This window comes from Lipophrys pholis (genome assembly GCF_963383615.2).
Source record: "Lipophrys pholis genome assembly, chromosome: 7".
In the NCBI taxonomy this organism is placed as follows: domain Eukaryota; kingdom Metazoa; phylum Chordata; class Actinopteri; order Blenniiformes; family Blenniidae; genus Lipophrys; species Lipophrys pholis.
This window is the reverse complement of record NC_137638.1, coordinates 26,646,291-26,783,231: the sequence shown is the minus strand read 5'-3', so window position 1 is coordinate 26,783,231 and position 136,941 is coordinate 26,646,291. Positions and strand designations below refer to the sequence as shown.

At 41.2% G+C, this 136,941-nt stretch overlaps 1 protein-coding gene across 1 annotated transcript; it reads left to right on the top strand.

Annotated features, from left to right (window-relative positions):
• Window positions 1–16,590: 16,590 nt before the first annotated feature.
• On the top strand, window positions 16,591–129,243 carry galnt9 (polypeptide N-acetylgalactosaminyltransferase 9). The gene is made up of 11 exons (XM_080466796.1): window positions 16,591–17,610; window positions 35,148–35,328; window positions 52,353–52,519; window positions 63,319–63,493; window positions 77,408–77,605; window positions 86,815–86,932; window positions 111,092–111,277; window positions 112,921–113,058; window positions 115,106–115,201; window positions 127,168–127,335; window positions 128,231–129,243. Exons 1-11 carry the CDS (start codon window positions 17,370–17,372, stop codon window positions 128,375–128,377), a joined length of 1,815 nt encoding a protein of 604 aa, XP_080322922.1. The 5' UTR covers window positions 16,591–17,369; the 3' UTR covers window positions 128,378–129,243.
• Window positions 129,244–136,941: the final 7,698 nt, after the last annotated feature.

The window sequence follows — 136,941 nt, the reverse complement described above, 5'->3', positions numbered from 1 at the left end:
CCCTGAACTGAGCACCTGTAGACCTTGAACTCTGAAATAGTTTCTATTATCCTCTTATGAGTTTTTAATTGAATATTAGATGCTTATTTATCTACAGGCCTCCTATAGCGCCATCTCAAGGTCTGAGAATGTTACAGTCAAACATAATTTGGTATCTTATATCAAAATCAGCATTTCCACATCAAAGAATATTGTAATCTTCGAAGAAAAGCATGAATGATGTGCAGTTAGCCAAACATGTGGCAACATTTTGGAAATAAAACATTTGATTGATCAGAGGTCCATAGAATTAGTCTCACCTGTGTGGATCGTGCAGATATAATTCCTCAGCATCTTGGAAAGAAAACACGTCCAAATTTCTCCCCTCTGCCAAAACATTTGAACGCATCAGGAATACTCAGACAATTATGAACCAATCAGAGGCCACGTTTCAAAATGTATAGACCATATGGTATCAATTGACCAATCACGTTGCTCGTTACTGGGCGTAATACTATACCGAAAGTCAGTTGCAAGTTGTTTACTCGAGCCGATGATTCGCTATATTTTTGCAAAAAAAGATGAATTTAGGTCAAATTAGATGGTGACAAGTAGTGATGGCCATTATACACATATATTGGAGGCTTTGGGCAACACGTCCGCAATTTTTTGGCCGTTGTTTCCAAAAATTGACCGTCCAAATGACGGCTGGACGGGTCACTGCCTAAAACCAGCCAGCTGTACCATGTTGTACGTTAACCCTATAGTGACCTGGTAAAAATATTTTTTTCACTGCAGCAACCACAAAGCACTTCACACTCTCACATTCATCCATTCATGTACACAAGGACGGTATGTCTTACTCAAGGACACTTTGACGTGGATCAGAAGAGGACCTGCTACCGCGGAAAAGCCACATTTTCCCTAAGCTCTAACTTGAATGACGCAGGTGTGGAGGAAAGACAGATGGATGAAGATTCATCCCTCATTGATCGTCTCCACTGCTCACTGGGGTTTTCTTGCATACAAGGAATTGTTACTATCTTCAATATTAACCAAGCTTCTTTGAAATTTGTTATTTTCCAACGCCTGCAGTGTTGTGACAAATGAATTCATATCAATACATATAGTGCTCACATTTTCTAGCCCCGATTGAATAAAACCTGGATATTACTGGCTGAGCTTCTTTTTTTTTGGGGGGGGGGGGGCTGAAAACAAGATGCCCGATGTCAGAGCAGGAAAAGGTGCAACAAAAACATTTACTCCAGGAGAATCCAGGGAATAATTACCTGTGTGTGGCTTGAAGTGGAACAGGCGAACAGAGCGCAGATTAGAGTGCATCCTCCAGTGGCCATTAATCAAACACATTGGAATTAACTTTCAATTGACTTTCTTTACCCTTCTGCATAAAATAGATGCAGAGGCGGGGAAAAAACTGGAGAAGGCGAGCAATCAACTACTTCAAGTGTTTGTCATGCAGCTGCAAATAAAAAAGAGGAACAACAGAGGCGCTTCCATTTTCATTTGTGTTTCAAAGCAATAAAATACAGTTTGGAGCTGCGGCGATGCTTTCATTTCATGAAGAGTCTCCATAACAATGGGCAGCATATTTAGTCATTCAATGCCAGCCAAAGTGATTGTGGTCTTTTGTACGCTCTGTAAGTCCATTATGCTCATGTGTTTTTCCTTTTCTGTCAGGCTGCTTTTTTCATAGCCTCTTTAATATATTGAACATGAGTAAAAAAATACAACAACAAAAAAACAATAACTCTTTTTTATTATTCTTTCATGGCGAAAGGAAGTTTTCACTTTTGCAATGAAATGCTTTAATAGGCATTGGCTTTCATTTTAATGTGACTGTCAATGGCCGAACGCAATGTGTTTGTGTTATTGACTGACTTCTGCCACACCTGTAAATCGGCTACAAGTTTCTCTTTTTTTATTGCCTGCACTGATAATCCGTCACTGAATGTTGAGAGTAGGCTTTTAAAACCATTTTGTGAAGAGCTCTTATAGTTGTTTTCTTGTGGAGAATTAAACAAGAAGATCAATATTGCTCTTATATGGTTTCATTGAATTATAGCTGAGGTCCTTGACTGAATAGCTTGACTATAAGGATGAAGCCTGGCTCTAAACAAAACCAAATAAAATAAGTACCTACTTTTTTCAACATGAAGTTCTGTAAAAAGACCTGATAACACACATTTATTTGAATCTGATATGATGAAGAGAGTATATACACATTGACTTGTCAGACATAATGTTCACAACATTTGGTTTAGGGACTCATACTGTGCACCGATACCGGTACTTATTAGGGCTGGGTATCACCAGGTACTGTACCTCGCGATACGATACCATCACGATATTTTGCCCATGATAACGATATCTGTGTCACTGAACAAATTCAGAATTTATTGACTGCACTGAATCCATTTTACAGGAATTACTAAACATTGTCAATCAATTTCACATGAAAGACAGCCAAGTAAAACAAAGTGTATACTGCACAGTGGCTCTTCTTAACACACACTGACCGTAACTATAGTCCAATATCCTTGTGTTATGTTTAAGTCTTTAAGGGAAGACTGATACAAAATATTGCTTCACCAAAATAATGTCTGTCTGTGCAAATGAGCATAAAATCCTTAAAAACAAAATGAAGGCAGAAAATACAAATTTCAGTGCTAGTATTATCAACGCCTCTGTAAACATGGACATATATCAGTGCTGCTTAACAAGCAGAATGAACTTGTTTTATGAAAACTGGAAAATTTTCCAGCACAAAAAAAACAAAACATTTCAGTCAGTGTATCATAATATAAACAACTGGGTGGTCTTTGAAAACCTGTCACATATGTTACTTATACTTACCACCTTTGTGTAAAGTTTAACTTCAACCTGCACTGCAGACTGCACATACCTTTCAGTACTAATACTAATATCAATTTGTTCTTTGCAAACTTGAAAACATTTAACTTGTGCTTAGCACTTAACTTGTGTAAAGTTTAACCTAAACCTTTACGGCACACACATCTAAAACTGCATATTCGTCTTCAGTAAGAGCAACTGGTCAGCATGCTCAGAGGTGAGACAGCTTCTCTGAGAGCTGATTATGTTACCTGTGGTAGAAAAGACACCTTCCGCCGGTACACTGGTCCCTGGGACACACAAATATCTGTTGTCCAGCTTGGCAAGGAGTGGGTAGGCGTGAGCATGAGATTTCCACCAGTGCAACGGGTCATCAGTCAGTAGCCGACAGTTGACGGTGGATGGTCTTGAACGTCTGCCCAAGGAGATCAGCAAGTGCAGACTTCCAGAGACCAATGCACACACAACCAAAGAAGAAGAGGACTCAGAAGAGGCTCACTTGAGATTCATCTACGTCTGCATCTTTCTGGAAGAAGATGAACAGTGACACACATGTTTATAGGTCATATGAAGTCTAAAAACTGTTACTATGAATTTTAAATTTTTATGCATCTCTTTTTAGTTCTAATAATGACTTAGATTTATTTATATATAGATTGATTTTTATATATTATTTATTTTTGTGCATGTATGGATTAGATAATGACTATACATGGCATCTAGCAGAAATGAAATGCAGAAAAGACTCAGAGAGAAGATGACCTACTACTGTTCAAATTAATCCTTATACCTTCAGAGCAGCAGCATACGTGTCCTGAACATCTTGTGGCAATAGGAACTGCAGAGACTTATACCTGGGGTCTGAGGCCGATGAGATGTGCAGGATGTTTTTCTGCTCCACAGAGTCATATCGCTTGGACAGATCTTGGTGGATGGTGGTCTTGATCTCTCTGAGAAAAGAGGAATCGTCAATGGTGCTGGTTGTGTCACTCAATAGCTGGGCATGGAGTGGAGCGATGATGGCGATTGTAGGGCTCTTCTCCTCACACATGATATTTGTGGCCACCAGCATTGACTTGAGTGCTTGTACAACCTCTTTGGTATTTGAGATGTCAGTCTCATTTAGGGTGCAGATGTCAGTGGTACTCTTTCTTACCTTAATGAAAGAACACAGGACAGAACAGAACTTTCATTACACACGTGAATTTAATATACATTTAAACTTTTCATAATTACATTATTACAAATTACTACCAATATATATGTTGTTATTTGTAACCTATCAAAATTGAGCTTGCCCTTGCTTTAATGCAAGAACAGAGCAGCATAGAACTACAAAGAAATAATGAGATAATATTGAAATTAGGAGCATATTTTAAGCTATATCATTTATACACAATCACAACCTTATTAAAATGTAATCTAATCTATGTGACGTACAAACTAAACCGACACACACGTAGATTTTAATACACAAACGTTACGTTATCACCAACAATATAACGTTAGATTAGAATAAATAACCTACCTCAGGAGATAACAGCGCAGCACAGATCGCAGGGTGCTGCTCCAGAAACCTGGCCAGCATCTCATATGCGCTATTCCACCACACAGCAACATCTGTAATGAGCTTGTGATGTGGCAGTCCAAGCATCCTTTGGTTTCTCCTAAGTGCATTGGTGGCTGAGGTGCTCCTGTGGAAGAACGTGGAAATCCTCCGGACTCTAGCAACGAGCCGAACAACAGCTGTCAATTTCAGGGCATGCTGTGAGGCGAGGTTAAGAACATGAGCAAAACATCGAATATGTTGGTATCCAGTCCGCTCAATAGCAACAGTCATATTAGATGCGTTGTCGGTGACAACTGCTGGGTCCTTCCCAGTAAGTTCCACTCCACCGTAGCCTTTTCGTATGACTTCTGCCATGTTAGCACCGGTGTGAGTGTCGGACATCACCCGAGTCTGGAGAACGTAGGACTCCAGTTCCCACTCATGAATAAAATGAGCAGTGATTGTCACAAAGGACTCTGTGGCCCTGGAAGTCCATGCATCACACGTAAGTGCAACTCTCTCAGTAGACTGAAGTGCATTTTCCACTTTTGCTTTCGTCTCTGCATACAACGCAGGGATAGCTTTCTCAGTGAAGTATTTTTGACAGGGTATGTCATTTCTTGGTTTCAGTGTATGTAGCATTCAGCGGAAACCGTCATTTTCGACGACACTATATGGTCTTAGATCTTTACAAATAAAGCAAGCGATGAACTTAGTAATACTCACAGCCCTGGGGGATGAAACAGGAAGCTTTGCTTTAAATACGGTGTTGATTGTAGACTGGCTTACAGAAACGTTAGCATTAGCATCACTAACCGTCTTCTCCTCCACGGCAAGAGCTACCGCAGCACCCACTCTCATGCTAAGCGCCATCATGTGGAGGCTTGAAGTAGTGATTCTGTGAATCTAAACTGTAGCAGCTTTTTGTGAGAGAATCTGTTTAGAACGATATTTTGACACACCACTAGTACTTATTAAATGCTACTAAGCCTAATTCATACTCTATGCTCATACGATAATAAGAGGGTATTGGTCGCTGCGAACCACCTCCACACAGCCTGTGTCGACACTACATGCACTACAGTACACGTGTCAATGCAAAGTGTCTATCTACACACTGTATACTGTAGATTGAGGGACCGAGCTCGCTGTTAATGAGTCTATCAGTTAGACTTTAATCATGCTTAGCATGTAGCATCGCTGGTGTGTGAGCCTGAAACGCTTTAGCATGTAGCATGTAGCACGGCTTGAAGTTACATTTGGCAAATAATAGTTCACAGTCTGCCTTACATCTCTTGTTGGCAACATTGCTGGATGCCTGCTGACGTCACGTAGTACTGGTAGAGTTGTATCGGGGATCTTTGACGAGTACAAGTAGCCTGTTCTGAGCTGACTGGAGTGACACCAAACAATCTACTGTTTCTGTAGATCATCTGCTTCATGTTTCTTTTTTCTCATATGACCTTCCGCATACCGTGGTGGAAAACAAGTGTTTGAATCACTGTCCTGTTTTTGTTCCAGTCTGGCCTTTTTCCACCGGCCTCTGGCATCAACAAGGCGCCCTCACCCAAATAACTGCTGCTCGCTCGATTGTTTTTCTCTCTCTTTCCAAACGTTCACTGTAAAACCCCAGAGATGGCTGTGTGTGAAAGTCCCAGCAGACCGGCAGCTTCTGAACTCACACCAGCCCGTCTGGCACAAACAATCTCGCCCATCTGTCGCTCCATCCATACCGCCTCTTTCAACTTAAGGTCATGTGGCGCTGTAATCGATCTCTGTTGACGATGGGACAAGGCGGAGTTCTCCCTGCACAAGTCACCAGTCCATCACAGGGCAAACACAGAGAGAAACACATGCTCTTACATGTTTTCTCAAATTTAGAGTCGCCAAGTCACCTTGTGATTTGTGTTTTTGGTAGCAATGGAATTAGATGTGCAGAAAACCCATGTATTCACAGGGAGAACATGCAAACAGAAACACCGGCAAGATCGCTGTGAGGGTAGAGTGATGACCACTGCATCATCTTTTATCCCCCTGAAGCTTAGATTGAAGTTCAGTAGATTGTTCTCTTAACCTTTCTGTGATTGGCGGATAAGACACATATTGTAGACCAGTCAAAGTGACACACATACAACAAGCATCACTGATCCAGTCCAGCAAATAGTAGCACTACACTACAGGTAAATAAATCTATAAATACATTTCCTCTGCCTTGCCTTGCAGATCACAGAAAGTGTTAGATCTAAATATATGGCAACTCATTCAACACTCTTTTGTCGTCTCGTGCTGGAGGCTTATTGTGTATATGTATATTCCCTCATTCATTTGCTGAAGTAAATGCAACAGTTTTCTATAGTGGTTGCCAAAGAAAGAACTCCAGGCTTTAGCGCGCAGTGTTGAATATTCAACAGCCTCCACTGTAGCGTGCATCAACGTCTCTAAAAGACTCAACAATGAACACTGACAACGTTGCACTCTAAAACCTTTTGGGACCTTGACTTCACAGATGCACGGTATGTAACAAACTCTTCAAACCTCACAGAGTCACTGGCCGAGTAGACAAGATTTAGTTTTGCAAAATATCTAATGCTTTATATCTAGGATGCAATACAAAATGCACAAGCTTTAATCTTGCCTGATCTGGGCTGGATGATAGCTGCTTGATGGATCACTATTCGGCTCACTTGCTCACTGTTTACATCATGGATCACGATCCCGCTGCACTTCTATTATGGCTACTGTCATGGACCACTATCTTGTTGTGCTGCAAAGACATCAATGACAAATCAAAGCCTGAAGCACACGAAATTAGTGTGGGTGAGGGGGGTGGGTGTTGTGGTTTTTACAGTTTGCGTAATATTAATCTGGTGCTGTGCCAGAAAGAAGAAATTCCCCTAACAGATGGTTCCCAGAAAAATATACATGGAGTCCTGAGTCACAGCTGCATGATGTGCTCGTAAATACAGTTTTAACAGATAGAGCATTATTCCATCCCGCCTCTCTCTCAGATATCACACTGACTGGCCTCTTGTGGGAGACTTGTTTAAGAGGCGCCCCTCGGCACACACACCCTAACCCCCCCAACCCTCCTGTCTTCATATCTTTCTCTCATTCTGCCTTCTAATCAGCCATCAGGGAGAGAGAGAGAGAGAGAGAGAGAGAGTGTGTGTGTGTGTGTGTGTGTGTGTGTGTGTGTGTGTGTGTGTGTGTGTGTGTGTGTGTGTGTGTGTGTGTGTGTGTGTGTGTGTGTGTGTGTGTGTGTGTGTGTGTGTGTGTGTGTGTGTGTGTGGATTCTGAATTGGAAGCAGTTTGAAGACGAGCGGTGACCCACAGCCCTCTGCACCCGCTTCAACCTCAGCGACTGCAGTCCCCTGTGACTTTCCCTCCCTGCACACACACACATATATACACACACACACACACCCCACACGCATGCACACACACCTCATCCTCTGCACGCCTTAACAATCCCCCCCCACCCACATGCCCTCTTCACTGGCAGAGCCACATAATTATTTTCTCTGGGAGACGTACCGCTTGTGTGCGGCTCTATCTTTAATTACAATCAAGCAAAAGGGGGCTTTAACGGGGGGGGGGGGCGAGCAGACGTGCTGCTTTGATGTTGTCCGCTGCTGGCCCTTCGTTCTTTTTCTTTTTTCCCCCGTTCTTTATTTTCCTGGCGAATGGCAGGAAAATGATAAAATGGCAACCCTGTTCTCACTGCACAGCATCATATTCTCAGGCGGTGGCAAAGTGTAAAGCATAGTATCTTTTGTCCAGAGCAGATTGCAAATGCTTGGATCCGACGCAAGTTTTCAGGCGGTGACGTGAGCTCAACAAAGGCCGGCGTGTTGTTCTGCTCCGACTGTGAATTCTAGCCTGGCCATCTGCACGCTTTGATCCCAGCGACCGACGAGGACTTTGTTCTTTTGGAGGAAATTCTGGCAGCAGGGGGTTGTATGTGTATGAGGAAGGCATCGCTTCACTCGAACTGTAGGTTTTGATGAAAATCTGCATCCATGCTTACAATGTTGTGCCACACACAACATGGTCCGGTGCAATTGTGTATTCAGGTTGCACTGAAAGAGAAACAGGTACTATTTCTGAATGTAACTACAATCATTCAATACCCTTAATTTGAGCCAAATGTGTCCCTCTCCGTATGAAACATGCAGCAATTAGACAAAGAAGTGATAAAAGTCTAAAGCCTGGATAAGCCTCCACACATAATTGATTCGTGTGTTTGCTGCAGGTATAAATGTGCACACACTTTGCACGGGAGTCCATGTGTGTGTGTGCAGGTTTGTGCAGACTGATTAGCGACTGGATCAGTGATTGCTGCTGTTAGCCTGTGATTAGAGATGGCTGAGCGAGATGTTGGCTGCTGTTGCTCTTTGGCCACCGACTGGCTGGACTGAAGCAGCGGCTGCCTCGGTGCCACCTTCCAGACACCAACAGATTTCTGTCCATGATACACTGAACTCAGCCCAGCAAACTCCTTCTTGTGGAAATAAAGCATCAGAAACGAAAGCTGAAATACTTCATCTTTTCATCAGCGGCTCGTATGTGAGCCATTTCGTGTGAATTGGATCTTGGAAGCTATGACTGGAAATATAGGATTCTGGTTCAAATGAGAGGCTCGGGTATAAATATACAGTATGTAGTCTAAATGAAGGGGTCTTGATCTGGTGGTCCTCTTCCGGTGAGGTGAGAGCTTCAATCAGTACTATGAGGCCCTATATGTAAGTGTGTGTATGTGTGTGTGTGCAGATTCAAGGTTGTATTTTTCTTTTGGCTTCTAAAACTCAAGCCAACAATTTTCTTTTCATAAAACAAAACAAAAAATAAATAATAACTTTCATCTTCCATACAGAAATCAAAACTTTAATTTTTTTAAATAGCTGAAATGATATTTTGTCTTTGCATTTGTGTCAAAGTACCTTGAGAAGTGATGAAACAAAAGAGAGCCGAGCAAAGGATATGTTCTTAAGTTGTGTTTGTGATAAAGGCTTCACTATTAAAAAAAAACAACAACTGAAAAATCCCCTTTTATCTGTATATATGGTGATTGAATTCTCCAACACAAATGACTTCATGTGTTTTAGTTCAAATATTCTCTTTTCAATGATATTTCTGTTTCCTGTGTAAACCCATCTGTGTTTTTTTTGTTGTTGTTTTTTATATATCTCAGCATGACATCCTCCTTTTCCAGTGTCTTACCCACAGACTGAAAACATAAACTGGAGGAATCCTCACCAGCCAAGGAATATCAATCAGTGTGCAAACAAGTCAGAGGAGTCAGCAGTAATGGGTTTTGTTTGAGAAAGAGTCCACAGCTCCTGCACACAGGGATTTAAAACAATAATCTTTCTGGCATAATGACTGGGTAATATGGATAGTCCATTTATCTTTGATTAGTTTTTTTGATGCAGGGATTCATTCCCTTGACTCCCTGTTTCATTATTCTTTCTAATTACCTGCACCGATTCGCCCATCAAGCCTCGGTACACTGGCAAGATGTAATTGCTTCTGCCATAAATCAAGAAACATTTGGGGGTGTCTCGAGAGCTCCTGCTCCATTAATACAAACACTGAGAAGCCGGGCTTATGTTCATATTTTGAAATCCAATCATTCATTCTGACTTTTCGATATTTGACGTGTTTTGTCTCCAGCTGAATGTTTATAATCGTGTTCATCTCTGCGACATGTGGCAGCAGGTTTTTCTCAGCGTCATCCAAATGGTCAAGACTTCACTTGTTGAAAAGAAGAATCACTTTCCGTTTGTGATTGACTCAGTGGTGTCGCCACAGTCGTCTCCCAAGGTCAAGGAGCACATTCTGTGTCTTAATGAGGGCTGTGCTTCCGAGAAACATTCGGCTGCAGGCCCCTCCATTGTCGCCTCATCTCTGTCTTACAAAAACCAAAAACATGTAAAAAATTTGCTGGGAGCCGAGCTCCACATATTCCAGTCCGCAGGGTTATCATCCTAATTTAGTTAAGGCATTAGGCAAATCAACAACTCCCTCGGCAGCGCAGTGGGGAGATGTGGCTGGAGGTGGAATGTGAATGAGTTAAGTTAAGGCAGACAGAACTGGGGCTTAGCTGTTAGCCTCAGGGTCAAAGTGATAATGTATGAACTTAGCTCAGGCAGGGAAGCAGACAGCACTACATCAGTGACCAACCAGTGTCTTGGAGAGTGTGCCTTTTTTTTTATAGTTCTTTCTCTGATAGCGACAAGTCTGCATGTCAGCTGATCAGCAACAAACATGGATTATTTGCTCTCCCACATCGGTGCTCCTGTTCCCGCTGCATCACATTTGTCAGTTTCGTTTCCCCTGTTTGTGATGGTCGCGCTGACCTTGATGTAGCTTGCGGCGAATTACATTGTGTTTATGCCAAAAATGTTTTGCATATTAAGCACTGTGAATACAAATGGAGGACACTATTCTTTCTCTTATGGCAAAAACCTTTTGGACCGGGAGTTGATGCTTTGATTAAAATGAGAAATTTAATAACTTTATTTTTCAATATGGATTTATTTTATTCAGCTTTGAGCTCATTTCAACTACCAAGTTTAGTTTACATTGAAATAGAGTCGATAGATTAGAGGCTCAAATATGCTTGTCTGCTTTCTGCTTTTGATACGTGTGTAATTTGGTACATTTCCAAGAAGCTGATAGATGCATATCAAATGGAGTAATACCACTGTAATACCACTGGTGACCAATGGGGGCAGTGCTGTGCTACCGACCAAGGTTACAAAGAAGGCAACAGTAATTATGTTCCATTTCAGGAAAGACTGGATACAAGATGTTTTTTTTCTGCTCAGTGTCCCAACTAGTGTGCTCTAGTTTCCATTAAATTAGATGAAGGCTTAAATATGCTCAATGTGAAATATGCATACGGTTACAGACTGAGTCTTCTGACCATCCTCTAAGTTCATTACGTGTGTAAGGAAGCTTACAGACGCTTGGCAAATAGAGTAATTCAGTATTGACCTGTGGGGGGCAGTGTTATGCCAGATAGCTCATATGTGACCAACCAAAGGAACAAAGAAGACAACAGAATTAATGACCTCTTCAAGAAGAATGTATGAAAGTGTGCATTGACATAAGAACAAGGGGAGAAAGATGCTTCAGATGATTGTGGGAACTGTTTAGAATTGTTTTCATGAGCAAAGTTGAAAAGATACGAAAATAATTATATCCCACAGACCAAATTTTAAATGCTACTAATGACATAAATACTTAGGTAGCACTGCCACTTACATAATTAATGCAAAAAGAAAGCTTGCTTGGGTCTTTAAAGTGTATTATGCAATAGTTTTCAACAAAAACAAGGTAAAACTAATCATTATAATGTGGTGGAGGAACAAGCAATCAGCTAGCCACGGCCCAACTTCACTGTAGTACTACTTTTTACCACAAGATGGTGCAGTAAGTCGCTCGTCTACGATAAAGAAGCAACAGACTCAAACAGGCCAGAATGAGAACTTTGACTTGTGCAGATGCAGTTTGTCCAAAGAGTTTCAACAGTTTGCTTATAACAGCCCCAGAGTGCACAATTTAGCATTAGAACAATTCTATCTACTGTAAATGTTTTCTTTCATATATGTTACCTTAATAGTATTTTCTGATCTAAAACAAAGGCTTGGACTAAAGATCTGAGATGAATTCTGGATGAGAATTTAAATGAACACACACTAGCAAAGATTTAAAAAACAACAACAAAAAAAATAGAAGTCATTTTGACGTTTCACTCTGGCGCTAAATTGTGAACGTGTGCTGTTGGTTTCCAGATGCTGCCGTGTTGCAGCCTCTCGTCTGAAAGCATCCACTCCACTCAGACGGGTCGGCCTCTTGTGAACCGAACAGTGAAGAGCAGCTTCAGCTGACGAGCGCTCCCAGTGTACTAAAACCACCGGAGCGCAGCAAACTAAATGCTCCCCAACACAACACTTACTGCCTTGTGTTTTACAGTAGAACCTTTACCCCCGAGCAAACATTTCCTGGGCTCCGACCTACTTATTACGTTTATTACATGGATACTATTTAAAATGTATTATACACTAACCTGCAGTTACTCAGCTCTTCTCTGAGCTTTTCATAACTTTAATGTTTCCCTTCACTGTTAGATTCCCTCCTACCTCATCTCCAGATGTATGAATCTCTCTCTCTCTCTCTTTCTTTTCTTTTTTTCAGCAGAGAAGCTGTCATAAACTCAAAGTGACAAATGGTGCACAAAGTTAGCAAGGCAAAGCTGCCAGATGGGCATTATGGAGCGTTTAAATACTGAAGAGTCAGATGTTGTCCCCAGCAGCATCACCAACCCGAACAAGAAACAAACTTCCATTAGTAATATTACTCAAAAAGTATCATTAAAAGTAAACTGAGGCTGATACGTATGTTCGAAAAATACACATCTTGGAAATAAGATCCACATTAGCCGTTTGTTGGCTGCTGTCTTTTTTATTTTCTGCAATTCCATAGTGTTCTCACTCATCGTTGGAAATTGATATGGATAAAGGCAAATTAAGAAAGTAGCAAATATTTTATTCACGTTCAAAGTACTTTTTTTTGGGGGGGGGGGGGGGGTCCTTTTTGTTTTCCTATGTGGGGCCTTTCATCTTGAAAAGGCTGAAATCTGCCTAATCTGTAGAAGATATCAACTCATACCCAAGTATTTATGATACCCTGAGCTTCCTGCAATATTCGGAATCAAAGTAAGCATAGAAAATTAATGGATGATTGAGTATATGGATGTGTGGATGGATGAATGGGCAAAAGAATGGATGAACAGATTGGAATATAGCTGGATGAGCAGGCAGACAGACATACAGAAAGGTGGACCAGGGGTTGAATGTGTGCTGAATGATGTTAAAGGGCAGTCACTTGACATGCACCGTCGCTTTCTTTGAGGAAGTCCTATAAACATAAATACAAACATAAATTAACAAAAAACAACAACAACGCATGCACACAATAACAACTCCACAGAGGAAACACCCCACTGAGAGAATAACGTCATCACAGAACAAGTTTCAGGTAAAAAGAAAATAAGAAAGTTCAAAAGAAAACAAAACCTAAAGCAATGAAAAAAGTTAACAAATATCAAGAAAGACTATTATTGGACTCATACAGAGCTTTGTGTTGGAATTACCTTTGTCCAATTACCTTGTAATTTCTACCAACAAAGAAAAATGGGGGCTCCACACGTCTGAATGAATAAGAGTTGTATGGAATCTAAAGCTCTTTCAAATAAAATTGACCATCAAAGTAAAAGCATTTAAAGTTTTAGGCTGCAGCCTAAAGAACAATGTTGAGTTTTGTATAGACATTTCTAAAAGAAAAAAGAAATCTATATAAAGAACCAAACAGCACATTAAGAGGTGTATGTATGTGTATATTGGCGTTAAATGTGTTCTGATCATGGAGCCTCTGTGTGATTCTTTTTCTGAATGGAAATGTGAAACTCAATGATGAAGACAACAGCCATGACTCCAACATATTTAGAGGCGTGAATCATCATTACAGTGAATTTGAGGAGGACAAGTTGTTCTGTCTTCAGGAAAACATGCTTCATGACATCTTATCTTACAGATAAATAGATGAATAGATCATCAACACACTAATTTCCGATGGATTTAGAGCTTAATTGTACCTGATGTGTGCATGGCCGTCACTGTGGAAGCTATTACTTCGTGCTTCCTGTGAACACAGACCAGATTAACATATAACTGTGGTATTTCTGGCTGCCTTACCGCAGTACTCGATGCACACATTTTTATCCCGCGAGTGTCCTCCCACTGAAAGTGTTCAAGTGGCTTATGCAGAAACACTGAGTGGGATGACTGAGGTGCAGCTGGCAGTGACCCAGGTTAATATGGTTAAAACACTTGAGTGCCAGTGTCTGCAGTCACAGGGGCATGCAGGGGGCTGAATGCAGAAAACAGGACAGGAGTCCTCTGGGAGTCTCACTGGGGTGGGGTGGGGGTGGGGGGGGGGGGGATGAGCAGGGGGTGCCGTGATACTGTAGCTCCTGCTGTATAAGCGTCTGTGCTGAGGCCTGCGTGGTGGCTGCAACGGTGATTTCCCCACAGTCTGTTTCTGCAGATCCGGAATCAAATCAGCACCTTTTGTGATGGGAATAATGTGCAGGAAGAAAAATCTTAAGTGTGCGCACTGTACGAAGCAAATTATTCAAAATGTGCTTGTCACATGGAGAGGGGAAATGACCTGCATGGCTGTGAGAGAGTTATACTTTGCAGTCATTAAAACACAATCAGGTGAGAACAGGAAAAGTATCACAGCCTCACAGAAAACAGCGTGATCCTTGCAGATCATTTTCCTCTTTTACGTCCATAAAAAAAGGTATTTCCAAGTTCAAGGAATATGTCGAATATATCATTCACCAAATTCTCCTGGTGCTCTTTAATAAGCCTGCATTTTGACAGGAATGATGAGGTTATGCACTTTGAAACTGGGCTCGGGTACGATTAAAAATGAAAGCCCCTAAATCTGCTCTGGTTAAAGCAGAACTGATTCCATCTCTGAGAAATATACCAACAAGACACTGAGAGATGTTGGAGGGAATTTTTCAAGATCACCTTTGTTCAAAGACAAAGAATCTTTCTCTGGTTCTCACAGCCGCACAGTCACCATCTGATTATAGTGAAGCAGCAAATAACCTGAAGAGCATGAGATCTTCTGGTGGGCGTGAAGTGGGATCAAAGTGCTCCGGGCAGCAGCAGCCATGTCTGGGTTTGCCTAATCAGGCAAAAGTACACAGTGAGACAGGATCTCTTTGTACATGATTTACTCGGGCCATAACTCATTTGAAATTGGAGATGAAGAGCTTGCACAGGCAGGAGGTTTGACAGCATGGAGTAGAAAGGATCTTGAAAATGGCTAATGGTTAAAACCCAGCAAGGATCTATATATAGATGCCTCCAAATGTCAGTTATTGGTGAGGGGTTTCTGCTTTGCAGGTTACAGAGATTGGTGTGGCGTACAGTGTGAGATTTCGCTTGTTTTTTTGTTTTTTTCAAGGTCTGGTATTTTTATGAATCCCAAGTGTAGTTTTGAGAGTCTGAGTCTTGTGTAACATAAACATGTCTGCTTTATGAAGAGCCCAGTTCTTTATATACTGTATTTATAAAGGATCCAGGTGTTGTTTAAAGAGTCAAAGTCTAGAAAGGTTTTAGTTCTCTTTAAATAAGTCCAGGCAGACTAAAGAGACATGTTCATCAAGAAGAAAGCCTGCTCTGCACCACAACTAAAGAATGATGGTAAAGTTTACATTTTAATGTTATTATGGCACTATTGTATTGGTCTGGAATATTCATATGTTAAGAGTTTAGGTTTAATTTAAAGTATGCAGGTCTCTTAAGGAGTTGGTTCTCCCCTCATATTGAGAATATCCTTGGTTCCGGGCCTTTCTGAATAAAATATGCATATTCTCATTCCTTAGTCTCAAAACATGTATTCAAGGGTAATTGGTGTCTGTAATTTAATGTATGTGTGTATGTGAATGTGAGTGTCTATCTAACGTTGTTTTCCTTGTGATGGACTGTATCAAAGGTGAAACCTGCCTCCAACCCCGACAGGGGCAAATGGCTCCAACACCCTCCAGCCCTGAGAGCTATAGAAGATGGATGGATGAATAAATGAATACTATCTGTCCTCCCGATGGGTTTGACTGAAAAGGGCCATGCACTTTAAAGGCTTACAGCATGTTTATTCTATGACATGGAGCTTCAAGTCCAGACAGGCATGTGATTGGTGAAATTATCATTATAATTTGTACTTGTGAAGTTGACCATGCATGCAGATGCAAATTTTAAAAAAAAAACAACTACACATCAAAAAGAAATTAAGAAAAAAAAACCCATGGACGTGAAACTTCGAGGCTGCCCGTGGCAATGGCATCAGAGGTGAGGTGGAAACTGTTAACCTGCGCATTACGGATCAAATCGCACAAATCTGTTTTCACAGTTCACCAGCCGGATACACGCGTCCGAGGCTGCGCTAACCAAGTGGAAGTGTATGCGCCCCTTTCACGGATGCACGCTGTTTATTTTCCTCTCCGGCTCGTGAATATTCATGATTGTGCCTGTGAACGTCAGGACGCAGAGGGAGAGAGAGAGAGAGAGAGAGAGAGAGAGAGAGAGAGAGAGAGAGAGAGAGAGAGAGAGAGAAGGAGAGACAACATGCCAGAGCCCGGCTTCATCTCTCCCACCGACACCGAGCGACTGCGCCGCTTCTCCGCATCTCAGGGCGAATCCAACTCATCCCACAACAGACGGACAGCAATGGACTGACGGGACGAACATACAGAGAGAGAGAGAGAGAGAGAGAGAGAGAGAGAGAGAGAGAGAGAGAGAGAGAGAGAGAGGGAGAAACGCCGCCTTGTTTTTGAGCGTGCACATATTTTGTGGACTCGAGCTCCTCGGGTTTATTTTTCACCGGATCCAGCGGGCACAGCGTCTTCAGAGGAGATGTCATCGGATCGTCCGGAGATGCGTCCGTACGAGCGGCTGTTGCAGCGAGTCCCCGGGAAGATGGACGAGACGCGTCGCGGCTGAGGAGCTGGCGGACTCACCACGTTGCGGGAGGAGGATGAACGCCTTCCCGGGCAACGTTTCTCGCTGGTAGCGCACAAACCCTCCCTTCTCCCTCCCTTCTCCCTCCCTCCCTCCGTCCCTCCCCGTCCTGCACTGCCCGGATCTCCGGAGAAGCGCACCGCGGACCACAGCAACCTTTCCCCCGCCACCTTGAAGTTGCGGCGCGCCGCCGGGAGTGAGCGCAGCCTCCCCGGAGCTGTCCGCGGTGCTGAAAGCTGCCACTCCACCGGTTGACCTTCTCCTCTCTCCTGTAAACACACGCAGGAGCGAGGCGACAACCGCGCAGGCCACCGGCACATGAACCGCTGCTGGGCTTGACTGAGTCAGCCAGACAATCCCCCTCTTTCATGGCTGTGGCACGCAAAATCAAAACTTTGCTGACCGTCAACATCCTAGTGTTCGTGGGGATTATCCTGTTCTCGGTGTACTGCAGGATTCAGGACCGATCCGAGGAGCTCATCCAGATCGGGCGCATTTCTGACCAGAGGCTGCGAGCCAGGAATGGCAAAGTTTCCAACTTGGTGGACAGGCAGTCCATTCTCCAGAGGCTGGAGAGGCTGGAGGATGTGGTCTACAACCAGTTAAACGGTGAGTGATGCCCTTAGGTGGCGTGTAGACAACCAGCCTATTACCAAAGATAGGTCTGGCTGAGTGTAGATTACTTGTTCAGATCGTTCCCAGGTGAGTTTGTCCTCTGGACCATGACTCATGTATATTCTTCTCTCAGTCTGCAGCCTCATTCATCTTCACGCTTTAGAACCTGTTGGAGGGCAAAGGTCTGCTGCCTGGAGCAATGCTTATTGAGAGGCTAATGAAGCAGGATGATGCATTACTTTGCAATAGTTTCTATATGTCCCCTCTTGGCAGGCTTCACTGGACTGTATCTTCAACAGCCTATCAGGCTCTAACAGGCTCATCCAATAATTGACTTAACTGCATCCAAACTTCTGCTTTAAGTACTGAGGTCTGTTCTTTTGTGTTTACAATCCAAGTCAGAGGAAGTCTGAGTGTCAGCAGCAGCTCCTGTCATCTCACTGGAGGCAGCAGAGCTGCTGAAACGTATCAGATTTAACAGGCAGTCTGACTTTTTGAAGGAGAGTCTAATGTAATGGCTCTATAAAGGAATGACAGACTTGTATTTCATTACATGGCCATTAGTCTGTGGGGCAGATTCGGTCTCCTCAGCACGGCAGCGAGCTTTAAAATCAGGTTACATCTCACTCTGCCTGACTCGTGGTTTTAATTCCCTTCAGGGAAATCCTGACTATCCACAACCACAACAAAGACAGTTGGGTAATTATATCCTCCTCATCCTTATAAAGTAATTGGCTAAATCAAATTTGTAACTTTGATAATGCTGGGAAAGATTGTATAGATTCTGAATCAATTTTAGAAAGCCAAACTTTATCAAAAACATCTGCATATTTTAACATTCATGTTCCTGGTTATAAATGTATATTAAAATGGAAATTTCTAAATATTTCAATTTGTGTAAAGGAGAATACAGTTTTAGTTAAATTATCTTTTTACTATCTTACTGATTGTAATTTTACAGTTCTTCCTATTTTTCCCCAGCACTGTTTTGTTTTGTTTGTTTGTTTGCTTTTCAGCAATTTCCTTTCTATTCCAATGAGGAGTTAAGTCTGAGCGTACACTCGTTCTCTAACTCCAAACCAGAATATATCTTTGTGTGATGAACAGCAACACTGAGAACACATTGGATCACTGATGACATTTCCTTGTGCTCCTTCACTGACTGTTGTCCAGGTCACCGTTCCAATAAAACAAAGCTTTTTCCGGATTAAAGGAGCACATTTCTGTGCTGTCCTGTCTTCTTTTAAGATATTGAGAATAAGTGGAAGCACACATAAAACAAAACAAAATTTTGAACATATTCAAATGCATAGAATTGATGTGCTATGTTGTACGCAGCAGAGACATCCAGCCTCACTGTCAGTGGTTCATGATCGGTTTCACTCAGGAATATCAGTGTATTTACTAGTTTACTGTGCTTATTTGCCAAAAATGGAACATCTCTCCGTGTAAATAGTTGATTTGCGTTTTGCAGAAAGAAGCAATTTATTCTTGTGTTGTTGTATTTCATGCTGGTCACCAGTAGAGGTCAGAGATTTTATAATATCCCATTATGATGCAGGCTGCTGAAAGCTCTTAAACCCTGGATTCATACAAGCTGTCATAGAAAATGTCATGAGAAAGTAAACTTCTTCTTCTTTTTTTTTTTTTTATATAAATGAAAATACAATGTCTTGCTCCGAGTTAGAAATAAAAACAAAAGATGACAAAGCTTGACAGTCCATTTGACTGCTGTCTGCATTTAAGGACGTTTCACAGCTTCAGTGCAGCCGTGGACCGTTTCTGCATGATCTTGTTATTATGCCGGAGCTTCTGCGGCTATTTGAGGGTCACTCCGTCAGTTCCAGTTATGCTTGGCATCTGGCATCCCGCCAGCAATCACTGCCTCTCAAAAAGTACAATGCATCCTCTCAGTCACTGCAGCCGGACCCACACAGTGGCTCATTACAGCTGTGGGACAGAAACACACGGCCTCTGCAAAATTCTTCACATTCATGCTTGTGTTTAGAGTGCGGGGCAGCAGCTGAATTCAATCTGAAATGCTGCTTTTCTACATACTTCAAGTCAAATGCATTTGTCAATTCCTCACGAGTGTAGGCCGGGTGACATTCATTTCTTCTATGGCTTGACATACACAGTCCAAAAGAGTTATATCAAGTTTTGCAAATGATTGTCAAAACTGACTCCTCTGTGCTGTGGGGTTGAGTTCAAGTAGCTGGGACACCGTTTATCCAGAGAGGGTAACAGTTACCGAGAGACGAGAGAAAGACAAACCACAAACTCAGTGCAAATCTACAGGAATGTGCAATTAAAACCAAAACATTTCAGGTCCCAGGAATGAGTTCCTGCAGCAATTCAGAAAAATGTTCAATGCGTTTGATAAATTAGATTTGTTCAGTGTCTGCAAGCTGCAGAATTTATTAACCCAACAAATATAAATGATCAATATGAGCGACGATTTGAAATTTACAATTTGCAAACAATTTCTTCGAGCCGTCCAAGGTGGAAACAGGAAAGAAAAAAAAAAGACAGCGTTTGAAATTGTGTCATTTTTCTTGACAGAGTCTGGAGTGCAACGCAGGCTGGACACATTTGCTGGCTGTCACAATCCCTCCGTGATTTGTCTGAAGGTCTTTAATAGCATACTTAATCATACCCTCGTATGCCCAGGTCAACGGCCTTCTTTTCTCAATCGTGCACAGACCACAAATTGTACTCTGTGGCTATTGGGAATAACTATGGTGAGAGGAGGACTCAGTACGCCAATAACTATTACCATGTCCAGCAGCGATATGAAGTAATTGCCCATTCCCTCTGTTGTTTATTGCCTACCAATGGCACGGCACGGGAGCTGCAGCCGGGGCCAATTAGATTTGAAGGACATAAACAAGTCAGAGAATTCCTCTTTTATGGTTGTCTGATGGACGGCCACCAGACTCCCAACAAGAAAACAACGGTCAAGCTCTGTTTGCAGCCCATTCTGTGCAGAAATGAGCAACGCGAGGGTTATCAGCAGCGCCGCTCGGCTCTGCCGAGGATGCCACCAGCTTTTGGTAATCAGATGACGGGGGTTTAAGCTTGTTAACAAGCTTATGAAGTGACATTCTGACCTTAAGTACTCCATCAGAACCTGCAAATGCATCCTTTGTAGTACTTACCTGCTTGAGTCCTGTGAGCCTGAATGAGCACGATACACAAATAAGATTAGGTACCGCGAGTTTGAAAGAGGCAAAAATAATCCAACTTTGCAACAAGTGATGAGGGTTTTTAAGGGTCAGTGATCTCAAATAGAGGTTCAACTTTCTCAGTCAAACGCAGAGGAAACCTGATTAAATTATCAATTTAAGGTTTGTTAACCACAAACCACTGGAAATATCATAGCAAAGCACTGAACCCTCGAACTGGCTCTCATTGGTTAAACTGAGGTATTGAAAATGTTTATTCTAAGTTTTTGAAGGATAATTACAATATTCTTTTCTTTACCTTTTTAGTTTATTGTCTTTTAAGGTCAGTGTCATCGTCAGTATATGTCAGTTTCGATTGACCAAAATCCCAAATATTTCTCCAGTTCTTGTTTTTATAAATCTCAAAATGATACAAATTCATATACAGGTACCCTATTGAGGATTAGAGCATAAAAAGTAGAGTACTATGAATTGAACATATATGGTTAATTGAATGTACGTGTGAAAATAGGACATACTTTCTATTGAACTTGTCTTAAGTGTATTTGTCGCTAAATGCATCATCCTTGTGTAGTGGTGCATTGAATGACAGGAAGAAATGTTTGTATGTGCGCTATCCTAATCTGTAACACAAATCCTACATGAGCAATCCATATATACATATATCATTGTTCAGCTATTTAATTACGTATTTTTTGACTTTTATATAATTACAATTGTTAGTTAGTAATACCTGTGAAGACAAATATGTGAAAACTACCAATCATGGCCTCTCACTTTATAAAGAGTGAACAATGACAAAAGCAAGTTGACTATTACAATTGTTCCATATATATCAAGGGATCAAAAGTCAAGTATTCTTGGATCAAGTTGAAAAGCAAATGGTTAAATGCAAAATCAAGGTATTAAAAAAAAAAAAAAAAAGTACAGTAGAATCTTAAATCCAAAACACCTGATCATTTTGCTTCTGATAGTTTCATCGCCAGTTTGGATTCGACTCCTGACTTTCATATTTTTGGCTGAATTTCTTTCTCTCCCACTGTTCTGTCACCTGAAGCTGAATGCTCTAAAAATACTCCTGAAAAACATATTGCTGTCGGCCAGTGAATGTGCTACTGTTCGTTTCTGGTTGCCTGACCAACTCCGGGTGCGTCATTGTTTGAGCCGGGCTGTTGTCCCACAGCTTACGGTCACACCGAGGCTCCTCGTCATCAGCCATGCATGTCACTCCCGGCCTTCTCCCGGCGCGTAGGTGCTGATGGGATGGCAGCCTCACAGGCCCAGCTGCAGCGCCAGATATGCGTCTTATCTATAACGCCCAATTATGGCAAAGAAACTGACGCTGTTTATATGCTAAGCCTGCCGGGGCAACGACTTGATGAGAAAGGAGAAATGTCACACTCCCTCCCCTCCGTGCTGACACACGCCTCGTGCACAGACTGTATCTGAATGATACGTATCGCGGTCGCATGTTGTCTGTAATGGCGGCGGCTCGCAGGGGCGCCACACCTTGTGAAATGAAACATCTTCCAATAATGGTATGCAAATGAGGCGTTGGTTGATGGCACAGTTTCAGAAACAGATAAGTATCAGTGCAGCTCAGCCTTTAGGAATCATGATAATGAATTCAGCGGCTCACCTGACAATCAGGCGGCAGCCGCCGAAAAATAATGTCAATTTCAAATGGAGCGAGCATTCCTCTGATTTATACCGCCGGTTTAAAGTCATGCAGTGATTACATTACCAACATTTATTGGTGGGATCCACTCACAGCGGGGGATTTGATAAGCTGATGATGTGAATGAATTTTCAATAAGTCTTACACTTTGATTGTTTAGCCAGTTATTTTTTGGATGATTCTAACAAAGTCATGCACATTTGTTCCCGTGCCAATTACTTCACAATACACCACAATAATCGCAAAGGATTGTCAGATTTGGTAAAAGTACTCGTATTAAAGGTGCTTGTATAAAATGTGATCTTGTCATGTAAAACTACGGATTAAAATTCATGACTTGAGGGGCGATCTAAGAGTTGAGGTTCTGAAATGAGCTGAGTAAAAAAAGAAAAGGTATACATTTAAAAAAAATAAAAAATAAATACAAATTCAATTTGAAACTTATGTTTTGGAAAATAAATCCTCATAGATTTTTTTTGTTTGTTTAGAAGTCACATTCAATGTTGGGAGAAAAAATAAAAAGTCCAGAGAGAAATAAAGAACAGAATTTAAATAAAATAACTATAGGCTGCCTCTGAGTGTGACCGGAGGTGACTTTGTGCAGTGGGGAGTTTGCAGAATATATATTTTTCTGCTGACCCGTCACCAGACTGACACATTTCATCCAACAAAGAACAAGAGAACGGGAATTCTTTTAAATCTGACAGTTGCCACTGATCTGCGCACGCAAAAAGCCTCAGAGGTGGAAGATTTGTGTGGATTTTGCATATCTGTGCGTAAATGATTGAACAGCACCTTCAAGCTGTTAGAGCTACGACATTTCCATACTACAAATCTGTTCAAATGTACACAAATACAGACAAATAAGTTTGCTATTTACTCACCGTGGTTCAAGATTGAAGCACGGCACCTTACGTGACTTGATAGTAGAAGAAAACCAGATAGGGACCGCGGATCACTTTAGTGCACACGGCCTGTTTTACATGAAAACTGAGCCGTACGCATGTGTAAACAGTAACTTCTACACATGTGCGGGGCTTAAACCACGTGTGGTAGCAACTCGTGAAAAAGATGTCGTGCATAATCTGATCAACGACTGATGACAGTTCGTCTGCAAATATTTTTGTGACGCAGAAACAGCTGTTGGCCTCCTTAGATTTTTATAAATATTTGATGTATTCAGCATTAACAACATACACAACATACATGCTGATGTGTATTTGCTAGTTTCATATGCAGTATAACGAACAAGCATGAAGCTGAAGGCAAATATTTGCAGGAATATTGTATTAAAGTTTACACTTACAAGCAGTTGTAAGCTCATGTGAACTGTTGTGACAAATGGAAAATAAATGTCTAAGGGAAGCTCCAGTTGAGGGTTTTCTGTCTGGAATTTGCATGTGATCACTATTTGTGTGTGCACGTGGGTTTGTTCCAAGAACTCCAGTTTCCTCTCAAAGTCCAGGAACCTGCGATTCAGCTTGGTTGGAGCATCTAAATTATACCTGTCAAACACATTTTAGTTCAGAGGCCACATGCAGCCCAATTTGATGTTGAGTGGGCCGGACCGGTAAGATGGAGCAATAATAACCATTAAATTTAAACTTGAATGTTTTTCTTTGTTGTGGTGCAGAGTATACGTGATGCAAATGTCTATATTTTCTCCAAACCAAACAAATATTATGGAAAATGAGTAGAATGTGAACATAAAGCTCATTTTAATGAAACCTTTTGGTGCAAAATACAGTTAAATGTCCACCAACCTTTTCCTATAGCTGTTGCATTATGCGTGTTTTTACAAACTCACACTGGCAGCATGAATTTTGAGGCTCGTTTAATAGCAACAAGGTTGATAACTTTCATGGCAGCAGCACTGATATCTAAGTTCAGGGCTCAGTGTTGTTTCTTAAGGAATTTGTTAAAACATCTATATTGGCCTTTGAGATGTTTATATAATTGGCTTGGTGTATTGGCGGGCTGGATTGACGCCTCATTCGGGCTTGTTTTGACCCACGTGTCTTTATGTTAGACATCCCCGCTCTAAATAGGCTGTAAGTCTGCACAGTGTTGGGATGTAAAGAGTTAACTGGGATCGGCTCCAGTACCGTTCATCCCTGGGTTGGATAAAGCAGTATAAATGATGGATGGATGATAAAAAGTCAACCTAATGGCCTGTTGGTGCTCTATATTTGGTGAACTTGCACTCTCACGCAGGCTCTTGCGTGCCTTTAATGTTTTAAGAGGACAACATAGTATTGTTCGGTGGGAATCTGGAGATTTCGAGCTTCCAATTTTAAAATCTTCCTCCCATTTTGAGTAGCACAGCTCAGTTTACTGCAGCTTCACTCCCAGCTCTCAATATTTCATAGATTTGTTGGGGTTTTTTTTTTTGCGTTTGAAGGTTTTAAACCTCTCTAGAACAAATTATTTTCCCCCCATCTTGACGATATTGCTGAATCGCCTTCATCCCCACAGCATCAATATTTAGGGCTCTGCTGCATCACTTTGGACACACATAGACCCACTCTTGCTCTTAAATCATTCATTAAAAATGAGGTCGTCTTTGAATTTGAGTCTCTGTCTTATAAAGGGCAAATCAGACAGACCCTGAAGGTTACTGTATTATTCATCGCTGTTATGGATTTACTGTATTATGTCAGAGGGATTTGGACAAATGGATTGTGAGGAGCAAGCGCGGTGACAGACGCGTGCTCGGACACAATGAGATTGAAATTGGTGCCTGATGTTGCAGAGGAAACATTGAGCTGACAGTTTGGATGAGAATGAAGTCAGAGAGGAAGAAGCAGATGTTCAACTGTAATTGCAGCGTAGTGAAACGATGAAAGTGCAACGGCACTGTGAATAAAAGTAAATGAAAGAGTAAAGCGTGGGAAGTCAGGATTTTTTTTTTAATGTAATTTGAATGTTTAGGTCAAATGTTTTGGGTGTAATCAAAGGCAGGAGGAAACAATAAAGAAAGAAAAACTCCTCTCCTTTACATTCACAATGGAGTCGCTGCTAACAACAGTCTCCGTCCGGGACGTTTTCCCTCAACGCTCCAGTGTTATCCAACTTCCTCCACTTTAGTCTTCCTCCTGTTTTTTCCTCCGCTGATAGCTCCTTGTCCCAGTTTTAGCTTTCTCTTCTTTGAACGTCATCAGACCATCTCAGCCCCACTCTCCTTCATCCTAATCCCACATATGTTCCGAGGGTTTGAAGCCATTCCAGTATTCCCTCTCCCGAATTCTTGCATTGTTGCTGATAAACAACACTCTGCTGGGGGGGACAGAGTCGTAATGTTGGGGGAGAAATTTAGTTCTTTGCACCGTGGAGATGGCTGCAGAATCTTATCTTGATATCGATCAGCATTGGGCGCTGCCAATCACACAGCCGGTTGATTGAATTCTTGGATCCTCGTCCCACAAAACTCATGTTCCTCACAGGTGCAGTAATGTTTACAAGAGACAAAAACTGGCTTTTACATTGCTGTAAGATTTATTGCCCAGCAGTAATCTACTAAACACCTTTTTCCTCACATTTTCTGTGTAATTAGTTTGTTCGTTGTGCCACTAGGACCTGTTTGGAAGGAAGAAAGCTCGCAAGGTCACATAAAATAAAAAAACAATCAGATAAAAGAACAATGTGGTAAAGTGATTTAATTAAAAAAGCAAATGTAACTGTAAATGTAAAATATTTAGTTTCACAGGTTACAGCATGTCTACAAACATTGTAGAGACATCAACTGCAAAGACTTACTGCAGCTTCAAACTGTTCCACATGGATGAACGTTATTTACTGCTTGTGGGTCAAAATATATAACCAGCATTCGATTTAGGATCACATGTTGTGAGAGAATGATATGTGATGCGAGTGAATTCAAAGGCAGTTGGGAGAGTTTCACTCCGAATTTGTACATAAACTTTAAAGATTATAATGTGATGCTTATCCCTCGCTGCGAATTACACTTTGTACATCTACACATCTTCATCTCCGTCACCTTGAACTGTCTGTGGTGATGGGCTGAAGGGCGAACAGTCTTCACTGCCTACAGCCACGCAGGTTGTTCCCACCCGCTGTAGATCAGACCTTCGGCATCAAAGTGTCCCTCAGTTCTGCTTGAGCGGCCCTCAGGACGATGGCACTGAAAAATCCTGACTGAAATGAAAAACTACTGTATAAGATGCACGCCATAACGGCAAGTTATGATTGGATTAATTACATCTAGAATGATCACCTCACCGAAAATTTAGAAACATGTGGTTATGATCACCAGACAAAGAACAGGAAAGATCTTGAGACAAAGTAATGCAACAATAGTTTGTGTAAACTGTGTAAAAAATAAACAACAACAACAAAAATATTCTTTTTGAGCAAAATTCAAGTCTACTTGAATCGTGTCGTGTTCATTTTTCAAGCGGCCCCCTGGGAGAATTGGTTGCCCGCCGCTGCTGTAGATATCTTCCTTTTCTCGTTTGCAATTTTTGGGTGTGTGGTCCACCAGCAGCTCCATACGAAGTACAAATACATCATAGTTGAAGCTTCTTCCTATATTGTGGGAGCGTACAATTATCGGGTTTTCCAAAGGGAATTTTGCGTTTGCATGTGCAAGTGTCTTTATCCACATTGACTTGGTTGTAATACTACAGTATGCTGCGTTGGCCTCCTGTCAGTGCCATCCTTTTTTTTTTCTGGTCCAAGACATAACCGCCTCCTCGCTGTTTTTACACAAAGTGCCTCACTGGATCATAAAGTCATTTTCAACTCGTCTAGTCAGAGAGATTTTAATCCTCAGCGTTGTCTTAGTGTGACACTGCCCACAGACGAACACAATCCAATTCTGTCTTTCAAGATCTTGGTTTATATGAGTCTATTTTTGCTAGTTAGTCATCCATTTTAGGAAAGAAATGTTAGGGTGTTAAAAAAACAAAACAACAACAACAAAAAAACCCTGCTTTGAATCATTTATGAATATTCATGTTTTTTTCTTTTGTTATTCGTAAGTTGGTGCAAAATGAAGAAAACATGAAAGGCAAATCAAAGCGAGGAAGAGCAATTTTTTTTTTACACCTGAAGATACTTGCAGAGCTTTTTTTTTTTTCTAATTAAAAACTACATCAAAACCAGGACAATTAAAAGTAAATCCTCTCTGTAGCGTCGGTTCATTGCACTTGTGTTTACACGTCTGAAGACAGAACAAAAAAAAACAACCCGTTATGGTAAAATAGTCTCTCTGAAATAATTACACTTTTGTTGACGGATCAGACTCACAGGTTCCATCCCATAATAAAATTCCCCATCAGTCAAACCGAGGCACTCGAAAACAGGGAGAGGCAAAAATAACGCAGTGATGAGAAAACAAAGTTGGCAGCCGCTGTCCCGCTTCCAAGACTCACACAGAGACGGAGAGACCCTCCAGACTGGAGTCTCCGGCTCCAGAGGATATCTGTATTATTGTGTGACACGGGCGTCGATGCCAGATGGCTGGTCCGTGACGTGAACCCCACCCATGCTTGTCAAAATGCCACCGCACTGGCTGGTGCAGGGCACGCTAAATCCCTCTCACGGGAGAAGCCAGTTTGCAACCATTCAGCTCCAATTACAAATCTTCAGTAGCACCCGAGGATTTGAGGCCATCCAAATATGGTGATTACCCCGCGGTTCCTGAAGGGGTGAAGCTGAGAGCTGAGCTCTTCATTGGTATGCGCTGTTTACTTACTGTCTGTGTGTCCATCTGTTGATATGGAGAACAGACGCAGCGCGATTATTCTGCGGAGGCCACACTGGAGGCTTGGCTGGCATAACGATTCTCTGACATGATCCCTCAGTTTCTGGGAATTTTTAAATAGTCAAATAGCATTGAAGGCTGACGCGTGACATCATGCTCCCATAACAACGAACTCGGTAAAGTTTATCTATTGTGCAAAGTTACTGCTGAGTGAGAGTTCGTAATCTTTCCATGACCCAGATTTATAGTCTTTTTTTCCCCTTTTTTTAATGTCTTTTTTTCTCTCTCTGAGATTTCCTACAATAAAGAAAACTGACTCTTGAGGTATGATGGTATTTATCTTCATTCATATGTGTGGGAAGTCAATGACAAGTATGCCAAGAATCTCAATCACACAAGCCGTTGACTGGGAAGCTCGCCGAACAAATAAACGTCTTCATTGAGTTTATTGCAGCACATTCTATGTAGAACATAAAGGTTTTGTTTACTACGTCTCAAGACAACAATAATGCCCCTGTATCAGTTTCCTAATGGCTTACAGGACCCAGAAGGCAAGTTTGTCCATGCCACACCCCCAATGTTAAGTGTTTTGCTTTGCTTTCCTGCGTTTATAATATATATTTTCCATGATTGTATTCCCAACTCATCAAAGTGTTTCCCTGCTGTTCAAACGGTCCCTGGTGTCTCAGTGCTATTGTTCTTTATCGTGTCATTTCTTCAATGTTTCTCCAAAGTTTCCTGTTCAGTTTTCACACACGTTTATATCCAGAGCTACAATTTAGAGTCACTAATGTCTTTGCAGTTGTGGGAGGAGATGGGTGCTACTCTTTGAAGCATCTATATAGTTTGATAAAACCTTGATTCTATTCACAAAATGACTCATTAATACGTCTGTATGGATCACAACTCTGGCAGCCAAGATAGTGATCTATTGGTGGACTTTTGGGAAACCTGTCTGTTTATTTCTATCCAGCCACTCGGATCAGGATACCATGAATGAAAGCTTCCGATCACAATCACAAGTAGAAATTTTCCAAACATAATAGAATGAAGCAGCATCTTTTCAGTGTTTGACAGTTTGTTTGTGTGTGTATATAAGATAGTTGAGACTCACAAGGACAATATTCCCAGTTTCAGTCTTGGCTCAAGCTTGGCCTGTGTTGAGTTTGCATGTCGCCTGGGATTTGCTCCAGCAACCTGGGTTAAATCAATATCTAAAAGAATCAATATATTAGTTCATAAGATAGATGTACAGTACTCCATAGACATGTATTTTCAGCACAAACAAACTCGTTCTGGTGATGGTGAAACAGAGATAGGACTGGCACAGTGCTGCTGATTGTCTCCCAAGAGGACTTGGACTTACAAAATATCAAAAGTCAAACAGCCTCCCCGCCTCAGCCGGATCATTTTCTTACAGCCCCTCAGAGATCTGAACAAGCTTTTTTCATCATGGAAGATTTCGGTTTTGACACAGCACCCCCATTTTCCTCCTTCCCTTTTTGAAAATGTCACTGTCACAGCATCAAAGTGGCAGCTTGTTAAAAATCAGTCATGAGTCATTTTAATGAGAGCACAGGGGTATTTTAAGTCCATCACATTAAATCCTGTGCTGAATTTAGTTGTGTCAGACGAAAGAAGCGGAATGTGATCGGAGGAGACAAAGGACCCTTTTCTCATTCGTCACTGAAGCACACAGGCCGACAATCTGGCCTCACTTCAGGCGATCTTTGTGAGATAAAAGGACCTGCATGGGACCGGCACTGTTTGAACAACCCCTTCATGGTCCTGGTGGTGTTACATGCTGCTTCCATAATGATGCTATAATTAGCAATCAGTGGCTCAGTGTAACATCTGGTGGTTCAATGTCAGACTAAAGTTCACAAAAGAAATCTGCGAGACGAACCGGCTTCGGCTACCAGACAAAATGAATGTTGGGAAAACATGGTGCGATTGTGTGTTTGTCTGTATAAGGTGCACCCGGTCTGAGTCAGCAGGGATTGGCTGAAGCCCTCCAACAAGCCTGTGGGAGACGAAGCTGGTATTACTAGATGGCTGGATCCCAAAACTACGGGATGAAATTAACTTTAATGAGAAGGCAATATAGTTCTGCATAGGGAGCAAATTGCAAAGAGCGGGAGAGGGGATGGAAAAGGGCAATGCCTTCTCTCAGTGTGCCTTCTTACTTTTGATCTTTCTTTGGAAAAATGATAATGAAAATGGAATAAGTGGAGGATGAAAATGATATTCATTCTATAGGCTCCAATTGTAGAACTGATTGCAATGCAAATGTGATGAAGATGAAACGCACATGTAACAGATGCACTGGTTGTATGCCTTATGATATGTGAGACTTCCTGAAAACCAATGATTTGCACAGTCTGTCATGTGCTCCACCATCGTCTTTGGATCCCAACAGTTTTTATCTTTTAAACTGACTGCAGCTAATCCAATTCAACGGTGATTCGATTGCATCATGCAAACGTCACATTTTATTAGATTGGCCTCATCAAATTGAATTACAATCAGATCGAAGGATTCAGTGTAACTCTGTTTCTGGTCCAATCAGAGTCCACATAACCAGCACGTCAGATTATTTTCCACTGCTGGAGCTTTGTGTGCATCAGAATATCGCCAAGTGACATTTCACGCACATTAATGTGAGAAAAATTTAAATGACAAATTGGAACTGGTCCTCAACTTTGTCACTCAACAGGAAAAAGTATTTTGTACTTGTTTCTTCCAGATCAGACTCAGAACAGGGAAAACGTGTCTTCGGTCTTGCAGTTTCTAAAGAAACATGAAAAGAAAAAGAAAACAAATCCATCTTCGATACCAGTGGCCTTCCGAGTAAAGCTGGACGCAGTATCATGTGCACCTCCAACAAATGGCCAGTGTCGTGCTGCAAAGCATTATGGGATTCATCCACTGACATTTGCTGTGCGTATAAACCCAAACATCAATCTGAGTACTTGTGTATGTGATCTCATTCTCACTATTCAGTTCTAATCCCTCAATGAGAAATAATTCAATCAGATTGACAAAAAAGTGGCCACATAAACACAGATACTGAAACAAAAGGTCACATGAGAGAACAGAAACTAGTTTTCTAAAATACCTAAATGAGGCGGACAAACAGTCATTCAACTGGACAGGATTCAGGAAGGTGACGTAGCAGGAGCGAGAATGTGGAGTCAAGACACAGCTGGCAAAGACCAAGAAGTGTGGGCTCCATCCATCGTTCTATATTCTAGTTATCTTCTATACAGTTTCATCCAGCATTGGAGCCAATCCCAGCTAACCGAGGCCCTGTTTACACAACAACGCTGCTCGGAGCCTTTTCAAAAACGTCTCTGTGTAAATAGGGACAATTTTTCTGGCATGGTGCTGCTGTTCAATTGCAAAACGGGCGTAGTTTAAAGTTCTTCCGCCCATGTGTAAATGGGCGGACACTAAAAAACATGGCGGCCTCCAAGGTGTCATGACTTTCATGTTCTCCTGGGACTTGGTAGTTTTATAGTTGAGAGTAACAATCCATCTTCGTCAAACGTCTCTGTACTCTCCATTGTTAATGTTTATAGCGTATTGTTCTCTGCCTGTAAGCGTGTGTGGTTTCATTACAATAAAACAAACAAACAGCACCCACTAGTGGTAATACATGAAAACAATATCGTTGTTAGTGTTTCTGCTGTTTCCTTGTAGTTGGACATTGTTTTCAAAATGTAACCGTGTGAAAGCAACATTTTTCTGAAACAACAACACAAAAATGATCCATTTTCACATCGTGTGCACAAGGCCTGAGGGCAAAAGAGGCGAGAGCTGATCACCAATCACAGTGTGGAAAAGTCTTATTGATAAAAAAATTGTTCCGTTCTGGTCAGAATGGAAATAATGTAACCAAATGGCTGAATGGATTTCACTTATAGAGCACGTTTTCACTGTTTCAGCAGCTTCCAAGTGCTGCACACACACACACACTCACACCCACACACACGCATCAACTGGAGGTAATTCAGAGTTCAGTGTCTTCCCCAAGGACACTTCAGCTCCTGATCTCACTTTAGAGAGACGGGAGATCGAACAGTCAACCTTGGATGCAACCCACTACACCAACCGAGCCACTGCCGCCCAAGACAAATGAGTTTTTCTAGACAAAGTTCCTGCAACTAAAGTTTTTATTTCAAGTTTTTTAAGAATTTGAAAAGCAACTTGGAAAAAATAATTCATCCTGCATTGTTTAAATCCTCAGCTACATCACAAGCGAAACAAATCGAGCTGAGATCTCAGCTTTATTTGGAACCGTTCATATTTTATTGAAAGAATTATAGATTCATTTTATTTTACCAGACAAACCAGAAAGATCTCAGAAGAATCAAGCCAGTAAAACCATTAATAAATAAATAAAGATTCTGTCTTGTTTTGCATATCTTTTCATACTAGTGGTATCACTCTGAGAGAGAGCAGTTAATTAGTTTGCCATCTTTGTGATCTCAACTTAAAGGGAAATCCACTTAAAGAAGTTGCTCCATATAAAGCGAGTCAGAGTTCTCGTGCAATACGGGGAAGAAGAAAGATCCTTCTGAAGATTAGAAACCGAGGGGTCGTGCAATGTTTTGCAAGAGGCATGAAAACCACAGAAATCGAGAGAAGAGGGGAGAAATTAAAGAAGCTGTGAAGAGATTTGTCAGGGATTCAATATACAGACAAATTTGGTCAAATTAATACTATTAAAAGGGCAGGTCTGAGAGGGGCTTTGCTGAAAGGCTTGTGAAGCTGCTGCCACTGCCTTCGCTTGTTTCCAGTAACCCCTCAATGCCAGCGGTGCGTTAAGCTGCGTTTTCAGCCAAAGAAAAGTCAACTATAGACTTTGCACTCGGCCCAGACGTGCATGAGGACTCATGTGGATCCCAGGTTCCTTCAAGTTCTCAAAAGCTGTAGAAACTAAGCAGAGATGGAAATGCACGATTTGGCTTGATCTAATGTGGGAAATGTTGACATTAATGCAGATCATGTGACACCGCTTGCTGCACAGACAGTCTTCAGTTCTTTGTTGCAAACAGGATAAAAGTAGAAATAACATCTGCTCATATCAACCAAAGTGGGGTTTTTTGACCGACTGTCAGCAGAGGAGCCCCGCAATAAAGTACTTTGTTATGGTACTCAAGTCGATATCTGCACTGAAACGTTAGTCTTTACTTATCTGGCTGTTTTACTTTTATTCCCTACATTCATTGTCAACCTCTTCATCCCGTCAAAAGCTTGTAATATTACCTCGTTTTAACCTCGGTGAGAACAATTCAAAGCAGCTGACAGTAACAGTTAAATCAATAATTGACTTCCTGTTACCATTTCAAAACAAAAATGTCTTTTTCAAAGATTTACATTTTAAAAAATAATTCATGATGTCCTGCCAGGTTATTTAACTGTTATTTCTTTTGGTTTTGTTGAAACCAATTTAGTTTCTGACAACGCTATGACACAAGCTGAATCGTGATCTGGGTCATTACTTGTGAATAAGCTGGTGTGTCCAGACTGACAAACATATTATTACAATAATTATGGTTTTAATGTGTGCGTGTGCATTTAGGAGTATGTATATATGACCATTCTCCACCAGAAATAACACCAGAAAAGGGTTCAAAACACTTTCAAAGGCATTGTGAATTTGTCCCAAAAAAATGGTTTAAAACTGTTGTTATTACTGTAAATACATTTTAGAATGTATACTTCAACTTGAGTAAATATTTCTGTCGAATCTGGCTCAAAAACAGACGCAAAATCACACTAATGAATTCACTTCCTATCGAGTGAATATCCAAAGATTCGAAAGTTTTATTGAATTATTTAACTTTCACCCGTGTCTGTTTTTCTTCCTCAGTAAACAATATGAACACTTTTGATTAGTCTGTGTGTTCATGACGTTTTCAGTTTGCTTTCAGCACAATGATTCCAACCACTGATTTGGGGTTGTTTAAAAAGTACGAATAATTAGCTTTCAATATCTTTAGATTCTGTATCCAGTTTATAGTGAAAATGCTGATGGGAAAATTAAATTTAATTACTCAGACTGCTGCTGAAAAACAGTAGCATCTGCACATTAAATCAAAACACAGCAAATCATAAAAAACAGGTCTTCTGAAAAAGTTCACTCATCACGGTTATAATCTTGCCAATTACATTTGTTGTTGTTTTTTAGTTATACGACAGTAAATCAGGTGTACATTTTCCCTTTTAATGTCTCTTTCCCCCCAATAAGACTCCTATTTTAGTTGTTTTTTTTCTCAATGTATCAGCAGAAAGTGATTAACATCTTAATTTCTGTTTTCACTTCACATCATCACAGCATTATGTGGTCATACAATGGTGTCGCATGGAGAATGTGTTCACAACCCAGGTATAATTAGAACCTCAATCCCTCACTGTGTGGATTTCACACAGTTTTTCTCTCTCAGACTCGATTCCCTGCAGGCAGTTTCAGTCCTGCTTCTCTGTATGTGACTTACAGCTGTGCACTGTAAATTCTCTATTGTGGTGTCGGCTCTTCCACTGCTGTGTCTCTCGGCCTCTGCTATGCTCGGCTCATCTCTGTGACGTCTGCGTCCGTGTGGGTGTTTTGCAGCTTTTTTATTGACAGACAGTGTAATGATGCCCTGTGGATGAGCCCCGTTGAGCCTCCGAGCTGCCGTACACCGGTCTTATCACACTGCCAGGGAATGTCAATCAGCTGTCCCTCCACATGGCCCCGCTTCTCACCTGTCTCTTCCTGTTCACTGTGTGTGTGTGTGTGTGTGTGTGTGTGTGTGTGTGTGTGTGTGTGTGTGTGTGTGTGTGTGTGTGTGTGTGTGTGTGTGTGTGTGTGTGTGTGTGTGTGTGTGTGTGTGTGTGTGTGTGTGGTCGTTTACATCTATATAATCATCTTCCCTGTGTCTCATTCTCTTGGCAGGCTTGGCGAAGCCCATGGGGCTGGTGGAGGGACCTGGGGGTCTTGGCCAGGGGGGAGCTGCTGCCACTCTGGGAGAGGACAGCCACGATGCCGAGGGGAAGTATGAAGAGTACGGCTACAACGCTCAGCTCAGTGATCGCATCTCCCTGGACAGGACCATCCCTGACTACAGGCCCAAAAAGTATGTCCGCATCCTGCTTCTTTTCATTTCCTGTCAGATACTTTCTCACTGCAGCTCCAACTCTACTCCTGTTTCCCCCCCACTGTCATTTTTTCCGTATTGTTGGGAAGACTTGTAACTTTAAGGTTTGCCAATTTAATCCCTGATGTGGTTGATCGGTTCTATTTTTTTGAAGGCACACAATGTACTGCAGCTTTTTTTTTCTTTTGTCCTTTTCATCAAGCGGACCGTATCTCCCCCCTTTCTCCTTTTCCTCTTTGTGAATCCTCAGGACATGCATTGTGCCCAAACAGAAGCAGAGTTAAGTGCACAGTGTGTCAAAACTATTGACCTGGTTGGCTATATTGTGCTGTTTAAGATGGCTGGCATTTAAAAAAGCTTGTGAGTGCAGATCAGAGCAAAAGTGCTTGGCATACCATTGCTTTATGTATTTTAATGCCGTTAGTAAAGTCACAAAAATGTGAAAGTCGTTGCTCTGCTTGTCAGTGTAAGGTGTGCGTTGGGACCGGTCTTTTGAGATGGAAGCGGCAGAGATGCGCTTTTCATTTTAATTCTAATTCAAGTTGATGCATATCAACAGGAATTCTCCCTCTGACACACAGATGTGACTGGCATATGAACTGTAAGGAATGTCACATGGATCAGAAGCCGCCTCATACTGGTTCCCATATTGAGGGGGAAAAAATGCAAATGTCAGCCCTGTAAAATTAATGGCTGCCAGTGGGTGAAATTTCTCCACATGTGGAGGTTTATGACATTAATTTTGCGCTGGCTGCCTCTCGGTGTCCCATCGGCACGTGGCGTGTAGTAAACTCGCTTCAAAATTTACATTTCATGACTCACAGGGCCGTGGGCTCCGGCAGTGTGGCCGCAATTGTTCTGTGATGAAAAATAATTTCAATAAGTATACATTTCTGCCATGTGTAGCGCTGTGCAGTGATTTCCATTATCATTACCAGCAGGTACGACTCCAGCATTATCACTGGATGATGATTGTTTGTGACACCTTTGATGTTCAACAGGGCGTCGGCGGTTCTTACAGAGGCTTACAAATCGTGCTTATGTGTAAGATATGTTAATGTGTCGACTTTCCCCCGAAACTGTTGCTCCTCCACTCTCCCTCGTCAGGAAAACATCCCGGAGGGTTGTCTTCACCCAGCATGAAGATAGTGAGCCAGCTGTAATGCTGCCGTGCATTGGCCACTGGTTGGTCTCAGCTGACCGTGAAAAGAAATATTAGGATCATTTTCTGGGCTCAGTTGAGGTTTATATGGCTTTACACAACATTATTAGAGGAGAAATTATCCATGTCTGCAGTTTATGTTGATTCTTTTCTGCTAATAGTCTCTGTGTTCTATATGGATTTTTTCATATACGAGTACAACTTCTCTTCACAACATAAAACCTATTTATTTAGTCAGTTGCAGTACTCCAGATTACAGGAAAGATTATTGAATAATCAGCGAATTTTAAACGAAATTAAACGTGGAAAGCATCTTGTTGGACCGTGGGAAGAAACTGAAGTCGCCAGATAAATCCACAGGCAGAACATGCAGAACTGCAGAACTGCGCCACATAAAATGTCCCCCATGCCTGGAGTTCAACCGGGAAACCTTTTTTTTAAGTGTTTGATGGCTCACCTCACTGTGTGACGCTGATTTGCAGTCGTTCCACATGATTTAAGAAATAATTTCCTCACATTTACAAATGATTAGGGACAGTCTAGATCTGTAGATGTTTTCGTTTTGTTTTTGTTTTTTTCAGCGTGGCTTTCAAGCCTTATTTCTCCCCCTGTTGCTTTAAATCATTACATTTTGAATTAACTACATCTGAATCACACTGACACGGCCATGACTTGTCAAAGCTAATTAAATCCGAGGGAGAAGAGAAATGTTAAGAGTTTGACGATGTCCTCACAGCAATCCTCTGAACAGACCTGACAAGTCCGCAGATGTAACAAAGAGTGACGTCTGCTGACGCTTTCCCTTGTCTCCGTTTGGCATGCGACTTAAATGCTATAATGCTCCCCTGAGAATCTCACTCCTCTCGTCGTGTTTGGCATTTCTCATCTTTCTCATTTGTCTTATTGTCTAACCCCACTTAATCCCTCCTCCTCTCCTCTGTTAGCACAGTCGAGGCAGTTTGGCCACGAGGTATCTCGGGGCTTCTTCCATAGGGAGTCGCACAAAAGCAAATTACTTCAGACATGCTTAATCCCAGCGTGAAAGGACACGGACAAGATGACGACGATATTTGAACTGAAGAACTTAAGTTTTGTTCTTTATTTTTTTTCTGAAAGACACCCAGTGGATGCCCAGCAAGCATGCTTAATGATTCTTTTGGTTCTAAATTGTATATTTAGAAACTCAACTTACAATTGTGGCACAAAGAGAGCTGCAGGAGACGGGTTGGGTGGTGGAGGGGAAATCAGGGCTGCCACTGGCATTTATATCACACAGTGTCAGAGAACAATGGCGACAGACAGAGCCACTAAGAAGAAATCTGACGGCCGAGAGAGGTTTCTGGGGGGCTTTAGTGGGGATAACAATTCATTTTATCCATGCTGCTTTGTTCCCAGCTCTTTTTCATGACCAGAAAAAAAAAAGAGAGAGAGAGAGGCGAGAGTGGAAACGGGGAGGCGGAGGGTGAGTAAAAGGGAGCGTGCTAATTAATAAAGTCAGCGCAGAGTGCTTTTGGAATTGGAGGGTTTTAGGACATTTCGTTTTTTTAATCAACTAATTCAAAAAAAAGAACTCTAGACAGAAAAAAAAAAAAGGAAGACGATGTTGTTTAAAATAGTTTTCCGCAGATCTGATGGGTTATAGGTTGTTTCTTCTTTATTTTTTCATGCATCCTGGCTTGGCTCGTCTTCATTCACTTTGCGTTGCTACAAAACATCAACTCCTGCTTGATCCTATGGGTCTGGACAATAATTCATCATTTTTCTATTTTCGAGGTTCAGAAAGGATATTTATCTATTTTTCCATGTAAACTTATATCTATTCCCATGGCTTTCACAAAATACAAGATAAATCCTCAGTCTGTGACAGCTATTCAATACATACTATATGATAAGGACTGAACACATTTCTGGTAAAGCTCAGTGGAAATCAATACAGGGGAAGAGGGAACTTTTTTTTTTTTTTCCGTGTTTATGTCACCAAAACAGCACTTTGAAGAACAAGAGAAACATGAAAGCATTGCTCTTAACAATCCCAAATGTTCAGAGAAAAAAAAACACCACAGTGATATGTTTACAACCAACACAATGAGGTAACTACCTCCTTTGTTGTGACGCTGAGGATGCATTCAGTCCCTTCTGGGTTTATAATTTCCGCTCGGTTTCTGAAGTTTTGATGTTTTAAGACTAGCAGTCTTGATAAAAACATCATCCGGCATCACCTGGCATTACGCAAGCTGACATGACCAGACATGACAGGACACCACAGAACACGACATGAGAAGACATGACCAGACTCAACATGATGAACCAGACACGGAATGATGAGATAACATAATCAGATGTAATACGACATGGACCGACATGAAAGTACATAACCTTATAATACATGACTGGTTGTGACATGACAGAAGCAGGTGCCACATGACATGATGAGATATGATACGACATGATGAGATGCTATGTGACATGACAAGAGGACACATGACAATGAAATGAACTCGCCTAACATCACATATAATGAACAGAAATGACATGTAATAACCACATACCGCTTGACATGGCATGGCATGACATGACATGACATGACATGACATGACATGACATGACATTACTAAATCCCTCACAACATGACATTAAAGTACCATATTTTGCAAGATATGTATTTTTGGAGGGTGAATTTCTCTCTCATATCGAAGACATTTCTTCAGGCCATCACTGCCCCCATGTAGGTCCTTCCTTCATTACAATCACAATAGTTCCTAATACTTTCAACACTTTATTGACATCCATGAGAGGGAAACGTCTCGCAATCCTGTTTCAAAAATGTTATACAAGACATCTGAATTCTGTCCAATTTGTTCTTCGGCGTTGTTATTCCTAACAGAGAGTCTGAGGTGCAGTTTAGTAATGCTCACTCACAACCTGTCAGTTCTTGAAGTTTTAAGCTCTCAGTGAAACCGGAGGAGATGAATTAACACATTAAGCTGTGAAATCTGGCATGATTCGCACTTTGTGACGATGTTTCGATTTGCCGTAGCAAGTCAGCATGAGAATGAACAAAATCTTTCAAATGGTGACACCACATGACTACGTTAACAAGTCACGCTGTCTGAGCAGCAACTTAAGCATTTAACCAAACCTGAAAGAGTTTTACATTTCCAATCAAGATCAAGATCTGTGAATATAGATTGTGAAGACACATTTGATCGATGATCATTCATTCATGATAATACTTAGGAGGTTTTAAGAATTTGCATTCCATTAATGCCATTGTAGTCATGCCATTGTAAATTGCTGATGAAGAGAAGAAAAAAAAAGAGAAAAAAAAAGTGTGCACACAAACACAAACACAAACACAAACATAAACACAAACACAAACACGATTACAACTGAAGGACAACAAAGTGTTGTTTTGAGTCAGGAATAAACAAACTGAGCTACAAGTGTGAAGGCACCCACTGTGCCTCAAGCAAACTACTCACTCCTCTATAAGTAACACATAACTGTGATTAAAGACAATTATTAGAATCTATTCTTCATATAGTGTCCCTCCAAGTCCTTTGAGTGAAACGTATGTGGACTGTGCATGGCTGCCGTCGATCGTGTTTGTTTACTGGCCACAATTAAATTTGGCATCATCTATAACTATGTCTGAATGGCATGCTTAAGGATTTTTAAAAGCTTGTGTCCACGTTGGTTTTTTGTAATTCCGCATGACATTGATGCAATTTTGTTTAAAAGAAAAAAGGAGAAAAAAAGTGCGAAATGTAAAAATGACGAGACACCTGTTTAATGATTCATTTGGAGCATTTTCAGAATTGAAGCCAAATCATCAGGATATTCAATTGAATATTTAATATATATATATATATATATATCTGACTTAAAAGTGGCACTGTACCAGCTCTCCTTCTGAAATTCTGAGATTCTCTCGTATGATGAGCATAACGAAGAAACATACGAAACGTGACTATGTGTGCTTTTTGGTTTGAAGACGGTCTTCATTCTTCAACTCAATTTGTCTGAGTGTTTCATCCTGCCACCTCTGGTTAGAGCAGCCGGCAGAGCAGCTCATGAGTCAACCGGCGGCCAAAAGCAGCTTCCTTCTTATAATCTGGGCGAGACGAGACAAGGTTTGATGGCCGAAGTAACCTTCAGAGTTAACCCTTTAGTGTTTTTCACTCTTAATTATCATGGCTTGGATAAAAAGCTGAGCTGATTGTAGATGAGTCACGCATACTAGACTTGCCAATACCACATGCTGAGAACAGCTCCACATCGTGACACTCACACCTCTACACTTGTCATCCAGAGTTTAATTGTGGTCTCATTCCACCAGACTTATTTTACAGGTGTGTCCAAATGTTTTGCTGCAGAAGTGGATGAGCTGGGTCATTATTTATTGTTTTCTTAGAAACTATAGTACCTGCTGATTCCAGGTCATTTTGGAAGCTCTCCTCTTACTCCTGTATCACAAAACTTGTGAGTCAGAGACAGTTTCTAGATAAACTATGGTCTTTCCGCTCTCTGACTGTGGCCACAACGCTTGTCAACGTAACATTTAGAAGTCCAGAACTCATTCTGGAGCCGGCACGATCAGGATGTTTCTCATCAATCAAGTTGTAAAGGTCTTGAGAGAGCCGTTTGCTTCAACCCATCATGTTTCTTCTGTGACAACTTAAAAATGAGACACCTGTTTACACAAATTTCTTTCTAATTACTGATATATTTTAGTAACTGTCTTGGCTTTCTGTCTGTTCTTTTTCGTCGACAGTTTTTTTCCCCCTGTGTCATTTCACACATTACACAGAATCTGTGGCGTGATTCGTTTTCATGTGCAAAATGAATCAATGTGGTGAAAATCCTATATGAATGACAACTTTCCAAAATGTATTTACTGAGGAAAATGATGATATCTTCAACACTCTTATGATCAAGTGGGGCTACGTGGAAGAAGGTTTAGGCTTTATGACTGAAAAGTACAAAAATAAAAAAAGCAAAAAAGATGAAGGCAAAGACTTTGACAGATAATCCACAACCCTCCTGGGACGTATTTCTGTGGGCAGATAACCAAAGGGCAGCTCTTTGAGAATGAGCATCAGTTTGTTTTTGACAAACTAGTGTGTTTATGTTCATAGTTTGAAATGATTTTATGATGATTAGTAGTGGAGTTCTCAAACGCTCCATTTTGGCAGCTTTCCTGTTGAATACTAACATTTTGGGGGATTCATTTGCAAAATATACACAAAGTTGAGTTCTATGTCAAAGCTGAGAAAACTATCCTTTATACCACTCAAACTTGTTTTTACAACAAATAGACTAATAGCATTCTGCCCTGAAAAGGAGAACAAATTGAAAATGTGTCCTCTTACAAATATTTGTGCATCTGCATTGATTATAGATTGTTTTTTTTTACTCCCTCCGAGATTGAACTTATGTTAAGAAAGCGAAAAGCTCGAAGCTGAGCTTGTTTATTTTCAAAGGAACTAAATACTGTTGAGAGGAAGAAAAAAAAACAGCTTTTCTGAATGTGCTGGATTATGGGGACATAATTTACATGAACGCTGCTTCATTAGCTCTTCACAGTTTTACTAATTCTGCCTTCAGGACCCCCCGCTGTGATCTTTATGCTCTGCTCTTGTGGCCTTCACTAAGGATCAGGAAACAACCGAATTGGCTGGCATTTATTTACAAGGCCGTACCGGACAAAGTACCCCATTATCTGTGCCGCGTCGCGCTTCCAGTCAGGAGCGAGTACAACTCCCACTCACCCCGTTCTCTTCAGATTCCCCCAAATCCCCTCTGCTCTGGTTTTTAACTTCCATCGTCCTTGAACTGTCAAACTTGACTAAACTCAAAACTCCGTCACCAAAATGTTTAAGAGAAAAGCATATTTGTTTGTTTGTTTTTACATTTCTGCTCGCTCTTTTGTTTTATATCAGTGTGTCTCTTTATCAGGTCTCCCTTGAAAAAGAATTTTTTTTTATCTCGAGGAACTTCCCGGTGAAATTGAGTTTAGAAGAAAAAAGAAACCCATAAAGAAAAGTACATCCTACCCATCATAAAGACAAGGTAAAGGGAGTGATCAAATTTAAAGATTACAAAGCATTTCACAGAGAAATGTGCTACTTAAAGCACATTTAAGCTTAGGCTGCACAAAAGAATTAGTCAAAAAAAATAAAAAAGATTGATCATTTTACTTATATCCAACTACTAATCTTTATGAGAGCTGTAATCTTCCAAGTGCTTGACTGCGATGCAATCAAAGAGTTTCTGCAGCCGTCAGCCAACAGGTGAAAGAAGCTTCTGGATGGATGCAGGAGACATTAAGAGGATGCCAAAAACTATGCAAATGTTTTTTTTTTGGTTTGTTTGTTTTTCACTAAAACAGAGCGTCTGGTCTTGTTGAATGAAAATTTTATTCTGTGAGCATTTGTATTAACTTGTCGTAAAATTAGAATTCTTTGCTTAAAGATTATAAGTGTCTGTTTAGGAAACAGTGTTGTCAAAATAAAAAAGATTTAAACGGGATCAATACACATTTAAAATATGAGCACATTGTAGCATATCGGTTGTTAAACTCATTTCAGTTAGAAATATCTCAACTACCAATGTTGTCATTTTTTCAATGTTTTAATAAGACAAGTACCTTGTAAAAAGTCTGATTTATTCAACTTTCTTTTTTTTTCTCAAAACCTCATTTGAAGTACAATTGGTAATACCACCTACTTCGGTTGCACACATTTCACAACCTTTTAGTGGATTTCCATCTTCCAATCTTACAAATCACAGTGTAATACCAACCCCAGGCTATATGACTGACACATCTCACCTACATTGGAGTTCTAGACTAACTTCATGATAAAAAAAAAAAAGAGGAGTTGTAAGGTGAGTGTGGAGAATTGCTCACTTTCTGTCGGCTTAGTCTCCTGCAGAGTTCAGCCTTGTGTGGCGTGAGAGATGGCTACATAGAGCTGCCTCCTAATTCAGATTCTTTAATTATATCCTGCGGGCAAAAGGTGACTGCAGCAAAGCAGAAGTGAGGTTAAATGAAGGATTCGAGCTGTTTAATGGGCTTTTAATTGAACGGGAGTCATTGAGCTGAGAGGACTTTGATGACTACAGGGAAGCAAAGTCCGTCGTCTCGACAAAATCCACACCTCCTCACACCTTTTTTCTTTGTAAAAGCTGCTTGTCTGCGGCAAAACCAATTCATGATAATTACTGCCATTTACACAAAAAAAAAAAGAAAAAAACTGTAATCCCCATTCAGTGTCTCCTTGCCGGTATTATTCCCTTTTCTGCCCTTCACTTCTCTAAGTCACATTCTTAACACAGATACCTCGGGACTTAAGTGGGCTCCACATTGTGGTGGACTGTGTGCCTGCCATTCACTGTCCTTGGGAGGCTTAGGCGCGATAACAACTTATCGGGCTGTGGTGGGAAAAACAATAAAGGCAGACATGCTGGGGAGATTACCCATGCCCACGAAAACAAACAGAAAGATTCTCGGTGTAACTCCGTGTCACTCATAAATGGAAAAATGCAATTTGAAGGCAACAAACCTGCTTTTCACCCTTCAGTTATCCTCCTCCAAGAGGATTTTTATTCAATTACTCCTAATCTAACCTCTATCTCCGGCGTCACTTTGCTAAAGATTTGATTTCTGTTTTGTCAAAATAGCTGTTGAAACCCAGAACTACAATGAAGCACAGCACATGCTCCGCTTCCCCGTGGACCCTCATCTTGTGTTTGTCAGCCTGTGGGAGGGTAATAACCAGAGGGGGAGGCTGAGGAAACAGGCTTACCTCATTTCCTAAGCGTCTGATACTGCAGAATGGGATCATAAGGTCTCTGCGGTGCAGGAGCTCCTGCTGCAAATTGTTGCTCTTTCCAGTGCCGGAGTTTATCTTCTGAACGAGGGTGGGCGGTGGGCAAAGGGGGTGGTAGAGAAATGACAAGGCAAACGATTATCTTTCAGTGAGGCTCGCAAGCAGATCGCAAAGTTTCTATGGTGTTGCCGGCGTGGTGCAGGTGATGAGAGGTTAATGTGAAATTTCACAGCAAATAAGAGCGGCCAGCGGGGAGAAAGTCAGACGGGGTGGCCGTGGCTGCGGGCCGCCGGAGGAGGAGAAAGGGGGAGGTGCGATAGGAATACATCTTAATCTGGCGCTCTGTTTCTGTCAAAGCCGGTTCCGGGTCAAATTATGAGAGCTGGCCAGTGAGCTCAGTCCCATTACTAACAGATGAGTCGATCGCTCATCCTGTTAGGACTTTACAAGGCTTCCCCGTGACTCCAGACAGGTACAAATTTAAGGGTGAACGATGCCCTAAATTGGATCCAGTAACTAGGGCATTGGAACTACAATATCACTTTACGATTTCGACACTGAAATCCGCCATCACACTACATCTCAACTAGAATCTGCCCGGCCCTCCGCGAGGTGATTAGTCTGGTAATATACAGTATATCCAACACCGCCTCCTCTCCACCAGTCATATATGACTGAGCAGAAGTGAAATATTCATATCTTTATTCTGTGCACTTGCCACGTCATGGCTGTGTTTCCGCAAAGAAGAGCGAAAGAAAAAAGAAAAGAAAAAAAAAGCCCCCCTCAAACCCGCTGCCAGATTTGTCATTGTATTTATAGACCTGGCAAGGTTGATTGAGAGAGGCAATAGAGAAAGCTGTGAGAGGGAACAAAGGAGTTGCTGAGGGAGAGCATAAATGCACAGGGAAGGACTGCAATGATACAGTGGAGGGGTTATCAATCAGAACACTTGTGCATTTACTCTCGCGAATAAAGCAGGAGAGCAGGGCTTAAAGTATAGATCGACGTACCCAGCGTGCTCCATCATAAACACTCTCTGTGGTTTAGTTTTCCTTTTATTAGCTCTGCTGTCAAATGCATGTGGGCTGAGGTAATGGAAGTGATTGATAACAATGCATGGAATTAAGCTTCCCCCTGTCAAGAAAAGCAAAATGTCAGCCAGAAAGGAGCATTTGCATTCCTCTACATGCTCTGCTGTCAAAAGACTTTTTTTTTTTTTTAGCTCACGGACAAAAAAATAACAAACAACAAACCAAGGTGTGGAAATCTAGACCAATAAAGGCACTTTATTAGAGAGCTAAGCTACTAAAGATATCACATTTTAAGTACAATTTTCCAATCCCATAAGATGTAATTTGATTACAGTTAAGAGGAATTTTCATGTAGCCAAAGACAGTGAATGTAATCATGAACGTCTTTTGTATTTACTCTGCTATATTGGCCTAAAAAGTGATTATGGGCTTGTGTCTCCAAGAGGCAAAAACAAAAGAAGAGTCAACTATTGTGTGTTAAATTCGATTAGCTGTAGTTTGTGTATTGTTTTTATTTATTTGGGGATATTAGCTAGAAGGAAAGCCATCTTGAGCGCAACATACTCAACTCACTTACTTATATCGCACATTTTCACCACTTCAGTGGCTTCAAAAGGTTTTACAGTGTTCTTTATATTCATCTACTCGCGCACCAGTGATGGCCGTTGTACATTACAAATACACACAGATAGCGAGTTAATAGCGTTTATGCTCATTGTGCTGCATTTTTCCTTTGTTGAGAATCTGCATATTATTGTTTTGCCGCCGCCCTTTTGGCAGCTTATAGCAGCAAACAAGACACGATTAGAAAACAGTGTCACGGCGTCTGTGGTTGCACAAATTTGACATTGGCCATCGATGAACCTCAGTCTCACTTTCCAACAGGAGAACACAGATTCAAAGCCACAATCAAGAATGTCATCCTTTGTTTAGTTGCTATCCGAGCCAGCCGACATCTGACGACTTCGCTGCTTGTAAAGTTGGAGTTCATTGCAAGGACACGATGCCTTTTCCCAGTGATATGAAAAATACTGAATTATGGAAGTGTATATTCTGAGAGACGAGGGGGGAAAAACAACATCTCAAATGGCAAAGGATTATGTTTCAGTGGGAGTTGATGTGATCAGTGTGTCCTAGCCTGTTTTTGGAGTTTGAGACAGATGTGCAAGTCAAATGTATAAAATGGAGCCCCAAAGGAAAGTGGAGGTAATCCTTTCAGAAAAGCCTCCTACTCGTAGCTTTATTTTGATATGCAATCATTTACTATGTAACGTCACTGGCAAATAAGATGCCATCTGTTGTGTCATTCTGCATAATTGCCAGTTGCTCCTTTGGCGCATTGTGGAAAGGTGAGAAACTCTCATAACACATGCCTGCAGTGTGCACGCACACACACACACACACACACACACACACACACACACATGAACATTACTTATGAGGCCCGCTTATTAACAGAATACTTACACATCTAATTGTTCAGCCTGATTTACCTCAATCGTAACAGTTTTTCTCAATCAGTATATAAAACCTACTGGAGGCCACTTTCGTTTTCACAAGATAAACTTCTACGACAGTCTTCTCACATTTCAGAGCCGATAAAAAGAGTCAAGCTCGAACACAAACTCACTGTCGTACAAGATTATTTGTGAGGCCCACACACTGACATTACGTAATCCTTAACCTTAACCTATAACCGGAACCCCAACTTCACCTGAGACACAAATCTACATCATAACCTATAAAGATATACACAACGTGGGTTTCTATTATGGGCGAGAGCTCAGTAGCATGCAGCTTTCAGATCGAATAAAAAGAGTAAAGCAAGGACACACTCACACACACACACACACACACACACGGAAGCCAGTGGCTGTAGAGCACGAGGAGGGCTCCTGTGGGTACGGAGAGGTGGATGTAACTTTAGCACCACGCTGGGGTCCATCTGCTGCGTGGTCGTCCCCCCACAGCCTGACCCCGCGGCTGCCGCTGAGTCAAGCTGACATCCCGGTTCACCGGGGTATCAGGCCGCTGAGCACCAGAAGAGCTCAGATGGCTCACAGCAAGAGTGGAAGAGCAGCTAATGTGTTGTCTTTGAACAAATCGTGTCCAAGGTAGCACGGCTTTGGCATTATTACCAACACTACTCATGCGTCTGTCTGACAACAAGATCATTCATTACAACAACTGTGTTTAGGTGGAGTCAACATCAATGTCTGTCTTTGTTTGGCAAAGGCTTTCAGGGACTCAAGTGGAAGTTAAATGGAACTCAATTGTTTGTTTTCATCGGAGATTATTTATATCGATCTGTTTTTCCTCGTGAAAAGTGTTCTACTTTCTTGTAAAGATATAATTCACAGCAATTATTACAGTCACTTCATTATTTCTACATAATGAAGCAGCCATGCGGGTATGTAAAACCACGAGAAAGTCAAGGTCAGTCGTCGTGTTAAGGCTCTGATCGGGGCGGAGTGGAGGGATTCACAAGTACGTGTGTGAGTGGTCATGTATTCATTTTACTTGGGGTCTGGTAGCATTCTTTGGGGGATCTAGGTTACAAGGTTACAATTAGGTCATTCAGACATGACTGTTGAGGTTAGGAAGAGAAATGAATCTTCAGGAAATGTGTGCTGCTCATCAGCTGCTCCCACAGCCATTGCATCTGCAGAGCTGCTTGAGCTGCCCCCCCCCCCCCCCCCCCCCCCCCCCCCACCACCACCACCACCACCACCCCACCACCCCCTTGAGTCCACAGACAGTTGCCATAGGAATCATTAAGACTCTCGGCCCGGTCAATACCACCAATTGTGACTTTGAATTGTCTTTCCATCTTCCTGGAAATTATGGGGAAGTTTTGACAGACTGGAAATCAAGCGGCATCACCAGAGGCCGGCCGTGTTTCTGTTTGCACAAGTGTGCAGTTGGTTTAATTAACTGGGTCGTATTGAGAGGCATCTTGAAGCTGGATTCCTATCACAGAGGTTACCATGGAGTCCATGTACGAGAGGCAGGGAGGCAGATGAGAACGAACGTGAGAGAGCTGAAAGGTTACAATGACAGAAAGGAAGCTGAAAGACATTTTGTGCATAATTATATCCAGTATGGAATACTAACTGTGCTGTCTTTATATTCCATTGTAGCAGGAAGACATCCGGAGATTTCCAGCATGCGTGCATGATACTGCCCGACTCTGTAAATGGAGTCATGTGTCCTCTCCGAGTACAGTCATATCCACAGTGACTGAAAGTGAGACCGGTCTTGCTTTTGGCTGCCTGGAGTCTGATTCATTTACCATTTTGACAGGATATTGCCGCTCTGTCTGACCATTAGCAACAGAAAACAAATGTAGCTATGACATTCATCGTCTACGTTACTAAAGTCAGACTTCATTTCAGCTTGTACATCAATGTTACATCAATCTTCGCTCAGAGGCCATGTTGATCTGCCCCCCATCAGTATGTTTTTTAGACTTTTCATGTGGCTCCGATCTTTTGTATGTTCACTAGTTGTTGTTTTTTTGGGGGGGACTAAATATTCGTCAAATTGATGAGAGTACCCTACAGTCTCAGCTGGCCTTTGCTTTTAGACGTGATGGTGGGTTTATTCTGTTTCAAACTCGAAATCTCATATAGATGCACAATGGCAGTTATGTTTTGCAAAGTACAATTTGCTGGTCAGAATTATTGAAAACCTTTGATATTCTAAGTGGGATTATGACAGACCGATGTCATGCATCATATATATTTAACACAGATGACACACATGCAGTGACGCCCCACACTGGCTGTCATCCATTTACATACGCAGTGAATGTGTCTCCTACTGATAGATCTGTCTCTCTGTTCCCTCTTGGGTCATCCTTACACACATTCACTTTCACATAACGAGCCTGATCACATAACACATCCTCCATCATTATGGGTCTGCCCAGCTTCCATGTAAACCTCACGCTATCCTTTCTTCTTCGGGAGACTTTATTGCGAATCTCAGAGAGAGCATCGTTTTCCCCTTCTGCAGGAAAAAACTGGAGCATCAGTCGGCATCAGAACACCTTTGTACACCTGGAGAATCCACCACAGGATGTTACAAATTTCACAGCACTCACATTTCCATGACTATTAAAACAATAACAAGTCAGCCAGGATGGGGGAAAAAAAATCCATCTGCTTATAGGAATGTGTTCGTAGGGAAAGATATAAAGTCAACCCTGTTCAGGTGATCATCCCAACATTCCTATCAGAATTTTTCCACTTCCCAATAACTCATGAAGACAGCAATAATCTGATTCCCCGTTTATGCGGTGTTTCAGGAAGAAAACGCGCCATTTATGTGTTTTCGTTTTAGAAACGTTTTGTGTTCACACTGCAACGTTTTGAAAACAATCTCCATTTACACAGAAATGGCAGAAAAGCTAGAAATGATGTAGTTTGCATGCCAGGCTATGAGTTGACGCTGTTGGTTGTTTTAGTAATGAAAACATACACACATGCATAGAGAAGACATGGACAGAAGAAAAAGTTGGAGAAAATGGACTGGAGTTGCACTCCCGTTCTCCTGGGAGTCATGCAACTCTGCAGGCCGCCATTGTTGTTATTGTCCATCTACTCATGCACTTGTTGGACTATTTACCTCTAAAAGTTGCGTTTTCACCTGTTTACATGGAGACACAGTCAGATTGTTTTCAAAAAGTTGAAGCGAGCCCCATGCAAACACTTTAGCTGAAAATGTTGGAAACATTCAGCAGGGCCTAAAGTTGACCATGCTATCCTCAATAACAACAACAACGTCAACACAACTCTCACAGAACAGATTATACTTGCTAACCAGTATTATTTGCATGCTGGCACTTATTTAGTTCGTGAGAATGAACACCAGAGTTTTAGGGCCACTGAAGAAAAAAAAAAATTCAGAGGCTGAAAAGAAAACAACCTTCATGCGCTTCAGAAAAAGTCGAAAATCAAAGTCGAGATTTTTTTTTTTCACAGTAGAAAAAAAAGTCCGTCCATCCACATGCCAGCGTGTGTGACTGCTTCCTCAAAATGCATAACAGGCGGTTTAATGAAGTGGTGAAAAGATGCTTCAGGACAGAATCCAGCTCATAAACACGGTGCAGTTATCATCAGTATCAGGACTAGAAGAGACAGAGCAGCCTGCTGCCTTGTTCCGTCGTGGAAGTTCGCCGAATACGAAGGACAAAGGCACGGATCCCGGGCTGCTAATTTAAATGTCTTCTTATTAATCAAGGAAATCCTGTGTAAAATCACATGTCCATAAGCAGTAAGCAACCCGATATAGTCACAATTAAGTGATTTAATGTAATTTCACATCTACGATAGACTTCTCTCCGTGAAAAAAAAAAATCTAGACTTTGATTTTCGACTTTTTCTTAAACGCATGAAGGTTGGTTTTTTTAGCCTCCAAATTTTTTTTTTTCTTCAGTGGCCCTAAAACTCTTCCGTACTCCTCCGTGTATGTTCGGTGTGGACATAAATAAAAGGTTAATCGGCTACTGGAGTCTGTATCCTTGTTATGTAGGAAGATACACTGAAGACATGACGGTTTACGTCACGTCGCTGCATGGCACGGTAAGGAGCGCACATCACGTGCAGCCAATGAGGAGCGGTTAACTCCCCGCCTCACAGCCGGTGGAAACAAGGGCATGAAACTTAGTTTCTGAGATGAACACTTGTTGTATTTAATTGCCAGTTAGTTTTATGTACAGCTTCTTCCCAGACCGGCTCCATAGCACGCTCGCTCTCACAGGCACACTGGTCAAGCGAGCAGCACGTCTGTTAAAGGGCCATGCACGTGATGTGTTCTTACAGTAATAAGTGGCAGTGTCATAAAAAAAAATAAATAAAAAGTTTTAAGTAAATTTAAGTACTCGGTATCGGTATCGGTGAGTACTCAAATGCAAGTACTCATACAGTACTCTTTTTGAAAAAAAAGTGGTATTGGTGCATCCCTACAAATTATTATACAAGCTCCTCTTTTTCTGATAATGTATTTTTATTTCAGCATTACTCGAGCAACACATTGTTTTTTCAAGAAAAAGAAGAAAAAAAAAACCCTTTTGGCATCAAGTCTGGAAGTGAGACATTTTGCTTCTCGATATCAGCAGGCATGACAGGTTCTTTCAAGCTACTTGGTCAGGAACATGTCAAACTTGTACAAAAAAAAAGAAAAGAAAAAGTCTTGACTCTGCTGGAATTCACTTTTTTTAAGAGCACATGCTTTCATTACTGTAGAGCTAGTCACTCTGCAGCAGGGAACAAGCCTGTCTGTGAGTTGGAGTTTCATCATCAAATGAAAACCAGCCTTTACATGAAATAGAAGAGTGCTATTTATTTGCTTTCTGCCTTTCTTGTTTAGTGTTCTGAAGAAGTGTAATTCAGCACATATATATATATATATATATATATATATATATGTATTCCGATGAGAAATATGCCTGTTAGCACCATGGAGAGATGCGCCAGAACATGTCAGTGAATATTTTATCCAGTCAAGAAAAATATGTTTGAAACTGCAACAAGCGGAGGAGAATTACAGCTGATTTCCCAACATGTCCATCTCGCACGCCTTCCAATGTGAACAGTTTGACTTTTCAGACAGGAGCGCCTAATCACATTAGCTCTGGCTGCGACCCATTTACCACAGGTGTGCCCGTTTCCCAGCACTCCTGAATGGAAGGGAGCCGTCATTAATATCATTAGTTCCACCTGTGACTTTGTCGCTGTGACGAGTCAAACTGTCGGCGGTCAGAAGGGTTCACGCTTCTGCTGTCTGACTGGGAAGGAGGGTCGCACAGAGGCCTTTCAGCCAGCTCCACGACTCCTCCAGGAGTTTTGAAGGAAGTCGCAGAGCCTTCCGTCTTACGGCGCCATATGACCAGACAACTCAAGCACTGTGCATACTTGGTTGGACACGGTTCAGAAAGTCTCTCAGCACTGGATAACATCCTTCCATCTTTCGCAGGTGTAAGCAGCTGACGTACCCAGAGGACCTTCCTCAGATCTCCGTGGTCTTCATCTTCGTGAACGAGGCCCTGTCGGTGATCCTGCGCTCCGTCCACAGCGTGGTCAACCACACACCCGCCCACCTGCTCAAGGAGATCATCCTGGTGGACGACAACAGCGACAGTGGTGAGACCTTTGAGGCTCCGTTTACAAGTTTTCAAGTGCAAACGGAAAACTCTCGCTGCGTTTTGGTCGTACGTTTACACAACAACGGTGCTCGGAGCTACTGAAAATTCAACTGTTTTTAGAAACGTTGCCTCTCTGTCTCTGTGTAGACGGGGGAAAACGCAACTTTTCTGAAACGCTGTTACTGCACGTACGACCCACGTCTAACAGCGATCCAACTTCACAAGCGTCTAAACAAATATCTGTGATCTCGCCAGTGTGAATGGTTACAGCGTAACCAGTTTAATTACATAAACAACCAACAGCGCCAACACGTGGCCTTGCATGCAAACTGCATCATTTCCAGCAAATTTCGTTGTTTCGGGGTAAACGGCCATCATTTTAAAAACGTTGGTGTACAAATGTGAAACTTTTCCAAAATGAAAACACAATAGAAACGTTGTTGTGTAAACTGGACATGTACGTAGCTGCAAGCAGGGAATCCTCAACAAAAGCCAACCTTTCATGGTGAAGTAAGTTAGATCCAAGAGAAAAAAAACTTTAATAAAGAATTTAAACAAACAAAAACATTTAATGAAATTCCATAAATATACACAGACAAGGAGTTAGTAGCATTCATGGGCACGGTCTCACATTTTTCCATCGTTGGGGGAAAAAGCAAGTCTAATAACGCCATCATCGTGCATCTACTACCATCTCTGCTGATCTTCTTGACTTTTGAACTCATTTTAAAACGCTTCACAAAATAAATGATCGTGTTAACTGTGATCTTGCATGTTCCAGTGTTGATTTGATTCCCTATCTTTCTGATTGTTTCCTTATTGCACCGTGCGTAATCGTGTTCTTATCTCCAGCTGAGTCATCTCAGACATAATGATAAGACTGCGGTTTATCACTGTCTGATGCTGGATGCCTTCCTATTCTGTGGAGACTTCACTGTCTTCATAGTGTTTTGTCTTCTCAGTGAAGGTGATTTCAGGGACTGTAAACAAATAGGGTCGTTTTCTTTTTTCTTTTAATCCACTCCCCGAAGGGCCATTCATCCTTTAATGCTACAGTTTCTGTGCATAGTTTCGTTGGTGTGTGTTTGGTTTTGTGAGTCAGAGTTGAAGAGATGGAGAACCCCCTGAAGGTTGGCACTTTAAAATAACTTCAAAAAAAAAGAAGAAGAAAAAAAGACAGCGAGGGGAAGGGATTTGTCTTGTCCTTCTCTAAACTGCTGCGTACTACTGTCTCCATGGTGACGTGGGCAAATCCTTCATTCGCCTCCACAGCGCGACGCCCACAGCAGCTGACAATGCTCGGCTCCACATCCCAAAAGCTTTCCTGCTTGGAGAGCGAGGGACAATGAACTAGATTCCAGACCACACTTGGCCCTCCTTCACTTGGCACAGAGTAACAAGCCTGCCTCCCTCAGGCTGGCAGAGGAAAAGGGTGCATAAATAACATACTGAAAGAAGGCCGAGGCAGGAGTCACCGCTGGCACGTCTCCGCTCCCCACCGAGGCTCTAACTGCCGACCATTAAAAAAAAAAGAGCCATTAAAAGACAGCGAACAGACAGAAATGGAAGTCGACCCCTCCACTCATTATATCAGCGGGAGTCTTGCTGTGTGCTTCCCGCGATACGTTTTTTTGAAAAACAACCTTATTTTCACTTTAAAGGCTGCGATATGCTCAGTATTCAATTTTAGTTTTCACCTCCCCTTTAGCCTATAAAATGTTATTGTAGCCGGGGTGTTGTGTGAAAACTCATTTTAGGCTCTCAGGGTAAACAAAACTTCTCCCAATGAAAACCTCATTGAAATATTTCAGAGCTTGGAGCAAGTGTGATTATGAAGAAAGGTGAGAAAGCTCAGGGATACATCAAAGCTAGTGTAATTAATATTTTAAGTTGGTAAGAAAGTTAAGAACAGCTGTGTGTCTAAGACCAAAGGTATTGCTTGCCTTGATGAATCCATGAGGAGTTATCTTCCAGCATTTCCCTTCAGCTCCACTCTGTTTTATCACGCTTTAGCTTCCTGTTTCATTTTGGTTTGTGGTCCCAAAACCTGCACTATGCAGCTGGGTTTCCCTTTTTTTATCTGGCTTCTGGATCCTCCAATCTACCGGTGTGGGTGTTGCTATGAAGGGGGTGGAGTACATATTAAAACATATTATTAAAATATGTAAGAATACAAGGAAATCATTCAGGCAAGAAACAACAGTGCTGAAGCCCCCAAAGGATGCAAGAATTGTGGTTTAAAAATGTGTAAATTAGTGTGATGGCAATGTGACAGCCATAGTAAGATACAGTATGTAACATTGAACACACGTGAACACTTTGCCTTGAAAGTTCAACCTCAAGCAGTTTTAGAGCAAACATAAATATGAGAACACACTTCAAAATTGTCAGTAGGCTTAACAATAATAAATAAATTTACTGTTCTTCAGAGACAAAAGACACCAGCAATTTGCAGACATACTACAGCAAAAGACTGTATCCTTCATAAAGGAAAAATCGAAGGTGAAGGATCGAAAGTTCTCACTTACCTTAACACTCCTCTTTCTACACACAGGCCTTTATCAACAAGATTCTGATGAAATACACTGGCCCGAAAGCTCATTGGTTAACATAACCTGCAAGATATCGCAGCACAAGTTTCATGGAAATACCAGCATAGTACTAAAAACCTGAAGTTAACCCTTTAGTGACCTTGCAAAGCTATTTAAACAGGAGAAACACTGTGTTGACATGGTACCCTCAAAATAAAACACTTCACAATGAGTAAAAACACCAGAAAACAGCAATAAACAGTTCCATCAGTGTGACAGTGTTGTGTGCAGAGGCCTTTCACACATCCAGAATAACAGCCATGGTGGTGGGCGACCAGCAGCGGCAGCAACAAAAAACAAAACCGCCAGATCCAAAACTCCAAGTGGACTAATCAGACTCATTCATACTCCCGGGAGACGAGCCACATTCATCCAGTTGTGCAGAGCAGCCCTGCCCACCAGGTACCCTCAAGGACTAAAAGCAAGGGAGCCAAAGGAAGACAAATCAAGCCCTGGCACACGGCAAAGAAAATTCTTAATTTCAGAGAATAGAAAAGGATTCCTGTTCAAAACAGGATAATCAGAGCCTAGTTGTAACTCGTCATCCCTTTTATTTAATGTATTTAAAGAGTAGCTACAGTTGGTTGTCCTGATATTTGAATCATGAAGTTGCCCAACTATTCCTGCTAATTAAACCCTGGGGATTCATGCACGTTGTTGTAATACCACTCCAGGCATGGAAACTCGTCAGTACTGTCACATCAAAGTTGTGTAAAAGTGATAGATTTAAAGGGGTGTATGAGTTGTGGACATGAGTTTTGCTGACGTGGCGCCACATGAGCTGCAAGGAGTTTTGCACCGTCCGCTTTGTTGTGGGCATTGTCAATGAAAGTTGTCACGATCAGGTCCTTATCTCTTCTGCCGGCTGCTCTTACTGTACAATTACCAACACTGATGATGATTTGCGCAGACGCGTGAGCGGTTTCTTGGGAGCCGCGTTTGCCGTGACATAGACAATTAGCATGCAAGCAAGACTGCCTGACCTTTTCCGGACGGCTCGGTCTGTCCTCCCTCGTTTAAACAAGGCTCAGTGAGATGAGTGAAGGTGCCGTCGCACGAAGCATGTTTACCTTGTTGCTGCAACACGTTTTTCTTCGCGAGGACAGCCGGTGACATTTGTTGGTAGCTGAGCGGTTTATTCTCGGCTGCGGCTCCAGCAGGTCCCGGCTAAAATCCCCATTTCCCGTTGATGAGTTTTGGCTGTGTGTGTCAGCCAGGACGACTGCGGCTCATTGTTGTTCATAATGTTAGCAGCAAGGAAAGACTTAATGAGCCCTACAGGATTCAATTCCAGCAAATACCACCACCAAATTGATAACTTAATGATTCATATAATGAAAACAGGAAATAAACCAAGTATCAGTTGAGTACAGCTTGTAGTAATGTTCATTCCAAGTGGATAAAAATTACTTTAAACATTGCATACATTAAGTCTGATTAAAGCTCATGAGTGGATGATTTGCTCATTAGCGCTGCAGGAAATTTTTTATTTTTTTATCCAACACCGTAACGCGCACACGGGCATATAGTTTTAGGGTCTTGTTAGACAGCAACGATTCCAAGTGAAAATGCAAAAACTTCCATTGCGTTTTGGGTTGGAAATGGTAGAACTGTTCAAAACGCTCGGGCTCCGTCGCCATGGAGACAGCAGAAATGCTGCTATCGTGGATGCACGCCATGCCCGTGGTAAATAGTTGTTCGGCACATGCGAGAGCAGATAAACAATAACAAACACGGCGGCTTCCATGACTCTCAGTCCATATTCTGGTTTTATAGTTTACAGTGATAACAATCCAACTTGTTCGTCTCTCCATACAAATGTCCGTGTACTCGCCCTTGCTAATGTTTATAGCGTATTGTTCTCTGTGTGTGTGGTTTCATTAGAAGAATGAAGCACCAACGTGAAAACTTTTCTGAAACGAAAACCTAAAAACGATCCGTTTTCACCTGAAACGCTGTCGTGTTAAAGGGGCCTTAGTTAAAGTCTCTGTCGACTTCATTCATCCATGAGGGAAATCTGATTTAAGATCATTAAAACAATCTGTAAGACCCGTTTTAGCAAATTTGCGTGTCAATCCCAGGTTGGAAGACCGTCAATGCACACATTGAGAAAGTCAGCCACACACACTCTTGAGCAACATGGAGTCACCAAGCATGTATTTGGATTGCAGGATCAATGCACCCATAGATCCATGCAAAGACCATCTGGAATGGCCTTGAAGCCAGAAACAACCTGGAGTCCTTCCTGAAAAGCGACACTTCTAACCACTGTACTCAACAGCACCACAATTGACGCATCATTCAAACTCTTTCATGAAAACATTAAACAGAGGGTTAAAAGCACAAAGGAAAGCCATGGAAAGACAAGCCATGAGCAGCATAATGGCGTTGTGGTTTACCTGTTTGTCTCGGGTGGTTATTTATCTCTCAGTTATGCCGAGAGAATTAAGCTTTATGTTGAGTGGAGAGCTTTAAAGAAGATGATTTGAAGAGCAGGTTCAGGGAAGAGGAATCCACACGCACCACTTTACAGGAACTTACTAATTTACTGCTGTTCTGTTTGCGGTAAATGCACAAAAGGTAGCTGACCCGGCTGACGTGCTGCTGCACAAATTATCTCCTCAAAGCAGCCAAAATGCTTCCAGTTCACAGTAAAGAGCTGCTGTAGTGTGCAGAAACAGCATCTTAGTACTAATCATGAGGAGTTGTTCTATCGGGTTTGGAGTTTTAGTGTTCGATGCATGTTTTTCCACCTGTATAATATGGTCGTTGTCACGATGTTCGCTGTGAGCTGCTTTACTCGTCTGATAACTACACTTGTTTTCTGCTGATCAATGAACACAATCAATTTCCTACCAGGTTCTGCAACTGCGCCTCAGACAAGTCCATAAATCCACAGTCGGAGGAACGTGACCGGTGGTTTGTGTAGCAGGAGTAAATCTACTATAGCAGACAAAATCACAACTGATTGAAGTGCTGCAGCTGATCTGAGTGAAACAAAAGCTGAAAAGTCAGTGAAGGGTACTTCGTCAGTCAGTGGTTGGATGATACTACGTGTATGTAAATTATAAGGCTATAACCACAATTAAGAACAACAAAAGGTGTGCAGTAACTCCACTGTCTCTCTTTTACAGAGTAGCATTCATAATCCCTGGTGCCAGAGGAGTCGTGTATGCATTCATTGAAATTCATAGTTTGATGGAGAGTAATTTATCCTCTGCTATGTTGTGCTGCCAGTCCTTTAAAATGTATTCCCTGCTCTATAACTCTCCTGCCATGGATGCAATCCAACATTTTATTTGCTGGGATCTGAGAGTCCCATAACTTTTTTCCTTCCCAGTGATTAGTACACTGTAGTAGCTTGTATTGTATTTTCGCTGCAGGGTAGACTGAAGTCTCATTGCACGGTTCAAAACCTGCTATGAGTGCAACAGCTTTTCAACTGCAAAGGTGGTTAGTTCCTCAAAGAGGCCCCAAGCAACTCCCAGCAGTGACTGATCTGAATCACAATGAAGATTAACCTAATTACTCATAAATCTGTTTAGTATTTTATGCATTTTCACTCAACTCTTTGTGATTTTTACGACAAAGGATATGAAAGGATGTAGTGTCTATTTATATATATATTATCTATACTGATGGTATTCTATTGCTAAAAAGTAGGAGATATTTCAGTTTTAAAACTTTGACTAGCTTTCTGTATTACCTAGTATAGTTTTATCCAACAAAAAAAAACACCTTAATTAGCAAATTCAGGACTGCCATGCAATTTTCAAAGCTCTTTAATGACCATCAGTTCACATACACAACCACAAGGCAAGTTGATTGCACATGTGCAGTCCTACAATTGGAAGAAGATGCAGTAACAACTGGTTTCTAAGTGAATGAGAAGTTATTCCCCATTTGATAAATAAAATCCATTTTCTTTAAGACCCTGTTTACATGACAACGTTGTCAGCGGAAAACACATAGCTTCTGTTACAGTTTTGATTGTCCGTTTACATTGCGGTACTTGAAGCAAATAAAAAAGCCACTTTTTGAAAACAGATCCCAAGGTGGAACTTTTTAAAATTGCAAAAAAGAAAAGTTTTTGAAAAAGGTTTTGGCTCCGCCTCTGTGTAGATGGTGGAAGCTGTTCTTGCTCATGTGTACTACGTCTGTATTAAGTAGTTCGTCTGCACAAGTAAATGGACAATAACAACAATGGCAGCCTTCAGAGTATCGGGAATCCCAGTTGATATTGTCATGGTAGTTTCGTAGTTGAGAGTCTCTCGTAATAACAATCCAACTTTGTGGTCTGTCTATATGCAAGTCCATGTTGTACCACTGTTAATGTTTATGGCGTTTAGTTCTCTGCAGGCATGTTTGTGTATTTCATTAGAAAAACAACCAACAGTGCCACCTCGTGGTCTGGCATGCGAACTGCATTGCTTTCAGAATTTCTGAAATGAAAATGCAAAAACTATGCATTTTCACCTGAAACGTTTTTGTGTAAACTGTCTAAATTTGGCTGTTCACTCTCTCGTTCTTCACCTCCTTCACATAAACATGTGACATGTAACGTTAAGATAACTCAACGGGGTAATTTTGTGTGGAGGAGAAAGCCACAAATTGTAAATGGACTTGTAAATGGACACTCGTATAGCACCTTCCAGCAGTCTAAAAGCACTCTGCACAATCAGTCACCTTTGGCTCATACACCCCCTCTACACACAGAAGACTAGAATAGACTGCATTTTTTAGCTCTGAAATATACACAAACACACTCAGCCATGATAAAAGCTTATAAATCCTATTAAGACATTCTGCAGTCAGCTGGTCAGTGAATTCATACCAACCTGTGGTGCTCCATGAATGTTGCAATAAAATAGAGACAGAACAGTCAGACACAAAAAAATAGACATAAAGAAATTCCCCTGACCCAGTGGTTTCTTTAATTCAGTGTCAAATGTCGACTCCTGCTTTCTTCAAGGGTCAGTGCTTCTAAATTCACCCTCTGTTTGTTCAGACCTTCAGCTAGAAAAAGACTCCTGACAGTCCTTCCACTCACTGCGTCTCCTCAATCACACAGACGGGGGATTAGTCTGTCTTTTTTTTTTTTTTTTTTTCCTTTCATACTTTCACTGGCTGATTTATGGAGCCAGCCAAAGTCAGAAGCTAGGTGTGGATGCTGTTCAGAGCTGGTGTGCCACGAGCCTCCTTATTAATCTCTCCCCTCAGAAAGTGGAACGCTCAGCAGTAACCCAGAGGAGAAGCTCAAACAGCCATCCATCCTCCCAAAAAAACAGACAGCAATTTGCACAACTGGCTGTTTACCCAGTAAACTTTGTTTCCAGCGATGAATGCCAAGCTCGTCTGAGAGAGCCGAGGAGAGACGATCTTATAATGCGGCTCGAATAAATAAAGTCATCAGCAGGCGAACGCATTCGAGAGTAAGACTGCAGTGCAGAGTTTATTGTAACCTTCAACATTGTCTCATGCAGACTTAATCAAATAAATGCTGCTTGTTTACGTGGGAATGAGGCGTCCAACTATCCACAGGGTCAAACAGTTAAATCTCACCTCTTTAGATGGTGCTATTTTCTAAAAAATAAAATAAACAAATGAGGTTAAAAAACAAAACAAAACAAAAAACTACTGATTCCTCATTATTTTCTTTCACTATTTATTTACGAATGTGTCACAGTCATATGACTGGATTTCTCTGAGTGGAGGTGACAGACTGGGTTAAAGCTGTGCCGCACAATACACACAAGCTTAAAACTGTTCAGGTCAAGACCATTATTTATAACGAGAAGAGCAGCTATTCTCTCAAGGCACAGCAGCGAATGCATCAAGTTTTGTGACAAACTTTACATAAGTAAATATAACTTATTTTTACAGTCATTTGCTGTAAAATGCTGTTGTGTCATTGCACACTTTCGAGAAGTGGGTCAGAGACGGCTGCTTATCCTCCGAGACTGAACAGCCCACAGTGTGATTTACCAAGCAATGTTATTTTGGAAAATTGAGAACCAGCCGGGTTAAAAAAAACTGCTGAACAATGTGTGTAATTTGACCCACTACAACAAGCCTCTGATGAGTATCATCTCGCACGTTGGTGCAGTAGAAAGGGAAAAAGGGAAACTTGACCTTTTGTGGTTCAAATGCTTCGATCGTGCAAAAATGTAATTAGGAGGAGTGTGTGTCCCATATTTGCTTCATATTGTGGGTCACGAAAGATGAACTACAGTTAGAATGTATGCAAACTATTCAGGTTCCACTCAGCTGGACCGATCTTTCTCAGTCTCAGCCAAGCCTTCAGGGTTCAGAGGATGCTCCAGCACACCGGCCTCACAACACTGGGTCAATAAGAGGTTTTAAAAGGTCTGTGAAGATGCTCTCAAATGTCTCAGTAGTTCTGAAGTCAAATGTGTCGCTGTCAACAGAGTATTTATTAGGGATGCACCGATACCACTTTTGTAAAGGAAGACAACACTAAACTTTACTATCTACTTGCCAATACAGAGTACCGATATGAGTACTTACTAAAGGAGTCATATTATCCAGCTTTTCAACACTTTCTCATGGTGTTGTTGGTCCAAAAACATTGGAAAGTTTATTGCCCAAACTCCAGCTTTTCCTTGATTTTCCTCCATTTGAATATTGGACCATAGGAGCTACAGTCAGAATCTGCTGTGTCTGTGTCTGCTGGACTGGCTCCGCCCACACATGCCCATCTTGAGAAGAAGAGAAAGTACTTCCTCTCGTGGTGCCATGTGCCAGAGCAGAGACGCCTAATTGTGGGAGGACTCAGATGGAGGGCCTACCTTGACTGGGATTGGCTAAACCCCCGATGACACTATATAGGGTTTGATTTCTGATTGGCTCGTTGGAGCAACACACTATTTAAAAACTGAAACAAGCCAGGGAGAGAGAGGACAGACTTTCTTTACTTATGGGGCGTCATTCCAGGTATGGGGACGATTATTACTTAAAATTCTTAGAAATTGAATTTAGCATAAGATGACCCCTTTAAAGTAACTCTATCAGAACAATATCTTTAGAATATACTTCACATAAAAGGTATCACTTGTGCACAGAGAATGAACCAAAACACCTAAAAAAGACCATTACCACTCATTTCCAACCCGCAGTTCCCCAAATCGATCACACCAAAGTCGCTATGTTTACCAACAAACTAGACTTTGTCGCCATCAAACTGTGTGCATGTTTTGCCAATTGGCATCATCTTTGGTAACCTGCCGCAAGGGTTTCTGGGCAAGTGAAAATATCAACATTTCACCGATTCCAAAAAAAGCCAGACTTTCTCAAAGAAAGAATTTTCAAGCCACGAGAATAGTCTCAAATGCTGTGAAACCGACCGTTAATCGTTTTTCCAGTGCAAATTGAGATCTCGCGAGATCGACTGTACGAACAGGGTCTTGTCCGCACAATGCCTCGGGAATCTTGGGGAGTTTCCGTGATGGTAAGACGTCAACAAACTCGGGGGTTTTCCGAGAAATATAAATGCTGGAAATACGTGTCTGTCTTGAGTGTAAAGACGAATTTCCTTCAGAAAGGTTTTGACAACATATTAGAGACGTACATCAACAACTAAAACTGAGAGCTAAATGTTTCATTTTCCCTGTGTGGATTCTGGTAGAGGAACTTTAAATACCATCATCATGTTTAGCATGTAGCATGTAGCTCAGAAGGATCAAGTCTTTGAGAATCAGGTAGTAACTTTGTTCTTTATCTTTACCCAAAGTTGTTGTGGATCTTAAATATTTCAACACAAAAACTCTGCATTGGTATCCTTCACATGACAGGAGGAAATGGCCATGAGAATCAATAGATAAATGACAAACGTCCACACATGGACGAAGTGAAACTAACAACAAACCAGTGGAATTCGGTTTATTTCATTTCAACTGTGATGAGGTATGTTGACAGCAGAGTGAATCGAAGCGACAATACAAGTTCCACAAATGCCATCAGGTTGAAGGACATCCGATTTGACTTTCAGGAATTTGCCACTTGCTTTATGAGGAGTTTGAAGGTGTTTAGGTTACCCAGATAGCGTTCAGAGAATAGTAAGTATTTAATAGGGTTCTGTTTTTTCTTTTTCATTTAGGCAGGCTTTATCGTTTAACACAGCTGTCCTGTCGATGTTCTCACACTGTCATTTAAAGAAGGATTTCTCTTCTAATCTGTTGTCTTCCAGTTGAGCTCAAATTCAACTTGGACCAGTATGTGAACAAACGCTACCCCGGCCTGGTAAAGATTGTGAGGAACAGCAAGCGGGAGGGCCTAATCCGAGCCAGAATACACGGCTGGAACGCCGCCACGGCTCCTGTCGTCGGCTTCTTTGATGCCCACGTCGAGTTTAACACTGGCTGGTAAGAAAAAGGTCATGTTTTACACGACGAGGCCTCAGCTGTTTCTCTGTCCTCTCTCACCTTTGCCACGCTTCTTTGCTTCTCGTTTTATTTCTCTGTAAGGAGGGGCGTTGTGTAAGATTAGAATCTTTTAAATATTCACTGCAGCCTGATCCAAGCGTTTTGATATGGTGCCAGGCTATGTTCCCAGTGAGACAGCAGGCTTTTCTGTAGAATGACCCTTATTATTAGTTGGGGTTTATCGTTAATAAGCTTTCCTCTCTTGCTCTTCCTTTTAAATTGTGAGTAATGGGCTTTGGTTAGAGCTGAATAAAAAGACAACCCAATTAAAATGACACTACCTGTCTCGCACACACACACACACACACTTATGACAAGTGAGAGAGCCAAACACTGTGAAAGGGGATCGTGAGTGTAATTAAAGAGGGAGTTTAAATGTTGGGCTTTTCAACACTATTTTACTTGTGGGCTCTGGGCTCATTCTGTGATATGAAATTACTTCTGGGGGTCTCAGTCCAATGTCTGCCTGCTGCTTAAGTTTACCAGCAAACAAGTCACTCAAATAAATGTAATTGGCACCTAATTTGAGCCTGTCATGCTGTCGGTGTTTGAAGAGGAAGTGTAGCTTTTGTTCCCTGGGATGCCGCCTGCGGGAGGCGGCATGCGGACAAGCAGGGATGAGGGAAGACGAAGAGAGATGGAGGAGGATAGTAAGGAGGGGCGCTTTGGGTTATGATCGTGTTCACAAGCGGCTCTGAGTGAAATTCGGCCTGGAATGCTGGAAATCGATCAAATTTGAATACATTATTTGGATAAACGACAGCATTTGCTACAGCCTCGACACTTATTTCAGTCAAATGAAATAATCAGACATCACGGCCACACCTCCACAGTCAACACAAGCCTCTCCTGTGAGAGGAAAACTGAACAATCCATGTTGAGCCTTCATAAATCCAACGGATTCATAACACACTGTACATGTATTATGCTGAGAGGAATGGAAAGTGGAGTCGGCGCGTGGATATCTTAACAATTTAAGGTGTAGTCTTGAATACAGAGTCAATATGAATACAAATAAAATGAAAACTCAGAAGCACTGAGTTATGCCCTCCAAATCCTACTTTAGTCATAGATCAAGGCTCGTGAGCTGCAATCATAAATACAGTGTCTTGATCTGATATGTGCTTGGCTTTCTCGTCGTTTTGACTGACGGAGTCCACACACTGAGGTTTGCACTCTGTGATACAAGCTGTTCTAATGACTGATAACCTTTTAAATTTTCTATCATATTTTGTTCTTGTTACAAGTCGTTCTTCATATTATATAAGATGAGAACTGTTTTCCTTTGGTTCATTATGATGATACTAAAGTTGGGTTTGACCTAGTTTAAAACTCAACTTATTTTAGAATTGCACCAAATTTCTGCTGCAATAGAAAGAGTTGGTCCTGCAATGACAATGTGAGCGACTCACAACAAAACACTGCAAAGTTCAGAGGTCAGGCACTAATGCATTCACCAACGCTCAAGTGTCCCAGTCCAATTTTCAAGACAACTCGTCTGTCTGCGAAGTGTAATCTCATTTTTTAAAGTGTGTTTTCGCAACTGGTTGACATAAATCGATGCAATCGTCGCCTCCCATTTCATGTTACATGTTTGCTTTTATCACTAAACATGACAGAATTGCCAAGCAACGTGACACCTTGAGCTCAGGATGGAGTGAAAGAAGCTGTTTCCATGTCAATAGCCTGTCTGAAATCAATGAAAGTGTCCCAAGGAAAAAACCAGAAGCCTTTTTTTTGAAACTCTGCCGGCATTACAGCAGCACGTAGCTTAAATATAGATATGCCACGCAGTCTTTAACACACAATCTGCATAGCAATCCAAAGCTAGTCAGCCTTCAACAATGTCAACAAACCACATCAATCACATCTGGCTAACTCTTTGCAAAATAATCTATGCTGGAGCTTCTTTCTTTAATCCATCGATCTCTATACGGCTTCGTCCGATTCAGCGATGTGAGACCCTGAAGAGTCAACCACTACACCAATGTGTGACCAACCACAGCTTCTCCTTCTCCTTGGTTTTTGTTCTGTGGTTTAAACTTAATTCATGATCCTTTGTACCACCTTTTGTACGTCACAGTGAATAGAAATTCAGCATGCTTTGGAACGAACCTTTTTGTCATTTTGGTATCACACCAAATATATCGCAAATCATAACCTAGAAACCGCATGATAAGGGCAACATTTTTTTTTTTTTATATTATACATGGCTTAAATGTCAGGGTGCACTTGGGGTAAGAACATATTGCCATGGATTTGTGACCTTGTGACTCTAACAAACTAATGACTTGATGAGCCTCGATTTTTAATTTATTTTTTTTTGGTTTGCATGCTGTTTCGATGACTTGAATGGGAGCGACAGGCCTGGAGGCTTTGCAAGCCGGGACACCTTGCTGACAGGCAGCACTGAGGCAGGAAGTAGCATCGCTTGCTAGGTGCATTACCGATGATAATTGATGCCCCAGTGGCTCCCTCATTGGTTTCCCCATCTGTTCTGTCTCTGAAATAGGCATTACTTTCTGTGCCCCCACATAACCCTCTCACACCCACATTGGTTTCCTCAGCTCCGCTGTAATCACGCTCACCATCTTCGCTCTTCTACATGCTGAGGCCGTGTCGGCACATTTCCTTTGAGTTAACTCACCTGCTGCTTTTGTGTGATTTTTATATCTTTGCTCTCACCTGTCTTTTTGCCCCCGACCACCACCACCACCACCCCACCCACCACACACACTCTCATCCCCACATATCACCCCGATCTTCCTTTGACTACCTGCAGCCATATTTTCTTTCTTCCTTTCTGTTTTGCTTTGCTGCCTGAGATTTGCTTTTGTGTGAGGTTTTATTTACAGGAATCATTGAAAAGTAGAGCAGGATCCCTGTGATTTTTCTGCAAGTAGCTGCCGGGTACAAGGATGTAACAGAAGAGGAGATGACAGACATCTTTAAGAAGCTTATTGTTTGGATTTCTCTATGTATTTCTTTATGTATGCATTTATTATCTACTACCTTCACATAAACACTCTGTGCTCCTTTTATTCAGATAAATTCACTTACGGTATCTACACTTTCTCTTTGTGGGCAAATGCCATTTATCTTAATACGATTATTCACCGCAGCACATACAGTGATAAGTGAGATGGATGGTTCCTGTAGATGTTGTGGTGAATCTCCCCCAATGACCTTGTACATGCTGCCTGAGCACACTGAGCCAGAGACAATGCTGCCAGCTCTCAGCTGCAGCACGGTTATTCATTGGCTTGGCGTTCCCTCAGGGGTGCTGTATGTTTTGCAGCTGAAATGTATCGCCAATTCGCTTTACTGTTAAAGCAAGCATAATTGTATTAAACTAGATGCCCGTTTCCCATTCCTGCACACCATGTTGGTTTATGAGGAATTATGAAGCGAGCGGTTTCCACCAGAGGAGTGATGGGGCCTGATTTTCACGGCTTTGCTCTGCTTTTATATGAGGATATGAAATTGTTGCCTGTCGTTAATGTGGTATTGCATCAGCTAAATGTTCGGTCCTTCTCCCCGAGTTCTTCATAACTATCCATCGTTGAGACAGCTGCTGTCCATTGTGCCCCAAACAGGAGCCTTTTCCATCTGTAAGCCACATAAATAAACAGGACTGATGGCAGGAAATGACAGTGCTTCATTTTAGCCATGTGGCTGCAGGGGGAGGCGCAGGAAAATTGGTATTTATTTGGATTGTGAAGCCGCTGCACAGTTGCAATCTCAGGTTATTAACGATTAATGATTATCAGTGCAGCAGCTGCTCCTTGCTGAGTGTGTGCTTGAAGATAAGACTGTTGGGAGGGTGTAATGAAACACGTGCTTCGGAAAGCAACACTTTGATGAATGTTGAATGCTCTGCTGTCATGTGACCTGGCGAGTGTATCCAAGAACAAGACAAACCGGAGGAATTAATTGAAGTTGAGGTGGAAATAAAACCATCCTCCACCTCGTGTAATTATGAAATATGTAATATTTGTCACATTCATATTAGATATAAGTTTCTTTGATCGTATCAAGGCCCGCCATCTCTTCATGCCTTGCAGATATTGTGGTATCATATCAAATTCAATGGTACATAAATTCCAGAGATTCTGAAGGCAGAGGACATATTTTTTCAAGGAAAGTAAATCATGTTTTTCCTCTTGCTCACAGCGTCTGGCAGCGGCTCTGTGTTTATATCTGTCTGGAGATGAGAAAGAAGGCTGCAGCCATACTGAGTGCTTCACAGAGCACAGGCCAGGCAGACCTCCAAAATCACAGAGAACACATGGATTTCAGCCGCCTTTACTTTTGTATCATATCACCCACGTCTTCAGCAAGCGCATTCAGAAGTAGTGTGGAGTCTTACTTTGCACCGTAAGAATCCTTTCCAAGTTTATGCTTCTGGGGCAAACTATCCTCTTCAAAAACAAGCCCAGACATTGTAATGAATTGAAATTCTGCATGGATACCTTGGCCTTCTTTTGAATTCTGCATATTTTATGTGGCGCAGGAGACCGGCCAAAATCATTAATATGTGTTCTACATATACATGTCTGAGCTGCTCTGTGTAACAGCCAGGTGGAAGCACTGTCGACGGCTGCACATTTAAAGATTTAATGTGCTTAAAGATGGCTAGAGGCTCTGAATGCTTAGATTCTGCATTAAACATACAGTGCAAACCCAAATCTACTCTGTCAGAATTCATTTGAACACTTTACAACTGTCTGAATGGAGTCGCATAACATTGTCGGAGTAGGTTTTGTTCAAGGCACTCGTGCTTTGTTCCTTGGGCTAATGGAAAGTTAGAACAAAGAGAAAAGTTTGAATAGGATTTTTCTTTTTTTAAATAATGTACCAAAACATGCAAGCACAACACATGTAAGAAAGCTTTTGCAATGTACTGTATGTTCAGCTGCATCACTCATAATTTATTGACGTCTGCTGGGATACATGCAATACTATCTGTATTAAATTATTGTGCTGAGATTTGTTTTACAAGCTGATAAGTAATCTACAGACTTAAGATTATATGAAACAGTGACAGGAAATCCTTCAGTACATGCAATCTGTTGCAGATGTGCGTCACATCCTGTGTTTGGTCAAACTTTTCGCGAACTGAGACTTTTTAAATTAACTTGGTTAACTTCACATCGAAGTTCAGATGTTAGCATTCACACATTCACAAATAACTAAAGCAACAATCACATTTAACTTTAATTGGACCACATCAAACACCACACGGGTTTGAACACAGTGTAAGTGGTGCTAATCATCAGCATGGGTTTTCAGTTATTATTTATATTCATGTGTCTTCAGCACAAGGTTGCAATGTTAAAAATATGCTGTTTCCAAAGTTGTCTAACTTAGTATTAGTTTATCTAAATATCATTCATCACCTATGATAGGATGTAATACAGCAAAAACCATGTTTATAACCTTTAATAAATAGTAATTCAACACATGGACATGGAGCATTTTGGATTTGTTACCTTCCGTTAATCATATTTGAACTAAGTAGTAAAAACTAAGATGTACTGTAGTATATATATTGTAAAAAGGTATTGATGGAAACATAGTTTTATTTTCTTAAGCATAGCATGATGGTTACCCCGTCACTCTCCATGAGATGAGCAGAAATTTTTAAATTCTCTCAATGTAACATCGGTATAATAATTTAATACAACAGTGTTTCATTGGCAGGAAATTAAAATGTGATCACGTGAGTTATGGTATTGAAGATGGCGTTAACATCCCATGCAGTGAGATTTGTTCTCGCAAACATCAACTCTTCAATTTGCTTTTCCTCTTTTGTTCATATTCACACATACATTCTTTGAGCATCTTTTCAGAAATCTACAAGGGACCAAAATAATGTGTTTTACTGCAGGGCGAGCTCGCTCGTTCTGCTGCATTAAATCCGATGCAGAATTAAAGGAGGTTTTATTTTAGGCACCGAGGGCCCTGCTGCTCTCGGGGCATAATTCTGGGCGTAGTTAGATCCCATTATCTGATAATTCCCTGCTTGAGAGTCTTTTCCAGATTTGAGATCCATTAATCTGTAAAATTTAAATAAAAAATGGAAGCTGGAGGGTTTTTACATGAGCCCTGGACAAAGGGAGGTATAGTGAGATATCATCTCAGATGAATGTGTTGGGATCTCACAAGACAACAGAAAGTTGGTTCATTTCAAATGAAAAACCATCTTCATTTGCCCCTGAGCATCTCACCGCAGGGGGGTCCTATTGCCACTGCAGCCCCATGCATGCATGGGGCTGCAGTGGCTACGTTTAAGCTAAAATTAATAAATATAATTTTTGGAATCATACTTGCTGTCTTATTAATGAGCACAAAGGTGAATGAAATGTCGACCTCTCCTGTATCAAGAACTCCTAAATCCTTCAAGCTTTACAGTTAATTGTGGTAATTGTAATTAATTTAACTATTAATTCAAATTCTAACTGTTTAGTGTATCTTATGAGACTGATATAACTGAATTGGCTATCATTTCCTGTTACACAGGTGGTGCTCCCGGGGTATCTGATACAGATCTGATTAAATTTTCAATAACATAATTAATATCTATCTTTGATAATTATTAATCATTATCGATAGCCAAACTACCAAAACGCAACATAAATGGTACCCCGTGGGTGGACTGCACTACATAAATGGTACCTAGTGAATATAATGAGGTAAAAAAAACCTACAAATGGAACAGATATAAACAGAGACTGTACGTTGATATTCATCCTGACGAGTGACACGCCGTTCTGTTTGTTCAACTCTCTGAATGTGTGCGTTAGCAGATGTGAAGCTCCACACAAGCCGAGGCTCTTATGAAAGACAAACAGTCGGTCACAAAGACTTAATACATCAAAGGGGAGTCTGCTTATGTGTGAAAGTAAGATTTGGGGTGGTGGGGCGAACGGCCGCGGACGTTGTCAAAATGTATTCACAATATCAGATGAGTCATCAAAGGAAGGAGGAGAAGTCCCATTGTTGTATGGAAGTGAGGATGATTCGGCCCAACGCGGGTGAATAACGCGCTCAGTCTTATGCAGATGAAATGGCAGATACAGGAAGTGCGATGACTCGTCTGTCAAAACCAGATGCGTCCTTGTTTCCTGAGCGTGTCTTATCAGCTTTGAGGATTCGGAAGCTGCAGATGCTGCTGGCTGAGTTGGGATTTTTCTTTTTTTCTGTCTTTTATTTTTTTATAGGGGGGGGGGGGGGGGGGGGGAGCCGGGAAAACAACAGAAAATGTTGGTATAAGAGCAGCTTGCTGTTGGAGAATGGAGCATTTTACCTCACCAAGGCAGTTTTACTAAAATGCTATGGTCATAGTTGAAGAAAAGGCTTTCTTTCAATTTTTTATGTGGCAACTTTTGTACCTTCCGTCCTTTTCAACTGACTCATTGAGTGAAACACTTGTTTAAGAGACAGCTTTGAAGCATCAAAAGTTTTTGAAAAGAATCTGTGAAAACTGGAACTGCGGGGGGGGATCCAGCCCATTTATTTTCAGAGTCAAGTCATTCTTTTCAGAATCAACTGTCAGATTTACCTTATTGTTTTTGCTTCAAAGAGAATATGCAGTGGATACGAACTCATCTTAAATATGAGGCTATTGATCAACATGAGAACACCTGTTTATAGGGATTGTTTTGTATTTCTTTGCACTCGTTAATCAGCAAAATGATTTATTGTGTCGTGCTCTCTAGAGACACTTGCATAAAACTGTGAAATTACTGCATCTTTATTGGCGGTCACAGTGTGGCTGTCTGTGTTAGTCACAGCTGGCACTCTTCCCTTTCTGTCAGATGAAGGTAGCCAGCGTCAATGCAGCGCCTTTTCAGTCCCACTGAAATCTGTTATGACATAAACTTAAGAGAGGACACAAACAGCGTGGAGGTGCGGTATAACCTTGGATTTATTAGGACATCTGGACGGGCCGGTGAGCCGTATGATGCTGCAGCAGTTAGTGCTGCTGTCACGATTCACACTCAGAGACTCCGGCACGGACAGAGACACGGAACCAGGGGTTCTCTCAAGAGTATTTTAATTAATAAACATGCAAGGGACTCAACCCAAATAAACAAGATAGGTGAGCTGTTACAAAAGGAATAGAAAGAAGACGGGGAACAAAAGGAGGGGAAGGGGTGACTGAACTACTCGGCAAACACAAACTAGGAAACTGCCAAACTAAACAAAATACTCCAAGAGGGAAAAAATCTGAACCAACGTACAACACAGGAATTATACCACTCCTAAAGGTAATGCTCAAAAGTACGTATTCAGGCCCAGCTAGAGACTACGGGGAGTACACTGCCTGGTACGAAGCGGGGAGTTGTAGGAGGGCGTGGTCGGCCGTGAGGAAGCAGGACGGAGGACATGTGCTGCAGTCCGATGGTGGGTGAACAGGGAGCCTTCCATTGAGCTGTGTCAGTGAATGGAGTCACAAGCAGGGGCCTGGTGCAGCAGGGTTGGTCCAAAGCTGCAGCAGGGGGGAACAGAGCAAGGCAGAGCAGGGTGCAACTAACTGTCAGTTTACATTACATTAGTTTACAGTCCAGCACTGAGTCTTGAGCTGAAGCCAGTTTTATGGGGAGCAAGGTGAATTGATTGTTGTAGCCACACCCTGCCTCAGGTGAGTGCACTCAGGTAATCAGACTGCACTCCACACCTCACCAGCATGCAGCACACGCCCACCTGAGAAAAAGGAAAGGAGGGAGGGGAAGGGAAAACGCTGGCACTAGGCCAAGCCAGAGGTGGAGGTCATGACAGCTGCAGCCTCACTGTAAAGCTTCTAGGGTCATCTCTGCTTGCATGTTTTCCCTGTGATTCTCTTAACTCGAGACTTTAAGTTAGCCCTCGGTGTGATTGTGTGTGTCCCTCTGAGTTATCCCTGGAATGGACTGGTGACATGTCAAGGGTGTGCCCTGTCTCCCCTTCAGTGCTGGCCAGGACAGGCTCCAGCTCCCCAGGTGGAGAAGATGGATGGACAGGGTGATGCCATTCAACCTTGCACTTTCCCTCAAAGTGGCCACTCGTAGCAGTGCAAAGATCAAACCTCCTGTGGTCGAGGGGGAAAAAAAGCTATTTTTAACCATCATGTACAAAGTCTTGACCTTGACTATGGGATTCCCGGGTTGAATTCTTCAAAATAAAATTATACAAATCCACTGTGCAAGACTTTCTCCCAGTAAAGGGGAAGAGCAGAGTAGATTCTACCTTTTCAGTCTTTTATTTGTAAAAGCTGAATGTTTACTCTTAATTTCGGAGTCTCTAATGTCATCTCAGGCCCTGTTTACATGATTGTGTTTCAAGTGAAAATACATCGTTTTTGTGTTTTTGTTTCAGAAAATATCCATGTTTACACGGTAACATTTTGAAAACAATGTCCGTTTACACAGTGAAATGGCAGAAACACAGAAAACAATGTAGTTAGCGTGCCATGAGTTAGTGCTGTTGGTTATTTTTGGAACGTGCGTGGAGAACAATACGCTGTAGACATTAAGAACGGCGAGTACACGGACATTCGTATTGAAGTTGGATTGCTATTCCAGGTGACTCTCAACTAAAAAAAACACCATGTCCCAGGAGAATATGGACTGGGAGCCATGACACTCTGGAGGAAAACATTGTCATTGTCCATCCACTAGCGTAAGTGCAGAAAAACTATTTACTACGGCCGTGGTGAACATATACAGAAACAGCATTTTTTTCCCAGTTTCTATGAAGACAAAGTTTTCAAAAAGTTGCATTTTGCGTCATAGTATCTACAGAGACAGAGGAGCGTCTTAAAAAAAGATGTGTTTTCCCCGGTTTCTATAGATACAGCGCGTTTTCAAAGCATTCCACCTTGTGAGCTTTTTTCTTTTTTAAAAAAAATTTTTTCAGCAAGTACGAGCTCCACTGTTGTGTACACAGACACCCAAAACAAAAATTTGCAGTTTTCAATTGAAATCATTGTCACGAACAGGGCCAAGTTGGCAGAACATGTTTGAAACGACTAACTAATGGAGAAAACCGATCTCCTATCTTCTATACCGCTTTATCATTTAAATGTTTAATGGCACCGTTTTTGTGTTCCATTTTCAAAAAGCTTTGCATGCAGACGTTTTAAAGATAAGAATGGCTGCTAACCACCCAGTCACCGTACAGAGACTCCCTGCAGGCTCACCGAGCCACATGACAGTGAAGTACTTTGTTGAAGTGCTGTCGATTTCAAAAGAGCGAGCAGCTCAAACAGTCTAGAATCCTCCATTGTCGTCGGTAATCTGCTCACAAGAAAACTACTATTATTGATTTAAAACTGCGCAGAAAAAAAACAACTATTGACTGTTTATGTGCACTGCTCCATGCTTCACAGGAGCTACATAATCCCTGTTTACATGGCGACAGAGAGTGGTGCGTTTTAAAATGAGTTGCTCTCTGGAAGCAGTTTTTATAGACTCCCATTGCCATTGCGGCAAGAGCCAGAACCAAGAGCCAACATGCAACGGAAGTTTAAAGTTTTCACTTGAAAATTATGAAAGACACAGAAAGACAAACGTTCACTCATTTACAGATTTGGACGGGTCTACAGTCATCGATTAACCTCAAATGTGTGTTTGCAGCCTGGAGGACGAAACCAGAGTATCTAGAAAATAAAACCGCCCACGCGTAGAGAGAGAGCATGGAAACTCTCCAGAGAAAAGACCCCCCATTCCCTCCTCAAACCGGGGGTATTCTGTCTATGCGAGCCAATATAGCACTGTCCAGCCTGGAAGAAACCAAAAAGCTGATTCAGCATTGGAATAACGAGAAGAGACACTCTTAACCTCTCAGAGGTACAGAATGACACTGTAATTCTAAACCCCTGTGACTTTTTGAAGCTCAGTCACGATTTCTACCGACGTCTCACCAAAACATTTGATTGTGTATCTTTTTCCTCCGTACGTTCTGTCCCTTACCTTCATGTGATAAGTAGTCACTTTGCTTTCGGAAGATGAATGGGTCTCACTTTCTAAAGAGAACATGATGCGGAGGGAGAACACAATAGGAATCAGGGCAAAGACACTGAGAAAGAAAGTCAGTGGGTGGGGAAATGGAAAGTCGGAGTAGGGGAGTATGCTGGAGAGATACATTTATCATGTTATAATGACAGCCGTTTTAGATTTTCTTTTTAGAAGCACTTCATGTGAAGTTGCTTTGAAGATATGGAGATCTCTCAGCATGGGCAGATTATGAAAATGTAGCCAGAAGCACCCTGAACCATATAGATCTCCAGACCGTACTCGCCTTCACCAAGGTTGAAAATAGCCGAGACTTCACAGCTTGCGGCTCTGATTAAAGGAAACCGTCACAGAAACCATGAGACTGAAGCATCACAGGGTGATTTTTCTGAAAAAGATCATTTTTCTGAATGATTGGGAGGTTTTGTCTGTGTGGATGTCATGATTGTTGGTAGTTATACCCCCGTGTAAGTGTATAATTAGATATATCTGTAAATATTTCAAGGTAGCGTGCTGGTGTAGTGATTAACACTGTTAAAACACAGCAGGAATGAGTTGGGGCATTTTTCTTTGAATTCTACATGTTCTGTTTGTGCTTGTGCAGCGCTTCACGTTCAAAATCATGCATGCGGGTACACGAGTAGTCTTATTTTTCTATGTCAAGCCAATGATGCCATTTGATGTGAGAAAACCAATGAAAAGAGTTTTAAAAATACTAACAATTTTAACTAACACACAAACTTTGTAATGAAACGATCCATTCCTTCCCATTGAATTGCTCTATGGTTAAAGCAATAATAGATAAATATTTTACCAGAGGTATAGTCAGCCAGAAGGGTAAAGACCAGGGCTGTCAAAACTCATTTTCACTGGGCCAGACCAGTAAAATAGTGCCTTAATAACCTTTAAATTTAAACTGGAAAGTTTTTCTTTGTTGTGATGCAAAGCATACCTGATAAAAATGTTGATATTTTCACACAACCAAACAATTACTACCAAAAGTGACACCATTTGGTGCAAAATACATTGGAATGTCCAAAATCAAATTCATTGAAAAACATCAGTTTTCTTTTAAAAACCATTTGCTTGGTGGTTTTGCGTGTCGGATTGGAGCAAGACTGTTTTGGCCGACGGTCCTTATGTTTGACAGCCCTTGTCAAGACTGCAAAAGCTACAACAAAAAAGCAAAAGCCCAAAACATTTCATAATTCCCTTAATAAAAACAAGTCATTGTCAGACTGGTCTCCTGCTGAGTCTCTCTAGCCATATATTCAGGTTAGGGCCCTTCATAGTTACGTGCTACAACTCCCCTGATACTTTAACTTGGATTAAAACAAGGCTGGTTGGCAAATTAATGAGTGGTTGGACAGTTCTCACACGTTCTGTGATCCAGCATAGCAGTTCTGACAAAAAGCTTGCTCCGTCATTGGAAAAGTTCAGATTTAACTACAGGTGTTTTTGACAATCTAGTCTGCGTCATAGTCTGGATCATCCTTTGTAAAAGAGAGGCGAGCAGAATATCTAAAACGCCTCAGAATGTAATGTAATCCTGCTCAACATCACTGCAACAACCTCATGTGACTTATATTAAGAAGTGACTTCTATATCAAGATATATTGGTACATACACTCTGAAACCACTTGATGGAACCATGTTTGACTGACAGCACAAGCACAATTTCTAATTATTATATCAACGAATTTAAACTGCTTCTACAAGCCTAAGCAAAATAAACCCCCCTTTATTTTTTCTTTGTGAAAATAGAAATAATAGCAGTTGGATACCAGTGTGCATAATTAGATAGTATATGGATGTAACCTAAAGACAAAGAGCTTATTAAGTGGTTGGAGAAACTAGTCCAAAACATAAAAAAAAAAAAAAAAGTGCTTTAAAAGTCTTTCATTTGTCTTTGATCCCGATTGAAATGGCTAAAAGAGAGAGGCTGTTGGGTTCAGTTGTACCGGGGCTCACGGATATCCTGGAGCCTCAGTCACAGCAGGCGACTCGCCATTAAACTCTTTAGTTGTAACTAACTTATTAGGAGCCTCTTCCAGCCTTGAAATGTTCTGTAAGTACGTGTTCTCCATTTAATGTGTGCTCAACAAAGCAGCCCTGAAGCTAAAAGCCAGGGGACAAAGAGTGAGGCAGGCTGTCGCAGAGTGGATCGTGTTCCCCGGTGCTGACGTCGACTCTCTGCTCACCTGATGTGTTTTGCTCTATCAGGTTCTCCCTCTTAGCCAGCCTCTTGCAGGGGGATAAGTGTCACATTTTGACATTTCGTTTTCATGAGCAATAGATATAAAGTATAATATTTTCTTGTTGTTTCATGGAAAATTCACTTTGCGAGACCTCTCACGTCACGAACGGCTGGGAGGAAAGCGGATCCCGGAAATTGTGTCGAGTGTTGAATAAATGCTGATTTGACAGGCCACATTTCCACTGGAAATCCATGTAAATGCAGGCAGAGTGACAGTTGAGATAATGTGTGCAGTTGTTCATTGCCGCTCCAGGCATTGTTTTCGGGATCTCAACTGAATATCTTTCCTTTCCTTTTTGTTTTTTGTTTTTTTGCATGCTGCAAAAGAATATTCTGTGGATTTTTCCGCACATTTCACAGCTTTACATTTTCATTCAGTTACATTATCCGTTGGGTCATTCTTGACCATAATTGTTGCAATATTAATACCTCAAATCTCTCCAGCCCAGAATGAGAATCTGCTGGGCTCTATTGTTTGGCCCCGTAGCAGCACTGCTCTCCTCTCACTCTTCATTCACCTAATGCAAATGTACAATGAGGCCTCTGCATACCTGATTCTGTAAGTCAGCTCTTAATTTCTGCCTCTGTTCTCATCCAAAGGTCTGAACCCATTCTGACCCGGATGAAGGAGGATCACACCCGAATCATCCTGCCCGCCATAGACAACATCAAGTACAACACGTTTGAAGTGCAGCAGTACGCGAACGCCGCCCACGGCTACAACTGGGGTCTGTGGTGTATGTACATCATCCCTCCGCAGGAGTGGCTGGACAAGGGCGATGAGACGGCGCCTATCAGGTGAGGGCCTCGGCTGGTGAACGGCGTCCATTATAGATGAGGATGTTTGATGAAATATGGATAGCCCCGGGATATGACTTATTCATGTGTGGAGCCATCTAACTCAGGTGCTCTGTAGTCAGATGCACCACTCAAAACACACAAAGCCTGCCTGGAGAAAGCTTTATAATTACCATGTGGAATATCTTCATTTTGATGCAGGATCATGAGGCCCGGGTGATATGGTCTCATTAGTGTGATTGTGACTTGAATAGGAACAAGGAGGCGGCAAAAGCTTGTTATTTATTTGTACACAAGACTAGAATTGGTTGCATGACTCTCTTGTGAAAATCCTATTGTGATTTAATGGGCAACAAAAGAGCAGTATTTTATGAAATGATCCAATTCTCTTCAGCCCAGCCAAGACACTTTATAATATCAGTATGTGCAAGGTTGAAGTAGTTAAACGGAATGTTTTATCTGTGGTCGTGAGATGAAACCGTTGAAGCGTTTTACCTCATCAGGGATGGTTCAGGTGTCAGTGTCTACAAAAGACATTTGGACCAGGCGCTCTTTGTAGTTCATGTTGTTATAAAGTGAGTTTATGGAGACTCTTGATGACTAAACGCTGGTGCGTAGCGTCTCTGACATCTCTTCAACATCAGCACACTCCATGGTAGTCATGGACATTAACAAAGCCCTTAAAGTCGACTTTGAACATTTCCCATGCTGCTTCACAAGGAGAAAGCGGAGCAGTGCAGCTGTTTGTTTCAACGTGACGGAGCCAAAGAAAGTGCGGGAGTCCGAGCCAACATGAGGGAGCTTAGCTTTTGGGTTTCATCTGCTCCATATTCATGGGGTTAGAGGATTGCGGATGTTTCTGGGAGCCCGGTGTGTTGCCACAGCAATTTTACAGCAACTGTATCAAATCGTGAAAATTGATAACATACCCGTGCATATGAAGAGAACATAAATATAAATCCTCCACAGTGAGGTGAGGAGCCGGGGTCAAGATTAGTTCAGCAGCTTTGATCTGCCTTTGTTTTTGTTCCCGTTCAAGGACGCATCAGTGAGACTGAAGAAGCCGAGATGAATACGATCAACCCCTCGAGATGAAACACAAAATATCTACATTTCCACCGTAGTGAATGAGTCACGTTGAGACATCTACTGATGTAAAGACGCAGTTGAATGAGCAGGGCTCCATCTCTGCAAGAGCATCAGCCTTCTTTGTGCAACCATTCAAATTTAAATTTTTACATCCCTATCTGAACAATATTATAACATTATTGGCTTGCTTACTATTACTACTATAACGAGCCAAATTGTTGCATTATTGGTTTCTGCACACCATGCAGCTTCACAACTGGATCGTTTCGATGGGATATGCACAACGAGCCAATTTGTCCCAGCAGTTGAGGTCAATTTTGTCTTGTAGAAAAGTACACAGTTTTACCCGCCGACGGATTCACATACACCATGTCCTTGTGCCATTGACATTTTATGAGTAAATAATCACATAATTGCTTTTAAATGCTTAAATTGGCCCGTTTTGGATGCACACAATAGGATCCTGCAGCAGGTATTTAATAAACTGAAAGGAAACACAAACAGCTCTGAGCAACAAACACAACTTCAGCTCCAGATAAGAGAGTGGTAAAACCCTCGAGTGGAGCGAGCAGGGCGCGTGAGAGTTGTGGGCCACTTGTCTGTGTGAGCATAGCCTACATAATAAGGAACACTGTGCCATTGAAACATGCGCCCACTTCATGTTGTCTCAAGGTATTGGGTAGTGGTTAATACTCATGCCTCACAGCAAGGATATTTCAAGTCCAAGCTTGCGAGCATCTCTAGATGGAGTTTGCATGTTCTGCATTTGGGTTTTCCTCCAAAAAAAAAAAAAATTGGTGACTCTAAAACTGCTCATACATCTGATTGCGAATGTGTGTGTACATCAGCTGTCACAAGCACATTTTACTTCAGGGACTTGAGCAGGACGAGCTGGTAAAATATTGTCATAATAACCCTTAAACTTAGTTATTAAGGTTTGGTTTTTGTGTTAGAGTATTAGTGATGCAAAAGTTGATATTTTCACTACTAATTACTATGGGAAGAGACTACAATGTCAACATAGAGCCAAATTTAATGAAACTTTCTGGTGAAATGTCCAAAAAACTTGCATGATTTTATAGACTTTTGGCTTATGTAATTGTATGTGTTATCTTACATTGGTAGTGGTTGTGTTGTGCTGTGTGGTCAAATATCTATATATATTCTGGGACTCGCCCTGAGATAGAGGAAGATAAGGGGCCAGTTTCAGACATTGCAGAGCAGGTTCATTTTCCCCATTGACACCTCGCTGCAAATGGACAGATCGCCTGGAGGGCCGGCCAAAGTGTGTTGGCTGTGTGGATTTCTATTGGAAATCATTCTCCCGCTTGTTTCCTCAAGGTTTCAGCCCATCAACAACAGAAGCTCTGTGACCCCTCTGCGCTCCGTTTCTGGACCTTTTCCTGTTGTTTGGACATATTCACCAACAAAGGAAGTGAAAAGGTTCAAGTTGGCACAAAACCACCACATTCTGAGAGTACTGAGGCCTGCAGCCTCTTTGGCCAGACAACAAAAACAGGTTTTCTTTGGCGACTGTCATCCACTAAGTGATGGGGATTTGTGGCCAGAAAGCGGAACTCCTAAGCCAGAATCACCTAAGAAGAAGTGGAAAACTGTGTCTTTGGAGAGGAGTTCTGTTTTATACTGCTCAAAAAATTAAAGGAAACACTAAAATAACACATCCTAAATCTCAATTAATGAAATATTGCAGTTGAAAGTCTTTATTCAACATATAGTAGAGTGCAAAGAGAACAAAATCACATAAAAATGATCAATGTAAATCAAAATGATTATCCCATGCAGGTCTGGATTTGGAATCAAACTCAAAATAAAAGTGGAGAATCACATCGCAGGCTGATCCAACGTCAGTGAAAATTCCTCCAGACGAGTCAAAATGAGGCTCAGTAGTGTGTGTGGCCTCCTCGTGGCTGTATGACCTCCCTACAATGCCTGGGCATGCTTCTGATGAGGCGGCGGATGTTCTCCTGAGGGATGTTCTCCTGAGGGAAGTTCTCCTGAGGGATGTTCCCCTGAGGGATGTTCCCCTGAGGGAAGTTCTCCCAGACTTTATCAAAGCATCAGTCAACTCCTGGACAGTCTGTGGTCAACGTGTGGTTGGTGGATGGAACCAGACATGATGTTCAGATGTGCTCAGTTGGATTGAGGTCTGGGGAACGGGCAGGCCAGTCCAGAGCATCAATACCTTCATCATGGAAGAACTGTTGACACACTTCAGCCCCATGAGGCCTAGCATTGTCCTGCATCAGAAGGAACCCAGGAACCACTGCACCAGCATCTGGTCTCACATTGGGTCTGAGGATCTCACCCTGGTACCTAATGGCAGTCCGGTACCTCTGGCCTCCCCACACCATTACTGACCCACAGCTAAACCGGTCATGCTGGAGGATGTGGCTGCAGCAGAACGTTCTCCACGGCGTCTCCAGACTCTGTCACGTCTGTCACATGTGCTCAGTGTGAAGCTGCTCTCCTCTGTGAAGATCACAAGGCGCCAATGGCTAATCTTCCGATATTGGTGTTCTCTGGCAAAGGCCAATGGCCCTGCAGGGTGCTGGGCTGTAAGAACAGGGCCCCCTTGTGGATGTGGGCCTTCATAGCACCCTGGTGAAGTCTGTTTCTGACAGTTTGAGCAGAAACATCACATTAGTGACCTGCTGGAGGTCATCCTGCAGGGCTCTTGCAGCGCTCCTCCTGTTCCTTCTTGTACAGAGGAGGAGGTAGCGGTCCTGCTGCTGGCTTGTTACCCTCCTACGTCCCCCTCCACATCTCCTGGTGTCTTGGCCTGTCTCCTGGTATCTCCTCCATGCTCTGGACACTGTGCTGGGAGACACAGCAAACCTTCTTGCCACAGCTTGCATTGATGTGCCATCTTGGATGAGCTCTACAACCTGAGCAACTTGTGTTGGTAGTAGACTCGCCTCATGCTGCCTCCAGGACTGAGAACACTAACAACATTCAAAAGTGAGCAGAACATCAGCCAGAAACCAGGAGAACAGCGTCATGGTTTGTGGTCACCACCTGCAGAACCAGTCCTTAATAGGAGTTGTCCTGCTAATTGCCTCTCAGTTCCACATGTGGTCTGTTTCGTCTGCACAACAGGTGAAACTGATTCACAATTAGTGTTGCTTCCTAACTGGACAGGTTGATTTCACACCACTGCGATATACTTTTGTGTTGTTTAGGTGTTTCCTTTATTCTTTGAGCAGTGTATGATTGACCCATTACACTGTAAATAAAGGGTAGAAATTACTTTAAACTCGGGGAGTTATCCCCCCATTCAGCAAGTAAATTTTACTTGATGAAAAATCCTGAATAAAGATTTTTAAATCTAGAATTAAGATTATACTGTAAAAGCAAATGATTTTTTAAAATAAGCCTCTCTATATTATCTACAAGATAATATTGGGATAAAGTTAAAATCCCATTTCACAATAAGAAATGTACATAAATGAGTACAAGATGTACACCGCATTTCAGTACAGTTCAACGTGACCCAGAAGCACAAATATGTTTTTTAAATTGCTGTGTGCATGAAAAGGAATTATGTCTTTCTAGTGCTCGAGCACTCTCCAAGTAAGGTCTGAAAGTACAGAATTTCAAGCAGGTCAAAACAAGCAGCACGCATCTGCATTTAACCCATTAAAGGCCAGTCACAACTGCAGCTGCCAAACTGTATCATTGTCATTCTACATCTATAAATATATTTCAAATGCTGTACATGTTCAATATATGAATGCTATCTTAATGCTACCTTAGAAAATGTAACTGAAATCTTTTTTCTTTTTTTTTTTTATTGCTATAACAATATCTGTCATCTTAGAGATGTTCTGAGATAACAGGCATGTTGGTGTTCTTTCCTCTGTGTTATCGTTCCGTCGTCTCAGACTAACCTGAGCCACACACAAGCAGCACGTGTTGTTAGCAAAGCTGCGAGCAGCCAACACTAAAATTATGTTGGAAAGCATCACGTTTGCGTTTTAGTTTCAGAATGTTTATTTTGAAAATGATGAAATTACATGAAGACAATGTACCGTAGTTTTCATGGAGAGCCACTTGTTGTTTGTCTTTGAAATAGTAGTTTGCGCATTTTCATTCTAATCCACTCTTTATTAAAGCAATAAAATGAACACTCGGTATTTATAACTTCGGGTGTTTTCTTGTCCTGCAATTTGCATTTTACTGATTGAGGGTGAAACAAATACGCGCAACTATAGTTGCTGCTTCTTCAAATCAGATTTTCTGGAAAATAAATGCAGGTCACGTTTGTAAAGGACTCACTTAACATGATTATATGCAAATATTTTGAAAACCTATGACTTTGTTTTTATTTGAGAGAAAAGGATAAAGCCAACTTAAATGTTTATCTTGTCGTATCTTACATTTATGTATCAGATGTTCAATCTGCAAGCAGGGGCCAAAGATAAGGGCTGTGATGGCGAGATGAGCCCTGCAGGCTGGCCATCTGCACACTAAAAATAACTAAACCTCATGACATCAAATGAGAAATCCTCTGGTAGGTTCAGGCATCAATCTTTGATGTTTGATGGAGTCCAGAAGTTGTTTTATGACCAGTGGGGCCACACATAGTCCAGATTACATTGGATCAAAGTGTGTTCAAGCTTCTGGGTCAGAGGTGTCAAACTACATCGAGCCCAATTTGATGGTAATTGGACCAGACTGCGAAAAATGCTATAATGATCACCTATGACTGCAAAGTTTTCTCTCAGTTTTAATGCAACAAAAACATCAACCAGCACATCCTGACAGTGTTCACTTACAACTTGTTCACTTGTAAGAGTCTAAACAACATGAACCTCTCAAATCCTCCCTGCCACACTGTTTCTTTTCAGACTAATTATTTAAAGTCACTATCGTAATTTCTGCGGCATGCAAGCTCCTTCTCGTCATGACTTTGATGATAACAGTATTTAACCACACTAAAGTACCTGAAATATCAGATAGTAATGACTGTTATTGAAATAACCATTACCTTATTATATACATTATTGAACACTTTGGTGAAAATTGCTTACCTGCATTTATTCTGTCCTTTTCACAGTTAACATTGACTTCATATGCACTCTGTTCAGTAAGCGCCACAGTGCTCGCCTATCAGCAGTGGGATTATCACAAAACATCACAAAACAACCGCGAGTCCACCACACTTCCCTTGTCAATGTAGCGATTGTTTTGTTCTGTTTTTCTGACGATCCTGTGAGCATGAATAAACCCTCCCCTGGGTTGGTTTTGATCCGCGAGCCACATGTTCAACAACCTTTGCTCAAGCGTTCATCTTTTACTCTTCAGTGGCCGCTACAATAGTGTGTCAGACCCCATAGACACGACAATGCCTCAAGTAAAAACGAATCGTTTTTGCATTTTTGTTTCAGAAAAGTTTTGCGTTTACATGACAGAGTTTTGAAAATGATGTCCGTTTACATGGAAACAGCAGAGATCAAAAAAATGTTGTAGTTTTCATGTTGAGCCTCTAGTGGGAGCTGTTGTTTGTTTTTGTTATAAAACCACACACACACACACACACACACACACACACACACACACACACACACACACACACACGCAGATAATAATACACTATAAACATTAACAATGGAGTACACGGATATTCATATAGAGAGACGACCAAGTTGGATTGTTAATACAGTGACTGTCAACTCTAAAACTATCAAGTCCCAGGAGAAGATGGACTGGGAGTCGTGACACGTATAAACGTTGTTGTTATTGTCCATCTGCTCGCGCATGTGCAGAAGAACTGTTTACTATGGCGGCGCTGCACATACATGGTAGCGACATTTCAGAAAAGCTGTGTTTTCACCCCATTTCACCGAGTTAGAGCATTTTCTAAAAGTTCCACCTTGGGACCCAAAAAGTTGCATTTCAGAAAATTTTCACTTGAAAATGTCGACGAAACAGCGCCTGAGACTGTTGGACCCCGTGGAAAAAGTTTCCCTTCCCTTCTTGAAAGCAAAAAGAAGACATTGCTCTTTTATTTTGCTGCATATTCAGAGGAACAGCTGGTTCTCATTATTCATTTAATTGCCTTCAGTTAATTGGCTGTAGTGAGGGAATGGCTTCTTTCACGCTTTAATATTGCTTATTTGATCACCTCGCACAGCAGATAAATGAGAGAGGCATCAAACTTTGCAATTTGCTCTCTTCTCCTCTCTTTCCTTCCACTTTAAAGCACTTACACATCACACACAGGCTCTAACTATTCTCTGTGTGGGGGTGTCGCTTACATCATTAAACCTAATGTGGTGTGTAGAAGCATCACAAACAAAACAAATACAGCCGGGATGAGTTTTTTTTTTTAAGTGTCACATGCATCTGATTAAGGTACTTGGACGGTACTTATAGAAAAAGCTTCATTCTGAAGTGAAGGTCTGCTCTGTGTTTGTGCAGAGCAGACAGACGAGGTAGGTCACTTGTCAAGAGGAGAAAAAAAGATGATGTGAAACAGACTCAGTGCGTCTCTCTCTCTCCCTCTCTCCCTCTCTCTCTCTCTCTCGCTCTCTCGCTCTCTCTCTTTTTAATCTACACAGTCCAGTGCAAACTGAAAGCTTCGCTGTCACCTACATATAATTTAAACAAGACTGTCTGAGGTTATGGCAGGTAATAAAAGTCTGCAAGTGTGAACAAATAGAGAGCACTGTTCGGAGGTGTAACTGCGGCTGTCAATCAGAATTTCACCATGTGGTTTTTAACTTGTTCAAAATACAACGACCAAGAATGAAAGTTTTGAAGACAGTTTTTTTTTTTTTTTTTTTATGAGTGAAAACCTTTGAAAACCCTTCACATTGAAATATAAGGGCCACACAACGGAGATACAGTATTTGCTCATCCTGGATTTGAAATATAAGTCAATGGTAATGGTCAAGTCTGTAATTCATAAACCTGAAAGCACCTTTCATTTGGCTCACTGCACTATTTTACTACTGAGTCAATGAATCACAAAACAGCTCCAGGAGCACTTTACAGCACTTCCTGCTGCTATATGTGATGATGTACGGTGACGTTACTGCAGGCGTCATTTCAAAAGGAAGACTCAAGCTGTGCATTGGTCACTTTAGAGAAAAACATAATGCAGCCTATGACCCAGTACCAATGTAAAGCTTTTTTTTTTGGGCTTTGTCACGAGCACTTTAGACCTGACAGAAAAAGCCCAGGGGGCCTGAACGGCAGCTAAACTGGAAGTATTTCTTGCTGTGAGGTTTGGATAGTAAGTGCTTCCTTTTAAGAGAAAAAAAAAAGAAAAGCGTGCTTGTCGTCGGGTTCGTCCATGTAAATGTGAGTAACTTTTAGGTTGCACCAATATGTTAAGCTTTTCACACTTGTGCACAGGGCTGAGATGAGGTATGGTTGCTGTTATTTTTCTTATTTCTAGGGATTTTATTCTTGTCATTTGACAGAATCCTTTATGTCAAAGCTGCATTTTTAAATAAAAGTATGTCAAATTTCTTTGAAATCCAAAAGGTGATGCAAGTTTTGGAGGATTTTAAATGTTTGCTTCTTCAGGGAAGACTTTACAAATAGATTAATAATTTAATACAGACAAACCTGATGTTTTCCTTTTTTTGACATAAATGTTGTGTTTTTGTCTTTCACTTATTATCTTACGTGATTTATTTGTCGTTTGAACCAGACAAGGGTCGTATTATAATGTATGCTTGAAATTGTCCTTCACTCACTTGATTGTCTTTGTGCAATACTGACAGAAGGGGATGCTTTAAAGCAGCTGTAATGAACAAACTTTATCACCATCTCTGGTCTTTGTGCACGCATCATCCCATTGTGCACTCCAACCTGCAGCAGTGGGCACAGCTGACTGTCTCTTTTCTTCCACAAAAAGATGTAATAATTTGCAGTAAATGAGCTCCTTGGTCATGATTAATGATAATATATGATGGTTTCGCTTTATTACATTAAACACCAACTTTCCAGAGAAAAGCTGCACCTGATATGGACATTTTCATCAAGACGCAGCAACTCGAGCTTATCTATTAAAACCTGGTGGTGATCAATCAGTGGTTTTTTTTTTTTTCACTGTCCTAAAACGTTATTGTTTCTGTCTGGTCATCAAGAACTCCTGCCATGATCGGCTGCTCCTTCGTGGTGGACCGGGAGTACTTTGGTGAGATCGGCCTGCTGGATCCCGGCATGGAGGTGTACGGAGGAGAGAACATCGAGCTGGGCATGCGGGTAAGGACCTGGCCTTAATCAGACCGCTGGTATAAGGCATTCAGATGAGAAAGAGACTTTGATGAATTACTTGAAATGTTGTTTTTTTTTACTTCCCTTTTTTTGGGACTAAATTAAAAGTCCCTGTGCTGAGATGAAGATGAAATTGCTTGAAGAACAGCTGCAAGGAATTTATTATTTTTTTTCTTCTTCTCTGTAATGAGGCATTCCTTTAAAGCTCTGGGGGTTTTATATGTGAAGGCCACACAAAAAGCCATAATTACAAATCTAGTATTTGAGGGGGTAATGCTCAGATAAACTGTCCTGGTCGGAGTGGCTTGTGAAATCTATATTCAGACTTTAGAACAGCTTATGATGAAGTTTTCTTATGTTTCCAAGCCAGAGGGATACAGCTTAAGATACAAACCCAGGAGCGTCAACACAAGCCATGATTAAACTTTGCAAAGTTTCTTAGATGGGAGTGGAATAGAAAAAAAAAAAAAATCCCCTTAATGCAAATCTTCAGCCAACCCAAAGGCTCTCAATCCTGTATACGGAAAATGTAAATCTCTTTTGCTGCTGCTTTGAGTTGAATTTAACGCTTCATGTGAGCGAAGGGCTTGCTGAAGAATTGGTTAGCGTTTAAATTCAGAAAATGTTTCTCTCCAGCCGAGTGGAACCTTTTCTGAATCTAGACGCACTCCTTGGGCTTATTGGAATGAGAAATGCTTGAAAGATCCCACTCCTTCATTTAATGTCGTCTCCACATCCATTTCAGAATCTGGAGATGGCTTCAACGACACCTCTGAAGTGTCGGCCGCCTTTGAAAAAGCACTCGAACGGCGGCTGGAGAATGTATTCTGGTTCACAGATTGCCACGGTGCTTTATTGAAGTCAAAGACATTTATAGTTGTTGATGACCGTTTCAGAGGCTCACATTATTCCACTGAGAGCACCCCCCCACCACCACCACCACCACCACTACCACCACAACCACCACCACCACCCTCTGTAGCACGGTTTTGTTGCCATCCACAATAACAATACCATCATTTGGTCTCTTGTCTTTAGCTGATGGCTTGTCTTTGCCATTATCATAGAGCGATAACCCCACAGTTTCTATTATGCGCTCACTGCCGATGGCCTTCTGCAAGGTTACAGAGTGTTTTCTCATTCAGTAGAACTGCTTATATGTACCTAACAAACCGTGCAACAGTGTTAGACGAGGATCGCGGGGGAGATCAATTCAGCTACAGCAGCTAAATAAACTTTGAACAACTCTATTGAACTGTGTGATATAGTGTAACCGTGAACTTATTTCGGCTCTCACGCACACACACACACGCTTCTCATTAACTCAGCTTTCTCTCACTATGAATATTTACTGTCGCTTTTTGATTCATGAAGGAAAGAGAATATCCCTCTCTGTCTGCAAACACAATGCCATCACAAATGCAATTACCTCTTCCCCCTGTTTGGCCCGTCGGTGTGGAAATGAAACACATGCCACAAAAAAAAAAAGAAAAAAGAAAAAAGGGGGCCATTCAGCACCATGCACAAGCCTGAATAGGTCTACAGTCAACAACCAGCTTCAACCATTCATAATGTACAGCTGCTAATGGAATACAGTCAGGCTTCTGGCGAGTGGGCTCCAATTACTCCTCTAAGAGAGCGGCGGCTCCGGCAGCTCATTGTAGTGAGCCGAGGAGTCGCCATCAGGGATCCGTTTGATTGACAAGAACATGTTCAACAATTAGCCAGGGCAGCTCACAATGGCCGAGCCAGCCCGGTATCGTCTGACTTGAGGAGAGTGATGAAAAGCACGGCACGCGCTGAAGGGTTTTGGCATATTTATCATTTACTGTGAGTTACAACCACTGCTGGCTCACTCTGGATACAAAGAACAGGCCTCTGTTGTGAGCGGAGAGGAGGCTGGGATGAGCAGGGGCTGATTATGCAGCGCATAACTCTGTGTGTGGTGTTGTTTCCGGGAGGAAGAGAATATAAAACCAAGGGAAGAAAAAATATAAATCAAAGACCTCGCTGAAGTTTTCTGTTTGTTCAGGTGTGAAATAATTTATAGGGTAGGTGGAAATAGGAATAAAACCGCAGAGACAAAGAAAATGGATAAAAGATACTCCCGGCATCGTGAAGTAAACAAAAGATACATTTACAGCCACATTATCATACTTTTCTCAGGAATGCATTTGTATAAATTACAAGCTTTGTAATCGTTGAATAAACAAAATGAATCGGCTGTGTGTTGTCCTATTGAAATCAGCAGCTAATGCCATTCTGCATGGGATAAATTACCTTTTGCACCATCAAGCAACAAAGAAATGTAGTGTCTTCAGCTTGGTAAATGATTGTAAATGGCTTGTCTGGGTGTGCCGCTTACCACGAGGCTCCGTCTGCAAACAAAGAAAAATGGTTGGGGACAGAAATGATGAATTCTGCCAGAAGTGTCAATATGAGTTTATCTTGTAATGTGTCTCCTACTCATCCCGCTCTGCTGATATAGCATCTCCGGGGGACCCGGACACTGCCTTTCATATCGCCGTTATTGTGGGGAGCGCGTGGAATACTGCGGTTACTCCGTCTGTAAATATAATATCCCATCCCCTCTACCAGGGTCACTCATGTAGCTGCTGTTAATGCCTACACTCAGGTGAAACTTGTTTACATCTATTTTAATCACTAAAAACTGTTTAGAGGGATTATAATATGAGAATGAGTCCTGCATGTGTTGTAAAATTGAAGCAGTGGTAGTATTTTAAATGTAGAAAACTCATTAAATGTATCCTTATTTTCATTTAATGCTTAAATTAAAAACTATTATAGTGTAATGGCTAATATAAAAATCCAATAGGGGAGATGCAAACAATATGCAGTAAGCAAGATCATATTAACCCAGGAGCTTTGACAGTAACATGTTAGTAACTGATTACAATAATGAAATCATTCATTTACCTACAGTTGGTTATGTTTCAACGGGACTATACGTCTACGTGTACCATCAGCTGTGTCTCTACTGAGGAGCAGCACTGTTGCTATTTCAGCTTTGTCCTGTTTACTAGAGGAGCAGTGAGTAATACATCTTTAACCATTCCAGTCCGTCTGGTGGGACTATGAACGAACATTTGGATGACCTTTTTCATCTCGAGCGTTTTGTTCTTACTTCTTGTCATTGTCATCAGTTATATCGACAGCAGAACTGCTACCGTCTTGATTAAAAAGCCTCCTCTTCCAAATAACAACTATAGTGGTGCTGTAGTGATTGCGTTTATTTCCTGGAAATGGTTGCGGGGGAGTAAGTGCAGTGTTCTATATTTGTGGTCATATTCTGCTTCTGGGGCCTCAGAAACCAGAGGAACATATTGAGCGACCGCTGACTAAGTGTTAATAACTGGGGGATGAGGATCCAGACAAAGGTAGTGGATATTTTTGTCAATAAGATGTTCAAAATGCTGTTTCTGAAAAGGCTTTGGATGCAGCTGAGCATCGCTGTTGTCACGTTTGGTGGTCATTGGGTCGGCGTTGCAGTCGCCTCCTAATTCATAAAGAGTCTAAAAGAAATGTGCATTTGTTAATCATTTGATACACGTGTGTTAATGTCCTCTATGACACTTACAATTATGCATCGATGCTTATGTAAGATGCAAAGACAGAGAGTAACACATGAAAGAAATCCACTAATTTAACATGATGCAATGCATTACTTCCGTCAGTAGTGAACCAGCTTTGGCCAAAAGTGACAAATATGCAGGATACACTGTGGTCTTTATTATTCACTGAAAACGAGGAGTTTTATGGCACATTAAGCATCTCCCACTACTGAATATGATAATTGTTTTGATTATACATGTGTCTGATTTGTGTGGCTGGTGAACAAAAATCCACTAATTAGCTGGTTCATGGGAGTGACAGAAATTAGAAATTAATTGGACCAGATTAAAGTATTTGGATTATTATGCTAAACAATGCTGAACACTGTCATGCACCGTAAGAAGACTAACTATCCGCCAAACTGCAGCACAAAGTCTCCTTCATGAAGATTTGCTCCAATCTCAGGAGCACACGGTTTGTTTATAGTACAGTTTGAGGTTGGGGTTTTTTGGCCAGCGTCGGAGCAAATGGGTTTTTTATTAAGTGTACAGTATGAACTCTCTCTTCTATGAGACAGTGCTGAATGCACCTCCAAAAAGCTTCATAACCCAATGAAAAAAAATTAAAATGACAAATTCAATCTTGCCCTGTGGCATAAATTCAAGTTTAGCATGATTCAGTTTGGCACATCTTTATAAGACTTGCACAAATTTGATTCATAAATACTTTTTCCAGCCAAAACCTGATGGTATCTGCCAAAATAGGCTAATCTGACTGTAACACAATATGCCCATGAGCTCACTTTGCCACCAGGAAGCCATCCAAGCTTTTTTTTTATTTTTTAATTTTTTACAATGTAATCTGTCTCATTTTCATAACAGTCCACTCAATCAGTCCAAGAAAGCAAAGGGTGATTTCACTGGGTGGCCTTCTTGTCTTGGTGACATTTATTAAACTTGCCAGGAACTCCTTTCAGAAGCAATGAACCAAAAAAAAAAAAAACCCTCCTCTTTTTTTATTTAATTTTTTTCTTAACGCCCCGTCTCCATAACCACCTGGGCTGGGCCTAAAGGCATCTGGCCATAATCTCTCGGTCGTCAGGAGAACAGAGATAATTAAAGTGGAGCAGGACCAGCAGCGGGACAGGATGGGGACATAATTACACTTCGCTTGGTTCCCTCTGCATCACTGGGTTAGTTATTACAGTGTGCGGACAGTTTACAGGAAAACAGCAAAGTGTATTTATCATTTTGGGAATGGGTTTTATTGTAGCCACAATATTTTTGGATTCATAGGATTTGGAAATAATTCCAAATGTAGTGTTTACGCCATTGGGTGTCGTTGAGTCACTTTCTTAATTTTGAGACATTTTATTTATTTTCAGTTCAAATTCAAATCAATTCATGAAGTACAAAATTCACCAAATCAACATATTTCTTTCTTCATAGTTTAAATGAATCTCTGCAAAGTTATTAGCTTCACGCTGGATTTTTGCAAAATCTCTCACATTTCTGTTTTCTAATTGCATTACTAGAGTGGAGTCGTGTGTTGAGTACCTGCCAACACCTTACAACAGTTTCAATGAAATGAAAAATGCAGACTGCAGTAGAAATTAGGATAAACATACCAAAAGTATTGATTGTTTTGCCGCCATGTGCACTTCTGCCTGTTGGTGTTCACTAAAACACCTTGAATATGAGTAAACAAACCAAAGTACATTGCAGAAAAACATTGCAGCCCATTACAATTCATATTCATTTCTCAACAGACCCTCAGTCGGTTTATTTTATCTATACAAACAGTGTAGATGCATCCCAGACACGCACGCGCACACACACACACACACACACACACATACACACACACACACACACACACACACACACACACACACACACACACACACACACACACACACACACACACACACACACACACACACACACACAAAATTCAGTGTCACCAATTAACATGTTTTTTGGACTGTGGGAGGAAACCAAATTACCCAGCATGCACAACTACTGAGAAGCACTTGGCACTGTGGCCCAATTTTATTTTTGATGCACGTTCCATTTTTGAATCCATCTGAAATATCAAATCAACGTACAGTATAAATGATTAGCACATAAAAAAGCATAAAAGCAGTGACAAAAAACAAGAGTGACCTAGAAGGGGTAAATAATATAAAACCGTTCAATTCTTTGTAGATACAAAGCATTTAAAATACATTTTAGACCAGGGGTGTCAAACACATTGTAGTTTAACCCTAACCCACATACGGTGTTACGGTGAGCATAGTGTCAATATTTTCACAAAACCCAACAATTACTAACGAAAATTTGGACAATCTGAGCATGAAGACAATTTTATTTATACCTTCTTGTGTGAAATGCATTCAAATGTCCAAAATAAACGTTTTTCTGTTTACAAATGTTTTCACAAATCCACCCACCACACACTACAGCATGGCATTGAGGTCGCCAGTTTTCCTGCTGATACCTCATCATGGATCTGCTGCTACCCTGAGAATATCGAGTGTTTTCTTGGAAAGTTTTACCATTGACTTGCTGGTTTGCTGGGCCACGTTTTGGAACATGGACCTTTATGTTTAACAAGCCCGCTTTAGGCGATGATACAGACAAAAGTCTTATGAACACTCCTCTCATACCACCTCTTTTTCCAGGCGCTATCTTTATTTATGAAAAAGTAAACTTGATAAGCGAGCAAGCATTACATCAGGTGGCATAACTAACAGGTGCTGCTTGCTCGCAGTTGGTAGACTCAGTCAGATGTTAGTTTACTGGGCGAACATCTGCCTCACCGATACAAATAGCAAAAGCCTGGACACTTTAACACAGCTGATTAACCCCGCCAGCCATCTGGATGTGTCGTACAAATGAACTCAAAGAGAGCTGAAACACTCCAGATGTGTTCATTTGTTAAAGGTGAGCCTCTGTGTACGCGTCTGTGGTACCGTGTCTACGCGCTCAGTTGTAGAAGAATACTTCGTTACGGTACTGGCGAACAATTCTGTAAGAGAGTATGTAATGTTCAGCAAATGGGATTTTTGTGCTGGGCGGCACAGTGGTTACCAGGGTTGCCTCACAGCAAGGAGAGCTACATGTTTTTTGGATTGTGAGTCTAAATTGGCCATAAGTGTGTGTGTGTGTGTGTGTGTGTGTGTGTGTGTGTGTGTGTGTGTGTGTGTGTGTGTGTGTGTGTGTGTGTGTGTGTGTGTGTGTGTGTGTGTGTGTGTGTGTGTGTGTGTGTGTGTGTGTGTGTGTGTGTGGGTGTGTGGGTGTGTGTGTGGTTGTCGGTCTCTCGTTGTTAGCTCTGGGATGGATTGGCGACCTGTCAAGTGTGTACTCTGCCTGTTGAACAGTGTCAGCCGTGAAAGGCTCCAGCTCCCCGCGATAAAGCCGGCTGGAGGGAGAATGAAAGATGAATGAATGGATTATTGAGCCGAAATGATATCTTCCCGGAGATTGATGAAACTTTCTAAAAGCACAGAACATAAGAACGCTTTAACTTTGATGAATCGTAACTTTCATTTTGTGTCTTGTTTTTGCGGCGCGGTTCAATCTGTGAGTTATAACGGTGACTGTGGCAGACTCATAAAAGATAGGACAAGAATTCGGAACCTCACGCATTGCTCGAATATTTTTGTCCTCTTTTTGAATGACAAAAAAAAATATATATATATATATTATTTTGTCACATATTTGCTGCCGTCCGCTCCTCTGCAGTTCGCGTCTCCATAAACGGCACAAAACTGTTCGATTTATCAGGCTTTTGTGCGGAGTGGCTGTGTTGTTACTGTTTGCTGTCAACTTTCATGAGAAATGTAATAACATGACGATAATAAAAAAAGGTCCACGCTGATCCTTTTAATGCAGTAAAAGTTAATGTCATCTTGCTGCTGCAATGACCTTCCGCGAGACGCTTTGATAAGCCCGAAGGAAGCCTGCCTCTGATAAGGCCAGCTCGACTGGGGAAAGCGCCGGCTCTCTTTGGCCATTCATCATCACAACAAAACTTCCCCGATAAAGAAAGTTCGACTGTGCGTCCAACATGCGGCAACTCTCCCGTCACACAGATTGCACCGTGTGTGTTTCTGGCGCGTGGCAGCTGAGTGACTCTGGGCAGCGCCTCACTTCGCCTCCTCCTCCAGCCCGCCGCCAAAGCGCTCACCTTGAGAAGGACAGGAGCGTCGTTATGAGCCGCCGCCATCTGTGGACTCCAGCCATCCTGGCACCTTCAAACTCATCGGCGTTGCCCGTGTCCATCAAACAGAAAATGACAGCGGGCGTTCACAATATGTGAAGCCTTTTCTAACAAACTGCATCATTTCAGAGACGAGGACAAATCTGAGGCCTCCGAGGAACACCGAGGACCGCCGCACTTAAAGGAATGGAGGTGGATAAATGTGTGAAATTGTTGCGGGGAGAAAAAAAATGCCTCAAACAGGACTCAATCTGGTGGCTGCATATGGTGCTAAATTCATACCAATCCGTATAAAGAAAAACAATGCCAGGTGTTCTGGGTTGTTCTTTTTTGCTGGTGGTATTTGTCTTCAACTTGTTTGGCATTCAGTGGTATCTATGCTTGATCTAAAAAAAGAATGTGCATCTCATTCCCGATTCATTGTCTCCCTGCAAACTACAAGTCAAACAAGGAAGCTTCTCATCAATAAAGCCTACGTAAAGGTAACAATAGCATTGGATATTGATTGAGCATTTGTCTCTTTCAATGGTGCATTATTTAGAGACTGAATCAATCGGTTAGGATTTAATGGACTGAGGTTTGCTTACTGCATGGTTCATTATGGCATGTTCCTTCTTCCATCTGTATTGAGAAATAAAGACAAGTTAGATGTAGCTGTGAAAGACACAGATTGCGTATTGTCTCGACGGAATTGCAGCTGCGACTGCAGGACTTACTGCCAACATATGGCAAAGTGGGGCAGCTCTGCATATGCTGACATTGTAAAGAAATCTATCTCAGGGTTTGCATCGAATCAGCCGACATAAAACATGTTGACAATTTGCATTGCTGCTCTGTTGTGTTCCATCCATAGATAATTCACGACTTATATTGTCTTGTTGTCTCTTCGGGTCCCACAGATGCAGGTAAATATCCCTAATTTACACGATGACACACAGTGTGTTTTGGAAAGCATCTTTTTTTTTTCTATATCGTTTGACATTGACTCGCAGCATTGCCTGCAATGATGCCACGACTTCCCGAGCAGGAGCTCACCTCCGAGAGATGCCATTTTGGTGTTGAGGGCCAGAGGGACGAGTAATTAGACAGGCCTTGTCAGCTCACTTATTATCCATGTGAATCACAAACTTCATTAAAATCCTCTTTCAAGAGTGACTTCAGATACTCCCACCTTAATTTGAACACACTCTGACAAGGTAATTAAGCTCATTTCACTTGAGTTGCGCTTTCTCACATTCTTTCACTGCTAAAGAGAAGTGAATCATAAGGAATCAAAACGCTCTCTCAGCGGACAGGATCATCACCAGCAAAGATTGTAACACTTGACAGGCAGATTGGCTCATCCCATTCATTATCTGAGCATTAGTTAATCTGTTCACGTAATTGCCCCTGTTGGCTGTCTAAGACTGGCTGAAAACTTGAAATGATCTGACAAGGCCAGAGCATCTGAAGAGCAGCCGCACGCACTGATCTGGCTGCGCCAGCCGAATCGGCTGGAATATCAAAGACGAAGGGCAGCAACTGGGTGGAATTAGCTTTTGACAGGCACAGTTGAAAGGACCCCTGAATCTGCCCGTCACTCCCGTCAGCGGCCTCCATTTAATGGGTGCATGAGCAGGAGTGGCGGGAGAAGAAGGTCTGAAATGAAGTGGCGGAGCATCGGGAGGGGCTCTTATCCAGCCTCTTAAACATCTCCACATCATACATGAGGGCAATGTGAAAACATATCTCATGACCGAACAACGAACCATCGGCAGGTCATGAATGCAAACGGAAACAAAGAAAATAATAAAGAATAAAACTGAAGAAAATGTTGTCAAATACACTTATTTGTTTCTCTGCTCGAATCGCACGAAAAGAAAAATAAATTTCCTCTCAGCTAGAAGGCAGATAAATTCATTTCTAAAAATGTCAAACTGTTCACAGTTAAAGCAGTAGAGCTGAATACTCGTAATGTGCCTTTTACAAGTCATTTTCTGACTTTAGCTCAAAGAAAAGTACTTAATACTGCAAACGGATATCGTGAATATTTTTTAACATTTAAATTAGGTTTAATTTTGAGCAATCTGTGTCAAATTACTTTTTATATAGCAATGAATTAATGCATTTACCCGCTGTATAGAGGTAATGTCTTTTGGGATCCACAGAGAATGAAGAAGACTGAAAGAAACGTGTTGGAAGCATTGTCTATGAAAAGCCCTTATGTAAAGCAATCGTTAGAGCAGCAACACTTAGAAAATAAGCTATATCCCAATCTATAATCAACCAAACACACATTTAAAGATGAAGGTCATGAGAGTGAAAATGTGCGAGTGATGTGTTGGATGCAGGCTGATCTAATTCTTCCAATAGCTAAAGAAAGAGTGTGATTATTTTCAGTGCTGCCACCGTATTTTCATGTTGATATTCTTCTCACTCACACAACAGCTTTGAAAAATGACTTGCAACCAAGCGATAGTCACAGCTTTCAGATCTTGAAATTAGTGTTGGTGTGAATAAACATTACAGAGATAGTGACACCAGAGCTTTGAAAAAAAGGCACACAGAGAAAAAGGTCAATATTTGTTTTGTTTTTTTCAATATATGCTGCTTATTCTGTTTAATAACTGTGTTTATGGCCGAAGGTTATCCACAGCACATCACAGACTGTGTCCACTCCACCTCGGACAATGTCTCTTTCTTCATACACAGAATCATGGCGAACCTCCAGCTTCAGTCAGCGTTCTTTGGTATTTCATGGAAATGGGAAATCTATTCAGCAAACGTAACATTAAATGAAAGGGATGAAAATATTGAAAGAAGACTGTTTTTCAGGTAAAAAGAGGGACCTGAAGAATTTCCCAAATACTAGAAATGTTCCTGGTGAGTAATTCTTCTGTTGACTAAATGAACATTTTAATTAAGACTAGTCAGGTAACAATGAGGAAAACACTCAAATAACAGTCAGAATGTGGCACAGAGTATTCAGGGATTCATTTAAGTCTTCACCTTCCACAGAGATAAATGAAAGCAGATCATCTCAGACGGGGCAATATTACAGTGTCTCCGTATAAATGATATCAATTGGCCTGAATGTGGCGAGCAGTAGTAGCATTTATCATTCTGTGCGGGTAAATCTCGAAATGCTTGAGTTGAACATGTTTGTGCGGCATTTCTACAGTGTAAGACTTCAGTTAAATTTCAAGTGTAATGATAATAATTCATATCAGTGAGTACTTTAAACACTAACTGTGGACTAAAATGACTTGTGCACCTCTCAGCTTATTGTTGTGATTTTCAGCTTTGCGGCTTCATTGAGTGTCATTGGCAAGATGTGCTGGGAGCTCTCATAAACTCTCTGTATACTATTTGTACTGAACTGAATCATTAACGTCTAAATACTGATGAGGACTTCCACACAAAGGAAGGATACTTTAAAAGCTTAGTGAAGAGTAACTTCATCCATGACAATGATTATTTTGCTCCTGTGAATCATGAGAAGCTCCATTCAAAGAATTACAGCTTTTGGAAAAAAAAATTTTGAAATTGACTATAATAGGTTGCCTAAAATTCTCCATCATTGTTAAAAATGTGATGGAGGCACAGTCGCCAGCTTCGCAGTCATGAAAGCTTTTTTTATTTCATGTTTCTGTGTCGACCGTCAGACATGCAGTCAAAGCTTTTGATCGCGAATAGATCTATTGCCTTTATGCATCATATACATATTTGTAATAGCCACCCAACAATGGAGCTTATATTCATAATACATTTCTTGTATTATACCCGTGACTCTTATTTCTAATCCTCAAACAGAGCGCTAACAGCTGGGATTTTAGATAAATAGCATTTAGTAGCTGATAGGACGGCAAACCCAGCTTGGATGTGTGCTCAAGTAGAGCTGCTGGATTAAAGTGTGTGCATGGGGTGAACTGGGGTAAAATTTCAGGCTGGCAATATTTGGTGGTTAGAGCTGATGACCAGCAGAGGGGCTGTTTGAGTGGATTCATATTTATTCTGCTGCAATATTACTAATACATGGTCTCCAGGAGTTTGCACTATGTGTTCAAGGGAGTTTATGGTAATTTCAAAATACTTGCCACTGACTAATTATACAAAGCTTGGTCTGAGCTGTACCTTAATAAAAAGTCTTTATATTTGTATGTTCGAAATAAAGTTTCATTCATTCATATCTTAGATTTTCATTGATTGATGCATTTTCAGAATAATTAAAAATGTTTATACACGTCTCATATGTCTTTTACTGCCTTGTGCAGTCTATTTGATCTTCTGATTCAAGCACATTACATGTTATTCAAGACAGGCACAATCAATTCAGAAAAGATCAGGACACGTTAGACAAGAGTTCGCGTTCTGCTCAAAGTAATCTAATCAAAGTTTAGAGGTCCTATATTGTGCACAATTCACTTCATAATGGTTTTCAAAGAGTAGCATGTCCCCATAGCCTGTGAATGAAGCCCAAGAAGTGATCTATCACCCTCACTTGATTGCTCCACCTTTTAGTGAATGCGTGCTCATACAGGCAAATCAGAGATTCTCCCTTCATGACATCAGCTGGGGAAATAACCACTCCCTATGGTAGTGGATGCTTCACCCCCCCACCCCCCACAGATTGCGGAGTTCTGTCCTCTGAAATATATGAGCGGGCAGCATTTTTTCTTTTGGCTAACACTACTGGGAAACAGACATGGAGTATGCTCATTAACATTTAAAGGTACAGACACAGATGCAGGCTGCTCTCAGTAGAGCTCACTGGAGGGACTTTAAGGCTGGATAAAATTCAGGATCAAGGCTCAGTTTGGGAAAATACATTAACATTACAGTGTTGTTGGACTTTTGACAACTGTGTGAAATTGATGAAAAAACATATAATATGTGACCTTTAAAGAGAGTCTGTCAGGACTCACTATGGTTGTTAGAATCTGCCGAGTTACTAGTTTCAAACTGAGACAATGACAACAACAAAAAAAAACAAATCAACAAAACAAATGAAAGTGACAGATTTTGAGGTTTACGTACTATAAATGAATTTACTTGGGATCTTTTTTTTCTTCACTCACTCATTCATCCTCTTCATCCTGCCGGGGATGTAAGGTCACATTAATACTTGGCCACCCAACCCTGTCCTGAGTTTTCACCTCGCCCCATGATCGACCCCTCTCGTCCAGCTCTTTCATCACAGTCCTTCACTTCATTGGACTCCAGTTCCTCTCCATCGATGGTGGTTGGTTTATTGGCCATTGGGGCCATCGACATGCATCACCTGAGTCTTGTTCTGGTTGATGTGCAGGCCTGTTCACTTGGCAATTTTATCTTTAAGACGCTAATAAAACGCATTGCAGATAGTTGCTCAAAAATGGGTGAGACACTAAAACGATATTGCCGCTAGAAAGTAAAAAGCGTGATATAGAATTAAATCCCAGTGTTCCGCCTACAGCGCCGTAATGACACATCGTAATTATCTTTGACTCCATATGGAGAGGAGCAAACGACAGGAGAAATTAAAGCATTTCCATACGGCTCTGGGAAGAAAAAGAAATGCAGGTAGACCACAGAGGCGAGAATATCACACCTGAAGTAGGAACATCAGTCTTTTGTTAACTTCTGTTCATGTCATATCCCCTCTGGCAGTGTGACTCCTAAACACCAATAATCATGTGTTTGTTATAAGAAGAAGCCATCAGGTCACACATTGAGTTTTTGTGTGTAACGAGTGACATGCTCTTCAGATAAGCTGAGAGTACTCGTTCCTGTATCTCTTTGTATTTAAAGTTACAAGATAAAGTGAAATAAACCTTATATTTGGAACTTTCTGTGCATTTACAAAACTTGCTAAAAGCACGTGTTGAGTTTCATTGGGGTCATGTGAAGGGAAAATGTGATTAAAAAAAGAAGGATAAACGTCAAAGCCTCGCTTTGTGCACAATATTCATGTTCCTCAGAGTGCAGTATTGTCTTCCTATTTAAAAAAAAAAATACTTTACATGACAGACACAAGGTGTATTATGTATGTGAGAGTCATAGAGAAAAGTGGAAATTAACTCTGCTTGACCTCATGCTATTCTTGCACTCGTTTGAGAAAAATCTCCGGCTGCTGTTTGGTACTGGAGGATAATTTTCTCCACTGTCTGTCAAATATGTCAGCTGTCTAGGTGGATGGGGCACGTTACAGAGGCTGGATGACCTCAGCACAGCTTTTCATCATCTCAGTCCGAGTCTTTAGATGCTCCCTGCCTCCGTCTCCTCGGCTCTACTTTCCATTTTGACCACTGGTGGGGATAAAAAGAAAAAAAGAAAGTCCAATGGGTAATATAATCTTTGAAACCTAGAAAAGGTTGCACTTTGAGGGCTTTAAAGGCAGCAGTATATTCCAGCAGTTGTGCTTGTGGGATTGCAAGACAGCGTCACAAATCCTTCACCAGCAGCAGCAGGAGAGCAGATAAATGTATGTATTTCACCATCTTGCTCTTCAGTTATTATGCTTTTCACACAGAAATACATTGTGTTCTGTGTTTTCTAATGGTTTAGTGTAATGTATAGCCATTTAGCAGTAAGTTTCCCTAAACTCCTGTTTATTTGTGGAGGAGCATCTTATGAATCCTGGACTGTGTCGTTCTACCTGCAAGAAACCTGTATCCACTGTATCTGTGATGCTTTAGAAGGCTTAAATAAATGTTCTTTATGCAGTATATTTCAACTGTTTCGTTACTACTACTTCTGTAAATGATTATGGAGGTTTGAGTAAACTTGCCTACAACTGGGGCATATTGAACATGTGTTTTATGACCACTGTGTTGGTATTTAAATCATATACTGGATCTACCTTATTGAGAGTGAACGCCAGCTCTCAGCTTTTGTGTATCTTGATGTGTGTTCTACTTGTACTTTGTTCCATTAAGCACATTTTGTTTGAGTCTGACTGTGTGCAACGTTGCATCATGGTTTTCTAAACTCAATACGACAGCAAGTTTGACTGCACAATTTCACTATCACTGAATAACAAGTAACAACCGCTATGATGTATATTAATAAGCAACAATAAGACGTTTCTTCTGTGCATCACATACACTGCTTTGAAAAGATTGATAAACCCATAATAGTGAATAGTTGCTCCATTTGACCGGGAATAAAGTTTGGTCTGGAAATAAAAGTAAAGTGAGGACGTGGTCCAGCATTTTGCCTCCTTCTGAATCTGCAAATCATTGCTTTGTTGCAGCATTGGTGTTACTCGGATTGACGTGTCATTTTCTGTCAAATTTGTATTGGTGGTTAGTATGTGTAGCTCGTAGCTGCGTCTGTTTGCTTTTGCTCTGTCTGGATTTCTTGTTTCTGTTTCGGATCTCACTGCGCTTTTTGTGGACTGTATGCGATCAAATACAGATGTCCTTTGTTCAAAACCCAACTTGTGTTTTGGTCCTCTGCTCATGCAGCCTGATAATATTCATGGAGGCATTGATATATATTTTTTTTTAAACAAGGGTAGTTTAATGTTAAATATAGATGTTTAACACCCTATGAGAATACATTGAGTGAATGTGGTTTAGCAATTCAATCAGCACCAATGGATACTGAAATTAAATGGTTAATTTGGTGCTGTGACTAATTGAAGACCCCCTTACCTGGACACACTAATGTCAGGCCCTTATTACTGTTTTAGTTTTGTTGCCTTATTCATACATATGAGCAGATTTGTGTCTAACAATGTGCTTAAAGTGAGGTAGTTACCTGCCCACATGCTCGTCTTTTATCCTTCGCCTGCCACAATTTCCCATTTATTGAGTATACTGCGTAATGATGCTGATGGAAGCCTGTTTACTGCTCTTAATAGCTTTTATGTTTTTTATGGCTTGTGTTTTCTGTAGCCTCGTAGAGCTTATCACGCAAATGGTCCAGCTACAATTAACTAACTACATGTATAGAGACAATTAAATTTAATTAGCAATTACATTACTGCTACATCAAAGGACTCTGTGTTAAGTGCTTTCACTTAATGATGCATCCTGCAATTTTATGAAGGGTCACCTCCGAATGGACTTTAAAAAATAAATAAATAAAAAAAATGCAGTCCTCAAGGACCGGTGTGTGAGATGTCAGAATAGGAAAGGAGATTAAAACAGTCTTATTTGGTATTCACATTTGAGTATATTTCCATAAAATTAGAATACCTTAAAGATGCAAACTGTTACTGGGACATGTTTCCCCATTTGAATTAGTTTTTTGGGTTTTTTTCCAATACAGAGGTGCTATTCACTATTTAAATATGGATCCAAACTTGTGTTTTACATTTATTTGGATGATTTTCTTTTGTTTATTTTGTTGTTTAAATTTGTTTAAGTATTCCAGTTTTATTAAATGGGGCTAAATCAAAAAACCACTGAACATTAAAAAGAACAGCTCACTATGTTTAGCATGAATGACTATTCATGAATAGATGAGTACAGCAAAAGGTTTTCATCAGCAGAGGTGCTCTCAGCAGGGTGGTAATATGTTTTTCCGGCATGAACACGAGAGCACACACAACCTAAATGCGTCTTTATTGTTGCGGGGAAAATATTTGCCATTTGTTCTGCTAATGCTCCGTCTATAGGCTGTTTATGAAGACGGAGGCTGAAGGATAAAGTCATGAGGAGTCCTGGAATGTAACAGACATGCTGTTTTAGTTGGCAATCTGCTGTGCACCACCTGTTTTTTTCTCCAGATCATCCGATTGGTGATTCTCTCATGCGTTGAAAAAGGTCACAGCATCACTGATGATCCTCCAAAGCAGAGTTGACTCCCTGCAGATGTCTTGTACCTGGTTGTTTGCTGTTAAATCAAGGAAATGTACCCCCGCCTCCCCCATCACCTGGCTCCGTTCTATAGTTAGTAGTTTTCACATCATACGACAAGTCTCATAAGCGAATAAAGGTTACATTGTCGCCAGATGCTCCCTATTGCATTGGAATTGTCTGTCTGCTAAACCCATTATTGAGAATGGTGCAGTTCAATGACGTGTGTACGGAACAGAAGCCAAGATGAAAACAACAAACTGTGTCCAACTATACAATAATTGTAGCTTTCAGCCTGTAGGTCTGCAAAATCTGTTGTTGTACAAGCTATAACGGAGTCCATCTGAAGTGAGATTGGAACAGCTGAAGTTAATGAACTGATGCTTTAAAATAGGATTTTAATTTTACAATGGGGCTGGTGTCGTTTGTGCTTTTAAAACACACATTTTTAGGATTTATATAAACGGGGCTAAGTTAGTACAATACGGGGTCCCCAACAAATACGTGACAGTACGGTACTGGGGCAAAGGCTGCGGGCCATATGAGATGTACATTTGGCAGAAAGTCAGACTTAATCCAGGAGGGTGTTGGACTGGGGGTTGGAGAGTGGCATCTCTGCTGTTTGAAGTTGATGTTGCCAATCTGGCACCATGCAGCGAGATGCAGATCAGTTCCTCTAATCTGAGTCCATGATGCTTTCATTGGAAAAAAAAAAAATCCAGTTAAAAGTGGGTTTATTCATGAGTGATGGAAAGAGAGATCGTAAGATTGGCAGCAGTAATGTGGCCGTTGTACCAGATTGTTGTCAAGCAAAACTCTGTTTACTAGTTGATCTAATTCTACATCTTCGTCTACAGTCATGAATCTTAGGGGACCGAAACAATCTGATTAGTTTTCTCTGCATGGTAGCAGGTCTCACTCACTCTTTGATTCCTATTAGAGGTCAGGAAACAGAAAGGGAAGCCAGATTACACGTAGACTAAATGGTGAACATGGATGGATGTCATATAACAGCGTCATCAGCGTAACACTTGAATTTTGCTCAGAAATAACAGCTGTGTCCTGAAAGTCACTGCATTGCAAACACAAATGTCAAATACAAACATGTTGTGAGATAATTGTTATTGCTGCAAAATGCTTCTCTAGAGAGTATAACCTCAAGTATAGGAGAAATGCTTTACACAAGTAGAAGTGAGACTTCAAAAGTGATGTACTGGATAGTATATGATTCAATACCATCGGAAGTTTTACATGCAAGTTCCTTCTGAAGTGGGTCAACAAGAGAAATCCCTTTTAATCTTTCTTTTCTGATGTGTGGAATTTTATTTGAAATGTTTTGGTCCTTTCCCAAGCGTGTGAAATAGAGAAACACTCAGCAAAGACAGGTTGATTAAATGGTTCTTTCTTTGTAACTTTTTGTGCTGGAAGCAATGTAATTTGCTTTTTCATACAAGGATAAGAAACATCTACAATATAAACAATTGGCACTCATAAAGCATTTTATTTAATCTTGGAAGCTATTTGAGTTTGTAATTTAAAACACACCGTGTTGTGATATATAATTAAAAAGATAATATCTTTATTAAGATTAGATGTCATGATGCAGTGGAATAAAAACACAACATCTATTTCTCTGCTCAACCATTCCCAGTAATATAAACAGTTATTTTTGTCCAGTCGCACCACAGGCATTTTATTGTGATGCAAAGAAACTATAATGTGTTTCACAAGCCTAGTTCGCTAATAGGATTCTGACCTTCTGGAAATGGTTGACCAAATATTGATCTGCAATTTGCTTTTAGTGTGAGGCTAACTGCAATTACACATATACACATTTTCAATTATCCATGAGTGCTGCATAAGTACCCATAAGCATTTAACACACTGAAATACATTCACCCGCACACTCTATTGATTTGTTTAAACAGGAAGTCTGGATTAAGAAACCAATGAAAGGCAGCAGCATACCAAGCTTAATGTTTCTAAAGGTGATGGGTGAGATCTGCACAATCTAAAAATTTACGTTAAATTGGTATTGCACTTACACCCACACAACGGCACCAACCATGAAAGCTGCTGTGGGATAAAACAGCACTTGTCATCAGCAGCAGCAAAGCAGGTAAAGCCTCTCCTAAAGTACTAATGGATTTATTTTTTTTAGGCCAGTGTCGCTGTGGATTGTCAGCTGCGAAGATGAGGGGTCAGCTAGTCAATGGAGGTATTTAAACCCAGGTCATCACCAGTAAACAGTTTCACCACTGATATAGGCAGCGCCTCAAAGGATTTGAGGGCGAGCGCACCAGAGGACAGATGGCTCCAATTACTTTATTAACATATAATTAAACACATTTGCATACACCCTAGAGAAACATGTAAATTCACTGTGAAATGTTTGACTATAATTTGAAGGCTGCACACTTGACCGTTGGCTGAAGGCTTAAACACACAACCTGCCCACAGGAGCACAAGCTGATCCGTCTTACTCAGGTGGCTTTATTTGGCTTTTGGTGATCCTCACAAGTGGGAACAAGCTTGCATGGTGGTTAGCCCTCTCGAGTTCCAGTGAAAATATATTGCATGAGGGTTTTTCTTTTTACTCTCATATAGTCAAAAAAAAACTTTGAATAATTGGCGACTCTAAAATGGCTTATGTGTGAATGTTGAGTTTGATTGTCAGTCTTCCTTGTGTTTGCCTTGTGGACTGGCAAACTTTCCAGAGTGTCATCTGACTTTGTACCAAGTCAGTCTGGACGTCTTCCAGCCCCCAGTGGCCCTGAATGAATTGATGTTACCATGTTTAAATTTAGAAAAGGCACAAAGCGTTAAACAGGCTCGTTGGTTGACAATGAAAAATTATTTAAGAACTGACTTTCGTCTGCTGTATTTGCTAAAGAATCCATAATGATTTGTTTCTAGATGTACTGAACCATTGGATCTTTGACAAAATTTAATTTCCAACGAGTGAATTGTCACCAAATTCCTCCAAACCACAGATGAATTGACCCTGCCAACAAGCATTTGTGCATCCTGATGAATTGTGTTCCTCTCTGCCATGAAGCTCCGTGTTTGTAAACTGTTTAAAAGACACCATTGAGTCGCATTGCTTCCCTGGGTGGCATGTTCCTTAATCACAATGAGCGTGAGCGCGGTGCAGTTTATTTTTGTGTGGATCCTAGGTACGCCACCTGAGCTGCCAGAAACAACACACCAAGTTTGTGTTGTCGTGCGCCAAACGTGTATTTCAGAGTTGAAAATAGTCCCAAAAGGTGGACGTTTCACACTTGTTTGAAGGAATATTTGCTGAAAGAATAAGTCCCTCATAGGATTCGTTGACAGTGAGAATAAAGTCTCATTTACACAATCTTACACAATGAGATTTTATTTATTTATTTTTTCATTTTAAGCTTTACTGAAGGGGCAGTGGATGGCCATCACTTGCACATAGATACAATTCAGGATTCAGGATCCCACAGGTTCAAACCACAATCACCCGTCCCATAAGTGTGTGTTGTGCTGTCTTCATGCCAGCGACTTCGACATTGAGGCAGAACCGAACGCAGCGAGGAAAACAAAGATCAAGTCCTGGTCCGTGCAGCTTGCCATCAAATCCCCACAGATCAGCAGAGGCTCCCTCGTCTTTGCGTCTTGCCAGCTCAGCACAATTTTCACTGGGTTTTTAAGACAATCAATCAAAACAGCCTCCGCTGTTCATCCAGCTGCCAATCAAAGCCTGAACCTGATACCCACCTTGGGAGATGGTTGACCCTGCTCCCCCTGCAGATTGAACACCGACTCTGCAGCCCGCCGAGTGCGGTTAAAAATAATTTCTTTAGCTTCTCAGTGTATAATTTACAATCCCAAATAAACTGATTCTCAAAAGTACACTTTAAAAACAACGCAGGCAGACGCTGTTTAGTGCTCTGGACAAATTAATCAGATATGTGGCTGAAGTCGAGCAGTGTCCTTGCAGCAGACTTTGACTGACGTGCACAATGGAGCAATTCAAGTTGCTTCTGAGACAACGTTGTACCTTTTCATGAGCTGTTGGGAAGTTGTCGGATGACAAATATCTATTGCATTAATCCTAGAATGTTACACATTTTAACAGCTGTAGAGCTTTTGCTTGTGTTTTTTTTTAAATTTTCTTAGAAAGGTAAAAATACACTGAAAGTGCAATGAACTGAGGAAATTCACCAGTATAAATTCTCATCAGTTCATCGTTTGCAGCTATACTATAAGAATCAAAAATATGATGATTGGCAACCTTCCCAATACCAGAAGCCATAAAGATAAACAGGGTCATTTCAGCTTTCAGATCTCTGATCCGCTCGTACTTGAGAAAATATTTCTGGGCCAGGACTTCTCTTAAAGACCATGGGGGGGGGGGGGGGGGGGGGGTTGTTGTGGGGTCAGAGAGAAGTTAATGGGTATGAACATCTGTTACGCGTTGTGGCAATTGTCATTAAGAGACTGTGGGTGGTGAAGGCGGTGGCACTTTATACGGTCGGAAGGACGTCACCATATGCCACGGCAATGTGATATAACTCGCTGAGCTGCTCTGCTAATGTGTGTATAGAATCGTAGATACCAAGAGAGGCTATCAAAGACGGATTTTATTTTGAGAAGACTTTTGAAATGAAAGTATTTTCACGTCTTACTGAGGAATGACAGTTTCAGAGCAGTCTGCCATGATTTTCTTACCTTGAATATGCGAGTCGAGGGTCACAGTTTCTTCCAGTCTGCTATCAAACAATAGCTTCCCATGTGATTGATGCATTTAATGGTGACATTTATTTACTGCCTGGCTTTATATATCACTCCCTATGCCATACTCGCATGATGTCAGGATTTTTTTTATTTCTCATAGGCAACATGATCCACAGGCGTACCACCATCCATTTATCACACGTTACTGTTACTAAACTTCAGTAGAAAAAAACTTCAAGGCCTAAAAGCACTACCAACTCAGTATCTGTATCGTTTAAAGATGTCAGGAAGGAGTAAACACCAGTGACATTTATTGCATTTTGAGTGAAGATATAAATGTTATAAAGAGATCAAATCCAATAGTGTTAATAGTATTTGTGCAACATTCTACATGAAAACCAGTCTGCGTGTTTAGACACGGTTGTTCTGCAGACATCGTCATTTTTATTTACACGCAAAATTCCGCCGCTTGCGTGCTGACGGGGACCATAAAAGGAGCACACATTCCTCAAAGTCTCTATGTTGGCATCCGGTGAGCTTCAGAATTGATTTTAAGATCCTTGTACTGGTTTAATGATCTTAGTCCTACTAATTTATCTGAGTTGCTTTTGTCGCATGAACCCACTGGAGCCCTCAGAACTTTGGGTAGTGGCTTTTTAATTACACCTACACTCTGAAGGGAAACCCACAGTGAGGGTAATTGTATAACTAATTTTATAACTATGGCCTGGTTTAGGCTTGGTTTAAATTGAATCTTAGGTTTTTGGCTTATAATATGATTTTATTTTGTAGAAAAAAACAAGTTGTGATTTGCTTCCAGTCTTAGCCGTTTCTTACGTGAGAAGACTTGACTGAAACCCCAGGAATGACACACAGCTGTACGGAAGGTGAACTTCACTTAACATCTGCATAGTTAGCTATGTTTTTCTTTGTTTGTCACATTCTTGAAAATTACATCAACACTCTATAAGATTCAACTAATAAAATGCATGTAAGTTCATAGAATTAGGCCATGAAGTGATGAGGGCATTGATGAGCTCTGTAACAACACTGAAACCTGAAGGGAATCTGCAGTGTCTCAAATATTAATAACATTAATTGACAAACCAAGTTGGCACTGGAAGCATCTTGTATTAGTACATAGCAAAGAGTAATTTTACAACCTTTTAACAAACACCAATTTTAATAACAAGTCAATATTACCCACTAACTCCTTTTGTGAGGATTATGTCCACCCTCTCAGAAGCAGATCCAGTCTTTTACCTTTACAAAGTTTACATTTTAACGCACCTGGACTGGTGTCTTCACCTGAGGAATCACTGGACTGTTTTTCCCTGGTTGATGCAAGAACACTTGGTCGAGTTTTCTCCCAAGTTAACCCAACAACCTGCCTTTTATATCCTATTCCTACCTCACTTTTTAAGTCATTTTATGAGTTCTTTGAGGAACAACTTTTATACATCGTCCACTGCTCTCTTCAGACGGGTGTTTTTCCCACCGCCTTTAAAACGGCCGTAGTGAGGCCCCTTCTGAAGAAGAGCAGTTTAGACCCCAAGGTTCTTAATAACTACCGTCCCGTATCCAACTTACCATTTTTACAATTTTACTCATATCATATTTACCTACTGTACTGTATACAGATATGTGTATTCTTATCTATTTATCTATTTACTTTTATTAGGTTTTTAACTGAATCTTTTATCTCCTGTGGTTCCTCTCAGGGGTCGCTACACTGGTGGTGGCCTGGTACCCCGCTGGTCGGGCGATCCCATTGGTTTCCCTGCCCCGGGCACCTGGTTGGTCCCCTACATATGTTGTGGGATTCACCAGTCTGCCCTGGGCTGGGGGGGATCTGTGGAGCAGTGCCCCCTGTGGTCATAGGCTGTGCCACTCCCAGTGTGGACGGCCCCCAAATGTGGCCCTTTCCTCACCTTAGTCCTCAGTGCCCTGCCAGGCATGTCTGCATATGTGTGTGTGCGGGTGTGTGTGCACTTGTTTCTTAATATGTATCTGTCTTTGCATTGTTTTTAAATCATGTTAAGTACTTTGAATTACATTGCATATAAAGTGCTATATAAATAAAGTTGATTGATTGATTGATTGATTGATAATTGGTGGGTGCACTGCTGACAAGAATTAATAAGTAGGAGCCTAAACGTTTCCATCTTATGCAGTAACAACAGTTGATCATTCAATACTCTTTCTATCCAACACAAGGCATCAGTATTAGAGCTTTTTGAAAGACTGGAGTAGCAAATGATAACTTCTTATGGATGAAAGATTAATTCAAGCCAACACTTGAAACAATCCATATATTTCTTCCAGGATCATCACCACTTTTCTTCAAGCAAAATATCTTAAACCAACGTCAGCATTCGGTTCTGTCTTTTCACAACATTAAAGCAATTATTTTCAAGCAACAGTATTCTATTTATGAGCATATTTCTATGTTTGGATTTGAAAGGGTTTAACTAAGCATCCCTTGAGGTTTACAAGCTGTTGTAGAATCACAGCAATGAAACTGGAGTCAATATCATTCTTCTGCAGTTTCAATATTTGTGACATTTTTCATTACTGCCTAGCAATTACTTCTGTGTACGACGCCATCGTGAGCAATAGGAATAATGGCCACAAATATGAAAGAAGTTACAAAATTGTATTAAACTAGAATAATCCTTTAATCCTGAAGCCTGCAGCCTGATTCGGCTGCACCCATTTCCAAAGCAATAGGTGGGAGTTTAATTTCCACTCAGACAGTATGCATCCTCCTGAATTCCCATTACCTTTATCTGCGTTTAAGAGGCTCAGAGAAGAAATTCCAGCGCAAAGCCGCGTTTGATTGAAACACTGACTCATCCTCTCCGTTGTTCCTATCTAGGTGTGGCAGTGTGGAGGAAGCATGGAAGTGCTGCCATGTGCCAGAGTGGCGCACATCGAGCGCACCAAGAAGCCCTACAACAACGATATAGATTACTACGCTAAGCGCAATGCCCTTCGAGCCGCTGAGGTGTGGATGGATGAATACAAATCCCACGTCTACATGGCCTGGAACATTCCCATGAATGTAAGTTTTTTTCCTCCAACTCAGATCACTCCCCCCTCTTAATTCCCAAAGCTCCCGTTACCTCCGTCTCCTCCCAGCTCACTTGCTCATTCAGACAAGCATCCCAGGCCTCCGGAGGCACCAGTCAATAGAAATTCAAAATTCAGATTTCATCCCACTTGACCTTCACACTGGCAGAAGAGCAAAGACAGAGGCAGAAAGCAGCGGAGTCTCTCTCCAAACGCAGGAGACGGGTGCACCGATACGAGGAGACGAGCCTCATGTCTAATCACTCTGTTTGCCTACACATCAGTATAACTTAATTGCTTTTAAGGGTCTTTGGAGATGGGCTGCAAAATAATAAACAGCTACTTTCAATAATAAAGAGTTTTATATTGAATCCTAATTGCCTCTTCAGCCGTGAAAAATTAGATGATTGTCAGTGAAGGACGTCAGCAAAGCCCTCAAAACGCAGCCCAAAACAACACGCTAATGTTATTAACAAAATGATGGTGGGAAGTGGCAGACGCACTCAGATCTGATTTGCTGCCGATGCCCGGGTGTCATCTAGGAATGGGGCCCAAAAATTATTACAAGAGTAGGAAGTGGGAAGTGGCAGCTAGGGAAAGGTGGAAACCGTCTGTGTGTGTGTAGGTGGAGTAGTTGAGCGGGGACAACTTTGACAAACTAGCCAATCAGGCTCCATCCTTTCCAGTGTGTAATTACAAACGCAGTGGCATGGCATGTTATTACCTCAGCTGTCCTGTGGTGCAGAGTTATTTTGTGTACAGTGCAAAGACCTAACACTGGGATTATTCCATCTAACACTCCCTCCTCCTTTCTCAACCACCTCATACATCCAATCACAGATTCTTGTTATTGTCTGAGGTACCTGCTGAGAGCACAATTACTTTGGTGGGGTACTGCTTTATGATACTCCACGGAAGCCAACCCCCCCCTCCAAGTCCAAATACCCCACAACATCTCTCTGAAATTGAATGCATTTGTTAGTGTCGCTTTATAGAAGCAAAAAAGAAAAGAAAAGAAAAGTGTAGAGTTCCAGGTAGAATTCATTAGTAACAGATGTTTGAAAACAAGATCAGCAGCTGACCAAAGGCTTAAACAAAGAGACTGGAAACCTTGTCGTGTCATAAACCATTTTCATGTTTGCAAATGAGTGTGTGCATATGTCTTTGCATTAATGTCAATGGAAGGACCATTGTCCTTGCTAAGAGTATATAGAATGTGGTATCATTTCCATATTTATGTCCACCTAAGCAGTGCACTGTATATGTACATACTGATATGGGTTTATTGTGTTGAAAGTGTTCAGGCCTCAAAGCCGGGCTGCGCAGCCATTAAGTATTCTCCCAATCAATCTAGGACGCCACCTCCATAATGCAGACATGGCCGTGGGGGCTCATAATTAAGGAGCTGATTAGAATTTGCTCTGCACAGATCATGTCTAATGAAAGAACAATGAAGGTCCCGATAGACAGGTGCATCTATCCATCTTCTAACTGAATGCTCGTCGTGTCTTCTCAGCACCTCAACAACCTTGTATCTGCCGTTTTTCCAGCAGGTAGAACTCTCGTGAGTAAAGTGGCTGCCGGCTAAGAGTTTTTTTTTTTATTTGGTCTTTATTTTGCACTGTATGTTGACAGAACCCCGGAGTTGATTTCGGGGATGTCTCGGAGCGCTTGGGCTTGAGGAAACGGCTCCAGTGTCGGAGTTTCCGTTGGTACCTGGAACATGTCTACCCAGAGATGCGGATCTACAACAACACAATCACATATGGGGAGGTGAGAAAAATACTTGCTGAAAGGATAATTGAAAATAACGACCACGTTAATTTCGCTGTATCAATTCCATTACTGGTGATGTGATGGAAAAAAATTGCTGTGATTTGGAAAGGATGCAAACGCTGAGGCAGTAAATTTGATTCCTCAGATGATAAATGCAGAAAATGAGGTGTGGTGAACATATTAATTTGAGAGTTAGGCGATATGAGGACACTCTGTCTATCTGAGCAATATTTCTCTTAGAAACGCATTAGTAGTTGGTAATAAATTTTTTAGTTTTGCACGAACTCAAGCAAGCATTGATCATACGCGAGTTGCTATGTGCAGAGAAACGGACAGAAACCGTCAACGTGACGGGTTCATACCCTCGACATCAAACACAATTATACTGAGAGGTAAATAAATACAATTTCTCAGCTGCCAGTTCTTAGGAAAACATATGCCGTTGCTATAGTGACAACAGCAGCACCACCACCAACACATGATTCGAAGCAGTTTCGTCACGACGAGTTTTAATTAAGCACTTATTAGTTTTCCATTCCAAGTTGATTGTTGTGGGCTTGGCTTCACACTCGGCACAGTGGGAGAAGGCAGGATTATGACAGGCTGAAGAATCCAACTCACTCTTGAGTCAGACAAGATTTAGAGGTTTGTTTAAACATTATTGCATCAATTTCGACAATTGAAAATGAAGGAAAGTCGATATTTTCTGCATGTCAGTAAACATCAGGAGTGATCCTGCAGATTTGTTTCCCCCGCTGCCTGTTTTGGATCCAGCACGTAGCCTAAGTGAATTCCTCAAAGCGGCATCCACTTGAGTGGCACCATTTCGGATGTGTTGACAAGCTGGGGAAACTGTTACCATGCATTGCCACAAATCCGCCACAGCAGCGGCGAGCTTCATCTGTCACCCAGCGTCATCCCCGCTGCTCGGCCAAGCTGACCAGACCAGCCGAGTGGAACTCTCCCTGACAACAGCACATGATAGATATGTCTTGGAAATGAAGCCGTATGCATTCAAATCACACAGAACCAAAGCTCAGGCTCGGTGCACACCATCATCTGGAGGCTGGGTGGACAGGAAGGGGGAAAAAAACCAAAAACCTGCGACCAGGCGCGGGGATGATTATGAGAACTTATAATGCCAAAGCCATTAGTCTCAGATGATAGCTCTGTGAAACCTGCTGTGGTGAACAAGTCATAATAAATCTACAGGAGGAGACATATGGCCGTGTAACATCCCATCAGGACTGGAATCATAGATCTTCCTGAAAGAACTGAGAAAATCCATATTAAGCTATTGGCAATTGATTTGAAAAATAAAATCCTCTTTCCAGAACACGCTTGACTTATTTTAGCTCAGTATGAATCTTCATGTCCAGGATTAACAAAGACAGGAAATGCTCTCCTAACAGATAAACCATTACTGATACCCTCACAGCTGGATGATATTCTGAAATGCTCGCTCCATCTGCTGGGTCTTCAACACGTTAGGAAAAAAAGCCTAAGCCGCCATGTGTGTTGATGACTTCTCATTGGCAGTTACCAGGATGGGCAGAGGGACAGTGGGGACTGGAGATGAAATTGTCAGGCAGGAAAAAGAAGATGAAGACCTCAGAGAAGATCCATGGATGTACGCAAGGAGGACATGGAGCTGGTTGCAGGAGGCGGGGGATCTTGTTAGATGGAGGCTGATGATCCGCCCTTAGCAGCCAAAAGACAAGAAGGAGAATGTGCAGCAGAAATAAACTGTAAACTCAGCAAAATTCTTCTTACGTCCAGCAGATGAGCATTAGCTTTTACTAGAAGCCATGTATCGTCCACTTGACAAATGCCAGCTGTCCAGTGTTCAACTCTGTGACTGGCAGGCAGTGAATTTATCACAACTTTCCTGGCAAATGTCTGTCTGCTGAGTGTTAGAGGAAAGACTGAACCTAAACAGTGAAGTACTGTGGGGGGTGGGGGGGGGGGGGGGGGGGGCTTAGTTGAAGGACTTTGGGGTTTTTCTAATATTTCAGTTCTAAGACTCTTTTTGGTTTTTTTTCAGGTGAGAAACAGCAAGGCCAGCGGCTACTGTCTGGATCAGGGCTCCGAGGACGACGACAAAGCCATCCTCTACCCCTGTCACGGCATGTCCTCTCAGGTCAGGACAGACTTATCAACCATTTGTGGCTCCATGTTGTGTCCATCAGGCAGCCCGGGATGCATTTTGTCAACCCTGTATTGTGCAAGCAACCAAATGGTCACTGGAGCATCATCTTCACGGTTCATTTGAAAAGAATCCTACAATCTAGAAGAAAAAAATGATTGTGCTAATTCTATTTCTTCGGGAATCGACAAGCCTTAGCTGAAAGGGGCTTTGGAGTTTTTGCTACTCTGTTGGTACATCTGCTGGATGCATTCTTCTTAAAAGTATGACAAAAATGTGCTTTAATAAATAGAAAACTTCTGCAAGTAACAGCAGTATTGACCCCCATATATAGTGCACTTCATTTGTAAATAACTTTATTTTCCCAAAAGGGGCAATTTGTTGTACAGCTGCCAGAAAAAACATATATAAAAGGAAAACTATAAAAAACACACAACGCACACATGTATTTTACAGTTCTTGAGAAATACTGAAAACAGAGGATGAGTGCAGTCAGTAAGTATTGTCTGAGGTTTTTTTTGAAGGTTCTTGTATAAATCCTTGAGGTTGTTGAGTGGGTAATGTGTGATTTAGCAGCAGCTTTTCACTCTCCGGTATGATTGCTTTCGGTTCCTTTTCCCCCCAAGTGTGAGTGACATGTACCAACACACAAAAGAAGAAGTTCAAAATAACTGCAATAGAACATTCTCGCGAATTTCAATGTTAAAATTCCAGTTTGCTCAGAGAACAATTTACTGTTTGGGTTTTTTACAAAATGCCTCAACACAGTACTCGAAGGACAGTTTGTTGTTGAGTGTGATGCCAAGGTATTTCTAATTTTATCCCATGTCTACATCCTTGTTTAAGATTAGAGAGAGAACAGAAGGCTTATTTCTTACATCTATATACATATCTTTTGTTTTTGGCACATTGGCACACTCAAGTCCTCTAAAGCCATGATAAATATCTTCTTCGTTTAAAAGCAACACAACATCTGTGTCGCCGGCAAATTTAATAATATGATGATCTACAAAATGACTCTGATATGTATGGGCATATAAAATATAGAAAAAGCAGAGAGGACACAGCTTTGAAGGGTAGATGAGTAAAGGACATTTTATAAAATTCTTTCTACTCACTTGCTGCTCATTGAAAATGTAATCAACTAGCAAACTAAGTCAGAGTCAATGTTACGACAATACAACATATGTGAACATATGTAGCTGAATAGAGTTAAAAGTCAATAAAAAGTAGCTGTACAAAAGACTTACTGCATCATGTTTGGAAGACGAGGAGTTTCTCCTGTCCTCCCAACAAAAGCTTCTTTTTTCAAACGACTTCATGACGAGTGAGGCGAGTACGAGTCTGAAGTCATCAAGCGATGCTGATGTTATTGCACCAGTGCAATGACCAAGTCTTTCCAAAGATGTGGGGCAGTGTGGAGGTGAAGAAACATGTCCAGTCCAGTCTGTGAGGCCATCAGGACCGGACATCATTTCTCTGATCGGCCTTTGTCTCCATTCATTTGGATGCTATTCTGCCTTTGATACAAACAGACACTTTCTCACATAAATCATTGATGCTAAAATGATTATTTATAATAAAGGTTAAGCTCTATGGAGAGGGTGAGGTCTGGTGAGCTATTAAAAGTAGTAAGACTTTTCATGTTTTGTTATTTGGATATATGGTTGGATTTTTGGGGAGTGACCAGATTTTTAACAGAAAGTCATTTATCACAGTTTCCCAAAGTTTATTTAAAAGCTTTATTGTTAAAACGTTTGTGATTTAGGTTAGTTTTACCCTTACTTCAAAGTCTCGATGTAGCTGTGGAGATATCCTTCAACGTTTTGGAGGTCAGATTTTCAATTTGCACATATTGTAGAGATGTACAACAAACATTGTGTATAAAGAAATATCCAAGCCTAAGTGTATACTCCCACTCACAAAGCTGATGGGAACTATTTAAGTGATATTGGAGCTTTGTTTAAGTGGAAATAAAAGGCATGGTATTTGTTTGGTCAAATTGAACCCGACTTTTTGATTTGATACTGAGTTTTTATTTTTCCAAAAATTTGAATTTTTTTATTTGTTTGGTCGCACAAGATGATTATTTGACTTCAGTTTTCAACCTGCAGCAGGGTAACAGACTGTATCCTCCTTTTTGTTTGTGGACTCACTGCAATCAAAAAGATATAGATATCTTCCCATTTCTGTTTCAAAGGTTTCTATCCTAAACTGATCAATATTAAGAGCGGTGTTGTTTGAAATCCAATCTCGGGATGCATTTATTTGATATGTTTTTCTTGCTTCAACACACCTGATTTAAATACAAGCTGTCATGAAGCTCTGCGGAAGCCTGATAACAACCCAGACATTTAAATCGGGAAAACATGAAAACATGCAGGGTAGGGTTTCAAAAAGGCTGATTTGCTGTGACCACTCTTTGCCTTTATACCAGCACTATGTCTCTCAGGTATTGCTGCGCACAGCTTTGCAAGGTACTTGGCAGGCGTGTTTCTCTTCCAAGAAGCTGAGAAAACTTGCCGCAGTTCCTCTGTGCATCGAGGCCGTTTCATTTCCCCGCTCCCAGATGGACTCCATGATGTTGAGATCACATCTCTGTGGGGGCTTTGCCATCTGTCGCAGGACTTCTTGTTCTTTTTGTTGCTTCGCATAGTTCTCCATGAGACTGCTGCAGATGCCCGCTTCGTGCGAGATGGGTGATATGTAAAGATCCAAAGAGACAAATGCTTTCATATGACATGAAGATGAAACGACCGGTACATTAGAATGGAGCTTTTTGTGTCCGACTTTATGTGATTAAGTCTTCAAGATGTTATATTTGGACTGTATGAAATGAGATAGAAATGCACACAGATGAACTATAAGCATCGGTCCTCAAAACCATATAAAAATGCTCATTAACATGACATATTTACATTTTCAGTGAAATTTACGCCTGCATGGTGGTGTAGTGGTTTGCCTCACAGGAGCCAAATCCCCAGTTTGAGTCCAGGTTGCATGTTCTCCCTGTGCTCGTGTGGCTTTCCGCCCACAGTCTAATTAGAGAGGCAGACTGGAAGCAAGCGGCGGCTCGCAGGTTCGAACCTCTGATGTTTCCATGTTAACACGTTACCAGTGTAAGCATGACCTTTGACCTCCATCAGCTCCCTGGGCGTCAGCCCACTGCTCCTTGGATGTGTAGATACCGTTAACTAAGAATAGGAAGGGTTTCCTCAGGGATTAATGAACTATTAGTCTTGAAAAGAAGCAAGAGAAAGCAGCTGGATTTAGCATTAAGGGAGTAGTTAGTAATCATATAATCTTATTTGCATGTATATTTACATAATTGAACAGTGAATAGAGTAAACACTCATTTATTCCAACCATACTTCAAAAAGCTGTGTGTTGGGAAAGACAAATTGTGTGTCTGTAATATTTGCATGTATACTTGATTTTAAAGACTAAATGACTTAATCGCTCTGTAATGTATATTTAAGTTGTGTGATATGCATTCAGATTGAATATATTTACTGCATATTTTATGTTTGTATACATGAAGGATATAATTAAAATTATAATACATTTATATTCTTATTTTAACACATTTGCTTGTTTGCAGAATAACTAATCACACAAAAACAGTCATAATTGTTTTGGAGAAAACAAAAATAAATGAAGATGAATACAAACAGATTAGTCAAATAATTAGCATGAATCCCCAGTAATATTTCAGCACTGAACCCCAGTCCAACCCTAATTGATATTAAATTGGTGAAATTGCTATTCATTGAAGGTCATTAATGAAAGGAACCAAAGCACTCCTGTTCAGATTAAATTTTCCCCACATAAACAATAATATTAAGAGAATAACCACATATTTTTGCACAACATTACGAATTTGACTGTTATTCTGTCTATACTGTTTTAGCTGTGATAATCAACAGAACTTCTTAGATTGTTTTCCTCCCTCACCTTCCTCATTTATTTTCATGCCACTGGTTTAATTATAGCAACTTATAAAAAACAAAAAACAATTTGTAAAGAGCTGAAAACAAAAAAAGATCATATCAAACTCAATTAAATGGTTCAGACTTTCATTGCAGCTTCCAGTGGCATGGACACATAGTATTGTATAAAAAAGATTATATAATGTGGAGCCAAAATTCAACCGTATATTTTCCAGAATGGGGCTCAGCGGCTCGTTTTGTTTTATTCCTTTAAGGGTAAGAGAGTACAGAATACGAGGCTCGGGGGGGGGTTTGGTATAAAACTGAACTAAAACAAAGTGTCACATATATCTTGTTGAAGCTGGTGAGCATGTGAAGGAAACAGTGGAAAACTGGGGCAGTCCCGGGTGACCGTGCATGTAATTAGAAGCATATAAAGGAAGATGCAGCTTAAAAAAAAAAACAACACGTGTGCAACCTTTACTTTGAATAGAATCCAGAACAAAAGCCTCCGTGGGTGGGAGGCTGCTGTCCTGATTTTGTGCTTATTTTTCTTTGGCACAGCGAATAAAAGGCCAACTCCAGACAAAGCATACCAAGAGTATTAATGCCTTTTTTTTTTTTTACCCCGCCTCATATTACCAAACTGCTTCGTTTGCTTGCCAGTGACATGTTTATAATCTGTCATTTGAAGGAGTAAGACTCGGAGGCCGGCAGCTCACCGGCCTCCTCTCCAGAGAGATCCGTGAAGGTCCGGTGATGTAAAGCTCCACTGACTCTTTTAATCCTGATGCCCGGGGGAAATAAACAAATGGAGATGAATTTTGTGTCGTTGTATCATCAAATTATAGTCATGACCGACATTACTGAGAGTGGATCCAATTCAATTTTACAGGGCATTGTGATTTAGGGTTTTTATGTATATATATATATATATATATATATATATATATATATATATATATATATATATATATATATATATATATATATATATATATATATATATATATATATATATGAACCAACTAAAATAAATATATAATAGAGCAGTGTTTCTAAGTACTGACTCTCTCTCTCTCTCTCTCTGCCAGTGCTCCCTGTGGAAGTCTAAATCACAGATAATGTCTCACCTGCTTTTTTCCGTGGTTCTGTGCAGTGAGAGTGTTGAATGAGCTACAAAGCTGCTCTGCTCACGCGTCCACACTCCTAGCTGTACCCTTCAATCTCGATTAGATTTGAGTGAAGGTTTTTTACTGTTCAACGATAATGACTGATAATCATCACTAGAACTATTAGCAAAATGAATACGTAATAATAATAATTATGGCAGTTGCCCATGAGGTCATGTTTTCATTTGAATGACCTATAAATTAATTCATTCAAGAAACAATCCTGCCTGACCGTTTTGTTTTTGGCCTCACTATCGACCCTTAATGACAAGCCACGACTCAAATACGGAAAAACACTCAACTGTTCAAATTCTTTGAATTATAATATTGTGAAATTTGAATCTGCAACAGTCAAAAAGAATACTTCTGATAAATGACAGACTGACCTGTAAAATAAGGATGTAGAAAGGGAGACGTTCCCAATTTTGCTCAGTTAGTTGTATTTTAAAAAATGAATAAATAAATAAATAAATATCTAAACTTTTCACTTCAGTAATTTTAGCCTTTTTTAAACTAAAGCATGTCGTCATTCACAGATATAAAATCCAATGTATTCAAAATGGAGTTCCAGATGCCGTTCTAGATTTGATGGATTTATCTAATAACACAAAACACACTGATGTTTTGATCCTCCGTTGTTCTGAAAATAATAATATAGTACTACGTTTACGACAATGTTCTTGTGTTTTCCCATGCTCATTTAGCAAATGTAAACAAACTTATCTACTAAACATATTATCTACTAAACGTATTATCTACTAAACGTATTATCCACAAACTGTAAGGGAATGTCAACAAACAACACTTGGTTGAATTTTATCCTGACATTGTCTCTGCCCAGGCAAAGACCTTTAACTCACAGCAACCAGGAGAATCATTGCTTTGAACAGTCTTTCCATCCATCCATCCATCCATTCCCATCTCTGCCTGCCTACGTGCCGAAGGGTCCTTGGGCAAGACACTGAACCCCAAACCGCTCCCATTGGAGTGACAGTGACTTGCATGGCTGCAGCCTCCAATGGTGTGTGAATGTGTGAATGTGATGAACCATGTAAAGCGCTTTGGGGCCGCTCACGCAGCTGTAAGGCGCTATATAATTGAAGTCCATTTACCATTTAAAAGTGTATTATTTGAAAAAAAAAACTATTTAGCCATCAGGCTAAAGAGAAAGACTAATCTGTCAAAAACAAAAAAAACAAATAAATGTACCAAGAGAGTTAGACGGAGAATTGGCTTCATTGAAGCAATGGACAAAATTAGAGCAGAGCGCATTTTTGGATTGAAAAACTGGCAAATTAAAGTTTGAAATGAGGCAAGATGAAGCAGAACCTGACCAGAAAGTCCTAGAGACGGTTTTTAGAACCAGAGAGTTTATCTTCAGAGAAAAAGAACTCATCGTCAAAGAATCTAACAAATAAACTGTATTTCACAGAGTGTGTCTTCAATGTACTTTTTGCAATTGTACAGGCTGTGGTGGGGGGTCGTCTAGGTTTACAGTGGTAAAAATGTGGACCCTCCATGAAAGATTGGGAACCACTGCTGGACACCACTTCCATCATCCTGTTCAGAGTCGCTGGACCCAATCCCCAGCTTACTATAGGCGAGGACAGGGTACACCATGGACAAGTCACCAGTCCATCACAGGACCAAAGAACACTTGCAAAGGTGCAAATTTTCCAAAATAGCCCTATCAGCCCAGACTCAAACACAAGCCCTTTATTCAGCTGATCCTTAATGGACTTGGTGTCCGAACAGAAGTCTGCTCTAAACACAACAAAAACCAGAGCTTGAGTTTAATCCAACAAGCAACCAAAACCATCTGGGAAAACAGGTGGGCAACACTGAAGTAGGCAAGTAAACAGAAAAGCTGAAAACAGGGATAAAAAAAAAAAGATAACTAGGGACTAAACAGGAGGAGTTAAACAGATGAACCGACAGGCTGAGGTTTAAATACACTGAAGGGAGGAGGAAACCTGACGAGACACAGGAGACAGCAATCAAGGAGACACATGGCAGCAGAGTGTTAGGACTCACAGGAGAGGAGAAAGGACGACAACACAGGCATGAATATAGCTGTGATATGTACACAACTTTGAGGGAATCACAAACAAAGACAGAACCGGACAGGTCACCAGTCCACATAGACTGAGGAACTAGTAAACATACACAACTATGGACAATTAACTTTTTTTTTTGTCTTGGTGGGAGGAATACCCAGAGGACATAGTAACCTGACGAGAGAAGAGATGTGGGCTCCATTTACAAAAACAGCTTCATTTACACCTGATCGTTTACAAAAAAAAACACAAATACACCTGGTTCAGAGTTCCTGTGAGCATGCCAAACCTGTAGGGGGCAGTGTAACGAGAAGCATGAAGCCATGATAGCCAATCAGAGAAGGCCCCAGGTGCCGAGAAATATCACCGTTATTTAAATACCCAGGCACGTGTAAACGTGGTCGTAATCTCCTTCCAAAAAGTCTTATTGCTTTGAGGCAATCGTGCTCATGACTGTACTGCCTGAGCTTGAATGCAGAACGATTCAAGTTTTAAAGGAAGTGGTCTTAGTGTCCATTTACACGGCGTTTCATGACATTTTCAAATTAAAACAGACAACCTTTGTTGCATTTTGGGTGTCTATTTACAAGACAACATTGATCTGAGGCACTAAAAATAAAAGCTTTTTGAGAACACTCCGTGTTCATGTAAACAGGGCCGTAGTAAATAGTTCTTCTGCACATGCGTGAGTCGCACAATAACAACAATGGCGGCCTCCAGAGTGTCATGAATCCCAGTCCATAAACAGAAATGCAAAGATGATGCGTTTTCACTTGAGACGTTGCGTAAGCAGGATATCACCTGATAACTTGTGTGATGCATGCCAAGGTGTGTTGTAATTCCCTGCACACATCGTCTTTTGCAGGTAATTTGATGAAAGTATATTAGATGAACCAGCAACGATACTCTTCTGAGCAGCACCTTTCTGATGGGAGACTCTGTATTTATCAACATAGCTTTCCTGCTGCTCCCAGATGGCTCAGATGGTTTTACTAAAATTATATTTCCCTGAGACTATCAATTTCAAGCAAACTATAAAGGCTCTTTTTATCCATTTTCTATGGCACTTTATTAAATTCAAGGTTGCAGGGTGCTCAGGTTCTTCCCAGCTGACGATGGGTAAAGGCAGGGGAAATTTTAAAATCGGCAATTAAAGTCAATGCATTTTCTGGGAGGGAATGTGAGAACATGGAAACGCCACACTGGAAAGCCTCTAAGCCAAGACGTAAAACAGGAACATTCTTTAACTACTCCACCGAGGTGCTGATGCAGCAAGGTGCAGTAAACATGGCCCTCAAATCTAAACAGTATTATCCTTGTTGGTCTATGTGTGATGTGTACGGTGGTGGCAGCTGCCTGCTGCACTATGATCACTTTATTTGGTGAAAGCAGCTCACTCACAGTCCCACGCTGTACTGGAGTGACACGCAGAGCCGAGGGCCCAGGTCAAGCTCCTCTAACATGTCCTGTAATCTCAGGCATAACTTCCTGGTGATGCAAGTCACAAGAAGCTCAGCAAAATGTAAAGATTACAGCCTAACACAATGTACACACACTCCATCTCATATTCACTTTATCGCAGCGGCACTTGTAGTTAATTGGGAATCTCGTGATTAGATTGACCTTCAAAAAGTGGCAGCAAAACTTCGAGAACAGCAAGAAGGCAATGGAGCGACAAATGTGGCCGCATGAGGCACAGGTTAATTGACTTGGAAGAGTCATTTCCTTGCCATAATTATTTGTTATGGTCTCATTTTAATTGTATTAGTGTATTAGAGGCTGCCAGACTGAGCGGTAAACAGGCATTAGTGTGGATTATGTGGGGTTTGTCTTGTGCCCAGCCATAGTTTACACCTTGGTTAAATCTGCTTAGAGCATTATCGCCCTGAAATTCTCACAACAATGACAAAATACCATGAATAATTCATGATAAAATTGCCTGCAGTAATGACCTTTACGCTGTTGGCTTGTGAAAAATTGCAGCGTTACGTGTCTCACATTTAAAATATATAAATAACTGTCATTTCTTAACCCATCAATTACATAAAGATAAATTATGAGCAACCCGACCAGCTCTGCTGGACCTTAAGTCACATAAAAATACTGCTTCTTTGTTGTTTTTATTTCTTCTGAGAGACTGTTTAATAACGGTGTTATTGTGTTATTTATTTAGAAACGCCCACGTAGACCACACGGCGTGGGTTGGGTGTCTCCATCCATTGTCCACAAAACAGTCCTGGGATCAGTTGTTAGTTGATGAGATTTTGTTGTGAAAGTGACTGAGTGCATGAATAAAATCTCTTAATGGTGTGGCCACAATATCAATCAATCATCCAATTAACCAAACCTAATGACGGTGCCTTTCATGCAGGTTCGAACAATTCAAACAGCTTCACAGATGATTAACATGGAGATAACGGGACAAAACAAAGGAGACCAAGTAAATAAAAGACAAGAAGGCATAATAAGAGTGATTCTCAACATCAAGTCAAACAGTGGATCAAGAAAATGGGAAGAACTTGCAGTTCTCCCTGCGTATGTGCCAGTTTTCCTCTTGGCACATAAAAAAATAAATAATAATAATTATATATGCTGGAGGAAATAAACAAGTTATTTCTCAAGTCTCAACATCTTAATGTTGTCACACTGATTCAGTTCTTACTCTGTGCTTCATTATAAAGCTGTGTGTGTGTGTGTGTGTGTGTGTGTGTGTGTGTGTGTGTGTGTGTGTGTGTGTGTGTGTGTGTGTGTGTGTGTGTGTGTGTGTGTGTGTGTGTGTGTGTGTGTGTGTGTGTGTGTGTGCGTGTGTGTGTCAGGACAGTCAAAGCTGCTTTAATACCAAAGACCTTCCTTATCTTTGGCATCTCATTTTTTCAGGGAGGAAATTTCCCATAAATAATAAATGTTATCTCCACTATATCCTTACGTAATAGATACATATCTCTCCAGTCTTTCATGTGCAGGATTAAACAGCGAGGGATCAAGTTTTAGTTGGGGGAAATATAGTGGCATTAATGAGCTTCACACTGTGGGCTTCGTGCTCTGAAGTGTTCTACGCTGCGTCTTTAAATCTGGGAAGCTTTAAATAAAATGTCTGGAAAAATAAGATTTTTTTTTCTCCACTTAATTGCATTTGACTTTAGATTTTAGTTTGAAAAAAGAAATGCAAGATATCTGTGGCAACGTATTGTCAAAGTTGCATTTGAAAAGCAGCGGAGGCCAGCTGCTGACTTCGCCCCGGACTGAAGCAGCTAAAACTACAGACGGCGCAGATGTGAGAACCCCCGAGGAAATTGTTGCAGTGACGATTTCTAACAAATAGCAGATGGTCCGAGACTGCCGGCATCAGCGAAGTCAGCCCCAGAGCAGATCGTGTGACGTAAAGGAGAGTCTAAAGTGATGTGCAAATGTCGAAGGTTCACAATATAAAACACGTGTCATGAATTCAAGGAAACATTGTGTACAAACAACAAACCGACATAGTGGCCATCAAACCAACAGAAAAACAAAAAGTATGACAGTCTGGATTTTATGTATTTTACAGGAAGCAGCAGAAAGAGAAACAGCCTGGAAACAAAAAAATTATAGTTATGCTTCAGATATCCAAATACAGAGCCATCAAACAAAGTTCAAAAATGAAGAAGCCATTGTTTATGTGGAGCGAAACAACTCAGTCCAAAACAATCAGTTACCATGTAAATGGGATTAAAGTGACTAGAACATGCTAATGAGAGAAATTAAATCTGTAGGACCTTTTCACTGTTAGATACCTTTTTTTATACCCATGAAGGAAGGAAGGTTGGTTGGTTGATATATATATATATATATATATATATATATATATATATATATATATATATATATATATATATATATATATATATATATATATATATATATATATATATATATCAGTGAATCCATTCTCCACACTTGTGAATTTGATTGCAGTTCGATGACATTTTGCCATTTTGTTTTGTTGTAGTTCATGTTTTGATGGTCAAAGCAGAGCTGCAGTCGTGGAGCTGTTCGCTCTGACCCCTGATAACTTAGCTATTCGCCTGTTTCCAAGTTATATATATATATATATATATATATATATATATATATATATATTAGATTCCAAACAATTATATTGGACAAGGTTAACACAACATTTTGATTTCTTATATGAAACGTATGTCAAAATGCAATACTAAGATTAAATTGTGTCAACATGTATAACGCTAATAGTGTTTAATGTTTGATAGTAAATATATGATGGTAGGATGATAATATAGGAGGAAAATGAACTAGAGTGCGCCCCCTAGTGGTGTAGTGGGCTGCACTCTTTCCTCATAGTGACGATATCCCGGGTCGAGCTTGGGAGCGTTTTGTTCTTCCTGTGCGTCACTTTTTAAAGATCTTGTTTTCCTCCCACAATGAAAAATCATGTATTTGAAACTAATTGGTGACTCTACAAGAGAAATGTGTGTGCGCTTGACTGTAGGTGAAAATAGTGGGATTATAAGCGAGACAATAATAAAAGCCCAGAAGCCCACCTGTGTGGTACTGACTCAACCTTCCAGCCCTTTTCCCCTCAGACCTTTGTCGTGTCTTCAGTCTGTGTTGAAGCAGAAAAGCCGAACAGCATCACTCCACTTCCACATTCAATCACATTTCCTCACCGAAGCACATCTCAAATCTGCCGCTTGTCAGCGACGTCCTCCAAAATGCCGAGTGTGTGTTTTTCAAAGCTGTTTGAGTGCTGCTACAGCGTCGGAGCCCCGCGGCGTAACGCATCGTTTACCATTGTGTTGCAGCTCGCCCGCTACTCCACGGAGGGCCTCCTTCAGCTGGGACCCCTGGGGTCGACCACCTTCCTGCCTGACACAAAATGCCTCATTGACGATGGCAGAGGACGCACTCCCAGTCTGAAGAAATGTGACGTGGTCTCCAGGACCTCCCAGAGGCTTTGGGACTTCACGCAGGTACCAAAGGACGAGCTTTGACTTTTCACTTCTGTCTTTTAATACAACAGAAACCTCGGGAATTCATAGAGACACGTCAGAAAACTGACCGCCAAAAGAGCTTGATTCCAGACTGCAGTGTGTGGTCACGATATTAATCAGTCATTTAATCAACCGAACCTAATTAGAGCGCCTTTGATTCAGGTAAGAACAATTCAAAGCTCTTCACAGATTATTAACAATTAGATAAGAGGAAGAAATAACAAGACTAAAAAGTATTCAAGGTCAGACTGAGTCTGGATTAAAAGTATGCTTAAAAAGATCAAACGGGGAAAACAAACACTTAGGAAAGCGAAAAGATTTGATAAGAAACATTTATAGAAAACATGAAACCGAGGTTGGAAACATAATTGTTTTTGAATTCATTTTAAAAGAAAAGAAAAGAAAAGAAAGCTTAATAGGATATAGATGTACCTTCATTGTCTAATAAAACTTTAACTAAAAGCCAAGTCAAATAGCCACCTATTTCTAAACTTTTCTTTCAAGGTCTCAAAGATTTAAACTACCGATTTGATTAAAATTGTTCTTTTTGGTTTTGTAATAACTTGTGTGTTGAGTGTTTCTGGTAAAACCTCTGCTGTGTTGCCAGCGGTTAGCATTCTTGCCTCAGAGCAGCAGTTTCCCCTCAGGTATACGTTCGACCTGCCCTCAGTGAATCTATTCGCCACACTTGTGAATTTGAGTGCAGTTCGATGACATTTTGCCATTTTGTTTTGTTGTAGTTCATGTTTTGATGGTCAAAGCAGAGCTGCAGTCGTGGAGCTGTTCGCTCTGACCCCCGATAACTTAGTTATTCGCCTGTTTCCTCAAGTTCCCGGAGTCATTTATTCCTCTTTTTTGTGTGGTTTCATTGCAGAACGGCCCGATCATCAGCAGGGACACGGGTCGATGCTTAGAGGTAGAAATGTCCAAAGACGCCAACTTTGGCCTCCGCCTGGTGGTGCAGAGATGCTCCGGTCAGAAGTGGATGATACGAAACTGGATCAAGCATCCGAGGCACTGAAGCCAGACGAACAAGCTCTGAGACACTTTGGGCTGTGCTTCAAATCGCGGCTGGATCTCAAACTGTCGACGGTTCAAAGAGCCGGGGCCGGTGCCGGCGGCGCCGCCGCCGCCGTGCGGGTATTTCACACTGCGCACTGCTCAGCGCACCGAGCGCTCCAACGCCGAATCTTAAAAAGCCGAAAACGACCCAGTCATGTGTTCACAGCGGAGCTTACAGCGAGCCGCCCCGTGTGAAGGGGCGCCACAATTCTGACATTCAGCTTCATGTATAGAACAAGTAACCTGAGCGCAGCCCCCCCCCCCCCCCCCCCCCCCCCGAAGGTGGTTCTACTTCTCAGAAATGATTTAGTTTCTACTGTAAAGCTACCAGACCTTTGGAGACGAGGCAGAGTGGACGAGCTCGTGGTTTTTGTTAGTTGTTTCCTCAGAGTGCATCTGAGCAAATCAAAAAAATTTAATTGCCACCAGTTGCCACGTTACAGTGATTATCTTAAACTGTGATTTGGAAAAAATTGCATTGGACATAATGTGCAGCCCATGAAAAACATGAGGCTTCAAAGGGGCGACGAGGCTGGGAAGCTTTTCACCTGCGCTCACACAAACACACTGCAGTTCTTTGTTTGTTTGGACGGTATTGCTCACTGCCTACAGGAGCAATCATGTGCCTTTTTTCCTTGTTTTTTTTTCTCTTCATCTGACCAGGGAATGTCAGTCCCAAAAGCATGTACAAAATGATTTGAAAGGTAATAATATATAAAACAATGTACAAAACAGTCTAATGAGTAATATATTGTAAAAAAAAAAAGTGGAAAATTGATATCCGTCCTCTGATAACAATTAGGATAATAAAACCGTTTTTAAGACGCGCCGCGTCTGTGCCTTTTTCTTGAAGGGTGTTTATCGGCTCAGCATGTTTGAAGCCAACATTTGTTCCCACATCGTGGCTGCCTGAGTGTTACATAAAAAAAAAAAACACACACACATTTTCTTTTGTGCTATTGTAAGGCCAGTTGCGAACAAGCGCAGTAACATTGCTCGTCTTTTGTTGTGCCTTCTTTTACCGCCACCTCGAGCCTCCATCAGGTTTCTGGCTGAGTACACTGTAATTGTTCCAACTCGCCCGCCCACTGCATGGCACGGCTTCACAAAGCACAGAAAGCTGAAAGCGCTCAGAAAGAAACTTCTCTCCCTTTGCTTGGCTTTTTTTTTTCTTAAGTGCAGCCGACAACGTGACAGATCTGGACTCTTGACAAGCACTACATGTAGAATTGTAACTATTATTATGTCACTTTTATAAGTTGATGACAGTCGGGAAATATATATTTACATGATAATCACGGTGGCCCAGAAGGGCCAACAGCACCACACAACAACAAAAGCCACAACTTATGTTTCATTAAACTCCCTATAATCAAAATAGCCGGTGCGCTGCTCACTGCCGTTGTGGAATTTTGCTGTTGTGACATTTGTGGTTGTATTGTACCGCTGGCCCTCCTGGGCCAGCGCAGTACCGTGAGAATAGATACTAATCATAATTGTAAACACAGTTTGAGAAAATTTATACATTTGATCACTACTGGAACCTAATAATGTTAATAAATGGGATTTTCTGAATTGATATACATTAGTTGGGAAAATTCTCCTGCAAAAATGTCTTATAATAATAATTATGCAGCTTTTCACTCTCCCCTCAAAAAACTTTTATGGAAATACCATATATTGCCATTCATATCCTTATATCCTTGTTTCTATCTTTGAAGAACACCTTTAGAGAATGACTTCTGTGTGTGTGTGTGTGTGTGTGCGTGCGTGCGTGCGTGTCCAACCCTTTCAGTAAGTGCTCTTTAGATCAAGGGCGTCAAACACATTTTAGTTGAGGGGCCACATTCAGCCCCATTTCATCTCAAGTGGTCCGAACTATAAAAATAGTGCCATGGTGACTTTTAAATTTAAACTTTAAAGTTTTTGTTTCATGTGACACAGAGTATACGTGATGAAAATATTTTCAAAAAAACCAAACAACCACTACTGAAAATGACTAGATTCTCAACATAAAGACCATTTTAATGAAACCTTCGGGTGCAAAACACAATATAAAGGAACAAAAACCTTCTACACTTGTTGCGTTATGCAATGACAATGAGCTTGATGGTTTGGCGTCCCAGGTTTGAGCCTCCAGCAGGCCAGTTTTGGCCCAAGGACCTTATGTTTGACACCCCTGCATTAAAGGGTTAATCAGATTTTAGCTTTATTGTGTTTCTATTATTTGGGGAGGATTACCACGCATGAGAGGGGGAACACTTTTATAACATTGCCTTTATCTTCCTTCAGCTGTCATTGGATGTAGTTATCACATGTCACATACAGGGACACACATTTGTACGTATGAAAGACATTTCAGTAAAATGTAGTACAACTCAAAAACCTCTCTGACAGGCTCAAACAAAACTGAGGGCTGCTGCATTGGATCAAATGACATTGTGTAAATGCTATAAAGTGGCCCTGTCATCGTACAAACAGGTGCTGCTCAATGAATTAGAATAGCATTGAGGAGTTGTTTATTTCAGTGATTCTGTAAACAGTGTGATATATGTCAGGCATTTGTCTTTTTAAATTGAATCATGAAAATAAATCAACTTTTCAATGATTTTTTTATTTTTTTTTTAATTCATTGAGATGCGCCTGTAAATGTCAAACATTTTCCAGGAAGCTGCAAAGCTTTTAATTTTGCCAAACACTTTTTAAAATGAGGCCATAAAGAATCCAGAATCAGCACACAGAGTTTCCAATGAAATACATTGTTGACACTCTCAGGTTGTCCTTGAGTTTGATGGCTTATTTTCCATTGAGGTTCATTTTAAACTTAATGGCCTTTAAATTGAAACCAGTTCCATGTCTCTAACCAGTTTAGTGGAGGTTTGTTTGGTCACCTCTTCTCAGGTGAGCAATGAAAACTGACAACCACTGTACAATAGAGGACTTGGGCTGAGAAGCATACACCGAAATATTTGTACGTGCTGTATGCTTTGCAAGTGAAATGATGAACTTCTCTGAGACGTTTCTTAGAGCTTTCCCACTAAAGATCTGTTTGCTTGGCACAAGAAGAAATGACCGGTCCAAAGACCATTAAAATGTCTTACAATAGCTGGATGCAGGAAATCCTAAATGCAGTCACTTTTTATTGGATCATTTATGTCTGACTTTCATCTGTTGGCTCACAAGTATAGGAAAATGTAGGCTACAGTAGTATAAATTCATTTTTTATGTGGGCTGAAGAAGTAATATTGGAATATACCTTCCTATATGTCATAGCAGTATGGCAATAAAAACAATTGTATTTTCTTTGTATCATACACAGGGAAGCAGTATCTGAGCTATAAAAGGACAAATATTCCCCCCTAAACTCAAGACATTTGTCACATTCACAGGAAGCTCCCTCAAATCTGTGTCAAATCTATTCATCCAGTCTTATCCAGCCCAGATGTACTGGACATTTCAGGCTCGAGTGGAAAGTGAAAAGTCACTTTTAGTGGGGTGAGCCATGATATCCAACCTGCATGTTCCAAAGGCCCATTTTAATTTGGTTTCCAGCTGGTTTACTCTGAGAGATTGCCTGCACTCGCCACCACGTCATGCTTCTTTGCCCCTAATCATTTCATATAAGCAATGCATCATCCGTGTGTCCTCTAAACGAAGACCGCTCCAGCCCTCCCAAGGTAATATCTTATTCTGCTCTCCGACAAGGTTTACAAACATGCTGCCAGTGCAATGTCTCACGGCCCTCATGTCGGGGCAAAGCCTGAACCAAGAAATTATTATTCTAGCAAAACAGTTGGCCCCGGTTTAACACCTGCAAAGTAATGTTACCACACCCGAGAGAGTAAATGGATTCGGTGGGTTACAGCTTTGGGCCACAGACGCTCACTATCGCAGTTGATTTAGGTTGAACTCCAAGGAACTGAGGTGAAAACAGGAGAAACTGAGAGACACAGTGTCGCTTGTAGCCTCGATGTATTTTCACGTCTGTGTTCCACAAACGTGTGCATGGCCGAACGTTCTCCTAAGAAAAGAATAATTATTATACTGTTAATCTATGGTTGTAAGTTCACAGGGTAGTGCTACTACACCTTAGAACTAGATTGAATATACCATAAACCGAGTGACTTTTCTCATTCATCCAAGCCTTTATGAAAAAGAAAATTGAAACGGCTTTGTTAAAATACATTTCAGTCATTTGTTCCATTTGTTTTAACCCACAAGGAAAAGAAGTGTTTAAGGGTCGGGTTCATGAGATGGCGATAGTGTAATTGGTGCTGTATGAATAAATCTCAAATGGAACTTTCAACATGAGGGCTGTGAAGTACCATTTGGGGTTAAGCGCAGGGTCTGTTACTGAAATACAGTCATATCGTGTTGCAGTCGTCAGCACAGCCTGCGTGGGTGTTTGCATATTAGTGCTGCATGCCTGCGCATCAGACAATAGCTCCGGAGTTGGCTGCAGCAGGTGAAATAGAAGGTTAGCCCGCATTAAAGGTTTCCTTTTCCCTCGGACCGAATGGCAGGGTGGCGATGAGTGACGGGCTGGCGGAGGACGGGAGGCTTCGGGTGAGGTGTTTGTGACAGGGGACTGGAGGCAGGGAGCAGCGGCGGGGGTTGGAGGGGGCTGGATAGACAAGGACATCGCATCTGTCTCCTGAGCTGGGGACCCTCGTTCTTTCTCATTGTCATGCTGATAATACCCTTTTTTTTTTTTTTTATAGCTGGGCTGCAGCCAAGAGGGATAGGTGACTTCATTATTCAGTCAGCTGCAGGCCGGGGGGTGGGATGGAAGGGGGGAGTTGGAGGAGTACACACACACACACACACACATGTTCTATAGCATCTGATAGAAGCAGCATTTTCCATTGTGGGACCAAACCGATGCTAATTGCTCGGACTGCCGCGAATGGGTCCGGTTTGCACATATATTTATAAGTCTCGGGGAGCGAGGAGAGCAGTCAGTTTATTTATCAGCAGAGAAACTGACAGCAATTACTGCCGTGTTTTGGAAGTGGAGAGATCTGGACAGATAGCCAGCTCAATAAGTAAGAAAGTGCAGAAGTTTTAATGAGCAAAGTTTGAGGGCAAACATACAAACCTGTGTATAATCATCTCCCAGGTTTAGTCCTGTGGAAAAACCTCATCCATCCGTCCAGTGCAGATCTTATCTTTGGAAATGCAGATACACCTTCACTCATCGAATCATTCTATTCTTCAGAACATTTGTGAGACAAAAATGAGGAATTTATATTACCATCGGGAATTTTCTACTGAATCCATCACTGGGGATTAATTCAGAAAACTGTATTTCCCGGTCGTTGGTGTAACAGCCAGACTTTATGGTTACTGTCACTAGGTCACACTTGTGTAGATTACTGTTGTGTAGTTTATGAGCCCTTCTTAAGATAAAATAATAATTTGTCTGAACAGTATTTCAGCTCTTTATTAGTTCCCATCCGAGCCAGCCCATGTCCACCATTTTCTGGGCCAACAGAACAGAAAGCCCTCGTCATATTAAACCCCTCCTCAGATTAAAGACTGGATAACAGTCACTCAGCGAGACTGTAAAAATAGAGAAAGCTGGAAAACATATAAGATAATTAAAGCCTTCCACACACATGAAGCAGTCTCTAAATCAATGTTATAATGTGTTGTAAAGTCATGGATTACTGTAGTACCAGTAGTTGTGGAAGTAACACTGACTGATTAGTAAAATCAGGCTGGGATTTGCTGGTCGGGATCGCAGGTATAGATCCTCAGGGGAATAAAATCTAGCTTCCCTGCTGGATTCCTCAGTGTAATAATTACCAATAACTTCATATTTTGGGATATTTTCAATGTAATAAAGGCAATAAAATAAAACATAATGCTTTTTCTTCTTCAGAAATGAAGTTGATTTCTTATCACAGTATCATCTGCAGTTCTTACAGTTTTACGGATTGCTTTTATAAAATTCTACTCCTTAATGTAACAACTAATTAGATAACAAACAGAATCACCATAACAGCTAAGATATCCGATCACATTATTGGCATTGGCAAGTTCAAAATGCCCAAAAATTATTGTATGATTGGCAGGTATTACATTATTGGTTGCCACGTGTACTTTCCATTAACAAAGCGCATTTTATTTTTATACTTTGGATAAACTGGCAGCTGAAATTGACTTTCATTCTTCTGACCTATACAGTTCTGAGAAGTCAGCTCATACGTCACAGCAAAATCCATTAATCTCTATAGTTCAGGATTGGAGCTGATCTCTGCTAAAAACGCACGAAAAGAGGGTACACCATGAAAGATCACCTGTCCGGGGAGACAAACAGTCACACACACTCACGTTCACACCTAAGGGCAATTTAAAGTCACCGAGCCGCCTGCCATGCAGGTTTATGGACTTTGTGAAGGAAACTGGAGAAAATCCACGCATGCAGAAGAAGATTCAAACTCCTGATGGAGAGGCCCCTGAACAAGCTCACACCAACGTTACTAACGAGTCATCTCCCTCAGTTTGTGCTATTGTAATGTGCACGTAGGCTTTAAATCATCGTCATGCAAGGATTGCTTCCATAACAAACCAATTTAAAATGATCTGAGTAACTTCATTATTTTGTTTTTTCCACCGAAGGAACAAGTAACTGTAACCAATTATTTTTGAAGCACATGCACAATACTGTTATACACAGGATCACATCTATTCTGCAGAATTATATTTCATCAAGGCAAAGATGTTATTGGTGAGGAGAAGTCAGACAACATCCGTTTTCTTGGAGTATTCAGTCCTGAACCATGAAACAATTAGCTGAGCCCAGCGGCGCCTCCCATTCCCCGTCCTCAGGGATCCCCTCTGTGCATGTTCCTCTGCGCTAACACACATTCAAATGAGAGCCTCATTATCAGATTCCTGCGCACTTTGACGACGGCCCATTCATTTGAATCGGGTGTGCTGAAGCGGGGGATTCATTTAAAACTGTGTTTCTCCGACCCGGTCCTTAAGGAGCCCTGGCCTGCTTGTTCTGAAAGTCTTCCTGCTCCAACACACCGGATACCACGCCTCGTAGACGCCCGGTCGTGATCAATTCATCCCAATGTGTTGGCACGACGAGAGGTCTGAGACATGCAGCGCGGTGGGCGAGGACTGAAAAAAATAAGGTTCAAAGAAGACGATGGGAATAAGTGAGGCTGGATCCATCCAAGATCCAACGACTGAACAACTGACAGCTCATGAAGGTGGAAGCAGAAACACTGAATCTCACAACAAGCCAGGGAAATCAGTATGCCAAGAATTAATCACAGCATCTTAGTCTGCCTTCATTATTTGGGTACAAATGAAACAAGCGAGACAGGTGAGTTTCAGATGTGTCTGTAAACAGAGGCCTCATGCTCATTCAGTTTTAAATGGATGTAATTTTCTCAGTGAATCTTTTTAAATAGCTTTCCTCATCATCAAACTTTAAAAGCGTTCAAGTTGATGTAAACGTCTGGCTGGAACACAGTGCCATCAGAAATGATGAAGACATTAACAATATCTGAATTTAGATCAACTACATCACTATATTAATACTCACTTTTGGGGGATAAATTGATTTTTTTATTTAAAGATAAAAGTAAAGTTGAAGCTTTCATTTACTTCCTGCTCTGATCAGCTTCTTTTTTTTCTTTCCTTTTTCAGGTAAAACATTGGAAAAAGTGGCGTCATCTTATATTCAGTGTGTAATATTGAGACGTCTCTATTCTGATTTCTGCATGAGAACAGCAGAACAGAAATAAGAGGAACATGTTTGACGCTATCTGCACAAACCTGACGGAGTCAGTCGAACGTCATGTGCACGCAATGAATGGTGACTTGACGATTCTACCGGGGGGATGAGAAGCCACAGGTGCTGGATGTTGTCGTTAACAAAGCTGCCCAAAGACATTAAAGTGTTGCATCTCACATTATTTGGAAAGCATTGGGGACGACGCAGTGTGGGAGGAGCGGCGATAGCTGGAGCCAAACCAGCACCGCAGGACATCTGTAACAGGAAGAGGCTGAAGACATCGGAGACTGATTATAAGGTCTGGTATACGTGACAACGCTGCAAGTAAAGTCTTTCTTTTTTGTTTCAGACAACTTAGAAAGCAACGTTTTGAAAACAATGTGCTTTTACACGGAAACAGAAGGAACCTTGAAAACCATGTAATTCATGTAGGGCCACTAGAGGGTGCTGTTATGGCGAGTACAAGTTTGTTCTTGTGGATTCACAGTGACTGTCTGCTATAAAACTACCAAGTCCCAGAAGAATATGGACTGGGACTCATGACTCTCTGTTGAGATACTCGTGCGTGGACAAAATAACTATTTACTTCACCCGTGGTGTGCATGGGATGGAGCAGCCTTTCAGAAAAGTTGCATTTTCAAAAACATCCATCTTGAAAAAAATGTTTCAAAAAGTTCCGTTTTCAGTGGCTCTGTGTCGTCGTGTAAACTCTAAATGCAACAAAAGTTTTTCCGTACTCACTTGAAAATGTTGTTTCGTAAAAGAAG

Bases quoted from the DNA above. Each gene is read 5' to 3' on its own strand.
- galnt9 (XM_080466796.1), top strand. From the start codon at position 17,370: ATGGCTGTGGCACGCAAAATCAAAACTTTGCTGACCGTCAACATCCTA. The intron at 35,329-52,352 runs GTATGTCCGCAT...CATCTTTCGCAG, and splicing joins CCTGACTACAGGCCCAAAAA to GTGTAAGCAGCTGACGTACC. The intron at 52,520-63,318 runs GTGAGACCTTTG...GTTGTCTTCCAG, and splicing joins GGACGACAACAGCGACAGTG to TTGAGCTCAAATTCAACTTG.